The following is a 127,760-nucleotide window of genomic DNA, read 5'->3' as shown; positions in this document are numbered from 1 at the left end:
ACAATAATGTAAAAAGAACAATTTAATACAAATTAACGCCGGCAGGCTTCTGCAATTTTGCGTACCGCTCCCCCCCCCCCCCCCCCTGCACGGAGTGACATGATATTGCGTCTTGTATTCATAGATATATCGTTCTGTATATGTGCATGGTTAAAATATAGACTGGCTAATTAGATATGCTGTGTAATTATGATTACGATACCGGGGATGTCTTGTATTACCTACAGCCCGGTAGTTCGTTCGTGAACTTTTCAACTAGGCTAGGCCTATTTAGATACCATCTCAAAATACTTTCTATCGCCATATCATGGTATGGTTGAGCGTTGCAATTTCTATTATTCTTTTGCGTCCGTGAAAATGAAATATACAGGTTATGATCATGATTTTGGTTACATTTATACCTTGAAAACATCACCCAGATTTTCGTCACTACATGCCATTTCTATAACAGGAAGTTTCGCTTATGACTCCCGGTGAGGGCGCTGTGAAAACAGGAAGATAATTTGGCGCGAAAAGAAGTCAGCGGTCCCTTTGTTATATGCCTATGGATTGACGAACGAAAGTTGGTTCAATATCCAGGACACGCTACGTTTGTTCAAGATGGAGCGACACCTCACACTGCCCTCCTAACACAGAATTGGTGTGAACATAATTTACCAAACTTTATTTCGAAAGAAGAATGGCTAGGCAATTCCCCAGACCTAAATTGTATATAAAATCTGTGGAGTATTCTGGACAGTGAGGCATACAAGGATCCGCGCCCAACAACAATTAGCCAATTACGCAGCCGTCTTCAACGTGTATGGAGGGAGATACCTCAGAAACATTTGATTTCTTTAATTCATTCAATGCCAAACAGAATTAAAAATGTATTGAAAAACAAAGGTGGACTGTCTGGTTATCAAAAACATAAAAACTTGTATATGAGTTGTTTATAAATAAGTTTAGGCATGATGTGAATCATGGAACGAACTTTCTTAACACTCTATAGATTGTGTTGCCGACAAAAATGACAAGCAACCATGTGTGATAGCCTAGAGGAAAACAGCGACATTTAACATGAATGTAAGCAGAACATTGAATACCATAGTATAGTGATTGCTTTTCAATTTGTCATATCAAGTGATGTGTTTGAAAAAATGCAATAATACATAGCATAAACACAGGAAACGCTTTCCCGATCTAACTAACAACGAGAAGGTTCCCCGTACACAAAGAAGAAACAGATGGTAAACAGTATGCTCACTTGCAAAAGCTAGAAAACATTCTACAAGTCATCGGGCATAGATACATATGTAAGACAAGTGTTGGACTTAGCCAAATGTTCTAAACCAAAGGACGCTAGGAGATATGTGAAAGGTATGCACCAGACGGAAATTATCAATTATAATACAGATATTTCATTTGAATTATTTATCACAATGGATCGCCTAATGATATGCAAGCAACAGACATAAATTGGGGGTTTTGTAGCGTGACGTCATGTCCGGATCGAACTCCGGTATTGGTTCACGTACTATTATATACCAAACGTCAAAAACAGAAATGGCAGCAAGAAATGAGAAGGAAATTTATTAAAGCATTGCGGTTGAAACAAATTCATGCTCTGCGGAAAAGAAAAGTTTAAAGAAACGATTGAAAGGCCTGTGATAACCGATATAACCCCCTTGATTATCATGTTTACGTCGATAATGTGGCCCGTGATGTAGCTCAAGAAGACATAGTCTCGGCAAACGTAACAAGCAGAAGTGATTGGAGAGACGGTAGGAGAATTTTTTAACTCGATGTACCAGCAAAAAACCTGGAATTTGCATATCAAAGTCTCTGCGTAAGAGGGAAGCAGTCTGAAATCCAATACACATCGTGGGTGTTTTTATTTTGATTAATATATTTGTAGAAGTGTTAGACATTTCAGCACTATTTCCTCTTTTCACGTGAGAAATAAAGAGATGCGTTCCACGGGTGTTTTCCTCGGATTTACGGGATATCTTTACTCTCGCTAGAGAGGGATGATAGCGTTTTAACGAGAATATCTCGTTATATAATAGGGGAAGTATTCCCAACCTGTTGATGCCCTACCATACACTACAAATGTATGAGGTGTTTAAAAAAAGAAAATTATCAACACATCACAGTGATTATATGTTAAATTATATATATATATATATATATATATATATATATATATATATATATATATATAAAGCACATAAATAGCAATGGACTCTTAAATGAACATAACTGCCGATACCCACTTCCGCCCCTACCCGGGGTTGAACTCACGATCTGCAGAAAAAATTTCCTAGCAGTATGTGACCAGCGCGCTAGACCGCTCGACAAGCACAAAAACCCAACAACACCCTACTTTCTTAAAGTGTCGGATCTGAAATGATACAAGGCCAGTAAAGAAATTTATAAAAGCACTTTTGAAAAGAGGAAAAGCATAATTTTCATCACCCAGTAAACAAGCTTTACAACAAAACCACCATTATTATCACCCAGTACAACAGTGTATTATTCTTGTTACCAATGTAGTTTATTGATACTTGTTGTTTTTCGTGGAGTGTGTTATTTGTTTATGTAATATATGTCTCTTGATAAAGACGCGAGTTGCGTCGAAAATTTGAGTTTTAAATAACCAACAGTGTCGTGGCCTTTTCAGTGCTTATATATATATATATATATATATATATATATATATATATATATATATATATATATATATTAAAAAATAAGGTATCATTTAAAAATGTTTATCGGGATTCGGGCTTTATGGAAAATTTGATCACGTACAAACCCGTATTTATATCCCGATAAATATTTTTAAATGATACTTTATTAATTATATTTACATTTTTGATCGGTAACATTGATGTATTGTGTTAACAACACGTTTCCATATATTTCACATTGTTGACCTGCACAACGAAGCGTCATATATTTTCAAAATGACGAAAACACAAAACACAAAACGAAGTTCCATCAAATGAAGAAATGTTTTTAATTATTAAGACGCTAAAAAGCAAGTATATCAACATATACATATTCATTAACTCGGGAGTATATAATGGAAAACTCTTCCATATGTCTAATTTTAGGGGGGAGGTATGATTTAAACGGGGGTGCGCAAGGTTACACTTACAGTTGTGATGCGCTTTTACTTTTGAAAAGAGAAGACGTTGAAGATCGACTTTGAAAGATATTCTGTGGATATTATGGAGTTAAGAAGACTGAGGTGGAGAAAAATGAAAAACAGGGCGGCAGTCGTCAGGTGTTGGCGAATCATTTATAGAAAGGACAGAGGACGCAGCTCAGATGAATCTCCGGAAAGATCCACAGGTGCTTATGGACAGGACTTCCGGTACCCCCCTTCTTTTATTTTTAAATGTTCAATTCCTTGGGTATTTCGGACGTAATTTTGATAAAATATGTAACTTCAGAGTTTATCTATTTCAATGGAATACACAAATCTCGCATAGAACCCGTTTTTAAAAATGGCATATCACCGATCATAATATGTTCATATATTATGATCGGTGATATGACATTTTTAAAAACGGGTTCTATGCGAGATTTGTGTATTCCATTGAAATAGATAAACTCTGAAGTTACATATTTTATCAAAAATACGTCCGAAATACCCAAGGAATTGAACATTTAAAAATAAAAGAAGGGGGTACCGGAAGTCCTGTCCACAAGCACCTGTGGAAAGATCTAAACATCATAGAGAAGAATGTGGAAGTGTACGAAGGTAAGGGACGGTTTGGATTTGGATATGTAATTGTTGACAACTCACTGAACGCTTCTTTTGAGTTGGTAAATTTCTGTAATAGGTTTTTAACGACGCCTCGCTTCAATGCCCCGCCATAAACTTGAAAACTGACATCAAATCAATATTATGGAACATAATAGCATTTATGTTTAAAGCGTATATATGTGTCATTTGCCCTATTGGGGACCTCGTATAACTTTACCCCGTTGGGGGCCTCAAGTTTGTTAGCCAATCAATGGCTTGGATAGGCACGCGATAGCTTGTGTTTTGCACACGTTAACCTTTTCATATACATGGGATTCAGTGAATACAAATTGTAAAGCGGATCAAAGTTTTTTCATTTTATTCAACCCTCCACCACCCCAACTTTCCGTCCTCAATATGGAGGTTTACTCCGGTGCTATGCAATCTTTTTATATAGGCTTTTAATCATTTGGGTTGGCCTTATTTGTTCGCCATCTTTTTGCTCTGGGTTTGTTTTGATGAATTTTTATTTGTCATCTTATAGCGTAGCATTATTTAAGTTATTTTGTCTTCTTTGGGGGAAATCAGACTTTGAGTAATTTAGCTTTGCAGGTACTTTCATGTAGAATGTATTATCTGATTTCCCCCAAAATCTTATGTTGAAGATTTCTTTCGTCATTTGGTATTGTAATAAATGACAAATTTTCAATCTCAATCATTCTTTGTTCAGATTTTTTATGACAGCAAAAACGAGCTACGGTGAGCAGAGTTTGGGTAATAGAAGCTGATAAACATAAATCACCTTTTATGGCTGCTGTGGCACGGAGTTAGTGGGGTGTAGGTCTTAATGCACTTTGACGACTTATCGGCCATACATCCTGTAAATGACATTTTTGCTAAAGCCTAATGTCTAATTCCGCATCACCGATGACCAAGGTGAAGTTGTAGCAGACGAAAGTTTAGACATACATTAGTAACTAAAGACATTGTTTACAGAAATGCTTTTATCAATTATTGATGAAAATCCACTGCTTAGATACAAATAAAACCACAAATACATTTTGTGATGTTCATTTCATCTATTGATAGACTTCTGTATTAAGTGAGAGCGATTGCTAGATGTGTATTGCCCAGACCTGGGGTAATGGTAATGCATTGTAATCATTACATTTGTTTAAAGTAATGGGGTGAAATGTGTAATGCACCAATTTTTGAATTACAAGTAATTGTAATGTAATGCATTACTTTCATAAAAATGCCAGTAATGACCATTACTTTTCAATTACATTGGCATTACATATCATTTCTTATTTCATGAAATAATCTAAGTTTTTCTTTTCCCTTGCCCCTGTGGAAAGACTTTTCAGCATTGCAGGCAAAGTTTTCAGACCAGAACGCTACTCTCTGACTGACAATACTTTTGAAATCTGATGATGTCAGATGATAAAATGCAACTACAATGTGTAAAATAATAAATAAATTTATTCACAATCTGATTTAAAAGTTAACTTAAAATAAATTGTGCTCATAATTTTTTTTTGTATTTTCCCCCTATTGTAATGTGTAAAGTAATTCATTACTTTAGCAAAGTAATTGTAATTTAATTAATTACTTATATGAATGAAAGTAATGGTAATTGTAATGGTGAAAATTCAAATGTAATTTAATGCATTACATTTTAAAGTAATTGACCCCAGGTCTGGTATTGCCTTAGTAAAGTAGTACCTATTACCTACTTTTAACAAATGTTCATACGCACAGCCGTGACCTCTGTTGACCCCGTAGTGGATTTATGCAGTGATAAATACGCATTGCTTGTAATAGTGTTATGTAGAAGAATACAGTTGAATATATATATATATATATATATATATATATATATATATATATATATATAAAGCACTAAAGTTCCAACAACACCCGATACTTTAAAGTGTCGGATCCACAACATGGATACAAGGTCAAATACAAAACATTATACAAAACACTAAAATGACCAACGACACGAACAACCAGATTATCTATCTATCTATCTATATATATGTGATAGTATAAATATGAATTTCTATATGTATTTATTGTTTTTAGATGTGATGTTTCTGTAATCTGAGGACAGATTAACAATTTTCCAGGGGAGTATGTGATAGTATAAATATGAATTTCTATATGTATTTATTCGTTTTGATATTTTTCATTGATCGTTTTGCTAAATACAATATAATGACCAACGACACGAACAACCAGATTATCTATCTAGCTATCTATCTATCTATCCATCTATATATATATATATATATATATATATATATATATATATATATATATATATAAATTGACGATCAGATGGAGTTCAATCACATAACATTTATTTCTCTACAGGCTGTTTCGTAAGGGGATGGTTTCCCCTCACTCGTCGGGAGAAAAATGACATCTAACGAAAAACATCCGCGTGGCTGAGAATATGTTACACAGAAACGTACTGGATAGTTGCTAAGCATGATTACACACAGGATTGAGTAAATAGAAATTTATGGGAATGACGGCAAGTACTGACAAGTTCTGAACGCTTATTCAATGAAGATTTTTCGGGATGACATATTATAAAGAATTTCTCTAGAATACAAAGGTTGCACTTTTTTTTAAATGTTTGAGTATGATGATGTTTTTCCTAAAATTTGCCACTTGATTTTGTAGTCAATATTTTTGTCTTTCAATGTCCATATGAATTTGCTGAGCTCGGTGGTATTCTTTTTCGTGGAATTACGGAATGAATGAGTGTGGTTGGCGTATCTTAATTTGAACTCGGTGTCTGCTAGTCCTACGTAGCTCTCTTCTTGTCCATTATCGGCTCTGACTCTAGCTAAATATACAATTCCGTGGGCGCGACATTCACCGTTGAGCGGGCATTGATCTTTGTTTCGGCAATTACACCTGTTACATGTATCTCCGGTCTGGCGCACTTGTTTGATTGAAGCGTTATGCGAGTCAATTACATTTTGCATGGATGGCATACATCTGTATGATATTTTAATAGTGTTTCTGTTGATAATCGGGCGTAGAACATGGCCTATCGGGAAACACTCATCTATAATTTTGAGAAACTGTTTATCCAAGTTTGTTTTTACGTTACTATCATATGGGGGGTTAAACCATGTGATGTTACGGGAACGATTTCTTCTGCTGTTCTGTTTAGTTTTGGCTGATTCGTCGTATGTTAGCTTGTATTTATAGCCGCTTTCATCAAGTGTTTTTGGTATATGTCGGCGGCTTTGACGAATTCCTCTTTGTCCGATGAAATTGATGACAATCGGTGATTGATGCCTGATGGTATAGCTTTAAGTATGGAAGGCGGGTGGTTACTGCCGGAGTGTACGTAACGCGGAGTGTTGCCGGGTTTCAAATACGGGGAATGTTTACTTGTATGTAAGTTCAACGTTACGTCCAAGTAGTTGACCACCTTCTTGTTGGCATCTATAGTGATACGGAGACCATGATCCTCAAATATCTTGCACAGACGTTGTTTTATCTTCTCTGTGACTTGTGCGCTGCATTTCGTAACGCCTAGTCCGTCGTCTCTGTATAGTCCTACGTTTAATAGACTACCGAACTCGGCTTTGATCACTGACAGCAGGTAGATGCCGACTAATTCACAACACTCGGCGCCATCGTATGAGCCCATGCTATATTGTGCTTTCCCTCAAATGCTACTACCTTCACCAAGACTCGATCTCCTTCCTGCAAATCTGCTCCCCTTACTTTCAGGTCGTAGAATCTGCCCTGTTTTTCTCTTGCTCTCTCAGCAACTCTCCGAGCAAGGTGGTATGCTGTCTTCATTCTGGATCTCAGATCCTCCACATACTTTGTCCTTGTTTTCTCTTCTTTGTCTCCAAGTCCAAAGGCCAAGTCCACAGGAAGCCTGGGCTCTCTTCCAAACATGAGGAAATATGGAGACTGTCCTGTGCTCTCATGTCGGGTACTGTTGTAGGCATGAACTAATGATGGTACATGGGCCTTCCAGTTGGACTTCTGTGAGGGATTCAAGGTTCCGAGCATATCCATCAATGTCCTGTTAAAACGCTCACACATGCCATTACCCATAGGATGGTAAGGGGTTGTTCGGGACTTCTTCATACCAGTGATGTTACACAGCTCCTTGATGATGTTCCCATCAAAGTTGGCTCCCTGGTCACTGTGGATTCTAGTTGGAAACCCATATTTGGTCATGAAGCTGTTGTAAAACGTTTCGGCTGTTGTCTTCGCCGTCTGGTTCTTGGTAGGAATTGCCTGTGCAAACCTAGTAAAATGGTCTGTGATGATTAAGATATGGTGGTATCCTCCTTTAGATGGTTCTAGGGTTAAGAAGTCCATACAAACCAATTCCAATGGATATGTTGTCCTTATTGGCATGAGTGGTGCTCTCTGATTGGTGGGGACTTTCCTCCTCAGACATCTGTGGCACTTCTTAATCCAGTTCTCGATGTCGTTATTCATCCCATTCCAGTAAAATCTATCTTTTACCAAGGATATCAGACGATCACGGCCTGGATGTCCAAAGTTGTTATGTAAACTACACAAGATGTCTGGGACTATATCTCCAGGAACAACCACCTGCGTCTGGTCAGTGCCATCTATCTGGACTTGTCGCTGGAGTATTCCATTGCTCAAGAACAGAGAGTGGTAATTCCTGATGAGTGCTAGGGAGTTGGGGGATAGTGGTAGATCACTCATCTTGGGTTTCTTTCCCAGTTTCACATGATGCATCCAGTTCCTGAGTGTTGGATCCCTTCCTTGGACTTCCTTCCAGTTTACCTGTTGGAACTGAGAAACTTGATCAGTTAACTGATTAACAATTTCTGAATCAACACACAAATTTTCTACACATGGAATTTCTAATTGTACACAGTTACATAAAGCTTTAATAGATTCATTAGAAATACATGTACAGGAATCTTGGGTTGTCTGTCCTGTTAGTCTGGAAAGTCCATCTGCATCCGAGTTGTTCTTTCCTGGACGATACTGGATGTCTACATCGTAACTGGCAAGTGCAGCTAACCACCTATGTCCTGTGGAATCAAGTTTTGCTGTCGTGAGGACATAAGTAAGTGAGTTGTTATCAGTCAAAACCTTGGTCTTGCTGCCTGTAAGGTAATCTTTAAATTTATCGCAGACTGCCCACTTTAGTGCCAGAAATTCCAATTTGTGTGCTGGATAGTTCCTTTCAGCTTTTGTTAATCCTCTACTGGCATAACTGATCACTTTCTTCTGTCCATCTTCCTCTTGGTACAATACAGCGCCTAATCCATTCAGACTGGCATCTGTATGTAACTCGAAGGGAAGATTGTAGTTGGCATATCCTAGTACCGGAGGTGATGCTAAGGCTTCCTTCAGCTTTCTGAATGACTCCTCCTCCTCTTGCCCCCACTGCCATGTCTTAGAATTTTTTTCTTGGCTGACTTCTTGCTATCTGTAGGTATAGGCATGAGTTGTGATAAGGGTCTCGCAATCTTGCTGAAGTTGGCGATAAATCTCCGGTAATAACCAGCAAATCATAAAAATTTCCGGACCTCTTCAGGTGTTGTAGGGGTTGGCCAGTTAAGAACTTTGCTGGTCTTGTCTGGATCTGTCTCGATGCCCTGGTCTGATACAATGTGTCCTACATATTTCACACGTCTCTGGAAAAATGTGCATTTCTTTGGCGAAAGTTTTAATCCAGTTGCCCTCAGTCTATCAAACACTTGCTGCAGTCGTTGGAGATGTTCCTCGAAAGTTCTAGAGAAAACAATAATATCATCTAAAAAAAAATAAAACAGATGTTGAGGTGCAGTTCTCCAAGACAGTCCTCCATCAGTCGTTGGTATGTAGCTGGGCTGTTTGATAATCCAAAGGGCATCCGGTTGTATTCAAAAAATCCTAGAGGACCCACAGTAAAAGCTGTCCTTTCCTTGTGTTCCTCATCTATTTCAATTTGGTGGTATCCTGATTTTGCATCAAGTACAGAGAAGTAGCGATTCCCTGATAAATTGTCCAAGATCTCCTCAATACAGGGCAAGGCATAGGCATCTTTTTTCGTCTTGTTGTTCAGCTGCCTGTAGTCCACACACATTCTCAGGTCTCCATTCTTCTTCCTTACAAGGACTACATTGCTGGAGAATGGCGATTTGGACCTCCTAATCACTCCTGCCTCCACTAATTGTTGTAGGTGATTTCTAACTTCCTGGAACATTGATGGGGGAATACGTCTACATCGCTGCTTAAAAGGTGTAGGATCCACCAACTCAATCCTGTGCTTCACAGTTGTTACATGACCAATGTCTACATCTCCCCATGCAAAGATATCGCCATTCTTGGAGATCATCTCATTTGCCTTAGCAAATTCCTCATTGGTCAAACTGTCCTCAGGTATATTAAAAACAGTTGGTTCTGCAGTATCCTGGCTACTGGGCAATATGGGTATTTCCTCCAATGTCACAGGCTGCAGTTCAGCTATCACTGCCTTCGGTGCAATCTTGACAGTCCGTGTTGTGACATTGCTAATCGTAACCATCAGTGGTTCCCTGGATCCATACTGGTAATCAACGAGATTAGATATCACATCCAAATCCTTAGGAATGACTGATTTCTTGGTATCCTGTATCAGCGCTAAGGTCTGAACATATGGAACCATCTTATCTGCATAACCATTAACTGTTATTTCACTGTTAGGTGGTATGATGAATGGTTTCCTTTCTGCTGATTTAATTACACTTAATCTGTAATTATTCCTCTGCAATTCCCTTTCTCGCAGTGAGATGCATCTAAATGTCCAAAACCATGGTTCATGCAGGTGTGCAGTCTGCAGAAATCTGTCTCCATGGTCGTTTCTGGTTTTCTCCATCACAGTCTTAAGGACATTTGTTCCTAAAAGTATGGGAACCTTGCTGTGATAACTAGTATCATCCACCAGCAGAAATAAACATGCATGTTCTGTGTTATCTCCGAGACCCTCAGATAATACTTCCAGCTCTACTGCTCCCTTGTAAGGTAGAGTACTACCATCAGCACATTGAAGTTGAAAAACTTCCTTAATATCCTGGATTTCTATGTCTGAAAAATGCTGTTGGTAAAATGACTGGCAAATAGTTGACACAGTTGACCCAGTGTCTAATAATGCAGTGGCCGGAATTCCATTTATCTGCACACTCACTTCCATAGGATCTCCTATTAGTCCTGGTTGACGCTGTTCTGTCTTGTAGCCTGACGTCCGCGTCTCGATGTAGGCCCTTTGGAGTTTAAATCTTTCTTGTGGTCAAGTCGAACTCTACATCCTACTGCCACGTGTCCTTTCTGACCACATTTGAAGCATGTTATGTCTTTTCCTTGCTGTTTATCTTTGCCTCGACTATAATTCCCTTGATCTGAATTATGTCTCTCTCCTTGATATCTAGTGCGTACTTCATTAATTTCCTCTCTCATCTCATTCATCTTAGTGCTCATGCTCTGTATCATAGCCTTCAACTCGTCTATCTGTGTATTACTTGGCATCGCCTGGTTTATTGTTGCTTTCTTAACAATGTCTTTCTTTCTCGACTTGTCCTGCTCTACTTTCCTTATTGCTAGCCTAAGTTGGTCAAAATCTCCACACTCTTTAAAGATGTGACCTGTAATATCTTTTAACTTCTCCGACAGGCCATTCCAAAACATGTTTCTCAGCATCTGATCTGTATTTGTAGGAGTTATCTCTCCTCTCTGAATGACTTTGTCTAGCAGATCCTCTAGTCTACAACTCCATTCAGATACATCCTCATTTTCTTTCTGTGATGCACTATAGAATTGTGATAACAAGTTCTCATTATCATCTACTATGCCATATACACTGTCAAATTTGTGAATGATTTCCTCAATTGATGCATCTGTACCAAGGCGCATAAGAACCCTTGATGCTCCTGAACGCAATGATCTCCTAATACTTTGTAGAATTGTTGCAGCACTAACATCGTCCTTCATTAAACATTTGACTTCATAGCGCCACAAGTCATAAGAGGTATCTCCTTTCTTATCTCCTGAGAAAACTGGCAATTTAGGTGCATGAAGTGGAGTAATGTTTTTTTGTCACATGGGGACTACTTGTAGCACCCAGAGGTTCACTTGATGCAGACTCTCGCTTAAATGTTTCTTCTGATCGTCGATATTCAGGTGTGGTCCATTTAGCATAGCTAACCATCCATTGTCTAAGTTCTGCAGCAGACTTTGTCTTTGGTTTTACACCTAATGCTTTAAATGCCTCATTTAACTCCTTAAGTTCTGTCTCAGTTAAATCAGATTCCTCTATTGTTTTCTCTCTACCTGCCTTATCCATGCTAGTTGTTTATTTTCAACCCTAATCAAAGTTCTAATTCTAATCCTGAACTAATACCAGTAATCTATGTATAATTCTAAATACCTTAAATATTTTTAAACTACCTGAAAGCTAAGTAAACTTAATATATAACTTAAATATCTACTAAATCCTGAAATTCAAAACATTAAACCTGAAAATAAACTGATTACAAACTACAATTACTAACTAATTACTAATTAACTAATCAACTAAATAAGGTACTAATTACTACTAACTAATTTGAAATAACTTAATCTACTGTTCTATCAAAATCAAGAAACCGACAAGAATTGAATTATAAAATAAGAAACCGACGCGATTCAAATAATAAGAAACCGACGAGATGACCAAGTGGTCAAAACTCCAGAAAAAATTTTGATCTAAGTCTTAACTGTACCGAGTTAATACCAAACTTGAATTGTGATTTCAATATATATATACACTGGTTAAATAACACAGGAATGAATGACGAAGACAGACAAATTGTTGTCAGATACTACTCAAGGACCCTAGCCTAATTAAAGACAAGATACCTTAGTACACTTGTACCAAATGTTGACTCTTGGGATAATATATGTTCAATATATACTAATATAGTTATAGATATATATCAACACTCAGTCTAATGATATGGGCAAATCTAAAAAAAATTCCCAAATAAACAAAGATCACTACAATCTAGCTTATACTGAATCACTTACCTAAATGATGATGATGTGTGCAGTGTCGCTGTCAGTAAGCGCAATGTTAGTACAAAACAAACACACAAAATGTCATGGGTACATCAAAAATTGACTTGTATCTGTCTATATAGTTAGAATAATTATTACCTGGCCTTTATGCACTGAAATTAACCAAACTATCAACAACAGACAAACTAAATCCTATCGTACCACAAGCTGAAAGAAAACAACCACCTGATTATCACCAGCAAACTTCAACAACGTGGTTTTGTTTTTACCGGATGTTATTACTAGAGTTCAAGGTCAAATATTTTTAGATGTAGTTTAACCTGAAAATAAGCTTCCGGATATTTACGGATATAGTTTTAAACGTTAAACTGCGTATTATACTCTCTCAACACCAATCTCGCACATTTCATATAGGTTTAAGCACAATACAAATATGAGTAAACAAAAAATGAACACAAAATAAATAGGAAAAAATGAAATGACTGAAAAAAATCAAATGACCTACTAAACAGCTGATATCTGAGTCACGTGACAAAACATTGTGCCAATCTAAATTTACACACAATGCAATATATTCGTGAGATAACAAAAGTATGAGCTTACCAGTCTTGTCAATGAATCATATCCACAGAAACACATAAAGACATGAATGACACATATAAGGTCACAAGGTATCACAAAATACAACATATAACACAACACTGAAGTCTGAGAAGAATGTTTACGTCATGGTCCACAGTTAGAATGCGACTTCCGGTATGTTTCCAACGAAGCGCAAAGTCATCAACTGATTTTTGTTCACATCGTGCACGAAATGGAGCGCGCGGTAAAGCCACCAATTAGCCGACTCCAGGTAGAAAACACGTTGGGCGCCAAATTTGTAACCGGTCTTGAGTATAAGAATAATCCACAAGATGGTTAAGGTCGTAGATTCGTTTACTTTTTGGAAACAATGAAAACAAACCCTATAACAACAATAAAAACATATAAGGACAAATACAATACAAAGACAAAAGACACTATCGAACATATGATATATGCAACGATACAAATTATATATATATTGGTCATCATTTTATCGTCAAAGGACATAACTCTCTGAACCATCAATTATAAGTAATTGATATTAAAAAATGAATATAATGTACTGCAGTGAATTGCATATGTACATGTACATACCAGTTTATGGAACTGAGCTACAGCTTCCGAAATCAAGGTGAACTGCTTAAAACTCTTATGATGACCTATTGAATAATTTACTAAAATACTAAATTCTGTACACATATATCAGTCTGCGCATTTATATTACTTAAAACTCATTATTTACTTAAAGAACAGAAATTATGTTTTTCCACAATTCTACTTTCAGTAAATCTTTCACTCATGACTTGCACACAAGTTTTATGAATAAAGAAAAGTTTAATTACTTATTTAAATTCATTACTTGCTTTTAATCATATAGTAAAACTATCAGCTACTTACAGTTGTTGGTGTTAGCAAATCCTCTATAAATTAAATATATATTTTATGCTTATTTAGAACTCAATAGTGGCAACACCCTTTGGAATCTCTTTCAAAACTAGATTTTCCTGAACTATTTCATAAAAAGAACTCAGGAATTCCCGCCAGGAATTCCTATTGGCTAGAACAAAGTACTAAGACCAATCAGATGACAGAACAAGTATGACACCTAAGAGATACATGAACTAATCCGAGTTATGTTCTAACTGGACCCTTACGGATTAAACCATTATATTTAAAAGGGGTGTTTAGGTTTCTTTAACACACAACACAAAGTTAGTAAGTAGCGCAGCGCAATATGTATTGAAGTGAATAAATGTGAATGGCAATATAAAAATATAAAACTAAACTAAGTACAACTACCACAGTAATATCGAATAGATTTTCTTTGGCTTCTTTCTTGACCCACGGTTCGTTTTGACATAGTAATAACGACTTCTTTGTGTGCATAATGATGTGACTATTCGCATCGGAAATATGATGGAACTTCGATGCGTAACTGAGAGCATTGCGGAGTAATTGCTCAGATATGCTGGGATAAAAGTCCACGATATCAAAACAAATGAATGAAGATGAACTCTTGTCAGGTATACTGTCGAACCATTCCACTACGGATAAAGTTTTTCGCCATAATTTGTGTCTAGTGGCTGCCGCTACTGTTTGTATAATACGTTGTAGATTTGATTTACTGATTTTTCCGAGTTCGGACTTCGTCGGGTTGATGAGACGGTATTTCGGGTCGTTTTCAAAGTTCTCTTTGTGATCTTTCAGTGTTATAAAGCATTCTCTTTCGGCTATACTTCGGCTATGCTTTATAAAGCCGAAAGAGGACAAATGAAAAGAATTACATAACGTGGCCAATATCAACAGAGAATGATAACAAAAACTACATATAAATACATCTATCACTACAACTACACTAATACAACGCAGACTACATGGGTTTTTTTAATGGTTTTTAGACTTACCAATCAATGTTAAAAGCGGAGTGAATTAGGACGTGCCTTATTTGTCAAAGAGCTGATCCAAAAACTTTTTTTTTTTGGTTGAACATAAAGAACCCTTTAAAGGACTTCAGTAGTTTGTAGAATTTGTTAAGACTGTTGATTGTAGACCTGTTTTGGTTGGCCACAATATACAAAACTTTAATCTACCAATTCTGATGAATCACCTAGTCAATTATGAATTATTTGATAGTTTTGCAAGCTCCGTCAATGGTTTAATTTATACCTTGAAAGTTGCAAAGGGGTCTTTTAGCAAAAATGACGTTGAAAACTTTAAACATGTTACTCTTGGAAGTACTTTTGTAGGACAAGATTATGAAGCACATAATGCTATCGCTGATGTGAAGGCGCTGAAGGAACTTTTTGAAGTGAAGTTGTTGACACTGTGTAATGCTTCTGATGTGTTCACTTTGAATTACTACACCATTATGAAATCTTTAAAATTAGAACCTCTTGTTAAGGCAAAGGTTATATATTCCATAATTTCGAAGAAGCTGATTGCAAATTCTCTCAATTAGTCGAAGTTGGAGATAATTCACAAGAGGGATCCCCATAATGGGGTACAAAATGTTTTCTGTGAACCATTATCTGGTTCAAAGCAGCCTCGGATATCCAAGCTTTGCATGGTGACTGACTGTATTGGAATGTTTTCATTTGAAGGACATCGTGCATACCACATGTATGGTATATATGTTAACAGATCACAACTTTTATAGATGCCTCGGTATGTTAATATATGCATTAATGTACAGTGGTATTGCTCATTTTGGGTGGATTTATGCTGTTTTTACATTTACCTGAATGTTTTTTTAATTTAGTAAAATGAATACAATAACACTCCATCACTTATATTTGAGTAGACTATGGTTCCAATCTTCTTTGCATTTGTTGCCATTTAATTCACACATAAAACCAGCGGTACATATTTGTTTAATTGTTGAAATTATCTGTAAATTTAAAGCTTTTTTCACGATATGCAACAATGCACTTTAAAGCTGTATGGTCCGAATTACAATATTTTTTTCCACCTCGTAAAAACGCTATTAAATCATCGCACGTATGTAGTTATGAGACTGTACGACATATAAATTATTTCACCTGTTTTAACCCAAATAATTTGATTTTAAATCGATGATTATAAATAACCGCGTCACTCTGCCATTTCAAGTGACAGTCACGTGACCAGTTCAAACTTTCAGATCATCGATGGTATTATCTGAGTAAAGCTGTGTATTTTGTTATAACAGTACCGTACCATAAGTTTAATAGAAATAAAAATATCAAATACCTCTTAGTAATTCGTTGTTTTACGCTCTTTCAGCCGTTGCGTATGAGTTATCACATCATGTTAGGATTCCCCTGACGCGCGTGGGTCTATTTATAGACGTCTTTTATGGGATAATTTATATATGTAGCCACTATATTTACTTTCTAAATAATATTCGCACTGTTTTCTTTTACATGCAGATGTTTTCAAGCATGTAATTAAGGGAAAGTTAATAACTTTATAAAGTAATTAATCTGCTTTAAAGTAATTATGTACAAAAAAATACATGGACATCGGGTCATACAGCTTTAAATAAAACAATTCTGCACTTGTTATATATTTGTTATCTTTTTATTTATTTGTTTTCTTCTAATATGTGAAATTCATCTTCAAAATGGCTATTTTGGCCAAAAAATGTAAATATAAATTGAGATGATGTGAAAATATTATGCTGAGAAAGTGCAGTATATGTGTTTTAACATATAGTATATTTTTTTAAAATTAGCGTGTCATATTTTTGACTGACGAGGACCTGTATGGAGTTCAATTTTGTACCACCATTATTTAAAAAAAACCATGAAACTATGTTAAAATTTCACTTTTGATTATTTAGTTAGACATATTTATTTCATATAATAAAAAATTTGCAGCATCATACCTCAAACAAAATTTTATGGACATATTCTAGGACTTCTTCAATGATTTCTGATATTGCCGTTTGACAAATGGGGGTACACGTAATAAACATACCATAATTTACTCATTATACTGACAACCCCCCATTTTTTTTATCATACACTCAAATAAACAATCTCAGTATTTAAACTCAAATTTTTTGAGAAATCACAAGTAGGTCCAGGAGTAGGGACCTACCTTAACGTACTACTCAAGAACTGTTTGCTCACACGTAGATGTCACTATTACTGGTGAAGGGCTGCAAAATTTAGGCCTTAACCCGGCGCTTGGATCTTTATCGTGCCAAACCTGCTTTGACAAGAAAGAGGCCTAGGTTTTTGCGGTCTCACCCGAAGGACCGCTCCATTTAGTCGCCTCTTACGACAAGCAAAGGGTACTGAGGACCTATTCGAACGTGGATCCCAATAGGACTCACTCGCTCGACGAAATGCCTTCCAATCCTGAATATGTAAGCAAAACCAGTAGATCAGATTCTCGTAGAAAGGACAATCATACGATTTAGAGTATCCTGTAACATACATTACACCAAAGGTTTCAATGCAAGAGTGAACAATCTAAAGAAGTAAACAACCTTCTGTCAAAAGAAAAAAACCCATTTTGTTATCGGTCAGAACTAACCCTTAAAGCAGCAAAATTTACAAACAAAGGCAATTAAACAATTAGTAAGATTCATTTAAAATAAATGCTTGATCTAAAATTATAGCAATAGCAAAATACTAACTTACAGTGGTTGAACAATAAATATCAAAATCCACGCCGAGCTGAATATCCGCACACAAAATAGTTATTTCTAAAATCCTAGTTCACAGTCAAAATAATCCAAATGCTTATTGCTTTCCTAATCAGAGCTTTTTATTACAAAAATTCCAGTGTATGTATAATAAGAAAGAATTGTCTAGTACAATCTTGAAAGACAATGATGCAACCATTACGTCAATCATTTACTAAAGAAGCAAACATCGAGCTCTAGACCAGTCTAGGTCACGGGTGACAACTGAGTGCAAGTAGTACACAACAACATACATTACCATTGAACGGCATTGTGGAACATCTTGACAGGACTGTAAACCAGAATGAGACATGTTAGAATGACCAGCTGCCATATCACATGATTATGTATTAACTCTGAGTGAGAAATCTACACACAGAGCCACAGGGACTGTTACATTAGATATGATCACATGGGAAGTACATCGCTAACAAAATCAACATTAATTTCAGATAAGAAAAGATGTTTATGAAAGGGTGAAAATAACTAACAGTAATTAATCTCATAATCATTCTCATAATTTCTTTAAAACACAAAATAAAGTGTAGGGCAAACACGGATTCTCCACCACTTAATATATCAAATTTTGCCCCTTAGCTGACGTGGAGCCCCTGCTGTCTGATCTATCTATAGTAACGGCTAATGACGGGTATGGTGAAATCAACTATGGAACAAAACTTTACATGCATATTGTAGTAATAATCGATATTATTGATATCGGGATACAGATTCCCAATAGTTTAATCAACTGATCAGGAACCCGGGGAAAGTCAATTGTATTCAAGTCACAGACCAGACCAGACCTCTAGAGACGATCATCTTAGAAATCCATACTCAGTCTATGGTGAGCGACTAGGATAGTTCATACACTAACTGGGCACTCTATATTCTATATATATCACAACATTGGTGTCAGAAGTTGATTTTATAAAATCGCGCTGATGGTTTACTTTGGCGCCAAATTTGAATTTCTTTATCGAGAAGTTCCTTATCCTGGTGTAAAACGTTACACTGGGAGCTCTTATTCTTGGGAGTTATTTAATATAATTACATGGTATTTTACATTTTTATGTTTATTTTTTGTCCTTTTTTGTGTGTGTTTTTTTTTTTGGCCATTGTTTATAGCCTACATGAACACATTTTTCAACAGGCATACACTTGATTTCGTCGTCGGAGTGTCTGATGACTTAATTAATACACACCTTTGTTAGGAAATAGTCTCCACGGTTTTGTGTAAGCTATAAGGGTAAAAAAAAATCGAATTTAAGACTATCCCAGTAATTCAATTTTCTTTGAGTGTGCTTTCTATTTAGGTAAACAAAGCATCATTTGTAGATATGTTATCAATTACTGGAAATGGGGTAAGAAGCGCTAAAGCAATCATTGCTAAGCCTAGAATTAAGGGCAAACTAGTATTGGAAGATCTGAAAATTATTCAGAACATTCCAAGCACGTTGTGGGACCCTTTATTCGATCAGCGCATCATTAAAATAGAATCAATGCTACATCAAGGAGTAGGTACACAACAAATTAACATTGAATCTTCTTCTTTGACACACAAGATCAAGTGAATGAAACCTTCATAGTGAAAGGTAGTGAGAAAGCTGTCTGAGAAATACCAAGAAGAGATGAGAAAAAGAGAAGAAATTAGAAGTGAATTGGAGAGAGAGAGAGAGATACAAAAAGAGAGATGATGTTATCGAAGAAATTAGAAGGAGAATGTGTAGTATTAAGAGAGCGTTTATATAAGAATACAGAAAGATCAGTAGGATCAAATGGATATTGAAATGCAAGATAGGGAAAATGAGATGCTTCAGAAATTTATAGATGAGAAAGAAAAACCAGGTTGTTAGATGGTAGAGAGAAAAAGAGAGACAGCAACGTGAGGAGAAATTTAGAAAGTTTAGATTTAACTAGAACATATAGGTTGTATGCATATTTCTAGTATTCTATATATTTTGTATCTACATATTTACACATTTTATCCTTCAAGTTAGTATATAGTTACCATATTCCTAATACAGTTTCAACATGGTAGAAAATTTTATACCCGATATTGATATTAGGTCAGACATTCAAAATCTTCCCAGTCCACAAAAACTTTTTAAAAGCTACGTTTTCGGGGGGAAAGATGCAATTCAAGTCTTTGATATTTGGGGTAATTGGTATTGATGACGGGGATCATTTATCAGATGTGGGTAGTGGACTTTTGATTAAAAAACAAGCAAAATACATTAGCTTGAGATTAGTTTCATGTGTCTTTATTACAGTGGACTTATACTTTATATCTTTTAACTTTACAAAGATCTGTAGGAGGTGCTGTTTACAGTCGGATTATGATTGTTTACAGTTATGCAAATTTAAATGAGGTGTTCAACAAGTAGTTTTCATCATTATATATGTAATCAACATATTAATTCAAAAAATATGGGTCGGTTTTATAACTCAATTCCTTTTCAATAAAACGGGGAGGAATGTAGTAATAATCGGTATTATTAAGATCATGCTCGACATTCCCGATAGTCTAATCAGCTGATTAGGAACCCGGGAAAAGTCAGTTGTATACACACACACACACACACACACACACACACACACACACACACACACACATCACGTAATTCACAACAATATAAACAAAACAAAATATACAGAATTTCTTAAGCCCTTTTCCTGAATCAGTTATGTGGAATAACCTTGTCTTACTCAATCTGTATAAATTGGAAAGAGAGAAATTCTGTTTTGTCTACTCTTTTATTAAATAAACAATCTGTTATTAAATCATCGTCATTAAAAATGCACAATATTATAAACAATATGACATAAATTAACACAACTCACAAAATAGATAAGCCCAACCATACAAAAGATGCATTATAAAACGTACACGTATATACAGTACCTTACCTGTATAAATGAGAAACATTCATTAGGAAAACTTCTATCTCGCCTCTTTCTCTGTTCCTCTCGCATAGGTTTCCGAATTCCTTACTATATTAATCTCTTCCTAAACATTTAAAAACCTGACTTCTGATTTCACTTTGCATTTGAATTGAACAATTGTTTCCTTCGAAACCTTTTACATTTAACTACACCGTCAACTTTATTTACAATTTTTGCTTAATTTTTATTTGATATACATAATTTATGATAACGAATGACCTCTGGTCTATCGAACCATACAATTTTATCTGTTACGCCTCCGTTCTGGCCAATCCAGTGCCATAAAAACCAAGTTCTTAATATCCATAATCACTAGAAACCTTTATTAGCGAGTATCCCTTGCGTTGAAAGTTCATGGGCCTCTGTCCAGCATGAAAAGGTGAAGACCACGAACAGTGACCAATTCCACAACTCCCATGCAGAATACAAAATAGAAAGCTGTACAAACACAGACCCTGGATATACTAGAAGTGGGATCAGATGTCTAGGAGAAGTAAACATCCCCTGTCGACCGGTTACACCCGCCGTGAGCCCTATATCTTGATGAGGTAAACTGAGTAATCAGTCAGAATCAGTGCATAAAGAACGGCCGAACAATTGGTATGAAACATGTCAGACAACATTCACTTCTATTGTTTTCCTCTTGGTACATCCAATATTTTGCTATTTCTTTACAAATTTATGTTTGTACTTTCTTTGTCATTATGCATTTTTTGTTATGATAGCCCCCAACACACCAGAGATGGGATCTGGTGCCTAGGAGAATTAAATATATCTCGTTGCACGGTCCCACCCACCGTGAACCCTATATTTTGATCATGTAAGCGACCGTACTCAAAATTAGTATGTGTTGATTGATTTGAATTGATCATACGAAGAACATGCTCTTGCGTATCAATATGATTTATTCTGGCTTTAATCATTTACTCTTGCAAGCTAAGATGCTTTGATAGGAGGCGTAAGTAATGTAAGGGAAATGTGCAAGATAACGAACAGTTCTCAAACTTAAAACTCCTATAATAAATACTATGATATATTTTATAAGCTTGTTCTGCGTAAAGTCAGTTTTTAAATCGAGGTAAGCTACTGACAATCAAGTTGATGGTACAGGGATTTCAACAGTCTCGATTGAAGTCAGCATTTTGCAAATTCTATGGTCGTTATAACGATCTACTTCATCAGTACAACCTCGCATTGGGTCAAATGCTGTCTGATGTGCTTCATACCGATTGTTAAGCCGTTCTTGGCACACTGATTTTGACTGTGGATAACTCCGTTTACCTGATCAGGATAGAGGGCTCATGGCGGGTGTGACCGGTCAACAGGGGATTCTTACTCCTCCTAGGCACCTGATCCCACCTCTGATGTGTCCAGGGGTCCGTGTTTGCCCAACTATCTATTTTGTATTGCTTATAGGAGTTATGAGATTGATCACTGTTCGTTATCTTCACCTTGCACAAGCTACTGACAAATAAGTTGATGTGACAAGGGTTTCAACAGTTTCGTTGAAAGTCTTCGCAAATTATATGGTCGATATAATTATCTTAATTGCAAATGCAACCTGTCATTAGGTCGAATGCTGTCCGACAGCTTTTATACCAATTGTTAGGCCGTTCTTTACCCACTGATTTTGGCTACGGATTACTCTGTTTAAGTGAGGAGGATAAAGGATTCACGGCAGATGTGGCCGGTCGACAGGGGATACTTCTCCTAGGCACCTGATCCAACTTCTATTGTGCCCAGGAGTCAGTGTTTGTCCTACTCTTAATGTTCGATTGTTTATGGGATTTGTGATATTGATTACTGTTGGTTATTTTCACTTTTCATAGAATTTATTAAACATTAGCAAGTTATCTAAGGGTGCTCAAGACCCGAGAAAATTCATAAATGACCAGAAAGAGATGTTACACATTCATTATCAGATTGTATAATTCTGTCGTCTCTTACGATAGCTGTGATCAACTATCGTGTGTGTATATCGTATAATATGGACAACATTTGAGGATTTATAATAGTAAAATTATTGACAGCTTGGTGATACTAAATTTCCAAACTTATGTTCTTCTTTAATAAGTCAAAATTGTACTTTGGATCACTTGATTTAGTGGTGTGACACAATCACAAAAACAACAATAAACTTTTGTATAAACTGTACATGGTTGTATCTTATGTTATCATTGTGATGTTGAGCAAATTGAACATGTGATGGCTTCCTTAAAGGCATGCGCTTCATGCGGTATTTATTCTATTGTATCATTAGAATTTAAGATTTATAATGATTATGTCAAATTGCACTACATTACTTTAACCAAGTATATGTTATATTTGGGTAAAAATAAGAATACATAAAAATATGTTTTGATATATCTCATTACCACATCAATCAAACTATCTACGTCACCAATTAATCAATGTTTACGGTATGTTTACTTATTTTAGCGCACTGATATTAGCGTTGAACAGTTAACATTCGGAGCTGGGTTAATGAACACGTATCTTCAAAAACTTACAACACATTTCATGATTGCTAACATCAATACGCAAAGTACAGTTTTCATGTCACTCTTGTGAATTGCAGTAGACCTTGAGAAAGAGTTCATAGAAGTTTGGTCATCCACACATCTAGTACCGACAAACTTGACAGCGTTGATATCAGCTAGTCCGGACAAAACAGTCCTGAGGACGGCGTTACCCGTAGGTACGTTGTTTTGTGGGGTACAGGTGGTTGGAATGGCAGGGTCCATCAATACGCAGTCTCGGTAAACTATATCGGCATTCACAGTCACTAAATACAATACAAAAATGTATCACCACCATGAATGTGAAACTACAGCTAGTGTTGATGCTAAAAAGTATCAATTTCTTCAGATTTGGTCACCTGAACATCCATTATCATCATCTAATATGTAGCCAAATTTGAGTAATTCAATTGGCTTTAATTACAAAAGAGTAAGATCGACATTTCGGCTTTTATTCTCTTTTTTTAAAGGGGAGTGACAATAAGAAAAAAGGTATTGACCTTGAAGACTAGTATATCATTTAAATATCATCTTGAGACCTCCAAACAATGTTAAAACATTATTCCAAATTAACATAAGTTCGAATTCGCATAGATCTTTATGTTGCGATATTAGAATTTCTAGAATGCGGCTTTAATTTGTCTGACCTTGAAAAATACTTTAGCTTGAAAAAGATAATACAGTATCTTTTTCCTTAGACTTCTCTCCCATTCACTTCTTGGATTGTTGATTTTAATGCGAGATCTGTGTCTTTTGATTGACTTTGTTGTTTAATCGTGTTCTTCTGACAATCATATTATTTTTCATTGCCAGAGCTATTTACCATATCCGAAGAATCAATGGTACGGACAACCAACTATTGTTATACCCCCCGCAACAAGTTGTGGGGGGTATACTGGAATAGGGTTGTCCGTCTGTCTGTCCGTCTGTCTGTCCGTCCGTCCGTCCGTCCGTCTGTAGACGCAATGGTTTCCGGGCTCTAAAGCATTATCCTTTCCACCTACCGTCACCATATCATATATATGGACTACCCATGGGATGAAGATGTTCCCTATCGATTTTGGGGGAAAAGGTCAAGCTCACTGGACATCGAAGTAGCAATATGGTTTCCGGGCTTTAAAGCGTTATCCTTTCCACCTACAGTCACCATATCATACATATGGACTACGCATGGGATGAAGATGTTCCCTATCGATTTTGGGGTCAAAAGGTCAAAGGTCAAGCGCACTGGACATCGAAGTAGCAATATGGTCTCCGAGCTCTAAAGCGTTATCCTTTCCACCTACAGTCAACATATCATACATATGGACTACCCATGGGAGGAAGATGTTCCCTATCGATTTTGGGGTCAAAAGGTCACGTGCACTGGACATCGAAGTAGCAATATGGTTTCCGGGCTTTAAAGCGTTATCCTTTCCACCTACAGTCACCATATCATACATATGGACTACGCATGGGATGAAGATGTTCCCTATCGATTTTGGGGTCAAAAGGTCAAAGGTCAAGCGCACTGGACATCGAAGTAGCAATATGGTCTCCGAGCTCTAAAGCGTTATCCTTTCCACCTACAGTCAACATATCATACATATGGACTACCCATGGGAGGAAGATGTTCCCTATCGATTTTGGGGTCAAAAGGTCACGTGCACTGGACATCGAAGTAGCAATATGGTTCGGTTTGTCATGCCATTTGTTTTTTACACTCAGAAAAGAGGTAGTTTATACCTATTACCAACACCCTTTCGGAGATTGGGGTAAGTGGGGGGTATTCTTAGTGAGCATTGCTCACAGTACCTCTTGTTTTGAACTTAATCACTCCGTATCATTATCTTCCCACTATTTTATTTCATAATCACGTTGTTTTGGAAGTTTTCTCTCTAAATCTATCTGATTTCTGTAATTTCAAGAATAATTCTATTTTCATCTCGACCCGACCATGGTACAAATTCTCTACACCATCTGACGTCAGTAAACACGCTTTACCAATCTCTACCCAGAGTTATCGTTCCTTACACTCACTTAGGTGAAAGCAAGGAACGACAACTCTGGGTAGAGATTGACGCTTTACAACAAAACCACCATGTTTATCACCCAGTACAACAGTGTATTATTTTTGTTACCAATGTAGTTTATTGATACTGGTCGTTTTTCGTGGTGTGTGTTATTTGTTTATGTAATATATGTCTCTTGATAAAGAAGCGGGTTGCGTCGAAAATTTGAGTTTTAAATAACCAACAGTGTCGTGGCCTTTTCAGTGCTTTTATAAATTTCTTTACTGGCGGTGTATCTTCTCAGATCCGACACTTTAAGAAAGTAGGGTGTTGTTGGGTTTTCGTGCTTATATATATATATATATATATATATATATATATATATATATATATATATATATACTGTCAACGTTTCGTCTATTAACAACATTTTCATTCATGTGTCGATTCGACATATCTTGATGAACTCGAAATTAATAAAAGACATCATAGAGTCTTCCACATCTGCTTCGTACTCGGATATTTTATTGAACATAGATGCTAACGACAAACTAACATCTTAACCTTATGACAAATGTACGGTCACGTGCTACCCTGTTAGGTTCCAATCTATAGACCATTGGTCATCAAGCTTCGGTGCAGTCAGAATATTACTCGACCTTTCTGTTTAGTCTGGAAAATGTCTTACTCTACATGACGGAAAAGGTCAATCAATTGAATTCATACACATACTCACATACAAACACTTCCGGTATGCAACCAGTATCGTTACTATGTCGTTCCAAGAGTATAATAAATTGATCTCCAGTGTATAGCTATTTATGATTCTCGAATTTTGATTTGATATTCCTTTGATACGGCAAGCCAAATTCAAAAATACTTAGTATTTACAATATAGCGTACTGTATACAGGGAAATATTCGCTCCCGTTTTATTTTCGCCCCCTTCGCTCTAGTTGTCTAGTAGGCAAATTTAAGACTGGGCGAAATTGATTGTTTGTTTTATCTCTCTTTTAACACAACTGTGTCTGGGCGAATTTAAAATGGAGCGAAACCGTTAGCAAGTGTAGAATGCTGAAAATAGAACGGGAAAAAATAAACCTGTATACAGTACTCTCAATCAAGCAGAGTTTTTGTTCTTATTGACAATAATAAAGACTTGTCAAACAAATTCGGGTGTCCACTGGCACAGTGCAGCTTCGTTTAACTGGACACTATAGAGATGAGTAATGTACCGTATATTAATTTCTTTACCAGAACCCGAAGCGTGTGAATGGTTAGAAGTCGGATAAACAAAGTTTTACCGTATAATGAACGTTATTATCATGAAACTATAATTTCTAATGGATGTTTATAGTTTATCAGATTAGTGTAAAACTATTTTTCGTGCCTTTTAATGAAAGCAGTTGGTCAAATTAGCATACCTGTGTGTGTCTAATTGATTTCCCTGTCTGTGTGTCTGTCTGTGTGCTGGAAAAGTAACTTATATTCGTGTGTCACATTAACTTACCTGTAGTGAGTACTGTGTCGACTCCAACAGTCACAGTACCGGTATAGGTCCCACACTTGTACACTTGCCCTGAGGGAGGATTAGCGGGACAGCGCACCAATCCCACACCACTCGCCGTCTGCCCAGCAGGAGTACTGGCGCAGAGCGGACTTTTAGGTAATACAATGTTTTGAAGTATGGTAGGGACATCTTTTATAGTCACGTGAGTACATTTGGAGCAATCTAATCCTACAATATTTTCAACAAATTTTAGAATTACGTTAATATTGATTCTGTGTATATGATAGGTTTCAGAATATATAATGGAAAAGCATTATCACAAATTTCATTTCTCATCTTACCAACCCTGTGATACTAAATGATACATTACATATGGTCAGTGAAATCCAAAATAATAATGATTACTTGTTGATCATGCTCAAATTCGATAACTAATTCATTGACTATAATAATAATAAAATCGTCTATAATTCTTACTTTTAAAAGATCATAACTTTATTTTGATCAATCACATAAAAACTAACCATTTGTCGATCTGCTGTCGGAATTAAAAGAAAGAAAAGTTTGGCGGTCCCCCCCCCCCATATTTTTTTATAATCTACCGTTGAATGCAGTAATAGGGCACCTATTTTATCCACTCGGGCTTTTTTTTCTTATCCATATCATCAATTACATTGCCTCGCCATTCAAGGTACTTTTAAAAATCACTTTAACAGGAAAGAATATGGGTAATCCCATATCCATAATATTCGATTTAACATGTATATGACGTCTAGTAGTGTATAGCTTTACACCAATAGTTTGGTTGTTCATTCATGCCATTGATTCGGCTACCTTGCTCATTTGAGGCCATGGAAAATATTCATTTTTAAACAAGAGGCCCACAGGCCTTATCGGTCACCTGAATACAAGTGAAAAAGTATCACTACTCCCACAGGCTATGAAATTTAGAAAACAAATTCCTGTTCTGAACATATAAGCTAAATCTTAATATTCAGCAACAGTATAAAACAAGATGTGTTCTTAAAATTTCACTGCCCTCAAAAGTGCATACACTGATGAAAGGTTTTAAATAATAGGTGTATTAACATTAAAACATCAAATGATATTACTAATTTGGACCTATCCTACAGTCATAACCCTGGGTTGCGAAATTCACCATTTTTGTACATCCTTTTCTGCTATTCCTAAGTATGCATTTAGATTTTATACAATATCCGCAAACTTACGCATGAATACTATATACTAAGTTTGGCCCACCCTGGGGTCAGAACCCTTACTCTGAGGATCATCAAATTTACAAGTTTGGTAAAAGACAACCTGCTCTATCCATTTAGCTTCAATTTAGTATCAATAGCACTAAAGAAGATGTTATTTAAGTATTTTACACATAAACACTAAATACCAAGTTTGGCCCCGCCCTGGGGTCAGATCCCCTACCCTGGGGATCATGAAAACTATAATTTTGGTAGAGGCTTTCCTGCTCTACATCACTATGCATTTAGTTTTCCTTACAAGTGTGTGGTTCGTGTGAAGAACACTTCTGAATATTTGTCAATTTGGGCAGTTTTTGCCCCGCCCCTAAGGCTTCGGGGGTGGGGGGGGTGGGGGTGGGGGGGTAGGAATCCTGAAATTTACAATTGATGTCCCCCTTGTTCAAAATATGTTTCATACCAAATTTGAAAAGAATTGGAATGATCGTTATCAAGAAGAAGTTAAAAATTGTCTATTTTCACACATTTAACAACTGACCATTTTGGCACCATACCCCTATCCCTGGGATTATCAAATTTACAATTTCGGTAAAGGACTATCTGTTCTTTCTAAATATCTATTTACTTTCAATTTAGTTTCAGTAGCACTAAAGAAGACGTCATTTAAGTGTTTTACACATAAACCATGTAAACACTATATACCATGTAAACACTATATACCAATTATATATAGACTAAGGAGGCAGGAAGCGTAGAAAGTGAATTTATTTTTTTTTAAGACCAGCTTTTCGATTCATCTTGCCTCCAATCTGATTACTTTCACATAATACATATCCATCGATAATCCACCCATGTGCTATAACTTTGCACCTGTTAATAATAAACTGGACTTTTTGTGTGACTCGGCCCGAATACAGTTACATATCTTGGATAGATAAACGAGACGTAATTGCATGTCTGCACACCTTCAGCAAAATTAATCGTGCGTAAATATGTTATCAATTTTGAGCGGATGAAAATGCCTTGGGAAGAAAATGTTATTTAAGTTCAACTACACCGTCGTCAAAATATAATAATATATCAGAGTTCAACTATACACTGCCGTCAAAATATGATGATATATCAGAGTTCGGTATAAGACGTTATCGAATGACATTAATTGATGGTATACTAGTCATGATTGCTAGACCTGTCTCTTGACAGTCTCTTTTAAATAAGACACATATCATCATAATGATACGGTATTGCAGCATAAGAAGAGGCCCACGACCTTTACGTCTGTACCCTTTATCGTGGTCTCACAGTCATCCCCTATCACTAAGTAATCTCCCTTGGCTGCTTGCTTATCACTTTAATATTTTTATTCTTTCCATCTGACCTTGGAAGCCATGATTGGAAGACAGTTATGTTTAGAACATGCTCACAACATATGAACACTTGTCCTTGAAACAAAAGATTACCCGTAGATCGTCCTATGTAAAACAAGTGTAACACTTCCTGGTTTTAAAAACATGGCTTGAACATGGCTACGAGTTGCTAACTTTTCTTACTTTTAGTAGCTGGCTACTAGTAACTGGCTACTAGTAGCTAACTTTTCCTGGTTCAAGTAGCTGGCTACTAGTAGCCAACTTCTCTCTTTTTAAGTAGCCAGTTACTAGTAGCTGGTTACTAGTAGTCAACTTTACCGATCTGCTTGAACAGACTTGACTCTATACTACACAAATATCATAAATTCTAACTCTTTTTTAAAGGAAAGTTTTTGATGAATGTTTTTCTGATTTTTTCCAAGAGGATGTTTTGCATGCAATATCACAGAGTAGATATAGCTCAACTGTTCCTGGACTCTAAATACGATCGCATCCAAGATTTAAACACATTTTCTTGCCAACGAAGCTTTGAAACTTCAGACGTGACGCTCGATCAGAACAGACTTGCCCCATATTACACTCGATAGTTTCAATATGTAGACGTTTTGTTTGTTATTAGCTTTTGTAGTTTAGTTTTAGTGTTACTTTCCTTTCTATTTAGTTTTCTTTTTCTATCTAAATATTTTATCGTCCTGAGGAAGGGAGAGGTCGTCCCGAAAATTTGACAATTTCCCTGTTGTTCGTGTCGTTGGTCATTTTAGTGCTTTTTATTTTTATATCCTTATTTATTTGACCTCGCATCTACTTTAGATCCGAAACTTTGGATGTTGAGTATTGTTGGAATTTAGTGCTTTATATACATGTATATATATATATATATATATATATATATATATATATATATATATAAGCACGAAAACCCAACGACACCCTACTTTCTTAAAGTGTCGGATCTGAGAAGATACAAAGCCAGTAAAGAAATTTAAAAAAGCACTGAAAAGGCCAAGACACTGTTGGTTATTTAAGTGTCGTGGCCTTTTCAGTGCTTTATATATATATATATATATATATATATATATATATATATATATATATATATACATGTATATCCAAATGTGAAAAATTGCCTCAGTGTCCGATAATCAATAATTGCCCCAGTGTCCGGTAATCAATAGGTAATATATTATATAAAATATGACAACACATTGTAGATTTGAAGGTCTGAACATTTTTTTAAATATGAAAGCGCTTACGTTTTACAACACGACGTTTTACAACGTGTTGTCATATTTTATATAATATTTTACCTATATTCGACTCGACTTGCCTAGATTAGATGGTCGAGCGGTCTGGCGCGCTGGTTACATGCTGCTAGGAGGTTTGGTTCCGCAGGTCGTAAGTTCAACCCCGGGTAGGGGCGGAAGTGGGTATCCAAATAAAGTGAAATTTTCTGTACTTTATATCAAATATTTCTTCACTTAGGGCAGTTATGTTCATTTAAGAGTTCATTGCTATTTCTGTGTTTTATATATATACATGTAAATATATAGCACAAACAATTATAACACCCAACCTTACGTTTACCTCTAGGATCTAAACGATACATATGATAATCAATTAATTAATATATAAAGCACTAAATAATCACAACTATGTACTATAAATTTTCGCCCCAGCCCGGGGTCGAACCAGCGACGTACGGCACCCACCGCCTAGCAAGATTGTCAAACCAGTGCGTAAGTCCACTCGGCCACAACAACTTCGAGTGGACTTACGCACTGGTTTGACAATCTTGCTAGGCGGTGGGTGCCGTACGTCGCTGGGGCGAAAATTTTCAGTACCTAGTTGTGATTATTTGGTGCTTTATATATATATATATATATATATATATATATATATATATATATATAAATTGATGATCAGATGGAGTTCAATCACATAACATTTATTTCTCTACAGGCTGTTTCGTAAGGGGATGGTTTCCCCTCACTCGTCGGGAGAAAAATGACATCTAACGAAAAACATCCGCATGGCTGAGAATATGTTACACAGAAACATACTGGATAGTTGCTAAGCATGATTACACACAGGATTGAGTAAATAGAAATTTATGGGAATGACGGCAAGTGCTGACAAGTTCTGAACGCTTATTCAATGAAGATTTTTCGGGATGACATATTATAAAGAATTTCTCTAGAATACAAAGGTTGCACTTTTTTGAAATGTTTGAGTATGATGATGTTTTTCCTAAAATTTCCCACTTATTTTGTAGTCAATATTTTTGTCTTTCAATGTCCATATGAATTTGCTGAGCTCGGTGGTATTCTTTTTCGTGGAATTACGGAATGAATGAGTGTGGTTGGCGTATCTTAATTTGAACTCGGTGTCTGCTAGTCCCACGTAGCTCTCTTCTTGTCCATTATCGGCTCTGGTCAACTATTTGGACGTAACGTTGAACTTACATACAAGTAAACATTCCCCGTATTTGAAACCCGGCAACATTCCGCGTTACGTACACTCCGCCAGTAACCACCCGCCTTCCATACTTAAAGCTATACCATCAGGCATCAATCACCGATTGTCATCAATTTCATCGGACAAAGAGGAATTCGTCAACGCCGCCGGCATATACCAAAAAGCACTTGATGAAAGCGGCTATAAATACAAGCTAACATACGACGAATCAGCCAATTGAAAACTAAACAGAACAGCAGAAGAAATCGTTCCCGTAACATCACATGGTTTAACCCCCCATATGATAGTAACGTAAAAACAAACTTGGGTAAACAGTTTCTCAAAATTATAGATGAGCGTTTCCCGATAGGCCATGTTCTACGCCCGATTATCAACAGAAATACTATTAAAATATCATACAGTTGTATGCCATCCATGCAAAATGTAATTGACTGGCATAACGCTTCAATCAAACAAGTGCGCCAGACCGGAGATACATGTAACAGGTGTAAATGCCGAAACAAAGATCAAGGTGAATGTCGCGCCCACGGAATTGTGTATTTAGCTAGAGTCAGAGCCGATAATGGACAAGAAGAGAGCTACGTGGGACTAGCAGACACCGAGTTCAAATTAAGATACGCCAACCACACTCATTCATTCCGTAATTCCACGAAAAAGAATACCACCGAGCTCAGCAAATTCATATGGACATTGAAAGACAAAAATATTGACTACAAAATAAGTGGGAAATTTTAGGAAAAACATCATCATACTCAAACATTTCAAAAAAGTGCAACCTTTGTATTCTAGAGAAATTCTTTATAATATGTCATCCCGAAAAATCTTCATTGAATAAGCGTTCAGAACTTGTCAGCACTTGCCGTCATTCCCATAAATTTCTATTTACTCAATCCTGTGTGTAATCATGCTTAGCAACTATCCAGTATGTTTCTGTGTAACATATTCTCAGCCATGCGGATGTTTTTCGTTAGATGTCATTTTTCTCCCGACGAGTGAGGGGAAACCATCCCCTTACGAAACAGCCTGTAGAGAAATAAATGTTATGTGATTGAACTCCATCTGATCATCAATTTATGTAGCTCCGTGAGTCCACGTCGAGCACTCTAGAAGATTATATCGGAGATTTATCCCACTATATATATATATATATATATATATATATGTGTGTGTGTGTGTGTGTGTGTGTGTGTGTGTGTGTGTGTGTGTGTGTGTCGTATTAAATTCCATTCTAAAAACCCGAAGATATCATCTAGAAAAATTTTATTTGAAGGTTCAAGGATTTAGAGATATCAACCGGAATTAAGTGTTACAGACAAACGGACAGACCCAATTGAATATTATATGCTTTTTGTTAAACGGTCAAAAGTTAAACATTGTTATTCTTGAATAATTTATTTTTCTTAATCGAAAATACACATTTTTGTATACAAATATATCTATCTTACGATATTCAAATCTACTCTATACAGTGTAGCCTATACATTGTGATGTCATTCAACAATTGATATTCAACATTTAATTCCTCTCCTATTGCAAACAAATCACGGGAGGTGAATTGTGTTTTAGAAAAGTGCATCATTCATATGGATTATTTGATTAACCCCGTCCCGTTAATTTCACAACAGTTTGGATTCTCTTGACAAGGAGTAGCACAGAACTTGTAAATACGGTTATTCATACTAGACATGCTGTATTTCCGCACCAGTCGTGGTCTAAATTGTATTAGAGTTATAATGCTTCATATGAATCTCGTTCCGTTCATAACTGGATTGAGTTCACAAGAGCAGTTTGAAGCTGTGTCACGATATTATGTGATTCCCCTTTGCAACCCAACATTGTTCTGTATGGGTTGGAATAGAAAAGGAAAGTGAACAGGCATAGTGTAGAAAACAATCTGTCTGGAGTTTGCATTGGGTATTAATCTCCATTGACGGTAGAAATCCAACGTCAAATAATTTGGAAAAATTAATAAATATGCAGTTTGGTTCTAGAAAACTTTTAATAATCGCTAAAAGATTGTTGTTGTTGATATCAATAGAAAAACATTTCAGCAAATTCAGTAAATGATTTGCTCGTCACCCGTCGTCTGTATGAATGTACATGTAGTTATAAGCTTACTGTATGAATGTATATGTAGTTATAAGCTTACTGTATGAATGCACATGTAGTTATAAGCTTACTGTATAAATGTACATGTAGTTATAAGCTTACTGTATGAATGTACATGTAGTTAAAAGCTTACTGTATGAATGCACATGTAGTTATAAGCTTACTGTATGTGTTATATGAATGTACATGTAGTTATAAGCTTACTGTATAAATGTACATGTAGTTATAAGCTTACTGTATAAATGTACATGTAGTTATAAGCTTACTGTATGTGTTATATGGATGTACATGTAGTTATAAGCTTACTGTATGAATGCACATGTAGTTATAAGCTTACTGTATGAATGTACATGTAGTTATAAGCTTACTGTATAAATGTACATGTAGTTATAAGCTTACTGTATGAATGCACATGTAGTTATAAGCTTACTGTATGTGTTATATGAATGTACATGTAGTTATAAGCTTACTGTATGAATGTACATGTAGTTATAAACTTACTGTATAAATGTACATGTAGTTATAAGCTTACTGTATGAATGAACATGTAGTTATAAGCTTACTGTATGTGTTATATGAATGTACATGTAGTTATAAGCTTACTGTATGTGCTATATGAATGTACATGTAGTTATAAGCTTACTGTATAAATGTACATGTAGTTATAAGCTTACTGTATAAATGTACATGTAGTTATAAGCTTACTGTATGTGTTATATGGATGTACATGTAGTTATAAGCTTACTGTATGAATGCACATGTAGTTATAAGCTTACTGTATGAATGTACATGTAGTTATAAGCTTACTGTATAAATGTACATGTAGTTATAAGCTTACTGTATGAATGCACATGTAGTTATAAGCTTACTGTATGTGTTATATAAATGTACATGTAGTTATAAGCTTACTGTATGAATGTACATGTAGTTATAAGCTTACTGTATAAATGTACATGTAGTTATAAGCTTACTGTATGAATGTACATGTAGTTATAAGCTTACTGTATAAATGTACATGTAGTTATAAGCTTACTGTATGAATGTACATGTAGTTATAAGCTTACTGTATAAATGTACATGTAGTTATAAGCTTACTGTATGAATGCACATGTAGTTATAAGCTTACTGTATGTGTTATATGAATGTACATGTAGTTATAAGCTTACTGTATGTGCTATATGAATGTACATGTAGTTATAAGCTTACTGTATAAATGTACATGTAGTTATAAGCTTACTGTATGAATGTACATGTAGTTATAAGCTTACTATATAAATGTACATGTAGTTATAAGCTTACTGTATGAATGTACATGTAGTTATAAGCTTACTGTATAAATGCACATGTAGTTATAAGCTTACTGTATGAATGTACATGTAGTTATAAGCTTACTGTATGAATGTACATGTAGTTATAAGCTTACTGTATGAATGTACATGTAGTTATAAGCTTACTGTATGTGTTATATGAATGTACGTGTAGTTATAAGCTTACTGTATGTGTTATATGAATGTACGTGTAGTTATAAGCTTACTGTATGTGTTATATGCCATATTCTATCTAGTCATCGACATACAGTGAATTCATAGGTAGGATGACTTTTAAATTCAGAGTTGACGAATTGCAGGACTAATTGAATATAACAACTCATATTTGTAAATAAAGCTTTTGGACTGATTGCATGGGACTGCACAATGTCTGTAATGATTCATCGAAATTTACTGAAGATGTGACCAATAAAATTGCAGTAATATACCCCGTCATGATAAAAAGATTCAATTCAATGAATAAGGCGAAGCCGAGTGCGACATCATGCGAATGGACGTTTTTTGGTTGAATAACCTTTGAATAAGAGTGAATTTAGACGAACAATACACCGTTTTAGAGTTCATTTTAAAATAGACCAGCGGTAGAGCGTTCGCGGAGGTTGTAAGGTCGAACTCAGCGCGTGCCATGGTCGTATCAAAACTAAAGAGGTAAACACAGGTAGTGAATGCTCGGTCTTTCAACAAACGCTTGACATTCAGAAGTTAGAATAAGTTAGGGTCACTGGTTAAAAACGAGAACCCGTGTCCCGCCACTGCTACAACCGTAAGCGCTAAGCAGATGTCTAAATTTACGGTACTTTACCTAAAGCTGATGAAGTTTCAATAGGAGTGAAAAATTCTTGAAGGAACGTAAAAACAAACAAACATGCAAAAAAAAAAACAAACTAGAAAGTACTGATGGTTTGACAGAGATAATTTGATAAATCATAAAGGCAAAGAAAAACAAGAGGCCCATGGGCCACATCGCTCACCTGAGTCACCTTGACCCATATCTGAAGACTTTCCATATATATTTGCATGTAAAACCTTAGTCCCTATTTTGGCCCAAACTACCCTTTGCAAACTTGAATCTACACTATGTCAGAAAGCTTCCATGTAAATGTCAACTTCTTAGGCCCAATGGTTCTTGAGAAGAAGATTTTTAAAGCTTTTTCCTATATTTGTATGTAAAACTTTGACCCCCCCCCCTACTTGTGGCCCCATCCTACCCCCTGGGGGGCATGATTTGAACAAACTTGAATCTGCACTATGTCAGAAAGTTTTCTTGTAAATATCAGCTTTTCTGACTCAGTGGTTACTGAGAAAAAGATTTTAACTATATATTTGTATGTAAAACTTTGATCCCCCTTGTGGCCCCATCCTACCCCAGGGGGCCATGATTTGAACAAACTTGAATCTGCACTATGTCAGACAGTTTTCATGTAAAAATCAGCTTTTATGGCTCAGTGGTTCTTGAGAAGAAGTTTTTGCCTATATATTTGTATGTAAAACTTTGATCCCCCCTTGTGGCCCAATCCTACCCCAGGGGGCCATGATTTGAACAAACTTGAATCTGCACTATCTCAGAAAGTTTTCATGTAAAAATCAGCTTTTCTGACTCAGTGGTTCATGAGAAGAAGATTTTTAAAGATTTTTCCTATATATTTGTACGTAAAACTTTGATCCCCTATTGTGGCCCCATCCAACCCCCGGGGCCCATGATTTGAACAAACTTGAATCTGAATTATGCCAGGAAGCTTTCATGTAAATCTCAGCTTTTCTGGCTTAGTGGTTCTTGAGAAGAAGATTTTTTAGTGACCCTACCCTAATTTTGCTTTTTCTTGATTATCTCCCCTTGGACGTGGGCCTGGTCCTTCATTTGAACAATTGAGAATCCCCTTTACCCAAGGATGCTTTGTGCTAAGTTTGGTTGATATTGGCCCAGCGGTTGTTGAGAAGTTGAAAATGTGAAAAGTTTACAGACGGACGGACAGACGGACGGACGCCGGAATTCGGGTGATCAGAAAAGCTCACTTGCGTTTTCAGGTTAGGTGAGCTAAAAATTGCAGGACTTTGTACAAGTTTAGAGTAAGACTGTAGATATGGGTAAACTCTATCAATTAACGCCTGTACATGCGAATAGTGATTGTTTTTAGTGAATTGACTGAGAACTCTCTCTTGTTCGTGACAACTTGCAGACGATCTTGTCAAATAACTCGTCTGCTTTTATTCCTCGAAGATTTTGCTTTAAATGTTAGTTTCTCCTGGTGCATTTAAAGCGAGAAGATAAAACTCATTTACATAGTTTGCTGTGTATTTGAACATGTAACTCAAAATAAAAATTGCAACACATTCTACTTTGATATTTGATTCTAGGATTTTTATGAATTTTATGCTTTTTGCTGGAAAATTAGTGTCATAACGAAGTTTTCGTATATATTCTTAACTTAGATAATTAATTTAAAATTAATTGTTGTAAATGACACACTTATTTTTTATATACAATATTACAAGGAAATACATAGGTACGAACTAAAAATTGCACATTTCATGATCTCAAGTGTCTTTACAAAATGAGAGATGATGCACTTTTATTCTTGATAAATACATGTATATTTATAATTCATTAAAAAAAAGCAGGAAAATATACAGTTCCAAAATATATTTAAATCACTCAATAAAAAAAGCAGGAAAATATACAGTTCCAAAATATATTTAAATCATATATATAACATGTTGCCTAGAATAAATTCTTCAGTATGGGTTGGAATAGGAAAGAAAAGTGAACAGGCATGGTGTAGAAAACAATCTGTCTGGAGTTTGCATTGGGTATTAATCTCTATTGACGGTAGAAATCCAACCTCAAATAATTTGGAAAAATTAATAAATATGCAGTTTGGTTCTAGAAAACTTTTAATAATCGCTAAAAGATTATTGTTGTTGATATCAATAGAAAAACATTTCAGCAATTTCAGTAAATGATTTGCTCGTCACCCGTCGTCTGTATGAATGTACATGTAGTTATAACGATCGGTGTCTGTTTGAATACTGACACCGTGTATGAGATTAGTTGGGATGATCTTGCAATAAAAGAAATACAAAGTGCAGGAAATAATATGAAAAACGGTCATTGTAAATTATCACGGCTAAACCAAAGTCGTGACCTAGTGGAGAAGTTTATCTTTCCTTTTTTAACAAAAGAAATACAAAGTGCAGGAAAAATATGAAAAGAGAGTCATTGTACATTATCACCATAGGCACTCGATGTTTTAAAAATCTATGATAAGACAATTGTCTTCCTGTAAACACAATATTCACGAATATTTTTACAAGAAGACAATTTTTTTTATTACAGATATTTAAAACGTCAAGTGCCTGTGAGTATCACAGCTAAACCAAACCCATGACCCAGTGGACTTTTACTATCGTAATTGTTATGAATTATATATGAAGCATCTCTTTTGTTTTTTGGTTTTTTTTTTCTTTTTTTTTTTTTTTTGTTCTTGAGGGTTTATTAAATACGCATCTACTTTAAAACAAGTCCTTTCAAAATAGCCACTCTTGATATTCTATTCTCTCATCAAAATTGTCATGATTTTAAAAGATAGTTTGAGGTGAATACTTACCAAGAACTGTGTCCAGGGCAGTGAATATGATAACCGCAGTGAAAAAGACCTTCATCCTACAATGCTGGAGACCAACTTTAACCATTCCGGAAATTAGCGTGATGGTGACATCATCTTTTGTCAGTGGGTGCTTGTAGTCGGATATGGTCCTCAGTGAAGAAGTAGCATATAATGATATACTTGGGACGGCAAATGTCTTTTTTCGGTCATTATCAGTTGACAATACATGTAGATATTCAGCGAAGCAGAACAGTGAACGCCCTATGGCCAGACGAACGAAGCTCCGTACACTGATGTCAAGGTAACATGTGCATATTCCACACCTCGAACAAAAGAGTTGTGAGTGTACCCATTCACTTAGTACACTCCAAGTCCAAGCTTCATAGTTGGGTCATTGTATCTATAATTATTAAATCAATAATTATTAATGATTGCTAGTAATCATTAATCAAGAACGTGGTGACATAATTATGCATGCTCTCTGAACATTGGATTTCCCATTATTTAGTAAACAACCGCACACACATGTATTAGTAAATGTTTGGTGGGTAAACAACAGAAACAGGATAATTATGCTGATAAATATCAAAGCTCTCTCTCTCTCTCTCTCTCTCTCTCTCTCTCTCTCTCATGTCCCATCACTAACACTTCATTAAGATAGCATAATATGAGTACTCACCATTTTGTCTCCGGGTTTCGTTCACAAAGCGACACAAAGAAATCAAACTCGCCATTTGAAATAAATTGAAGAGACAGGAACAGTTCTGTTTCTCTTTCAGCATGTTTCTGTTGGTCACTTAAACAGATCATGTACAGAAAACAGGACACAGTTTCCGAATAGGGGCTGCCATTGAAGCAGCAAAGCGGGGTCTTTCTCAACTTGAGACACAAAATTGGGCAGATGGAAATCAGATGCGGTTCAAAAATACATTCGCATAAATTCTCTTCACAATTAACCTCCCACTTCAGTGCAATGGTTTCTGACTCATCAGCGTTTGGCATAAAATTTCATTTTCAAATAATGATGCTACTGTACAATAGGTTCAGAAGTTGTCTGCCTGTTATCGTTTTTCTTTACGTATTGTGTATACATGTATTTTGAACAGGTTCAGAAGTTTTCTGCCGGTTATTCGGTTTTTATGTATTGTGTTATTTTGAACAGATTCAGAAGTTTTCTGCCGGTTATTCGGTTTTTATGTGTTGTTTTGAACAGGTTCAGAAGTTTTCTGCCGGTTATTCGGTTTTTATGTATTGTGTTGTTTTGAACAGGTTCAGAATTTGCTTGTTTTTCAGTTTTTCTATGTATTGTATGTTTTGAACAGGTTCAGAATTTGCTTGTTTTTCAGTTTTTCTATGTATTGTATGTTTTGAACAGGTTCAGAATTTGCTTGTTTTTCAGTTTTTCTATGTATTGTATGTTTTGAACAGGTTCAGAATTTGTCTACCTGTTACTCATCTGTAAATACACCACCTCGGTGTTCTTCTACATACTAACTGCTTGTCATGTATTTTTCCACTAACAGGTTTAACAAAGTTTTTGTATTGGGGTTTCAGTCATAAACAGTTTCAGAATTTGTCTGCCAGTTTTGTTTATTTAACATTTGTGTTCCCTTATCATGTTAATGTATTTTCAACTGATATTATCCACAGATATTGCAACATGTTGTACATGGGTGTTTCATTCATGTTAGTCCATACCTTCCCATGTGACAAGGCAACATTTTGATTGGTGCTGGGTGTTTTAAACCTAGGGCTTTTTGTCTTTTTCAACCCTAGGTTTTCATGGCCTTTTTTATGCACCACTTTTGTTTCCAGTAAAGATTTATGCTGATTCCACGCACAAGTACTCTGAAGTTGAAATAAAAAATATGCTAGAGTTCCTCATTGACAATATCTTCGTGGTCTTTGGTGATCAGGTCTTCCAACAGTCTGTTGGAATTCCCATGGACACGAATTGTGCTCCTTTGTTAGCTGACCTGTTTTTATATTCATATGAAGCAGAATTTATTCAAACACTTCTACGTGAGAAGAAAAAATCTCTCGCTGTGGCCTTCAATTCGACTTTTAGATATATTGATGACGTTTTGTCTATTAACAATGATAGCTTTCATTCATATGTCGATTTGATATATCCCTGTGAGCTCGAAATAAAGGACACCACAGAGTCGTCCACTTCTGCTTCATACTTAGATATTTTATTGAAAGTAGACATTAACGGCAAACTGACAATTCAACTGTATGACAAACGGGATGATTTCAGCTTCTCCATCGTCATCCCATATTAGTGTAGCAATATTCCATTATCACCTGCATATGGTGTTTATATATCTCAACTGATTCGATATGCAATAGCTTGTTCTGGGTATAGTCAGTTTTTAAATCGAGGTAAGCTACTGACAAACAAGTTGATGGTACAGGGATTTCAACAGTCTCGATTGAAGTCAGCATTTCGCAAATTCTATGGTCGTTATAACGATCTAGTTCGTCAATACAACCTCACATTGGGTCAAATGCTGTCTGACGTGTTTCATACCGATTGTTAAGCCGTTCTTGGCACACTGATTTTGACTGCGGATAACTCCGTTTACCTGATCAGGATATAGGGCTCACAGCGGGTGTGACCGGTCAACAAGGGATGCTTACTCCTCCTAGGCACCTGATCCCACCTCTGGTGTGTCCAGGGGTCCGTGTTTGCCCAACTATCTATTTTGTATTGCTTGTAGGAGTTATGAGATTGATCACTGTTCGTTATCTTCACCTTGCATGATATTGTATTTTATCGCATTTGTTGTTGTAACAATGTTGTGGCTGGGAGAACGCTGTTGTGTATTACTTTTATATAGAGATACGGGTATGTCACCCAGCCAATTCCGTTCCGTATTTGAGGATTCACATTTCTCGTCATTTGTAATAAATAACAATTATTTTTTTTTTTTTTTTTTTTACACCTAACATGTTTTTCTGTTATGATTTACATGAAAACAAACAGAGCTGCAATGTTGCCTTGGAGTAAGAGCAAATTTTAACATAAATAATATCTAGAAAATGCACGCCTTTTCTATCATGCCCGAAAACGATCCTCACTAATGTTCAAAATATTCCTACCAGGAAGATTTGACGTGTATCCAAACCTGGCCATATCGTCTTGAAACATGAATGAAGATATTTTGAATGGGTAGAAAAAACATGATTATGCTTATAAAGTACTCACCGTAGACCATCATCTGATGTTGAGTACAAGTAAACTTACAGATAAATTAAACAGAAATCACACAGAGTTTAATTACTCGTGTGAAGCATGTACTAAGTATCTGGTTAAACTTTTCTCTCGTCACTCTATTTGGTTCCCCGCTTCGCTCGGCACCAAATCTCTTGGTTACCAACATATACTTATTTCTAGTTGTGGTGAATCCGACACGTCTAGGTATCGGATGTTGTTAGAACTTAGTACTCTTATATATAAGTATATATATATATATATATATATATATATATATATATATATATATATAAAAGCACGAAAACCTAGTAAAGAAATTTATAAAAGCACTGAAAAGGCCACGACAATGTTGGTTATTTAAAACTCAAATTTTCGACGCAACCCGCGTCTTTATCAAGAGACATATATTACATAAACAAATAACACACACCACGAAAAACGATAAGTATCAATAAACTACATCAAGAATGATACACTGTTGTACTGGGTGATAAAAATGGTGGTCATGTGCCTAGGAGGAGTAAGCACCCCCTGTCGACCGGTCACATCTGCCGTGAACCCTATATCTTGATCAGGTAAACGGTGTTATTCGTACTCAAAATCAGTGTGTCATTGTGCCACGACTAATACTTCGGCAAGTGTCCGGTGATAGAAGCAAAAGTCAAGTCTTTTGAATATGGCCTTAAAAACGGAGGTTCTGTGCAGACGTAGACGTTGAAACGATTAAAAACCTAACTGCTACGATCTTAAAGACCCAATTTTAAGTTAAACCCCCCCCCCCAAATTGTAAGCTGCCTGTCAATCAAACATTTAACAATAGATCTCAGGTGGAGTGACATCTGCAGACACTGTGGTCTGCAGCTACACCAGAGAGGTGTTTTGATAACAATAACAGCCAGTATCTACAGGCATTCTTTAGATCTTGAGGAAGCCCAGTATACTTGAGTTTTGATAGCATTGACCTGTCCACATCATCTGCTATTTTCTTGTAATTCAATTGTTTTTAAAAAGACCCCTGAACAATGCAATTTCAATATAATTGTAATTTTTCCCCTTGTGTACATGTATTATAAATTACACAATCAGAAATCAAACAATAATTTGCACAATAATTTCTAAAACTTGTAACTTATTGAAATAATTTATGGCATCAATTTATGATACCTCTATATTTATAACAGAAATTATTCATTGAGTCAATGACTGAGAGAAAGAGGGGGTGGGTGTAGAATGTGTGTCAGCAACCCTTAGGAATACAACCATTATTCAAACACTATGGCCACAGAAACTCTGCAGAGGCCCCTGAGACATGTCCTGTGTATATCAAAACTATAAAAAAAAAAAAAAAAAAAGCACGGATAGGTAGATTTCTACCATGTTCTGTCTCTGTGTATTTCTTTCATGGGATATAGCAATTAACACCTTGGTAGACCCTGGCCACTCCAGGTAAATAACATCTGTTTAGATTAGGCTCTGCCTACATTTTCACTGACCGTACGGTCATGAGATGGGTCTTTAAAGAGACACTACAGCTCAATTTCCACATTTTCATAAAGTGTTTTTTTTTAAACGTCTATTGATAAAAGGATAAAAATCATATCGATACTGACGTGAATCGAAATTTGCACCCAGAATGGCTGATTACTTTGGCTAATTGACTTTCACATCTCCCTTCACCTTCTTTGGTGAGTGGTGACGTCTCCATATCAGTGAAATGTTCTCGAGAGGGACGTTAAACAACATTCAATCAATCAATCCCCATTCGGAAATCCTAGATCCACTGAGTTACATGCGTTTCTCCTAGTTCTTTGTTTTCCGACGGTCATACTGATCCCAAGGTAACTTTTAGTTCACGTATGAGTTTTATTTCATTCTATTTTTACCTTTTTTCTTACAGAATCGGTCAAAATTCTGCATCTATCCACTACACTTTCTCTCACTGGAAGACATGCTGCACTGTTTACTTTCTATGTGCATGCGTCTGAAGACCGAAAGGAGGAGACTCGATATTTTTTGTATAGGCCATCAAAAAAATTAATTTGAAACGAGAATTTTTCACTATAGATAAATGTTATTTTCGCAAAGTTCATACATCCAACAATGCAGAAATTGAGAAAGCGCAGGGAAAATTGTCATTTCATGATTTTTGCGCAAAATGAGCTCTAGTGTCTCTTTAAGCGCTATGCACACTTCAAAATGTGCCGCATTTCACCTTCAGTTAGTGACCTCTCTATATGAGCAGGGTTCGATTGATTGATTGTTTGTTTTGCGTCCTGTCGGGGATTTTTCACTCATATTGAGACATCATCAGCTGTAGGTGAAGTACCACAAATTTAGATCTATGCTTAGCGCTCAGGGGTTGTAGCAGCCAATTTGGAATTTTGCGCCTATATGTACACGTTTTCTGTGTGTTACGTCATAGTTTTATGGGCACGTATATTTTGTGTGTATGCACGAGCTCACTGGGAAGAATGTGGGTATGTTCCTGTTTCGCTGGACATTGTACTCAACTGCTGTTTGCTAGAGAAACTACTTATTCGGTAAGACAATGATGAACATTAGCACATTCCATACATTTGTTTGAAAAACGTGTATTTATTGAATTGATACATTTGTAACAGGAAGGGAGAAAATGCAACGGACCAGACCGGGATCCGAACCCGGGCCCCCTGAATCTCTAGTCAGGTGCTCTACCAACTGAGCCATCTGGCCACCGGAAATCGAACCTGCTGACCGCTACATTCTTCCCTCCTTAAATGTCTCCACACCTAAAGACATCAACCCAACATCTTTATCCCCTGGCAGTCATTTTCACCTGTCAGTTCCAGGGGCTGGTCTCAATCTCTACCCAGAGTTATCGTTCCTTACACTCACATATACCTTTGTTAACGTCTCAAAATAAGTAAAGGATATAAGCCAAAAACTGTCCATTCTGTGAGAGAAAGAACTGATCGAGGCCCGTTGGGCCGAGATCAGTTCTTTCTCTTACAGAATGGACAGTTTGAGGCTTATATTCACTTAAAACATTACATCTTTTGTTCTAAGAATGGACAGACTCAGGTGAATCCATTGACAATGATAATTATGAATAAAGCTATTTTGAATAGTCTGACAATATAACCAGTCTTGTGTAGAATTCTGTTTCTTTCGTTCACTTATTGGACAGTGTCAGGTGAGTAGTCTTCTACTGCTGGTTTTATATTCACTCTTTCTATAGTACTGAGCCATATCAACATGTCTTCTTCTGATGGGGAGAGCATTTTCATTGCACAATCAAAAAGGATTTTAGTGCAAGTACTGCAAATATTATCTTAATGAGTGTTATATGAGTAACCGGAAGCAGAATTCTTTAGTGATTAAGTATTAAAGTTACCAGCCAACTTGGCTTATAGCGGTACTCTACCTCCAGCTATCAAAGATCAACCCAGGTAAGGGGATTTCTGAACTATGATCAACGCTAAATGAAAACACTGTTTAAAGTTTTATAAGTTTAATAAAGTGAGAATTAACCTTTGTAAATGATAACTAATAATAAGTAATGATCAAAATTTAACAAGTAGTAAAGTCTATGGAAATTTCACAGAAACGAATAAAGTTATATCAGAAATATGATTTAATTTAGCAAATGAACAACAATAATCTCAATGAATAGATAAGAAGTTCATGAAAATTTAACTAATTTTAAAAAAATGGCAGGAATGTAGAAGACTAAAAAAAAAATGTATGTCCCTACTGGGCCTTCTTACTTAGACAAATGCTAAAAAATCCTACTCTACAAATAAACCAGTGAGGTGGAAAATATAAGAGAGATGAGCTACATCACCCAATATGAACTCTACTATTAACACTCTAGAGTTGAACTATCAACAATAAGGTAAAGTCTGGGCTCTAAAAATAACTGACCCAGAAAATAAACAACACCAAAAATATAAAGGGCAAAATAACAATAAATAGTGGTTCTAGAATTTACACCTGTTATCTACATATCCTTAGACCAGGCTGGACTTGGTAAGGGGAAACTTAAACTTTATAAAACCTACATCCTAAGCTTATTCCTACACTAACTTAAGAAAAACATGCAACTAAAGCAAAGATCTAGAGTGCTGTTAAATCATAAGATTTTCCTAACACAAAGGTACTGATGAAATAGTGCTGATAAACCATGAGGTTTTCCTGCACAGTAAAGAGGAACTAACCATGAGGTCGTGTTCCCCAACCCAAGTGAAGAAAACTACACGAACACGGCTTTAGATACCCTAGCTAGGCCCAAAAATAGAAGCCAATAAATATCAAAGATCCTGAGACTAACTTAGCCAATCAGAACACAGCTATCAAAAGTACTATGGAAAGACTGCCAACATGGATGACACTTCCTGTTTTAAAAGTAAAACATGTGGAATGTCAACACATGACCTAACTTAAAAACAACCAACAATAAAGGGGTTTTACGTAAGTAACAACTGAAAATTCAAAGTAAATAGAATTATCATACTGAAATACCAGCAAAACTAGCTAAATAGAGATTACGAAATCAAGGCTGTAAAATAAAAATAAAAATCACTACAAATGTAACAGGAAGGGAGAAAATGCAACGGACCAGACCGGGATTCGAACCCGGGGCCCCTGAATCTTTAGTCAGGTGCTCTACCAACTGAGCTATCTGGCCATCGGCGATCGAATCCGGCTGACCGCTACACTGGATATGGAGGGTGAGAAAGTTATGGAGCCAAATTTTGATCTGAAAAGCATTGTTTTCGAATATTTGGATGAGGTAATGAACACCAGCCAGAAGAACCCAATACGCCTATCTCGTCAAATGAAATTATTCATGAAAGCGAAAATAATAATTCAGAATTAGGATATGCTAATAAAGAACACATAAAAAACCGTTGTGAAGAAGTTTCGGAATGTACCTCTGAATCCAGCGAAATTCAAATACAGTATGGAAATATGTCTTTCAAATTTAAGTTTTGATGCGATATAGTAATGGTCAATGGAATTAAAAAATTGTGAATCTTACGAGTTGAAGCAGAGAATTCTACTAAAGGGAAATATCGTGTTTGAATGTTTCAGTGATTTTTCCGATATCTGTGTTGATTCTTACTTGCAGGGAATTTAAAATTAGATTTGTATCTCTTTGACAAATGTATTACCTTTCTCTTATTTTCAGCCTACCTGTAGATGTCTAATAAGTTATTGGGTTTACCTGGCACTGTCCAATAAGTTGACAATTACTGTCCATTATTTTTAAGAACGGAGAGTAACTGTCCATTCTTAAAAATAATGGACAGCAATTGTCAACTTATTGGACACCTACAGGTAACCTTTTCACTACAAGTGGACTTTCTTCTATATAAAAGCCTAAAAAGACAAAGGATTGCGTAACAAAAATGTTTAAGCAATGTTATTACACATGTAAATCCACTTTTGTACGTCTAATAAAACTAAGAACTACTTAATAAAATACTGGGAAAATGTAGGACAAGAAACTATTTGTAGACTATTTTGCTTTACTATATATTCGTCATGTACCTAGGTATAGGCCTGGTGCAATAGAACAACCCAATATCCACGTTTCAACCCAAATCAATGCTTCTTGTGTCACAAAAAGACTTGCCATCTGCTCAGTATTTATTTATTTACGTATATTTTTGTAACTGAAGTCAAAACCATACTTTATTTGAGCATACGTACCATTTTACAAAAATCTTGTAAAAACCCTTGAGACGTTGACAGAGGTGTAAGTGAGAGCAAGGAACGCTAACTCTGGGTAGAGATTGTGGCTGGTCTATGGCACCAAATGTAACAGGAAGGGAGAAAATGCAACGGACCAGACCGGAATTGGAACCCGGGCCCCCTGAATCTCTAGTCAGGTGCTCTACCAACTAAGCTATCTGGCCACCGGCGATCGAACTCGGCTGACCGCTACACAATAATTTGATGATACAGGGATTTCAACAGTGTCGGTATGTTGCAATTTCTATAGGCGTTAATACTATATGCAAATACTACTAGTATTTACACGTACAACCTCTCATTGGGTCAGAAGCTGTCTGACGTATTGGATACGAATTGTTAGGCCATTCGTTACATTCTGATTTGGACTACGGATTATTCCATTTACTTTATCAAAATATAGGGCTCACGGCGGATGTGACAAGTCCACAGAGGACGTTTATTCCTCCTAGACACTTGATCCCACCTTTGATGTGTCCAAGGGTCCGTGTTTGTCATGCTCTTAATTCTGTATTCTTTATAGGAATTACGAGATTGATAACTGTTTGTTATCTTCACCTTTTCATTGATCACTGCTCGTTATCTTCATCTTTGGTATCTACATGTATATACCAAACAAATCTCTCTCAGGTCACCATGAGAAGCCTCTGACAATGACTACAAAATGGACGCACGTTTCATTAAAGTTTTAGCATTCTGAGAATTTGAAGAGTTTATTACATCTTATACGAGTAAAAATTTAATAACTGTGTGAAATATGAATGAATGTATATTAGTATGCAAATTATGCCTTTTGTGTAAATTTAATTCCTTCGCTTATCCACGTCGCACAGAGTTCAATATAAATTCCCATACATAAAAAATATGCATGGATTCTACCACACGCGTACGTAAATGTCAAATGTATTTGAATGTCCATACAAGACGTTGACATTTGATTGTATAATGATCTGGCTAAAGATACAGATGCTAGTGGTAAAGCAAATGTTTCAATGTTTCATTCAGAATTTGTCTTCGAAATATTATATACTTAGTTATTTTGTCACGAACCTGCTGAAGTCGGTCGTATTTTCATTACCACTTGTTTAAGCGAATAGTTTGAGCCAGTCCATGGTTTCCAAGTCACACCATCATATTTTTTCTCCTCAATTTTTCCATTTCTATAGTATTTCCCATTCAGATTACTTTGATAACACTTGTAAAACCACCATGCTGCATGAAATCTTTTTGCGCAACTTCCGCCGAATTCCTTAACAACTTGATCATTGTCAACATCTCGTGTTGAAAACTTCTGATTGTTGTGTTTATTCATTCCGTCACCAGCATCCCCGTTGTAACCTCCAATATGTAGTTTAAATCCCTCACTTTCATCGTCCACAGTAAACTTACTGTATTCAGCAAACCTAACGTTTTTGTCCCAGTCCATCATCTCGATTTTCAGTGTGTAATGATCCTGGTTTGTAAGTCTGTGTATAACGCTGTTCCCAAGCCAATGCTCTCCATATACACCTGTTCAACGATCATATAAATTTTAATGATCTTCACAAACCTGTTTCTCAATAAGATCAACCTAGTATTCTATTATCTATATCTAATCAAAAGATTCGATTTTTAATAGCCAAAACTTAAATATTCGTAGTCTAGTAAGAATATAGACTAGTTTCCACCTGCATTACAATAGTTATGAGATTGATCACTGTTCGTTATCGTCACCTTGCATGCATTCATAACATGGAAAAGTAATTATCATTGCTGAAATACATCAGGAACAAAACACACTGGTGGACCCTAACAGGTCGTGCAACAACTGTACTCTAGGCTGTGTCTGATTTTGTTTGTACTTCTGCCTTTCTGTTTTATTCTACATGTACTTAGGTCATGGTTCAGAAACCAAGGTAGGAGAGGAAAACCTAACAATCTTATATGAGCCAGAATATCAATAATTTCAAAGCAAATGTTTTGTTTCGAATAAATTCAGATTAGACTAGTATCTGATGGAGACAGTAATGTCAAGTATTACATGTCCATAAGGTGCAACCTACCTCCAAATCCATCTTTGTAATCCTCCCAGTCCCGGTAGAAGTTGGTAGAGCCGTCTTGGCGTTTCTGAAGTAAAGTCCATCCCCCAGTTTTCATTTCGCAGTACACTTGTATCAGTCGGTTCGTACCGTAAGGCCGCACCTTATATACACCATTTCTTGAATTCCCTTTGATGTAGTAATCATAACAATCTGAAATAGAAAGCAGTAAAAAGCACTAGAATAGATGCATACAATCACCATACTGACAATAATGCATATTTTATAGCAATACAAACCCTTCGGATCGCTTTGTCCATTTGAGCCGTACTTCACCGGTATCTCAGCCTTTTTAACATTGGTTGTGTTATTTTCACGTTTTGGGGGCTCTGTGTTTATTCCTTTGTTGTTCTCCTTTCGACTATTATTGTTGGTTGATTCTGGTCCTTTACTCTTACCATGAGCGCCACCTACTTGTCTTTGGTTTCTTTTGTCCTCTGGAGATATATTCCTATCACTTGTTGCTTTTTCTGAGATAGATTTCATTGCTAATTCTTTTATCATTTCATCAAGAATTTCGTCACTGGCTTTGCTTGCATCAATTTCACCACTATCCTTTGCCTCATATTTTAAATTTTCCTTTTCTTTTGCAACGTTGTTTCCTGTTTTTTCGATATCAATAACAGTTTCTGGAGCCTGTCCCACCTCCATTTCTTCCGATACTCTCCGCATACGTTTATTCGAATTGGCTTCTTTATTTTCACTATCTTTGTCAGTATCAGTTCTATCTAATTCCTCTTTACTAGCACCCGTACCATCATCTGGATCAGGTGGTTGCACATTGGAATCCTTAGTTTCTTCCAATAGCTTTCCTTCTTCACTTTGAAAGTTGATGCCTGAACTTTCAAACTGGTCTCTGGTTTCGTTGTTATTCATTTCGCTCTCCACATCACAAGAAGCGAACACAATGAATGAGTAGGGCACACAGTCAGATATGATAATAAAGCTTTTGTAACATAGTGCACGAGACTTACACCATTCTTGTTGTTTAACAGAATAGGTCACCGACGTGTAATGTAAGTAATGCTTTAATTGCTCATCAATTTCATCCACTGAGTCTTTTGGTTGCTCTGATACAGACATATCTTTAATATTTTCTCCACTTTCTAGTCTTTTATCCGACACCAGATCGTCTAGTTGTTGAAGAAGCTGGTTTGACACATCTTCCAAATCTAAATGTTTTGAACTTGTGGTTGATGTATCAAGTTGTTGTTGGGTTCTCTGACTATTCTTTAATATTTTTACGTCCTCTAGACCGTATTCTATCTGTTGTTTCATTTCTCGTGCTGCTTCGCGTTGTTGGAGAGTTTGCTCAGTCAGTGATTGTACTTTGGTCATAATTTGGGACACTAACGCAGTTTGATTCATAACCATTGCATAAAGCATTCTATTCTGATCATCCATGTATTCTGAGCGGTTTTTTAATTTTGTGATTACGTCTGATTGGTTTCGTAATTTTTCTGAGAGCCTGATAATCGTCTGATTCTGCTCGGATAGCAGCTGTTCTTGACTATGATTTTGTACAGTCTGACTTTGTGAGCTATGTCCAAGTTCTAAGTATTTACGCTGTGTGGTCTTCATTTCATCATTATCAATTTTCATGTGATGAAAGCTTTGCTTCATTCTTAAAAGCTCGTTCTCAAATCTTAGAATATTATTTTCTAATCTTGCGATCGTGCTTGAATGGTTTTCTTTGTTCAGCTTTTCCATTAACATTTGATTTTCAAGTTTTATGATGTTCAGTTCGAGAAAATGTATTTTCTTTGTATATTCTTCCGTTTTCAATGACACGATATCTTGCAGACGTTTGAAATCAACCGCTTCTTGAGTTTTAAAACCACTGAATTCGTCATTCGATGATGCATGTCCAGCGTTGTCATATCTATCTTTATGGTTGTGCACTATGCTGTCAGTGCTTGGTAATTCATCGACAGACAATTTCTGTGTTTTCTCGTTTCGTTTTTGATTTGTTAATATTTCTGCTTCTTCTAAGGACACCTCATTTCCATTATTCCCATTCTCTATTCCTGTTTCCATGTCTGTCGGGGTGTATCTATCTTCATTTTCTAGACTACGGGAGTTCTCCGTCCGGTATTCTGTACGCTTTCCCAAATGATATGTTGCATTGTTTGTCATCCTTGTGGTTTTTTTCATTTGAAGTAAGCAATACGAAGGTGATGCGACGTAAGAATTGACACATCTATATCCTCCAAATCTCATAGTGCCCATTTTTTCTGTTGGTGATGTTTTCAAAGTCAAATGTTTTTGTAATTTCCATGTAAATCTCTTGCATGTCTTCCCGTCTTTTCTTGTGGAATTATGTGTATTGTTGTCAGCTGGACCACGTGACTCATTCTGAGTATTATTCAAGTTCATAATGCTCGACTTGTCAGTCTGAAATTCCTGATGATTCGATGATCTTTCATCGCTTAAATGTAGACCAATCTCTGTTTTTTGGTACTCGATATGTTTTTCGTTCTCATTATCATCAACAATGTCATCACCACCTCTGCTATCTTCTATGTCGTCTAATTCTGTTTCATCTATCTCACTGTCATCTTCAATGATTTTGCTCTCAATATTTCTCTCTTTGTCTTCTATAATATCATCGTTTTTTGGATTACCTATATCAGCGTCAACGACTCCCTCAGATGACATATCACTATGTTCTGCGGTGGGGAGTTTTAAGCTATAGTCTTCCTTAAATGGATCGGTAGGATTTTCCATCTCTTGCTCTGACCCACTCTCTGCATTTTTAACTTTTCCTTTTTTCAATTCATTTTCATATATTTGCAAAATGTTGCAGTCTACTAATTTAACGTTGGGGTTGTTTTTACTATGGATTAGAAGAGCCTGGATTGCGTTCTTCATCTTTTCCTGTTTTGTAGTAAGTGGGTTGTCAAACAAGCCTTCGGAATACACTCTGTTGTACCAAGATCTTATATCACACTTCTCTGCTTGTAGAGTATTTCTGTGAAACGTTTAAAAAGTTTGTATACATGAATAACGTTGTGTTAATTAATAAAGGTCAACACAGATTAGCACACACAAAAAACACAGTCACATCACTGATAGTCTGTAGGTAGTATTAATAAAGGTCAACACAGATTAGCACACACAAAAAACGCAGCCACATCACTGATAGTTTATAGGTAGTATTAATAAAGGTCAACACAGATTAGCACACACAAAAAACACAGTCACATCACTGATAGTCTATAGGTAGTATTAATAAAGGTCAACACAGATTAGCACACACAAAAAACGCAGTCACATCACTGATAGTCTATAGGTAGTATTGATAAAGGTCAACAAAGATTAGCACACACAAAAAGCACAACCAAAGAAAACCCATAGATAGTATCGATTTAGGTCAACACAGATTGGCACACACAAAAAGAGTATAATTTAACCACTAAAGCGTACACATGTATATACTATAGTATTAATATAGGTCAACATAGATTAGCACAAAAAAGCTCTATCAAAGAAAGCCTATAGATAGTATTGATATAGGTCAACACAAATTAGCTCACACAAAAGAACAGTCACATCACTGAGAGTTTATAGTGTTACCTTAAGTATACACAGATTAGCATACAAAACAAAAGTCAATCACACTACAAAGGTTATAGCGGTATATATATATATATATATATATATATATATATATATATATATAATAGTCATACTTACTACTACATATATGCGTGGTACAAGGGGGGGGGGGGGGACGGCTATGTTATTTGACAAGAAAACCTCAAGGTTTGATCCCATGAATAGGTGGACCCCTTACGAAGAAATTAATCAGGGGTGGACCCTTTCTCGAAATAATTTCTTGACCCAGGCTTAACATAAAATTTGAATAAACATCTGACATACTTACCCGCTGATTCCACTCGCTACCCAGAACAGGATCTGGGACGTGAGGAAAATACCATGTAAGATCCGGACAACTTCATTAGTCGGCATTACTTGTAAGATCAGGAAATTTTGCTGAACACCGATCTTATGAAGTACTAAGTTAACAAAGATATAGATGTGATTTGGTCTTCGTCAGCGGCTGCGACGTGTCCACAGCAGTGACGTATCAAACATCCATGCTGTCTTTGAATGGTTTGTTAATCGACTTACTCGATGAACAAACAAGCAGTGTACATTGTTTAACTTCATTGATCATGTCACAGCTTGTGAATGTTATTATGCTTTATATTTTCTCCATGAAAATTCTCTTATCTATTCATGTGAATGTCATACCTGGTGTGTGTGTGTGTGTGTGTATATATATATATATATCAGCAGGAAGATGTGCAGTTCCAAAATATATTCAAATCACTAATGCTTTCTGGATTTTAACATCCATCCTCAAGCGATTACAAATATTGAATATTTGTATTGACCTGAGGATTGATGTTAAAATCCAGAAAGCGCTAGTGAAATGAACTAATTTTATAACTGCATATTTTCCTGCTTTTTTCTTATTTTGACTGTGTGATATCAATTCTTTCTTTAGAAATATATACGGTACATATAGCTACAGAATATTAATCAATGTTTTAAATAGAACTGACTACTTCGTTTCCATTTCTCCCCAATCAATCCATGCAGTAGTACTTCTAAGATTGTTATCCTTCGTACATTCGCGTCTAATTTCAGTTTTCTTACTCTCTATTATCTCCACCGCCAATAATCATTGAAAATCAATTCGTTTGTTTAGTTGATTTATTTATTATTAGATTATATACGCTTAGTTTGTATAAGTATATATAAATGTTATGTTTTAGTGTCATAAGGAAATGGTCTCTAGCAGGTGTTTGTTTCAGGGATGAGATCCATGCAGCTATATCGTTCAATCAGTGCTTAGAAGAGGAAACAATCGTCTGTTGAAGATTGGTACAGAATACCGCAGGATAACTTCCGGAATTTGAATTGAACACTTTCCCAGATCGCTATAGGGAAGTGACCAGGGCTAGAGGTGGTCAGTTACTAACACCAGTTTGGATTGCTCAGGTTCTTCAAACACGCCTAAAATCAGGATTGTGTTTTCCTATGCAAACAGTGCTGATGGATATTTCCATTGTTCTTTTGTTGTGCTGTTTATTATTAGAAAATTTTGCTGTCTCTATGCTGTTTACACTTGTTAACGTTAAATAAAATACTTTTCCGTACAGATTTACAATTTTCACAATAGAAATATGTTTTCCTTAGTTGTTTTTGGTCTTATTTTTTATTTTATTTATCTGTTTATTTTATTATCATTATTATTATTATTTACTGTATCTGGCCCTTCTGTTACATGCAGCACTGACGAATATGTTCGAATCCCCATTTAGATCAAAAGAGTCGCGTAGTTTCGATGTGTGTGCTTGTCTGCGTGTTTTGAGAAATCTGTCAAATTCTCCTAAGTGAATAGTCTACCAACATTTTGTGGATAATGTTTGTCTACAATTTGACAGAATCGATTAATTCGTTGTGTATGTAGATTTCATGTCTACAGGAGTTGTACATGTAGTGTATGCTGTTGTGTGTGTATCTAAGAATTACCCCATGTGGGTCGGATCCTATATATATATATATATATATATATATATATATATATATATATATATTAGAATTGTAGTAATTAGGGCTAAACGGACCGTGGATATAGGCCTGGGTAGCTCAGTGGGTAGAGCACCTGACTAGTAATGCAGTGGTCCTCGGTTCCGGACCCCCCCCCCCCTCTTTTGCGGACCAAAACAATTCAGTTATTCAATTTTAACGAGTCAAAATGATATGAAAGGTGGATACTTATCATTCAAATTTATCAACATCAGTATATCATTTAATTTTTTTTTTGTTTTTTTGGTTTTTTTTTTTGTTGATAAATAAGACGAAACACTGATATAAATATTTACGATATTTTCGTCAGTTACAAGTATCACTTAAGACTTCTTGAAAAGTATATGTGACATAAAAGATTTTTGTTTAAGAAGCAGACAATTTAAAAGTCTAAAGAAGTGCCAGGAAATACTCAGAATGTAGGATTTTGCATCATTTACCGCAGAGCTTCTGGAGGCATAGGCGGCCCCAGACCCTTGGCCTATTGGTAGTAACCTTTAGATTCATTTCTTTTTAGCATTTCAAATCAGATCAGAGTATAGCGATCGATATCAATGACTTGAACTTGGGAAACAAGTGGTAAAGTAGTGAAAACACACAAAGCATTTCCGTGTGTTAAACTGTCTCAAGATCTCCCCCTAAGATGTCATGTACACAATTTAAGTAAAGAGTGTAAATGGGGGTGGGGGTGGATATTGTGAAAAGTACGTAAAAGATCAAGTGCTAGACCCCCCTCCCCCTTTCACAAATTCCTGGATCCGCCTATGTATATATACTACATTTGGTGTCGTTGACCACCCCTGCGCTGCAGGTTGTCCTGCAAGGGGTGAAAAGAACCCGGGATGTGTGTGTCTTCGAGGGCGAAGACAAATTAAGGACTAGTCCTTAGGGATGAACGGACCAAGGGTATCGGCCTGAGTAGCTCAGTGGTTAGAGCACAGTAATGCAGGGGTTCCGGGTGCGATCCCCGGTCCAGCCAAAGATTTTCTCCTATCTCCTATATACACTGTATAACTGTAGCCAAAACAAAACAAAACAAAAAATGTGCAAGTATATGCATTTTTCACCCATCTCAGGGGTCCTGAACCCCGCCCCCTCTGTATCCGTGCCTGTTGTTTTTTTTTATGCTTCCTTTCTAGGCTACATGTATAATCATAAGTGGCGGATTTAGGGTGACCAGAATTTCAGTCTGAAATGCATTAAAATGAATGATTTTGAATCAACGAGTCTAGTTTACTATTTAATTCTATAAAGGATGTGGTAACTATAAATGAAAGGAAGAAGGAACAAGAATTACAGTTGAAAATGCATTAAAATGCACCATTTTGAATCAATCTTTTTAAAGGAACCTCCTCCCATGCCCTCTCCCCTTCGGACCCCCCACCCCACCCCACCCCCACCCCCACCCCCAACACACACACACACACACACACACAGTAATTAGGTCTAGATCCTTCATTATTCATATATAATATAGAAATAAATAGAACATAATATATTTTATAAATGTGTGTATACATATATGTACATGGTATATTTGTCTAAAGGGCATCATTTGTTCATCTTCGTTGCATCTAATTTTAAATGTGAAAAAAATAGGACGATTTATTGATCCGCCTGTTTGATTTCCTGTAAAAATAGAAACAGAGTGGTTTTCCAATACACATGCGCATTGATATTAATTCCGATACAAACTTCCGCTACGCGCACTTTGAATGTTTGAGATATGAGGTGAATATTTTGACGCGATATGATGAAAATGCCTGTCTTAGAGAATGGGAAAACAGAAACAGAAGAAGAAGAAATGGAGCACGAAACTTTAGGAAGCAATAATAGTTCTGATGATGATTCAGAAATGGGTTCCGAGGAAGAAGATGGGTCAGGTAAAATTTGTAGAGGAAGACGGGGAATCCCTTCTGTACATTCCATAAATCTATAAGAATGTGATATGTATTGTGTGTATACTACACATGGATGATATCGTTATATTAATGACGACATATTTATATAACTCTGCCCACGATTGACGTAAACGTGGCTTTTCATTTCGAATTTTCTCGACAAAGTTTTACCAGATATACCGAACCCGACAATTTTAAAAGCTTTATATGCTGACAATACACAACAGTGCGAAGACACATTGAATAACCTGATTTATTCAGTGTGTATGCATATTGTCAAACTGATTGTGATAGTCTGACAAGCATTGGGAATGAGTAACATTGTAGATTTGTCACTGCATATTTAACAGGTTGGGAACACTTCCCCTATAGCGAGATATTTTCGCTAAAAACGCGATTATCCCTCCTTAGCGAGAATAAATATATCCCGTATAACCGAGAAAAACACCCGCAGAGTACATCTTTTCGCGATTCACGTGAAAAGAAGAAAAAGTGTTAAAATGTCTGATACTTCAGCAAATATATGAATCAAAACAAAAACACTCACGATGTGTATTGGATTTCAGACTGCTTCCCTCTTACGCAGCAACTTTGATATGCAATTTCATGACTATGTTGTCAATTTCATAGAAACAATTCACATCATGTTGAGTGCGTGGCGCACTTATTCAGCGTTGCACGGGATTTGCCATTATTTTCAATACAGATGCCAAAACACCTGTTTATGGTAATGTTTATTTCTCGCTAAAGAGGGATAATCGTGTTTTAGCGAGAATATCTCGCTATAGGGGAAGTGTTCCCAACCTGTTTAATGCATTCATATTACAAATGAAACACATGTCAATGTACTACATACTAGAAAGTTATACCAACATATTGCAGTTTTGAGAATCTAACATTTTAAAGAGCATAGGCAATCGATATATGTCTTTATGATGTGGCATTGGTTGCATTAATGTAACCCTCTCCGATTTTTTTTTTTTTTTTCGGAGAGGGCTACAACTCCTTAGGATCTCCATAATGGTACAAATGCGGGAGTGATTCACTCCCACAACATTTTGGATCATTCTAAACATTTGCTGACTTTCTTTACGTAAAGAAAATGATATTCTATGTTTCTTAGTAAATTTACATCCTGCACCTTACGATTTATGAGGCCATATTCTACCATTTTCAACAATTTCGATATCTTCCAATTTCTCGATTCATATTTGTGCACCATGTTTGATGTACTGAAGTTTCAAGTTCCGATTGTCAAGTTATTTCTATATGTCATATAATATAAGGTAACATCAATGGACAAGTGCGGAGGAGAAAGCTATTTCGTCGGTATTGAAAAAGTTTGAATTTAATATCAAGTTAAAAAACGAACAACAGACTGTGAATTCTTTCTGCAACCATATGATTTTCCTTTCTTTGTTGGAATGGCTGGAGTACTACATTTTCACGCTGATTGTCAATGTTTAGTTTTTTTCCAGTAGATCCACCTACAATATCTCGCGATAACAGGCATGGCAAAACAGACGAAGAATTTCTGATGCTGTACACAATATTTAGTGAAAAACACCTTTATTAGGCATGCCCAAGCACAAAGTTATATTTAGCTCTTTCACTATGAGGAGCAACTCCGATTCTTGTGAATGTTTCTAAGGGACAACAGTATGATCTGCTGGTATAAAAGCTCTAGAGGAACATTTTGTGCCACCGAATTAGACATAGAGGATGGCATATGAAATGTGTTGCCAGTTTTAATATTTCCTGAGACTTAGCAAGGGAAGTATTTAAACCCGGCAACAAATTTTATAAATTTCATATTCCATAAGCACGAGTGCAAGATTCTATTTATCACACAACTGTCAATAGACGCATTTTTAGTTACTTTCCATTTCATGTAATTGTGTTCATTTCGAGGTCAGCCTAGCTTCAATGCATCGTCTTAAAAATGTCCTTGAGTGCAAGAAATGAGATCTAAAGATAAACCCGTCAAAGTGATAGCTAAATTGAAATTTTAATCTTAAAATCTTAATAGTAAGTGATGTCATTATTACAACTACAAATGAAACAAGAATAATTATGATAGACTTGAATAATATTTGACTGTAGTAAAAGTAGACGTCGTGACTAGCCACGGTTACCGAGTCTGGTAGTAGTGTAAATGGAGACTATTAATTGGCGTGGCTTGCGATAATGAAAAGTAGACAATTTTGTATCTATGTCAGCATGTGCAGTTTTGTGTTTTTCACGTCATTGTTTGACATCATCTGCTCCGTGACAGTTTTGGGAAATTAAACTTAGCCTGTGCCAAACTTTCACCAAAGTCTGCTCACAAACCATGAAATGATACACCCCTTAATGATTAGGGCTGAAACGATACGCCCCCTTCACGATACGATACATATTGCAATACTTATGCCACGATTCAATACCTTCAATACAATACAATTTACAGAAGAAACCAATAATAACCTTGAAGAAAACTTTTATTACCAACATTCACATTCATAATTTTAAAAGCAAAATATTTCCAAACTGCCAAATGGTAAGATGCATGTTGGCTCTGTAGTTTAAACTGATGAAGTGTATTATTATTTTCGCAAGACTCAAAGTAAACAACAGTCTGAATCTTATTTGAAGCTATTTTGTCCCCCATGCAGGTAAAAATAATCATTATAGACCGAACCTGATGTATTTTACTGAACCAGTTTGTAATAAACGTATCAAACACAAAATCGAGGCAATGAATTGAACATTGAATCGAGGGTTTATATTGAACAGTATCAATATTTCGGTGAATCGTTTCAGCCCTACTAATGATATGATTACATTGATGGTGATACAATAATCTTTTATAATCATGATGAACTACAAGCAGAAATGTCTATAGTGTTTGTGTTTTAAGATGATATAAAGCAATTACATATTGTCAGTTATGTAAAAATTACCATATGCTTCCGATGTTTTTGTGCCCCAATGATAGATATCTGCTTTTGCTCTCTATTTATGAAATTTTGTCAAGTTCTGACTTTAATAGGTAACTTGCACGACAAATTCATATACAACATAACTCGTGTTCCTTGCGACATTTTTATCAAGGTCGAATTACAATACAATGATTTTTATAAATCAAGCAATTTTATGGAAAGTGTTCGTAAATGTATATTTCATTCACTGAAAATTTATTTTTGCAAAATTTAATGATATTTATGACATTTTAGTCATAATACAACTTAATTTCTTAAACACTTTGCATATTAATCACCCATTCTTAGCACATTAATCACCCAGTCATTTTTAGTGCTTTCAATTCGGTATGTTTAAAACCGAAATGTTTCTTCACAACTATACATTAAACAACTGGGACATTTTTATTCTTACATCATTGTATATATTTTCGACATTTGACATTTAGATTACAGAGTCAAAGCAAAATAAGTAAAACCCAAACTGTAAAAAATCAGTTATTTTAGTTTCTTACTTATCAAAGCAATGTACAATGAACTGAAGTGAAATTGGGGGGGGGGGGGGGGGGGGGGGGGTGAATTGAACATCAAAGTGAAGTGAACAAAAATCAAACAAAATTAAAACAACACTCAATAATTTCAGCATTAATGTATACCATATTTCATCATTCTCAACATTCTCAAACTTTTTAATTAGGTCATTAGTGTATTGTGATTGAAACAATTTCATAACACAAAATGATGTGTTCGTACTCCAACAGTCACCACATTTGGAGCACTAGCCATTCTGACTGTGCTTTTGTATGCATTGTTTTCTAGACCAAAGAAAATTTTCTGGCTCCAATCCCATTTTTATTTTCAGTTTCTGATTATTGTCATAATTCCATTTCATGTAAAATGTATTATTGTTTAGAAGCCCAGGCCTGATTTACTGCCCTCAAGTCTTCAGACCTGTCGCCAATTTCAAAGACTGTCCTAAAATTGTACATGGTACATCTACAGATGAAATGCAGTTGTGTTTTTGGACATTCTTTTTACTCAGTGAAATATTCTGTGACTGACAATTCTTACATGATGTTTTCATTCAGTTTATATGTGATCTGTAGTAATTGGGAATAAATTGGCATTGCAGAGCTTGATGAAGAAGAATGTGAAAGAAGAAAATCTGAATGTCTGGATGACATGGCAGACTTAGAAAAACAGTCTCCGATTTAAAAGAAGTGTAAGTTATTGAAAGTGATGAATGTTATATACCAAATAGATCTACTTTGAGTCCCGTGGGGATCCGGGTTAGAATAGGTCCTCAGTACCCATACTCACTTGTATTACAGGCTTTACAAAGAAAGGATGGGTCAGGTTGAGCACAAACTGGATGAGGTTCGGGCAGGAAAGGCCCTGGAATACCTCAGCCCTCTGGCACAGCTACAGGAGAGCATGAGAATAAGAACAGAAGTAGCAGGTACAAGTTCAGGCAGAATTTTATAAATTCCCAGCAACGTTTGTTAATGAATGTGTTATTTATCTGTTATCTTTTAGATGATGATGTGGAATTATATCAAAGAAGAGGGAATCGCACAGATACAGCTAGCAAGTTTTTTTTTTTTTTTTTTTTACATGTACCTATACTAGGTTTATATTTGACTGAAAGGTAATGCTGTAAATCACTTAAATTTCATGAGACTTTATTTTTGTTTAATTTGTAGGATTTATTAGTGAGATATTATGTACACAAATATTCAATCTGTTCAATGCTATGTCCATATACAAAATTATTCATGAAATCCTTATTTTTGTGCTGAGATATCATCACTGATTAACATAAACATAAAGTTCTCACAATTGTAAAGTGATTTACAGTACATGCATTTCCTTTCAGTGACAAAAAAGAGAGGGGTGGGCAGTGATTCCGAAGGTCCGTCGGACATTGGCAAATGTCCGGTAATTGTTGTTTTGGTCCGATCAATATCAGTAGTTGACCTGACCAAGTGTCTGATAATTTTTTCCCTCATTGAATAAAATACGTGATTAGATAAATTTTCAATTTTTAGCAGCATGTCCCAAAATTTATTGTGTTCTTTAGTCATTGCAAACAGAAAACGTGTTTACGTTTAACTCAAATATTTCTCAAATTTGCAATCATCTTCAATTTCCCCAATATCCCGTGAAACTAGTCGTCTTTGAAGCGTTTGAATTAGGTAATAAATAACAGGTTTAAACTGTGTTTAAACTATACTCTGATCAAGAAGTACTTGAACAACATATGGTCAAGTTTAATTGAACAATTTGCATTTGAGTTACGCGAATTGCTCGAGTTTAAAAAAAACCACATGTGTATTTCGTAACACTGGTGTTGAACACGAGTTGGAAAAGTTTACTCCACTGACGAATCTGAAGTGAAATGCTTGGGCTCATAAAGTACGTCGACGATGCCATTCTGGGCCAGAAAGTTCAAATTTACATGAAAGCTTTCTGACATAGTGCAGATTCAAGTTTATTAAAATCATGGCCCCCGGGGGTAGGTTAGGGTGACAATAGGAGATCAAAGGTTTACATGGGAATATATAGGAAACATCTTTAAAACTCTTCTTCTCAAGAACCACTGGGCCAGAAAGTTCAAATTTACATGAAATTGTAAGCTTCCTGATATAGTGTAAATTCAAGTTTGTCAAAACCCTGGCCCCCAAGGGTAGGGCGGGGCCACAATAGGGGTTTAATTTGCCTATAAAATTTTGGTCTGGTAAAATGTGATTTGGTCCAGTAATATCCCAACCATTACTGGACCAGATGTCCAGTAAGTACCAGAAGACCTTGGGAAGTACTGGTGGGGTGTGCTTAACTGAACAGGTTCATGCTAAATGTTTTTCAATATATTACAGGAATCTTACGAGAATTTCGAATAGACAGCATACAGAATAAGTTTGAAAGTGAAGTTTTAGCTGCCCAGCAAAATTTGGAGGTACATATGTACATACAGTCCGAAGTTGATTTCAGCAATCATGAATATCCACCTCAAAATGTACAAATTGTAAGTTAGGGAAGACAAGTAGTCACTGTCACTCATAATTCTTTTTTACTTTTCTGATTTAGAGTGAAAAGGAACTTTTATATGACAGTGTCAAAGGGGAACTTGAAGAACGAATTCGTCGTCTGGAAGAAGATAGGCATAATATAGATATATCATCTGGTATGTTCAATGTTTTGTACGTCATCAGGATTTATAACTGTCAAAGCAACATGTGCCATTTGTTTTCAGCTGAGTATTGAATTCTGAAATACATTTATAGCATGTAAAAAGTTAGTGTATTTCAAACATTAGATAATATATAAATCATTATAATTTTAGCAGGGAGTTTGAGTGTTGATTTTTCCACAAACTATAACCATTTCATCTTAATTACTATATACATTGTTATTTTTGTCCCAATTTTTTCTTCATCTTTTCACCATTGTAAACAGTTTCAGACTTGAAATTTGCCCTCACACAGTTGTGGGAGAGAAGACGGAAACAGTTTAGCCCAGTCTGAATTCGTCCACTGACATCAAGTGGAAAAATAAGACAAGGGCAAATATTTTCAAGCGTACAGGATATACTTTTGTTCGCACTATAATATTAGTCATTCTGTTTGCCTGTAGATCTTTGGGATGAATCACAGACAATGAATAAATGTAAAAAGAAAATAGATGGATCCTCGTCGGAAAGAAGAAAAAAACCAATATCTGTGACAGGTACTGAATACTGATGATATCTACAAGCATGTATTGAATATGTACATGTAATTGCTATATTGGGGGGGAGAGGTCCTGCTAAATATTATAAGTCATCCCTAAATATTATTGCATTGTGGGATTGATCCAGTAATTTAACGATCGATGGCTGATATCTGTATTTTCATTCAACATAAAAGAAATAGAATATATGTTTCTAAAACATTTCTTGTTTTCTCATATTTGAATAATGTGAAATTTTTATTTTGCCAGGGCCCATATTTATTTTACCTGAATGAAAATTTATATAATGTGGACTGTTACATTTTCAACTTTTTATGCCCTCATAATTAGGGATTCGGTTTCTCTCTGTCTTTTTGTCCACAAAAACTTTAATTTGAATGGATAATGATAGGGCTTTTGTGTTTCTCAAATGTGTTCCTTTTGACCTTATGACAAGACCTTTCTTTTGGTACCAAATTTTTCACCTTGTCTACTTGTGACCTTGACCTCAAGGGTCAAGCTAATTTTGAAGAACTTTACATTGGACATAACTTTTGAACAGTTACAGTGTAGTTTTAGGGCTTTCATATTTTACATGTGAATTCTTTGTGACAAGACCTTTCTTTTGGTACCAGAATTTTTGACCTGCTCTTCACATTGGAGATTGTCCTTCCTTTGAGAAACTTTACTTATGTCATAACTTAGTGATTGGGCTTTCATACTTTACATGTGTGTTCCTTGTGACACAAGCTTTCTTTGGGTACCAAAATTACTTTGCTGCCATACATCAGTGTTTCACAAACACATCTTGTTAACTATATTATATCAATGCTAGGTATATTTCTGACACATGTGCATGTGGTATATATCAGATACAGTAAATCATTGGTCCTCTAGATAACTTGATTTCAATACAGTTGTTTTTTGTACACTGCACAGACCTTATATTAGTTCAGTGTAATTGATAATTTATTCTTGTAAGTAATATACATTGATACATGTAATCATGCTGATAGTGTTAAATCTAAAGCAAACTAGCATGGCGCTGCACCATGCCCTTTTTAACTGCACCATGCCCTTTTTGGCTGGCACAATGCCCTTTTTAACTGCACCATGCCCTTTTTTCTCTAAAATTTTTGTTTTATATATAGCTTTTAATATAAACAATTGTTCTTTATTTCACAAGGTTGATTGAAAAGTTTAAAATCAAGGCAGCAGGTATTAACTTTTAAAGAGGCTAAATGGTTATTCTATTACTATCATAGTTTGATCCAATGAAAGTGCCCTGATATTGTCTTGCCGCGACGAAAAGTGCCCTTTTGAACATATGATATGTGTGCCCTCTCTAGATCCTAGATTTAACACTAATGCTGTCATTGATTAATTGATACAGAGTACAGAAACATTAAAACTAAAATACATATAATAAAATTGAGAAACATGTTGTAAGGGATTTGAATATATACAAAGTGTGTATAATTTCATTCTATTTTAGGACCATATATAGTGTACATGTTAAAGGACGTAGAAATAATAGAAGACTGGACAGCAATTAAAAAGGTAAGTTATCTATATATCAGTGATTTATATACACAGGAGTTGTAGGTTATCTGTATATCAGTGATTTATATACACAGGAGTTGTAGGTTATCTATCAGTGATTTATATACACAGGAGTTGTAGGTTATCTGTATAACAGTGATTTATATACACATGAGTTGTAGGTTATTTATCTATCAGTGATTTATATACACAGGAGTTGTAGGTTATCTATCAGTGATTTATATACACAGGAGTTGTAGGTTATCTATCAGTGATTTATATACACAGGAGTTGTAGGTTATCTATCAGTGATTTATATACACAGGAGTTGTAGGTTATCTATATAACAGTGATTTATATACACAGGAGTTGTAGGTTATCTGTATATCAGTGATTTATATACACAGGAGTTGTAGGTTATCTATCAGTGATTTATATACACAGGAGTTGTAGGTTATCTATCAGTGATTTATATACACAGGAGTTGTAGGTTATCTATCTATCAGTGATTTATATACACAGGAGTTGTAGGTTATCTATCAGTGATTTATATACACAGGAGTTGTAGTTATCTATATATCAGTGATTTATATACACAGGAGTTGTAGGTTATCTATCAGTGATTTATATACACAGGAGTTGTAGGTTATCTATCAGTGATTTATATACACAGGAGTTGTAGGTTATCTATATATCAGTGATTTATATACACAGGAGTTGTAGGTTATCTATCAGTGATTTATATACACAGGAGTTGTAGGTTATCTATCAGTGATTTATATACACAGGAGTTGTAGGTTATCTATCAGTGATTTATATACACAGGAGTTGTAGGTTATCTATCAGTGATTTATATACACAGGAGTTGTAGGTTATCTATCAGTGATTTATATACACAGGAGTTGTAGGTTATCTGTATATCAGTGATTTATATACACAGGAGTTGTAGGTTATCTGTCAGTGATTTATATACACAGGAGTTGTAGGTTATCTATCAGTGATTTATATACACAGGAGTTGTAGGTTATCTGTATATCAGTGATTTATATACACAGGAGTTGTAGGTTATCTATCAGTGATTTATATACACAGGAGTTGTAGGTTATCTATCAGTGATTTATATACACAGGAGTTGTAGGTTATCTATATATCAGTGATTTATATACACAGGAGTTGTAGGTTATCTATCAGTGATTTATATACACAGGAGTTGTAGGTTATCTGTATATCAGTGATTTATATACACAGGAGTTGTAGGTTATCTATATATCAGTGATTTATATACACAGGAGTTGTAGGTTATCTATCAGTGATTTATATACACAGGAGTTGTAGGTTATCTGTATATCAGTGATTTATATACACAGGAGTTGTAGGTTATCTATATATCAGTGATTTATATACACAGGAGTTGTAGGTTATCTATATAACAGTGATTTATATACACAGGAGTTGTAGGTTATCTATCAGTGATTTATATACACAGGAGTTGTAGGTTATCTATCAGTGATTTATATACACAGGAGTTGTAGGTTATCTATATATCAGTGATTTATATACACAGGAGTTGTAGGTTATCTATCAGTGATTTATATACACAGGAGTTGTAGGTTATCTATCAGTGATTTATATACACAGGAGTTGTAGGTTATCTATATATCAGTGATTTATATACACAGGAGTTGTAGGTTATCTATCAGTGATTTATATACACAGGAGTTGTAGGTTATCTATATATCAGTGATTTATATACACAGGAGTTGTAGGTTATCTATCAGTGATTTATATACACAGGAGTTGTAGGTTATCTATCAGTGATTTATATACACAGGAGTTGTAGGTTATCTGTATATCAGTGATTTATATACACAGGAGTTGTAGGTTATCTATATAACAGTGATTTATATACACAGGAGTTGTAGGTTATCTATCAGTGATTTATATACACAGGAGTTGTAGGTTATGTATATATCAGTGATTTATATACACAGGAGTTGTAGGTTATCTATATATCAGTGATTTATATACACAGGAGTTGTAGGTTATCTATCAGTGATTTATATACACAGGAATTGTAGGTTATATATCAGTGATTTATATACACAGGAGTTGTAGTTACCTATATATCAGTGATTTATATACACAGGAGTTGTAGGTTATCTATCAGTGATTTATATACACAGGAGTTGTAGGTTATCTATATATCAGTGATTTATATACACAGGAGTTGTAGGTTATCTATCAGTGATTTATATACACAGGAGTTGTAGGTTATCTATATATCAGTGATTTATATACACAGGTGTTGTAGGTTATCTATCAGTGATTTATATACACAGGAGTTGTAGGTTATCTATCAGTGATTTATATACACAGGAGTTGTAGGTTATCTGTATATCAGTGATTTATATACACAGGAGTTGTAGGTTATCTATATAACAGTGATTTATATACACAGGAGTTGTAGGTTATCTATCAGTGATTTATATACACAGGAGTTGTAGGTTATGTATATATCAGTGATTTATATACACAGGAGTTGTAGGTTATCTATATATCAGTGATTTATATACACAGGAGTTGTAGGTTATCTATCAGTGATTTATATACACAGGAGTTGTAGGTTATCTGTATATCAGTGATTTATATACACAGGAGTTGTAGGTTATCTGTCAGTGATTTATATACACAGGAGTTGTAGGTTATCTATCAGTGATTTATATACACAGGAGTTGTAGGTTATCTGTATATCAGTGATTTATATACACAGGAGTTGTAGGTTATCTATCAGTGATTTATATACACAGGAGTTGTAGGTTATCTATCAGTGATTTATATACACAGGAGTTGTAGGTTATCTATCAGTGATTTATATACACAGGAGTTGTAGGTTATCTGTATATCAGTGATTTATATACACAGGAGTTGTAGGTTATCTATATATCAGTGATTTATATACACAGGAGTTGTAGGTTATCTATCAGTGATTTATATACACAGGAGTTGTAGGTTATCTGTATATCAGTGATTTATATACACAGGAGTTGTAGGTTATCTATATATCAGTGATTTATATACACAGGAGTTGTAGGTTATCTATATAACAGTGATTTATATACACAGGAGTTGTAGGTTATCTATCAGTGATTTATATACACAGGAGTTGTAGGTTATCTATCAGTGATTTATATACACAGGAGTTGTAGGTTATCTATATATCAGTGATTTATATACACAGGAGTTGTAGGTTATCTATCAGTGATTTATATACACAGGAGTTGTAGGTTATCTATCAGTGATTTATATACACAGGAGTTGTAGGTTATCTATATATCAGTGATTTATATACACAGGAGTTGTAGGTTATCTATCAGTGATTTATATACACAGGAGTTGTAGGTTATCTATATATCAGTGATTTATATACACAGGAGTTGTAGGTTATCTATCAGTGATTTATATACACAGGAGTTGTAGGTTATCTATCAGTGATTTATATACACAGGAGTTGTAGGTTATCTGTATATCAGTGATTTATATACACAGGAGTTGTAGGTTATCTATATAACAGTGATTTATATACACAGGAGTTGTAGGTTATCTATCAGTGATTTATATACACAGGAGTTGTAGGTTATGTATATATCAGTGATTTATATACACAGGAGTTGTAGGTTATCTATATATCAGTGATTTATATACACAGGAGTTGTAGGTTATCTATCAGTGATTTATATACACAGGAATTGTAGGTTATATATCAGTGATTTATATACACAGGAGTTGTAGTTACCTATATATCAGTGATTTATATACACAGGAGTTGTAGGTTATCTATCAGTGATTTATATACACAGGAGTTGTAGGTTATCTATATATCAGTGATTTATATACACAGGAGTTGTAGGTTATCTATCAGTGATTTATATACACAGGAGTTGTAGGTTATCTATATATCAGTGATTTATATACACAGGAGTTGTAGGTTATCTATCAGTGATTTATATACACAGGAGTTGTAGGTTATCTATCAGTGATTTATATACACAGGAGTTGTAGGTTATCTGTATATCAGTGATTTATATACACAGGAGTTGTAGGTTATCTATATAACAGTGATTTATATACACAGGAGTTGTAGGTTATCTATCAGTGATTTATATACACAGGAGTTGTAGGTTATGTATATATCAGTGATTTATATACACAGGAGTTGTAGGTTATCTATATATCAGTGATTTATATACACAGGAGTTGTAGGTTATCTATCAGTGATTTATATACACAGGAATTGTAGGTTATATATCAGTGATTTATATACACAGGAGTTGTAGTTACCTATATATCAGTGATTTATATACACAGGAGTTGTAGGTTATCTGTATATCAGTGATTTATATACACAGGAGTTGTAAGTTATCTATCAGTGATTTATATACACAGGAGTTGTAGTTACCTATATATCAGTGATTTATATACACAGGAGTTGTAGGTTATCTATCAGTGATTTATACACACAGGAGTTGTAGGTTATCTGTATATCAGTGATTTATATACACAGGAGTTGTAGGTTATCTATATACAATATATCAGTGATTTATATACACAGGAGTTGTAGGTTATCTATCAGTGATTTATATACACAGGAGTTGTAGGTTATCTATATATCAGTGATTTATATACACAGGAGTTGTAGGTTATCTATATACAATATATCAGTGATTTATATACACAGGAGTTGTAGGTTATCTATCAGTGATTTATATACACAGGAGTTGTAGGTTATCTGTATATCAGTGATTTATATACACAGGAGTTGTAGGTTATCTATCAGTGATTTATATACACAGGAGTTGTAGGTTATCTATCAGTGATTTATATACATATGAGTTGTAGGTTATTTATATATCAGTGATTTATATACACAGGAGTTGTAGGTTATCTATCAGTGATTTATATACACAGGAGTTGTAGGTTATCTATATATCAGTGATTTATATACACAGGAGTTGTAGGTTATCTATATATCAGTGATTTATGTACACAGGAGTTGTAGGTTATCTGTATATCAGTGATTTATATACACAGGAATTGTAGGTTATCTGTATATCAGTGATTTATATACACAGGAGTTGTAGGTTATCTATCAGTGATTTATATACACAGGAGTTGTAGGTTATCTATCAGTGATTTATATACACATGAGTTGTAGGTTATTTATATATCAGTGATTTATATACACAGGAGTTGTAGGTTATCTATCAGTGATTTATATACACAGCAGTTGTAGGTTATCTATATATCAGTGATTTATATACACAGGAGTTGTAGGTTATCTATATATCAGTGATTTATATACACAGGAGTTGTAGGTTATCTGTATATCAGTGATTTATATACACAGGAATTGTAGGTTATCTGTATATCAGTGATTTATATACACAGGAGTTGTAGTTATCTGTATATCAGTGATTTATATACACAGGAGTTGTAGGTTATCTATCAGTGATTTATATACACAGGAGTTGTAGGTTATCTATATATCAGTGATTTATATACACAGGAGTTGCAAAATTTGTTCACAAAACAAATGATTTTAAGAAAATGAGAAGATATCATATGCCTTTTTTTTCTTCATGTACATATTTTCATATTATGTAATTTTTTTAAAGGCATTGAAACAGAAAAGGAAGTCAGAGTATGATTTCTGCTGAAGCTGGAACTTCTAAATGTGCAATGTTTATGTATGTATTTTAGATTTTAAATACCATATATGTACATTGGGGTTTTCGCAAAGGGGGGTCTTTAAATATCGGATTATGACTTCAAGATGCAAGGCCAAAGGTTTGTGAGGAAAGAAGCATAGTATAATTGTATCTGTAATATGAAACCAATAAATTTGCTGAAAGTAGGTCGATGAGAATAAATTTAGACCTGAGTAGGATTCGTCAACCCTTGGACTTTTAAAAGTCTTCACAGTTTTCCAAATTTTATTTAACTATCCATGCTGAGATGTGTGTATACTCTGATTTTTTGTTGTGTAGATTTATTATTTAAGGTTTTTAGGTTAAGTTTCATTAGTCCCCTGATAGTAATACAGAAGGGGACTGCCTGTTTCCTCACTGTATATTGTCACAAAATATACATTTATCAAATCACATACCATATTTCAGTTCCTAAATCAAGGCATGGTGAAAAAAGTTGGAAAAACTGTTTCTTCACAGTCAACTTTTTTTTACGAGATTTAGGGGACTGTCAAATGTAGTTTTCCGAACTTTTTTCCTCCATGCTTTATCTCAGGTAAAATTTAAATTTTATATGTATACATTTGTATATGATAAATTAATGAGTAGATAACTTTCACTTCCAACACAGTTAACTTATTTAAAAAAAAGATTTGACTGGCATGTAGATTCCGGGGGGGGGGGGGGGGGGGGGGGGGGGGGGGGGGGGGGGGGGGGGGTAAATTTGCGCCAAGTGTTTTTTAGGGTTAGATGGTATGTGGGTTTTTTGTTTTCCTTTTAGGCTTGCTTTTATTTTTGATTTAGCTCACCTGAGCTATAATCTCAAGTGAGGTCTTCTGATCACCTGGTGTATGAGAATATGTAGGAAGTTTGAGAACTATCTTCTTAATTCATAATGATTATACAAATGCTCCCAAGTAGTGTGAATTAAATTATTTAAGGTCACTTGAGTCTGTCGTCCGATAACAATAGAACATTTTTAACTTCTTGATAACTATCATTCCAATTTTTTTTTTTTTTGGAATGAAGCATCTTTGAAACAAAGTAGACAAAAATTGTGAGTTTCAAGGGCCTTGCACCCCAGGGCCTTAGGTCCAACAGCATACTAGGTATTGATTTCCCCATTTTCCAAACTATAAAGGCACTACATGTAATATCTTGTTTACTGGGGAAATTTTGTACCTGATTCATCGTGTCCTTATCCTAACTGGGCGATTTCAAAATGGGGCAAATTTTAATTTCCTCCTTACCCAAAAGAACTAGTGAAAGCCATTGGAAGAATTCAAATCAGACAAGGTCATTTTTCAATATTCTTGGTGATAATTTCCTGAGCATTGTAGTAACAGATTTTTATACAATTTCAATATTGAACCTGCATGACTTCCAGGTGGTGCTTCTATAGCAGACGTTCACGGCCAGCTGTCCAAATCCCATGTCTTCTGATGTCACAGACATATCCAAGACAACCCAGGACTTGTGCTTGCCAGTTCACCTGTCCTGCTGCTAGCCACCTGAGACTTTAGTCATGTTTGTGATTGTGGTAGGGGTCAAGGACCTCCATGACTCATGACTTGTGTCTAGGACATGCTGCAGTTTATAATTTTGTTGTATTTCATACATTCATGAAGTGCTTCTCTGATAAACCGTACAAAATCAGGCTAAAAGTATTTGACGGACGTACAGATTTTTATTAAATTATGTGTTTTAACCTTGTGAAACAAAAGTTGGTAACAAATAATGAAATATTATATGAACAACATAACTATATTACAGTGCATCTTCATCTTTTTTAAGTGAACAATTAATTATCATAAATTTTGATTGTATCAACAGTAGGAAAAAAACAATGAAAATTAATTTTACTTTGAAAATGAAATGGGGGAGAAACTGAATGTAAATAATGTTTTAAAATCATCTTTGATGTATTAAAGCAATTCATGACCATTAATATTTCATAAAAGAAAAGTATTTTAGGAATTTTTATTACATAGTTGATCTAGTAATATGATTCTTTCATATATTACTGTAGGTTAATTTTATTGATATTATATGAGTTTTCTAGGGTTTTTTTAACCATTGATTTGTCATGAGTATGATTCAGAGGCATACCACACTGAAAAGTAGTGATCTGCTATTTTGGTCCAACATAATTCTAGGCTGCTTTATATCTTCCCAGAAAATCCACTTTCTTGTACATAAAATGCATTTTCATCTCATTAAGTTTTATTTATTTCTAGGATGGACTTAACGTATCAATACAATGATTAAGTATTAATTCATTTTTAAATACATGTATGTGTCAACAAGATTCTAGATTTTGTTGGATATTGTCAGAGACAGAATGGAAAACAATCTTGTTGTTCACCTATGAATTTCAGCATTATGCAGTTTGTATATTTGTTAATAAGAGGTTGTAAATGTAGTTAAGTAACATTTACATCTACATGTATAAAGGGATTATACATGTAAGTGATTGTTTGTATAATAATTGTTGTAACTGAGGCAAAGGGGAAAAATACTCAGGTACTAGTTAATTGAATAAAGAAAAACAATGTTTGAAAGATACATATTGTATGTTTGAATATTTTCAAGTTTTTTTTTTTTTTTGGGGGGGGGGGGGGGGGTATTGCTAATGTTTTCTTCCCCCCCCCCCCAGAATTCAACTCTCAATTCGCTCAGGGGATTTATTATAATACTATGATTATTACAAACTGAACACACTACATGTATGTTTAAATAGCTTTCCAGCAGACTAAATGTACAGTATTATAAAATAACCTTTCATTCACTAGATTTTTATTATGGCATAAAGTTGTCTAGTTACCTTGATCTGACTACATGTATAAGGTTCATAGGAATAGTATGTACAGTAGATGTCATGTAGTGTAATAAATCCAACAGTGAGAGAAAGCAGAAATAAGAAGTAATTTTCAGTACCAAAATTTATATTTTTATCCCCCCCCCCCTCTTCAAGTGGGCATTTGTTTTGACATGTGCATTCTCAACTCTTTAGCCTTCAACTATAACTCTGAAATACATTGATTTTTTGTCCACCCCTGGGCATTCACATACACACTATGAATTTTTCTTTGAAAGTTCTTTAGACTTGTATGCTTGAATTTTTTTTTATCTCTTTTCATATCCATGATGTGATTTTACTATTTCATTAAATGATGTGTTTTATGAGAGGGAATATTCTATATACTGACATGTCCAAATTTGTCTTCATGAGGCAGTACTTATAAAACAATGAAATCCTCTGGACAATGCATCATATATTTTCATTGTAAATAACATTAAACATGATGAATCAATCTGCATTCAAGTTTTTATTTTCAAGTTACCACAGTAACCTTTCGAATTCATACTACACTGCATTTCCTTTGCAACAGCTACAGTTTTGATATAGTGACATGCCCATATTTGTGTTTGTTTGGCCTCTTATTTTGCATTGAGACCTGGCCCCGCATGTGAATGCTAGGTCTCTGCAAAGGAAATTATGCTTCTCTTGAAGACTATGCAAACAAGTTTACTCATGTTGGTTTTCAAGATTAAAGGTCAAGGTCACTGGAGGGAATAGTTTTGTAGTGTATTGTGCTTCATTACACTTGGTATGTGCACAAATGTCTACAATTTGATTATTAGAAAAGCTCACTGTATGGAAAACATGGGGTTTTATTTAACAACACTTGACAATATCTGTTACCTGACTATTTGTGAGAGAATGCTCCGATAATTGGCAGACCCCCTCTCAACGAGTAATGGTGACTAATATGATGTAATATGTACACATGTCCATAGTAAAACCAATCGTAGAAGTGAAGGGTCTTTATTGTACCAATGCCTACCATAACAATTTTTAGGGTCATATCTTCTACTGCAGGATGGTTCAAGTTGGTGAAGGAACCTGTTTTAAATGCCACAGGTTTGACGTACTGCTGGACTGGAGAATTGAACCCATGACCTTCTAGTTTTGAGGCGACAAGTGATTAATCATGTAACTAATATGTTTTACGGTGTGACCGTTGAGTCGAGCGAAGACCCTAAACATCTTGCAATTATGAATTTAGACGTTTAATCCGCCTATTCATTTTAAAACATGGGAAATACAAAGCAGTCAATGTAAAGTGTGCATTGTGACACTATATCAGCTGCGATTTGTTTTCCTTTCAAACCAAGCAAATTATCAACAACAAAATGTATGAAGGTATGAGAAAGCTGTCAGGAATTTAAAAATGGTTATGGTACTTTTTAAACTTTATTTTATTTATGGGGTTGTCAATGAAGTATACTGCAGTGACGGCAACATTTTTCCAGAAGCAATGGGGTAATCCATCACCATTTTTCAGCTGATGAAGAGAAAATCGCTTGACTCGTGTAAACATTGGAGGGAGCTTGCCATTAACTTATAACAATTATAAATCACTGAGATAACAGCATTCTGAGAGCAATTTACAAAAGCATTACATGTTCCCAACCAACACCTAACACCCCCTCCTTATTTATTTGAGGGATGTCATTATGCAGTGGGCTATTATTTTTCACTCAGTCTATCACAAATTGGTATGCCTTTATTACATGTGAAATATAGATCTCGCATAATAGATTTTGGTCATATCTTTCAAGAGGTACTGCTTCGATATTTAGCATATGTGCATTTTTTGTGAGAAGACTCCTTTCCAATGATAGTAGATTTTGTGATCTTGACCTAGTTTTTTGAAATTATAACCTTGATCATATCTTTTACACCACAAGAAGTAATTAAGCTTTCATATTTGGAATGTGTATTCCTTGTGGCAAGACCTTTCCATTGACACGAAAATTTTTGACCTGGTGACCTTTAACATTGATCTACATTTAGAAAATCAGTATATGCACCCAGGGGTGTGTAGTAGTTGGACATTCTGTCACTACTATTGATGTGTTCTTTTTACTTCGTGTTGTGTTTTTTTTAATGATGATAGGTGTTATATAAAGTATTCAACCCTTTGGATTTTTCCAGGTAAGTTTGAGTCCGCCTAGAGTGAGGCTAGCAATAAAATAATAAATAAAGTTTTAAACCTTTAATAAAGTTCGACAATTGTATGATAAATACCAAAATGATAATCCCGGGGAATGAATGTGGCTTGAGAGAAAAATATAACTAAATAGGAAAAATAAAGAAACAATAATCAAAAATACAGGGTGAGGCAACTCCTGATATTTACCTTGTTGCAAGGAATGGCTCAGCAGAAGCCCCGAGCACAGTTGTGCTCGGGTTTAAATACTATTCTTAACAAAAGAATGAGAGTAAAAGTTACCTGTTATGTGATTTGATAATAAATCTAGAAGTAACCAATGAGAAGTTTTGTAATAAAATACGTTTGAAAATAAAAGATAACTCTCTTCCTGTTTCATGAAATAAACAACTCGAATACGAAGATAGGAATTTACGTAGACAAGTAAATAGAAAATAATGAAATGGAGATAATATAGACCGATACTACCACAGGTGCATGGGATACATTGCAAAGTCAGGAATGATGTGGCATATTTATAATTGTTAAGAACTAATTTCAGTTTTGAACTTTTCGAGTTACTGTCCAGAAACCATATTTGTCTGAAGTTTTCAATCTATATTCGGTCACTGTGACTAATTGACCTTTGTTCTCCAAAATCAATAGGGACCTTGCTTTGCTGGTATCCAACAATATATCCAAGTATCATTTGATTCGGATTTAATCTTTGAGTTATCATCCAGAAACCAAATATTTCTGAAATTTCGTTCTATATTCAGTCACTGTGACCTTGACCTTTGATCTATTTTCTCCAAAATCAATAGGGGTCTTCCTTACCTAGTACATAACAATATCTGTAAGTATCATTTGATTCGGATTTAAACTTTCTGAGTTATCCGGAAACCAAATATTTCTGAAATTTTCATTCTAAATTCGGTCACTGTGACCTTGACCTTTGACCTATTTTCTCCAAAATCAATAGGGGTCTTCCTTACCTGGTACCCAACAATATATCAAAGATTCATTTGATTTGGATTTAAACTTTCGGAGTTATCATCCGGAAACCAAATTTTTCTGAAATTTTCATTCTATTTTCGGTCACTGTGACCTTGACCTTTGTTCTCCAAAATCAATAGGGGTCTTCCTTACCTGGTACCCAACAATATATCAAAGTTTCATTTGATTTGGAGTTATCATCCGGAAACCAAATTTTTCTGAAATTTTCATTCTATTTTTGGTCACTGTGACCTTGACCTTTGACCTTTGTTCTCCAAAATCAATAGGGGTCTTCCTTACCTGGTACCCAACAATATATCAAAGTTTCATTTGATTCGGATTTAAACTTTTGGCGTTATCATCCGGAAACCAAATTTTTCATTCTATTTTCGGTCACTGTGACCTTGACCTTTTTTCTCCAAAATCAATAGGGATCTTCCTTACCTGGTACCCAACAATATATCAAAGTTTCATTTGATTAGATTGTACACTTTTCGAGTTATCATCCGGAAACCAATTGTTGACGCCCAACCGCCCGCCCCCATCACCAAACCAATAGCGGAGTTCAACTTCGTTGCAACTCGGCTAAAAATTTGAATACAAGGCATATTTTTCAAATCATAAGAACCCTTACCAAAATGTAAAGTTTGCTGCAAATTTGCCGCAAGTTTGCTGCAAGTTTGCGGCAAACAAATCAGTGTGCCAGAGCTGTTTGCCAGAAGTGTGCAGCTAATGCCGCTAGCGGCATACAGTGTGCCACTAGCAGTACACAGTGTGCCACTAGTGGCACAGTGTGCCAAAAGTGCACCACAACTTTTCCTAAATGAAACAGTGTGCCAGAAGTGTACCACAACTTTTTCTTTGGTATTCAGAATCAAAACTGTGTGCCAGAAGTGCACCACAACTTTTTCTTTGGTTTTCAGAATCGTGTGCCAGAAGTTCACAACTTTTTTCTTAAAATTTTAGAACTGAAACAGTAAGGGTACCAAAGTTCACGACTTTTTCTTGAATATTTAGAATAAAAGAACCATATCAATATATCCATCACAACATTTTCTATAATAGAACATATGCAACATTTCTCGCACCCCCTTCAATCGATCTTCTTGTCTTAATGGGAATTAGTGGTCATTTTGTCACCAAATATTGAATTCAATGAAAGTTGCCCTATAATAGATATTATATATTAAAGTAATAATTACACTTGTATTTAATTATTTCAAACACCTTTTAACATCTTGAAAAAGAATATGTGATTTTGGTGATTGAATATTATTGTCTTGCGAGACAGTATAATTATTCTCTAGTTACCTTTGCATATTTGTTGATTTTGTTTATATTTGAGAAATGATTTAATTGGGGTGCAGTGAATACTTCTTCCGTATATATATTTCTTTACATTAAAAGCGGTTATCTAACATAGTTTTATTAGGATTAATTTTCTTGTTTTTGTACATAATAAAAAATAAATGTTCTTATTAGTCATCAATATGTATTTCAATATCATCGAGAGATTTTGAGAAAAAAATAGTTGCCATCACTTTCACAGCTAATGCCCCTTTAAAGTAAGATGTAAGTGCACAGGTATCTGAATTTTAATCTAATTATTTCAATTATTTATTGATTCACCAAGCATGTTGGCATACAATCATGTTACACAATATGAGATATATAATGACAATAAACTAATTACTAACAGTTCATTTACATATATGTAAATACAAGTATATATTTGATATGTACCTGTGATATTAGACTATGTATACAATTTAGTATTGCATATTACATAAATTAAATGTAGTTATAGCACTCTACTTTTGGTGCGCAATTCAAAACATTCATGTAAAAATTAAATGTAGTTATAGCACTCTACTTTTGGTGCGGAATTCAAAACATTCATGTAAAAATTCAAAAAACCTTCTAGCATGAACTACATTGACAGGGTTGCATAGTACTTTACAATGGTTTTCCTTTGATATAGCATCGTGTGAATTGTAGATGTTCAAAGGGTAATAGTTAATTAGAAAAAAAATGTGAAGAATTTTTTTTTTATGTCTAAATAAATGGAGAGAGAGAGAGAGAGAGAGAGAGAGAGAGAGAGAGAGATTTCTTTTCTTTATTTACATGTATATCTGTTGATTACAGTTCAGATACTGGGTTTGTGAGTTGAAATTAATCAAATGAGAGTGGTAAAAATCCACCTTTATATGTATAATTTACATATCAGGATTTTATCCAGGTACGTTATTCTGGTTTGTGGAATGCTAATTTATACTAAGTTAGAATAATCTAAGCTGTATACCAAAGTAGGTCTTCATGGGGCTTTACGGCTCTATGCATCGTAAATAGAGATCGGGTTCAATGCGTCGGGTGTGGGATTCACACAATATATGCTGAGCGCGAAAGTTGATATTGACAGGCGCCATAATGTTATACCGGTAAACAACATTTTGAACATGAATCGAGAACAGGAGTTGAATCAGTTGATGCAGATATTCTGAGGAGAATCTTCCAGTCATTGAGTAAGTGAATTACTGTGTATCTTATAGTTATAAACTCTCTAATATATTGTTCAAAACGAAACTGACCATCGCTCATATTGTATGTTGTTGCGTCAAATCTTGCAAGTCGGTGTTTACGTTCATAAATTTACATGCTTCATTCAATTCTTTGAAATTATGTGGAATTTTTTTTTTTTTTTTTAAATTTCCTTTGTATGAGATTCGACTCCTTCTAGTTGCATTATCGTAGCCCTCGCGGATTTTTTTCTTATACATTTGGACAGGACCATATAGGCACTTTAAAAAAAACGGAGAGAGAGGGGGAAGGCCGGAAAACAAACAAATAATTAGGCCTATTTCCGTAATACTTATGCTATTTTTTGTTTACTTTCTACTCGGGTGATATTTTCAAAATTTAATTAGTTTATTAAGTAAATGGTGTTTTTTAATGAATGGTTGATTTTTTTTTTTATTTATTCAAATGCTTATGATTTGAACCCAGATGTCCAGTTAGAAAAATTAAACTGCATTATGATCAGGGATGTGACCTCCGGAATCTCAATTTTGTCTCTACATCAATGCATTTAATACGTTATTAAAATGGATTGAAGGTCTCGTCTTGGCAATAAAGTTAATTTGTACGTAAAGTTGGGTCAGCATGATATTAACAGTTGTACATCAGATATTGCATTTATTAGCCCAATGGGCTGTAACGCAACATTGATTATTGCTCGGCTTTGAAAATCGGTGGCCCCAGGTGTCGGGTGACGGTAATTACATGTACACACCCCAGAATGATTCCTCCTATGTTAGATGCCTTGCAAACTTATATATAGGAGGGCCAATGGTATCTCGTAATTATTTAAAATTTTATATCTTTTTCAGAATATATTTCATGATAGTCATGCAGATTCAGAAGTTGTGATGGTGTGTTGATAGGCTGTCTTCAACTTGCCATATCTTAGAGTTCCAACATGCAGGCCTGGATTAATGTGTATAAATCACTAATGAAAAAAAGAATGACATTTCGATTTATACACACTTGCCAAGTGAATCTGATGAGACTGCTACATGTATTTGTGAGTAAAGGCACTCTGTCTTAACCAAAAAACTATTTACAGTTTATCACAACAAATGGATGGGACAGTAGAGCTGTTGCGGACAATATGTGATTGTGATGACCAAGTACTGAACAAGTGGAAGATTAGAAGAAGGTCCAGAATTCAATCATGTTTTTTATTCTAAGGTGCACACAGCATGGAGATAGTCCTATTATTCTCTCATTCATCTATGATGGAGAAACTTGTGTAAATGTTTAGTGTTCTCCCTAATAATTAAATGCCCACAAGTCTGTATTAATTTATCAGAATATAAAGTCCTTCACAGTACTGATTTTAAAATTAATGTAGAGTGTCTCCAGATTTTTCTGAGGAAAAGTGCATAGTTTACATGTGTGAATTTTGAATATATTTCATTCTTGTCTGCAAATGTTGCCGAAACCTGTTGTTATTGATGCACAGTCATGTTATGCAAATGATAGACCTTCTTAATTACATGTACAGAAGATCATGTCAACTCCTTTGTCTTAATTGTATACACAATTCTAGCATTTATAGCATCATTTATATAGCACTTGCTAGTTTAAGAAGGATTTTATTTTCTAAAAGCTTTCATTTGACATGATTGATCTAAAACGGCCAAAATTCACAAATCTATTTAAATCACAACCTGACCTTATGTCAGAAAAGTGCCACTGTGGGTTGATATTTTTCTCTTGGATCTTGAAAGAAATTCTTTATGCAGCAGTTTCCAAATAAAATGTACTCTCATGGCCAGGGTGGGACTTCACCGAGAACTTTTTAACATTGCACAATGCAATATTTGTAGATTAGAAGTTGTTGCAGTTTCTTTAAGTTTTCTCTCACATCTTGTTATAATTATATTTTTGGTTGGGTTGCACAATGTGCAAACAGTTTATAAAATGGTGAATTACTCAGTGGTGTGCAAGCGACAGTAGCGTCCCTGTAATAGTACCTACTTTGTGTAATCAACTCCTTTCACACCTCTCACTTGATGTTCCTTAAACTTTGTACAGTTGTTAGGGATACATTGAAGATGTGCATGTGCCTTTTTGAAAGTGATCAGACATTTTTTGAAAAATTTACATGTAGTTGAACTTCGTCATTTTTAAGCATTTCTTGAATAGATGGTAACTATTTTGTGTAATCAAATCTTCATGCACCTCTAACTTGACATTCCTTAAACTTTGTACAGTTGTTATGAACACATTGAAGATGTGCATGCATCTTTTTGAAAATGATTAGACTTTTTTAAAAAAAAAATTATGTGTAGTTGAACTTGGTCATTTTTATGCATTTCTTGAATAGATGGTACCTATTTTGTGTGATCAACTCGTGCACATCTAAATTGATATTCCTCAAACTTTGTACAGTAGTTATGGACACATTGAAGATGTGCATGTGTCTTTTTGAAAGTGATCAGACTTTTTTCAAAAAAATTACATTTAGTTGAACTTTGTCATTTTTTAAGCATTTCCTGAATAGATGGTACTTATTTTTTGTAATCAACTCCTCTTACAGCATTTATTTGACATTCTTCAGACCTTGAACAGCTGTTATGGAAGCATTGTAAATGTGCATGTGTCTTTTCGGAAGTGATCAGGCATTCTTTGAAAAATTTACATATGCATGGTGAAGTTGAACTTAGTCATTTTTTAAGCATGGTACTTTATGTAACCAACTCAACTTTTACTTAACATTTTCCAGACCCTGTACATTATAGATGTTTTAAAAACATTGAAGATATTCATGTAACATTTTCAAAATGCTTCTCTTTTTTTTTTCTTCTCTTTTTTGTTGTTGAAAAATTCTACCTTTAATTTGTCATTTCCCCAGTATATGTTTCTACTGTTGTTCCTATGATGGAGAACATATTTTACAAGAACCCAGTCATTTTTGTTTTTGAATATTTTTTTTTAAATTAGTATTTTTGAATATGTTAATTACTTGATATGTCATTGTTCTTGAAATTATATTAATTGAATTGTTATTGTGTTTTTGTTTTGTAATGACAGTTTATATAGCATCCCTTAATTTCGAGCAGACAGTGCCGCAAGTTTACCGCAAACTGTGTGCCAGAAGTCTGCAGCAAGAGTGTGCCGCAAACTGTGCCAGAGGAAAAATTTGCATACGAAAAGTATACTTGCGGCAAATATGCCGCACACTGTGTGCCAGAAGTGTGCAGCAAGTGTGTGCCGCAAGTTTGCTGCAAACTGTGCCAGAGGAAAATTTGCATACGAAAAGTATACTTGCGGCAAATATGCCGCACACTGTGTGCCAGAAGTGTGCAGCAAGTGTTTGCCGCAAGTTTGCTGCAAACTGTGTGCCAGAGGAAAATTTGCATACGAAAAGTATACTTGCGGCAAATATGCCGCACACTGTGCCAGAAGTGTGCAGCAAGTGTGTGCCGCAACTGTGCCACAAACTGTGTGCCAGAGGAAAAATTTGCATACGAAAAGTATACTTGCGGCAAATGTGCCGCAACTAGTTGGGGCAAACTTGCCGCAAATGCGCTGCAAATTTGCAGCAACTGTGTGCCAGAGGGCTTATATTTTGGTAAGGGAAGTAATGCTTTATATTTAGCATGTGTATTCTTGTGAGAAGACCATCCCAGCGATACCAGATTTGTTGACCTTGACATAGTTTTTGGAAATTTTCAAGAAAACTATCATTTCTTACAGACTGCCATGTACTATTGAAATCCAGGGGCATCAGTGCTTTACAAACTCATCTTGTTCTTTTATCATTCATTGCCAGCCATTATGACAATTGTGTTATTCCTCCTCAAAAATATTGTCCACAAAAACTTTTGCCACTCATATTTCAATAAAACCAATAAAAACTAAGATCTGTATGCAAAGCACCATTCCGAACATATGTGCATCATGAAATGTATATGTATGATATAAATTGTATTCATATGAATTTTATTTAAGTGACCTTCACCTTTCATTTATGACCATAAAAACCATTACGTACCAATTTAGAATTTCATGAAAGGCATCATTCCTTAAAGTCTGACAAATTTTGTCTCCAAATACATTGTGTATATATATTTCCCTTTCAAACCAAAGGTAAATAATTTTTAATGCAAAGGACATACACTGTTCCGGCAAGTCTGATATAATTTTGATGAAATGTAGTTGCAGTCTTGTACCCACGAAATTTTGAAATGTTCCTTCCTCTGACCTTTTATTCCATATGTACATTCCTTCCCAAGATTTTGACCTTTTATCATCGGGGTTAGAATAGCTAGTCCTCAGTACCCCTTGCTTGTTGTAAGAGGTTACTAAATGGGGTGGTTGAGACCGCTAAAACCGAGGTCCCGTGTCACAGCACGTGTGGCATGATAAAGATCCATCCCTGCTGAAAAGCTGTAAGCGCCGAGCATAGGCCTAAATTTTGCAGTCCTTCACCGGCAATGGTGAAGTCTCTATATGAGTGAAATATTCTTGAGAGGGATGTCAAACGCTTGTGCCGGTATTAGTGAGAAATATAATTAAGTTTCCCAGTTTACTTTCGGAAGGTCGGTGGTCTCTTCCCAGGTACATTGTATCTGGGTTCTCTTCCAATAAAAACTGGGTGCCACCAGATAACTGAAAAATTGTTGAGTGTGGCGGAAAACATCAATTAATCAATCAAACAATATACAATCAATCAATCATTTCATCATGTTTACTTATAACAATAAAAGCTTATAGGAAACAATAATAAAAGGCACGAGTCCTGTTTACTAAATTTTGTACAGAAAATCTTTCAGCGATCTTAACCTTTCATCTGTAATCTTGGAAATCATTGTCCTGATGCAAGGCACCATTCCTACAATTTGGAATTAAAAATGCGGCTTTTATCTTGTATACTCAGAAAATTTTGGAATTTCCCTTCGTGTCACCTTTCACTTACAACTACGACAACCAACAGGAACGAAGATCTTTATATGTAAGAATTTAATCATTCTTAAAAATTTAACAGAATAAATTGACCATGCCTAGATAATTAATGGTCCCATATATGCTTCATAGATCATTTTGATTCTTATACACACTCATATCCTATTAATATAAGAGACAAAAATTGTTCATCAATAACATATTTATTTGTATGAATAAAAATATGATGTAGCGAAGACAGTGCATCAATTAAATTCAACAATACACTGTATTATAGGTAATATCACACCACATTGTAAATGGTTCATTTTCTTTCACTTTCTGGATCTGTGTATTCAAATCCCTCCTTTTCCACTTTTTCTCGGAACTGCAAGTAATTTCTTCTCTTTAAGAAATATTTAGACTGAAAAATAATAAATCGGTAAATGCATATATTTTTTTAAATACATGTATAGTTTGGTTCAATATGTAATGCAAGATATTTTTCATTAAAGTGTTCAAAGTTTATTAAAAATCAACCTATGCCAAGAATGGAGAGATATGAACAATTAGTTGCCTTCACTTGAATGCATGTTAGCACTCTGAACAGCCAAGTCGTTTCCATTATAGATATAATTTAGCAAAAATAATTAACTAAAGCAATGCTAGCCCTAATTCTGAAAAATTTATTTTCTTGTAAAATTGTGCTATTATGATATCATATGACAGTTTGGTATGTAACTTTAACCATATGGCATAACCACTAATAAAATTAAAACCAAGTTGAAGATTTTGTCAAAATAATGATCAGGTTTCGGTTTTAGTTTGGTTATTTATTGTAGTATAGGAGAAAATCTTTGGCTGGACCAGGAATCGAACCCGGGACCCCTGCATTACTAGTCAGGTGCTCTAACCACTGAGCTATCCAGGCCGATATCCACGGTCCGTATAGCCTTAATAACTACATTCCTCCCTCCTTCAGATCAATTATAATTTTATAATTGTCTTTCAATATCAACCCAGGTTCATTTCGCCCCTGGTAGTATATTACCAGGGGTTGTCAACGGCACCAAATGTAGTATATAAAGGAGAGAGGAGAAAATCTTTGGATGGACCGGGAATCGAACCCAGGACCCCTGCATTACTAGTCAGGTGCTCTAACCACTGAGCTATCCAGGCCGATATCCACGGTCCGTATAGCCTTAATAACTACATTCCTCCCTCCTTCAGATCAATTATAATTTTATAATTGTCTTTCAATATCAACCCAGGTTCATTTCACCCCTGGTAGTCTATTACCAGGGGTTGTCAACGGCACCAAATGCAGTATATAAAGGAGAGAGGAGAAATTCTTTGGATGGACCAGGAATCGAACCCGGGACCCCTGCATTACTAGTCAGGTGCTCTAACCACTGAGCTATCCAGGCCGATATCCACGGTCCGTATAGCCCTCATTACTACATTAATATTGTTTATTTCATTTTGTTAATTTAAATCTTGTCTGCAATCAGTATTCCATATATAGTTATAGATGTGTGCAGTACAGAAATGTGAACTCTGACAGTAGTAGTGCATCTGAATGATTGTTATTTATCTATATTGTTATAATTAATTGTTAGTTAAACTGTTCATGCCCCCGAGGGACCTTGATAGGTGAATAAAAATTTTATATAGTATCATATATAGAAATAAATTTCTGTACAGGAAGACAATTTAATGTAATTTTGCCTCTTTCAGAGCCTCTGAAAAGGTTTTCTAATGCAAATTAATAAGTTTATAAACCTTGATCACAATTTCACAACAAAAATTTCCCACAACAAAATATCAGCTAGAGTAGTATTGCTTTAAAAATACTTGACAGATCTTGGAATGAAATACTGTACTCTTTTAGATCTACCCAGGTACACAAGGTTTTGACACAATATGAGCAAATTGGTATATGTATATATAGTATAATAGTGATACTATTATACTATATATAGGTATTACCAATTTGCTCATATTGTATCAACCCAGGCAGATAACAAAAGCACTTCTAGAAAGCAACAAACCAGTCATTTTTATAAAGCAATGCATGATGTCTGGAAGTCACGTGTTAAAATATTGTTTGTAATATCATTGGTAATTTAGATCAATGTCTGTCTGAATCAACACACCATAAAACATAACACACAAAAAGGTATACTTTAACTAGTATAAAATCCTTGTGTCTCTGCTGTCACTTAAAAGCAACGTGAGCTTTCAAAAATTGGCTCCTCAAGGGCCTCAAATCCATTGATTTTAAGGAATTTAGAGTTTCTGAGTATCATTCTTGTTTAGTTATAGTTCCATACTAACCCAAGATTTGGAACAGTTGTTTTCAACACCTTTGATTTCCTCTGTGCATTTAGACATGTCTTCATTATATTTGTCGAGACACTCGAACAATTTGTCTCGGAATGACCAACAAATTTCTCTAGCTTTTCGATTTGGTGCAAGAGACATGTCTAAGCTTTCGCTGACAAATTTTTCCGATGAGTGGTTCACCTGTGTAAAAAAAAAAGATGATTTATATAAAATTAAAGAAGCCATACATAAAATGAGTTGCACTGATCACTACAAATATTGATTATATTCCAGAATATGGATGGTTTTCATTTATGATTTACAAATTCACAACATTTAATGACTGTAAAGAGATTAACCGCCAGTATTACCTGAAGACACTAACTTATATAGGCCTCTAACATGCAATAAAATGGAAGGTATAATTTGACATTGCAATGACATGTTGCATAACCAAAAGCAGATTTGTATCAGATGTTTGCAGTACAAACTTTAAAAGGTAAATACAATTATTGAATATTTGATGACAAAAATATAAGGAAAATAGCATTACCAAGGACTTATTATCGATGCATTCTTTAAACTACACAAGCACATGTGGTCTATTAATATCATATTGTGCAAACGGATATGCCCAGCAACAGCGACGGATGTAAATACACAAAAAATAATCCTAGGACGCAACGTATGGTGAAATATGTACTGTATGTGTTGATATAAAATATTTGTGTGTTTCTCTCCTAAAATGCTAAATGCAAATTATTATGATGCTATCGTTCAATTTTACTATAACCACATGTACGTGCATGAATATTTCCATTCACCGGAAGTTGAATATTCCACAGCAACATGGACGATACATGAACTTTTACTTTTTCTGCAACAAGGACAGATTTCTGATTTAACGTAAAACATGACTTATTCTCAAAGATCAGACACGGGTTTATGTGACGGAATTAATATTGCCCTTTGAAACAATGATAGCTGAAGTAGAACACCCACCAATGACCTCTGAAGTGAACAAAAATCAAACCCTTCCCCTCTCCACCAAAGAGGACACCAAAGTAAAGGTTGAAGGGAAAATACCAAACGGCAAAATTAACCACATCAAAGACGAAAATGGACGTATTACGCGGAATCACTCTAGGGATCAGGACAATTATAAGATGGAGTTAATGGCACAATGCACATGTGGTAGTGATGTGCAGCATTCAGTTGAGGAAAATTCCGAGCATGAGCACCTGCTGTGTGAGTCGGTGAGAAGAGTCCACATCGAACAACAATTCCAAGAAGACATTAATGAAGTGGACGGAATCAGTTACACTGTATATGAATCAGAAAAACAAATGCCGGACATTATGAGGCTTATTACCAAAGATCTTTCTGAACCATATTCCATTTACACATACAGATATTTTATCCACAACTGGCCAAAGCTGTGCTTTTTGGTAAGCATTGGAGGGTGGAATTACCTTTTCTACATCCTTGTACCTAGATTTGGTGCATTGTATATATCTTATTGAATTGTCACTTGTAGTAGTTCCATGATGATGTATACATGTACAAGTTATTACGAACGAGGAGGCAGAGCCTCACGGGTGTGCAATGACAAAACGATAATTTATATACTCTTCAATGAGTTGTCAATCGTGTAACTGATTTATCCCATGACCTTGTCACTAACCCTTTCCCATGTTTGATATTTTTTTGCATCCACTAATAAAAAGATTCAATTTGCAACACGTGATTTACCCAATGCTAAAGAAATTGTGATTTTGTGTGATAACTCTGGGATATTTTCTATGATCATGTCATGTAACTATTACATGATCAACCTGTTTGTTAAACGATTAATTGATTGAATATTGTTTAACGCGCGCCCCTCTCAAGAATCTTTCACTCATATGGAGGCGTCAACGATTACTAAAGGAACCCCCCCCCCCATTTAGTCGTCTCTCATGACAAGCAAGGGGTACTGAGGATATTTTAACCCGGGTCCTCATGGGCCGTTTGTTAAAGATAAAAAGATCAAACTATTCAATTGCTTCAAAGGTTAGTTACTCCAAAGTTTTTCAGTATTCTTATGATAACAGTTCAAATTTGAATCCTTTCTCTTTTTGTGACATTTCAGGTACAATTTGTTTGCATCATATCTTGTTTCTACAAAAAAAAACTTAGGGTATATGACCAGGTCTGTTTTAGAGAGCATATTTTGATAGTTCCTTGTGGCAAATAAAAATGTACAGGAAATTCTTGTGTATTACAGAAGGTTGCGAGTGTACGCCCGCATGCATGCGTGTGTGTGTGTATATATTGGACATTACTAAGTTATTGTTACAGTAGCAAAGAATGGAAACAAACCCAGGACCCTTTCATCACTAGTTAGCCTAATAGGTGATCTACAGTGCTTGGCCATAAGTATTTTTCCAAAGGAAATTTCCACTATATATTTCATACAAAACCATATATATATATTTTCAAACAATTTTACTGAACTCATATCTTGATCAATTTTTATGAAATAAAATGCACTGATCTTGGACGTATTCACAGTATTATCTAATAATTTCAGAATAATTATATCATATTCTATTGTAAAGAGAGCATTTAGTTGAGGATTACAAGCCAGGAAAATTTTCACCCCTGAGAAAACCATTGTCAACCAAGGTGTAGTTTGCAAACATCATCATCATATCCAGTTTATTTGTTGATCAGGCCATCAATTAATCCTCTGTTGAGGGTGCGGCCTGACTGTCCAGTCTCGGTGTAAGTCTTCCTCTCCATTCCTGTCTGTGATGAGGGTTGACAGAATCCATACCCAGGGTTTTCCTATCCTGCTTCACGACATCCTCCCAAGACAGTTTGGGTCTGCTCCTTTAAATTTTGATTTTTGAAACTGAGTGCCACACATTTATTATATTATATCTAGAAGGTCATAAACATATAAAAAGAAAATTTCTACCTGTTGTAACCTAATTAATTGAAAGTTAACAAGTTCAATATGTTCCTTTCTGTGATAGTTACGCTGGACATACGATGTATTTAGCAATATAAATGACAGGCAGCAGACTGCCGATTTAATATTGTTTGTTTCTTTCAATCAATCTCATTTATTCAACTTGTTGCTGAATGCCCTACAGACTGCATGTATTTTCAAATACTCAAAACATATCTACCGCAAACCGTATGCACATTAATTTGTCATATATTTTTTTATGATATCACCTATTGTCAAATAGTGTCTCTTGTTCCAGATACTATCACCCTGGAGGATGTGGTCTTTACTACCACAGGGCAACACCTTGAGCAAATTTGGGTGCAGAAAAATCGCTATATATATAATGTTTTTTTCAATTATTTCATGGTTATTTTACATGTCAGAAGTATATTAATGATAAGAGATGATCAAATTGATATATGAACTAGCTTTTGTGAGTTTATTTGTACCATATATAATGACACATGTATTATCCGATCAATATCCTTAAGGAGGAATAATATATATTGTCACAATATTTCAATCAGAAATGCCACAAACATACTAATATGTTCTCAGTTCTATTTGATAATGCTTCTAAACTGGTTTGCTCAGTAACTGCCACTTTATGGTCATGAATTTAAGTCCTTTAGGGGTTATAATTTTATTCTGTAAATCTCAATTTTGGATTAGTTAATTTTATAGATCACCATGATATTTATATGCATCTTTCAGTGGTGGATCTAGACCTTACAGGGGGGGGGGGGGGGGGGTTGAGGCCCAAACAGGGAGGGCATGGGAGGATGTTCACCTCCTCCCATGGGGGGGGGGGGGGGGGGGTCTGGGAGACCTCCCCAGGGAAAAATTTTAAAAGATTGATTCAAAAGGATGTCAACTTGTGAATTCAAAAGTACAATACATGATAAATTTTTCTTTTCTTTTTAAACCCCAATCCTGTTTGTTCAGTTGGAGGTTACGTAGATCTCTATTCATTGATTTTGGATTTACATTGCTTAATTTACAGAGAATGGTGGGTTTTTTTATACTTTTGAAAATTATCACTCTTTATCAAAGCATTGCTAATTTTATTTTTCTGAATAAGGTTATATAATAACACATATATGTACTTTTGTATTTTATTTTTTTAGTGTTTAGCTTCAGTAATGTACATAATATATATGTAATTGTAGGCAATGGATAAAGAAAAGTGTGTGGGTGCCATAGTTTGTAAATTAGATATGCACAAGAAAATGGTACGCAGAGGGTACATAGCCATGCTGGCAGTAGATGCAGACTACAGAAGGAAAAAGATAGGTGAGTTGCTCTGCACATTTTATTGTGCATGTATGCATGGGTCAGTTTGACACATTTATAATATATGGTCATTTATGTAAGCAATACTAAACACAATATAGAAACTACATGATAAGTTTAAGTAAATGGTTGTAGAATAATTCTAGAGAACTGTAATATTCTTGAGTGAATTAAGTGTTGTTGAAAAACATGTAAATACCATTACAAACATTAAAAGATTGGTAGACAGGGCCGTAAGTAGGGTTCTAAATCAGGGGAGGCAGGGGATTGGGGGCCGCCGATTGACTTTACGACTGAAAATGACACTTTTTAAATCCCAATTTATCATGTTTGTGTTTCATTTGTACTATGTAAAGAATCGTAATATGGTGTCAAAGACAAAGGTGCTTGTCTTCATTTTAAACATATATCCTATAATATAACATTTATATAATTTTATTTTCTTTTTTGCCAAAAAATCAGACGAGGCAGTTGCCTCGTCTGCCTCATCGGCAGTTACGGCCCTGGTAGAATTATATCTTTTGTTTGAATATCCTTTATTATCTATGATTTCAGGGTCCCGTTTAGTTTTGAAAGCCATTAGAGGAATGATTGCTGATGACTGTGATGAGGTAAATAATTCCCTGTTTAAAATACAATTCATAGAAAATACTAATACATGTGCTGCTTCTTGGTCCTACTGACCAAGGTTAAACTGAATCCCTAACTGCAAGGAATTCTGACAGAAGTGAATGTAAATATAAAAAAGAAATTTCATTTATTAAAAATACATGTAGGTATGAACTGCAACTTATACAGTATGCTGATGTCAAGTGTTGCAGTGTATGAACTCGTGTATTTTCAAAAATAAAATTTATTTCTTGATTGAATATAAGTCCTATTAAAGTATGCGACTGATAAAAGGCAAAAATATGCCTGTATGTACAACTAAGTTTATACCTAGTAGAGAGGGGAAATATGCAGAAATATTCACCCAAAAAATCATATTGCCTTCATTCAATCTAATTAAAATCAGACTTCTTAGATCCGCGTCGTATACTCTGCGTAAGTAGCGATCGTGAGCGTATTCTAGGATCTGATTTTAATTAGATTGTACCATTATTATCATGCATTAAATTCTTTATTAGACAAACCCACATTTATTTCCAAAATACATGTATATTGGTTTGTGCCGGTTGACCTTTGTCTATTGGTTTGTGCCGGTTGACCTTTGTCTATTGGTTTGTGCCGGTTGACCTTTGTCTATTGGTTTGTGCCGGTTGACCTTTGTCTATTGGTTTGTGCCGGTTGACCTTTGTCTATTGGTTTGTGCCGGTTGACCTTCGTCTATTGGTTTGTGCCAGTTGACCTATGTCTATTGATTTGTGCCGGTTGACCTTTGTCTATTGGTTTGTGCCGGTTGACCTTTGTCTATTGATTTGTGCCGGTTGACCTTTGTCTATTGGTTTGTGCCGGTTGACCTTCGTCTATTGGTTTGTGCCGGTTGACCTTCGTGTATTGGTTTGTGCCGGTTGACCTTCGTCTATTGGTTTGTGCCGGTTGACCTTCGTCGGTGACCTTACTTTTGGTCTTGTGTTATTGTTTTACCTTTAAAAGTCTTGGATTCAATGATGATGAATTGGAATGCAGTGCCTAGAGAGGTTGCAAGGAAGTGAAATATATATGTAAAATGTTGCATGATGAAATAAATCAATTCAGGTTTTTCATTAAAAAAATGTTTTAATTTATTTCAGGTGGTCCTTGAGACAGAAATTACAAACAAGGCAGCGTTGCGGTTGTATGAGAATCTGGGGTTTGTGAGAGACAAACGATTGTTTAGGTACTATCTGAATGGGGTGGACGCTCTACGGTTAAAACTCTGGTTAAGGTGAATGTGGTGTTGAAATGCTACAATATGAAATTACGAAATGTAACCCCCAAAACAAGTTACAAATTATATGATTCCTTCACTGTTACATGATTGTATTATGTGGAAAAAAGATTGCATTATGTGAACCATTTTGTTGCACAGGCGTTCATGTATTTTAATGATAATGTGTGAATACTGATATGTCCTTGATTTTCTTGAAGTAAAAATAAACTATGGGATGGTTATTGTTGTGTTCATCTGTATGTGTACATTTCTCGATGTCAATGCTATGACAAATCTTTTACTTCACTGTTGGCCTGTTGTCAATAGGGGGAAACTTGACAGGCTGGAAAATGTCCCTGACCTCGTTTGTCCTAGATGTAATAGCAAAGCTCATCCTTTCGACGACATGCGAGTCATTCAAGTCGACATGCAGGTGGATGTGATTTCCACAGTTTCTGCTATCTCGCTGCCGGAGGAGGCTGTGATGGAGTTGCCACCACTCTATGTTGTATGGCCTGGTTCAAGTCAAGAAGTTGCTAACCCTCCTCATATCAAAATATGTATCATTAAAATCTGTGGTAAACGGCTCCCTGGTTTTGTTCATTATGCAATGCTCCACAGCTAGGAAACTAGGGCTCCAAATTGGTCGAATTCACCATTTCATAACTACTGAAGCTTATCAATGCACTCGTTACATCGAAATTTGATTATGAGAACTTTCTTCCATTTGGAATCAACAAGACCACCTTCGACCGCTTGCAGAAAGTACAAAACACTGCAGCCAGGCTTGTGCCGAGGACCAAGACACAGGATCATATTTCCCCCAGTCTTAGTGCAGCTGCATTGGCTTCCAGTGCAGTATTGTCCACAATACAAAATCTTGGTGTTTACCTTCTGCGCGCTGACAGGATGTGTTCCCGAATATCTCAAAGAATCATTGAAGTGTATTCCCCATCTCGACCACTAAGATTTGAAACATCACTGAGATTCACTGTGCCAAAAATTCGTACAAAGTCTTGGAAGAACGCACATTTCGTTGGGCTGCAGCCAGTTTGTGGAATGACCTTCCACAACATATTAAAGTTGCCAAAAACATTAACGTTTTAAAAAAAACCTGTTAAAAACCCAATTTTTAGCTCACCTGAACTGAAAGCTCAAGTGAGCTTTTCTGATCGCCTGTTGTCCGTCGTCTGTCCGTCTGTCTGTAAACTTTTTAGCTCACCTGAGCTGAAAGATCAAGTGAGCTTTTCTGATCGCTTTTTGTCCGTCGTCTGTCTGTTAAACTTTTCACATTTTCGACTTCTTCTCCAGAACCACTGGACCAATTTCAACCAAACATGACCAAAAGCATCCTTAGGTGAAGGTCTTTCAAGTTTGTTCAAATGAAGGGCCATGTCCCTTTCAAAGGGGAGATAATCACAAAAATGCAAAAATAGGGTGGGGTCATTTAAAAATCTTCTCAAGAACCACTGGGCCAGAAGAGCTGAAATTTACCTGAAAGCTTCCTGACATATTGCAGATTCAAGTTTGTTCAAATCATGGCCCCCCCGGTGGTAGGATGGGGCCACAAGGGGGGGGGGATCAAAGTTTTACATACAAATATATAGGGAAAATTTTAAAAGTCTTCTCAAGAACCACTAAGCCAGAAAAGCTGAGATTTACATGAAAGCTTCCTGACATAATGCAGATTCAAGTTTGTTCAAATCATGGGCCCCTGGGGTTGGATGGGGCCACAATAGGGGATCAAAGTTTTACACACAAATATATAGGGAAAAACTTTAAAAATCTTCTCAAGAACCACTAGGCCAGAAAAGCTGAGATTTACATGAAAGCTTCCTGACATAATGCAGATTCATGTTTCTTCAAATCATGGGCCCCTGAGGTTGGATGGGGCCACAATAGGGGATCAAAGTTTTACATACAAATATATAGGCAAAATCTTTAAAACTCTTCTTCTCAAGAACCACTGAGCCAGAAAAGCTGATTTTGACATGAATACTTTCTAACATAGTGCAGATTCAAGTTTGTTCAAATCATGGCCCCCGGGGGTAGGATGGGGCCACAAGGGGGGGTCAAAGTTTTACATACACCCCAGGGGGCCATGATTTGAACAAACTCAACTCTGTACTATATTAGGAAGCTTTCATGTAAATATCAGCTTTTCTGGCTCAGTGGTTCTTGGGAAGAAGATGTTTAAAGATTGTCCCTATATATTTGTGTGTAAAACTTTGATCCCCTATTGTGGCTCCATTCGACCCCTGGGGGCCTGGATTTTAACAAACTTGATCTGCATTATGTCAGGAAGCTATCATATAAATCTCAGCTTTTCTGGTTCAGTGGTTCGTAAGAAGATTTTTCCTATATATTGTATGTAAAACTTTGATCCCCTATTGTGGCCCCATCCTACCCCAGAGGGCCATGATTTGAACAAACATAACTCTGTCTTATGTTAGGAAGCTTACATGTAAATATCAGCTTTACTGGCTCAGTGGTTCTTGGGAAGAAGATTTTTTAAAGATTGTCCCTATATATTTGTATGTAAAACTTTGATACCCTATTGTGGCCCCATCCGACCCCCCTGGGGGCCAGGATTTTAACAAACTTGAAATTTGCATTATGTCGGAAAGTTTTCATGTAAATATCAGCTTTTCTGGCTCAGTAGTTCTTGAGAAGAAGATTTTTAAAGATTTTCCCTATATATTTGCATGTAAAACTTTGATCCCCCCTTGTGGCCCCATCTGTCCCCCGGGGGCCATCATTTTAACAAACATGAATCTGCACTATATTAGGAAGCTTTCATATAAATCTCAGCTTTCCTGGCTCAGTGGTTCTTGCGAAGAAGATTTTTAAAGATTTTTCCTATATATTTGTATGTAAAACTTTGATCCCCTATTGTGGCCTCATCCGATCTCCAGGGACCATGCTTTTAACAAACCTGAATCTGCACTATATCAGGAAGCTTTCATATAAATCTCAGCTTTCCTGGCTCAATGGTTCTTGAGAAGAAGATTTTTAAAGATTTTTCCTATATATTTGTATGTAAAACTTTGATCCCCTATTGTGGCCCCATCCAACCCCCAGGGGCCATGATTTTTACAATTTAAAATCTGCACTACCTAATAAAGCTTATCTATAAATTTAATCTTTTCTGGCCCAGTGGTTCTTGAGAAGAAGATTTTTTAATGACCCTACTCTATTTTTACCTTTTCTTGATTATCTCCCCTTGGAAGGTGGCCTGACCCTTTATTTTAAGAATTTAGAATTCCCTTTACCTCAGGATACTTTGTGCCAACTTTGGTTGAAATTGGCCCAGTGGTTTTTGAGAAGAAGTCAAAAATGTTAAAAGTTTACCGACGGACGGACCTCGGACTACGGGTGATCAGAAAAGCTCACTTGCGCTTTTAGCTCACGTGAGCTAAAAAGCGATTGGTCTTAATTATAGTGTTCTATTTTGGTAATTTTACAGATATAAGATCTTATTTCTTTTAATTGTGTTTCATTCCTCTTACCCATTTAAAGCGCCATAGAGAAATTTGTCGTATATATAAGGCGATAGGTCCTATATGAATTTTATTATCATCATTATCCAAATGCGCTAGACCTTCACAGAGTAAACATCGGATCTGCAAAGCTAAACCCAAGGATGAAGTCCCTTCTGACTTCCTTCTGGCCAAACTTGGGATCAAGGACATCGCCTCTCCTCTGTACCGAGGACCTGACGTCTTGATGGCCCTGCTATCATCATGTATCAACGACGTCTGCTAAGGGACCGGTCAATATTTATTGGGGGTTGGGGACCGATGCAAAATGCAATAGGACACACATTTATTTTGACTTGCATATTGATAGGTATGGTGTCCGGATAGGGCCATTTGCAAAAGCGTGACTTCGCGTTAGTCACAACACGCCGTCACGCCAACAAGCAACGCGCCTTCGCACTCGCACGCCAACAAGCAACGCGGCTTCGCACAGACAAACAACGTGCTCTCACGCCAACAAGCAACGCGCCGTCACGCCAACAAGCAACGCGCCTTCGCAGCCTCACGCCAAATAACAACGCGCTTTCGCGCCAACAAGCATCGCGCGGTCACGCGAACAAGCAACACGGCGTGAAGGCGTGTTGTTTGTTAGCGTGACGGCGCGTTGTTTGTTGGCGTGACGGTGCAAAGGTGTATTGCTTGTTGGCGTGATAGCGTGAAGGCGCGTTGCTTGTAGGCATGACGGCGTGTTGTGACTAACGCGCAGTCACGCTTTTGCAAATGGCCCTATCCGGACACCATAGATAGGATTTCTACTTTTTTTAATTTTTAACATTGATAGGACAGCTATAATTTTTTGCAAATGTATCAATGAACAAAATATAAATGTAAAGTATTTCAAACTTTTAATTAATTCAACTATCTTACAAACAATAACACTGAATTGTATGCATATCCAAGTTGAATATACTAGAGACAACTTGCAATAAAATACTGGACCTTTAAGAATATGTTAATATTAAAACATGTAATTAAATATCACAAAAGAAGTATTCAGCTGTGAATAAAATTGCAAAAATATAATGTTAGCATGGAGTATGGATTTTAATCATAGAAAATAAAAATGGTGTATCATGTTGGTCATAACTTGAAGGATACAGACCAGAATTTAAGTAAATCCTAAACACATACATGTGTATATAATTTAAAAGTTTGTCCATACAACCTATCATTGGGTCAAATACTGTCTGACTTGTTTCATACCAAAACTGGCTAGAGAGAGAACATGCATGAGAACCGGTAATTTTGTCTGCAATAATCGTCGCCCCATCTCAAATCATCGCCCCGGCGACGATTTCGAACAAGATTGCACTATCATTAGGGGTGATGATTTGGGATGTACTATTGTGAACCCCAAATCGTCGCCCCTCCTAAATCGTAGCCCGCCAATATTTTATTGACGTTTTCAGGATAGATTACACAGAAGTTATTTATTGTACCCCCTCTTATATGGGGGGGGGGGGGGGGGGTTACATATTAAAGTTTCACTTGATCTGTTTGTCTGTCTGTCCGCACTCATATCTCTGATGTTTGTCGCTGAAACTTTGTATATAGATTACAAGTGACCCTCTTGACATGCCTCCCCAAAAACAAAAAGTCACTAACAAATCCGCGGTGCAGAAGACGTAAAAACCCCATAATCAGTAGAATGAACCTACAACAAAAGGCACAATGATTCATTGTCGAACACCTCTCTCTCTCTCTCTCTCTCTGGCAATGACACCACCACCAACAAATACAACTCTTTCATTAGTAACAACACTACTACCAACCAAGCCAACAATAACAAATACGTACTGTAATAGTAGATCTTTTTAAAGCAAGAGGCTCATGGGCCACATCGCTCACCTGAGTCACCTTGGCTCATATTTAAAGATTTTTCCTATATATTCGCATATAAAATTTGATCCCCTATTGTGGCCCCAACCTACTCCCGAGAGCCATGATTTTTTTTTTTTTTTTTAATTGAATATGCACTATGTCGGGAAGTTTTCATGTAAATGTAAACTTTTCTGGCCAGTGATTTTTCAGAAGAGTTTTAGTAATTTTTCCTATATACTAGTATTTGTATGTAAAATTTTGATCCCTACTGTGGCCCCATCTCACCCCCTGGGACCATGATTTTTACAAACTCCAATCTGCACTATGTCAGGAAGCTTTTGTGCAAATGTAAACTTCTTTAGCCCAACGGTTCTTAAGGAGAAAATTTTAAAAGATTTTTTTTTCTATTTATTAGTTATGTAAAACTTTGATTTCCTATTGTTGCCCCATCCTACCCCGGGGGTCATGATTTTAACAAACTTGAATCTGCACTATGTCAGAAAGCTTTCATGTAAATCTCAGCGTTTTTGGCTCAGTGGTTGTTGAGAAGAAGATTTTTCAAGATTTTTCCTATATATTTGTATGTAAAACTTTGATCCCCTATATTGTCGCCTCATCCAACCCCCGGGGGCCATGATTTGAACAAACTTGAATCTGCACTATGTCAGGAAGCTTTCATGCAAATTTCCACTTTCCTGGCCCAGTAGTTTTTGAGAAGTTATTTTCCTATATATTTGTATGTGAATCTTTGATCCCCTATTGTGGCCCCATCCTACCCCTGGGGCCATAATTTAAACAAACTTAAATCTGCACTATGTCAGGAAGCTTTCATGTAAATTTCAGCTCTTCTGGCTCAGTCGTTCTTGAGGAGTAGATTTTTAAATGACCCCACCCTATTTTTGCATTTGTGTGATTATCTCCCCTTTGAAGGGGGCATGGCCCTTCATTTGATCAAACTTTAAAGCCTGTCACCCAAGGATGCTTTTAGCCAAGTTATAATTGGCCCAGTGAATCTGGAGAAAAATTCGAAAATGTAAAAAGTTTGCAGACGGACAGACGACGGACAACAGGCGATCAAAAAAGCTCAGGTGAGCTAACATCATACAATATATTAAGTAGAAGTAGAAGATTAGAATGTCTTGCTTATAGGGTCCAGAGAACCTTTTGCGGTTATAGCTGGACCACACACACACACAAAAAAAAAAAGAGGAGGAGAAAGAGTTAACAAACAGGGCCAGTTTGTATGTAATCGATGTTTCCAAATAGTTGCAGCAAGGGGGACGACAATGTGGGGTGTGAGGTTATGCCCAAATCGTCGCCGGCGACGATTTGGGACTGGCGACTATTTGGGGTGTTACATAAGAAACCCCAAATCGTCGCCCATCCCAAATAGTCGCCGGTGACGATTTGGTGTGTAATATACCATACCACCCGGATCCCCTAATAGGGGTGGTAAGGTATAGACCTCTACTATTATTATTACAGACAAAATTACCGATTCCTATGGAGAGAGAGAGAGAGAGAGATGTGTGGATATCCTGATCAAGGAAGAGTGATGCAAATTAAGTGTAATGCAAAGCAATTATCTGTGATGTGTCTGCAAAGGGAGTGCATGTACCCGGGACATATGTGATGCAGGGTTAGTACCTGCAACATATGTAATGCAGAGCAAATAGCTGAGAGCGTTTATGTGTGATATTTGTAATGCAGAACGATTACTTTCTACGGGATGCAGAGCGATTACCTGCGACATGTGGGAGACGGCTTGAATTCGCTCGCCAACTTCATAAAAATTCTTACGTAAGAGAATCAATGACCCTGCATCAATATTTTATCATATTTTAGTAGAGTAAGTTGATCAAATGATCATGTTACTTTTAATGACAATGAAGGACTAAATTGTGTTACTTTTCCATTAACATATTCATACCTGCAATGTATTTCTAATGAAAGCCTATTAGGATCAAACTAAGGAAAAGATAATCACAAAGCCGCAATAACGCGCAGTGAGACGGTGTTATTACGCGAATAAAGACGTAGTAACGTGAAAAATGGCAATATTAGGCCTCTCAAAAAGGCTACACAGATTGATATAGGCGTTATAACGCAAAAAAAAAAAAAAAAAAAAAGCGTAATTATACGCCTTTCTAAAAGGCTTTATTACGCCTTTCTAAAAGGCGATAGTACGCCTATATTATATATACACCTCGGTATAATATTTTAGTCACCCTTTTTTTTTTTTATCATTTTACTTTTCTATTTATCTTTTGTTTATGTAAAACTTATACGGTACCAATTTTGATGCACCAGATGCGCATTTCGACAAATAATGTCTCTTCAGTGATGCTCAACGGAAATGTTTGAAATCCGAAATAACTATGAAGTTTTAGAGCTAAATATAGCCAAAAAAGTGGAGCCAAATTCGTCCAAGGATAAGAGCTATGCATGAGGGAGATAATCCTTAATTTTGAAATGAATTTCTAAATTTTATAACAGCAATTAAATATACATCCGTATTTTCAAGCTAGTAACGAAGTACTTAGCTACTTTGCTGTAGAGACCCTCGGGGACTAACAGTCCACCAGCAGAGGCCTCGACCCAGGGGTCATAATGTAAAACTTATACGGTACCAATTTTGATGCACCAGATGCGCATTTCGACAAATAATGTCTCTTCAGTGATGCTCAATCTGGACATGGGTTTAGTTCAATGTGTATATATGGGTGAGTCGATATCCTCATTGTTTTTTGGGCGAGGTCGAGTTCTGAAAGTCGCACTGTCAAGTTAACACACTGTTGCGCTAATACACAACACGCCGTCGCGTTAACACACATGTGATAGCACGACGGCGTGTTAACGTGACAGCATGGCGGCGTGTTGTGTATTAGCTTGTTAGCGCGACTGGGTGTTGTGTGTTAGCCAATCGGAACACCTCGCCCTTTCCTACGTAAAGGGCGAAGGGTCCCGATTGGTGTGTTAGCGTAATGCCGCGACAGCATGTTAACGACAGTGCGACTGCGTGAACATGTGTATTAGCGTGATATAGCGCGACGGCGTGTTGTGTGTTAGCGTGATAGCACAACGGCGTGTTGTGTGTTAGTGTGATGGCACAACGCATTCTCTCACCAGAGGGCGCGTTACACAAGCTTTGTGTAGTGCGAGGAGCGCACGGAACTCTGGGTAGAGAATGAGCGCAACGGCGTGTAACTAGTGTGACGGTGTGTTATGTATTAGCGCAACGGCGTGTTGTGTGATAGCGGTGTGACCGTTGAGACGAGCGAAGACCCATGACATCTTACAACACGAATTTAGGCATTTCATTTAACGCGGGAAATATAACGCGGTTGATGTAAACAGTGCATTGTGACGTCATCATTAGCTGCGATATTTTTTTCTTTCAAACCAATCAATTATCCACAACAAAACGTACGAAGGTATGGGAAAGCTTGTTTGGAATTTAAAATCATTTTGGTACTTTCCAAACTATTTATTTGTTTTATCTACGGGGTTGTCAATGAAGTATACCGCAGTGACGGCGACATTTTTCCGGAGGCATTATGGGTAGTCCCCATAATTTTTCAGCTGATGAAGAGCAAACCACGTGAATCAATTGCGTAATCATTGGAGCGAGCTCGTCAGGTCGCTTCGCGACGCAAGTTTCGCTCGCTAATAGCGAGCGCTGGCTCGTACTGCGAGCTCTAATGACTAGAGCGCGGGAAATAATCCGAGCTAAATCCTCAACCTCTAACAAGAATTTTTTTTTTGACGCCAATCCCAGAAGTCCCTCGTACAAAATGGCGGATGGTTCGATTCGTAAAATAATAATTAAAAAAATCTTTGAAGTATTACAAACCTTTCTTATTTGAAAGGAAAGGATGACAATCATATTCCTCCCCCCCCCCCTTTCTTTTTCTTTTTAAAATATTGTCTAAAGAAATGTAAAGAGTCACGTCACAACTACCAGGCTACGTCACAACACGCTCGTTGCATTTCCCGCTAAACTGGTTCCTACATTGGCGAGAAGAGCAAGACAGTAATCCTACGTATTGACAGTGAACCAGATCAGTTTTCCTTGTTTTCAATATAAAATTTTTGAAAATGTATTCAGATATGCTGCGCTCGCCCCAACGGTCACACCGTAATCATATTATGTTGTACGGTGTGACCATTGAGACGAGCGAAGCCCATTAACATCTTGCAACACGACTTATAGACATTTTATCCGCCTCTTTATTTAACGCGGGAAATATCATGCGGTGGATGTAAACAGTTATGTAGTACATCGTGACGTCATATTAGCTGCAATTTTCTTCTTCTTTCAAACCAAGCAAACACAAAACGTTTAAGCTATGAGAAATCTTGTCTGGAATTTAAAAACGTTTATGGTACTTTCTAAACAATCTAATTAATTTAATTACTTTAATTGCGGGATTGTCAATGAAGTATACCGCAGTGACGGCGACATTTTTCCAGAAGCATTATGGGTGATACTCATCTTTTTTCAACTGATAAAGAGCAAATCACGTGACTCATATGTGTAATCATTGGAGCGAGCTCGTCGCGTCGCGAGCTTCGCTCGCTATTACGCAATTGCACATGGCCCTATCCGGACACCATACTATCCGGACACCATGATTTTGATACTTCATTTGGGGCAGATTTTGTTTCCATTTTACGACATAACTTTAGTTACTACTTCAAACTGGGCTTCAAAATAAGATAACTCCGACGTTTAAAGTTACGCATGCGCGGATCTAGATGGGGTCCGGACTCGAGCCCTGGAATTTGCAAAATATATGCCAAATCCTGGATCCGCGTATCATTGTTTTTCAAAGGAAGGGGGAGGGGCAGTCGGAAGAAAAATTCGAAGTTGGCTTCTCAATAATGATATTTCTTTGAAATTCCATCAAACGAAAGTGTTTTGCCCCATCTTCAACATCCTCACTTGGTGTCTTTACTGTGACTGCCTCCCCCCTCCCCCCTTTTCCAGATTTCATTTTCTTAAATCGTTGGGGTGGTGTTGAAGTCTTTTATCTACAGCGTGACAAAATAAAAAATAATGGTAATTGTCAGAAAAGGGGGACACCCCCAATTCTAAGTGCACGGATTTCGGTATTTTTACAGTTAAGGTTTGATTTGTTTACACGTTGCTTCCCCTTCCTAAAAGTACAAAGAACACATTGAACTAAATGATTTAACTGACAATTTCAAATGAATTATTGCATACCAGTATATATATTTTTTTCCATAAAAGATATCGAGAAGGAAAATCACAAATTTTAAGTGTCACAGGTACATTGTATTTGCATTTTCCAGAAAGTAGATACATTTTTATTTTTTATTTTTTTATTATTTTTTTTTTTTAGAAAATCTCATTTTTGATAAATGAATAATATATGAATTGGAACTAATTTTAGTATTGTAGAAAAATGTTTATGCCAGATATATTAAAAATTCTTTCAGACTACATTAAAGCAGTATCTAAATATCTGGCGACCGCCATATAATTATGTTGGTAACTGTTTGAACGAAAGTACAGGTATTATAGAATACTTTATTGCAAAAGAATATTGCTAGCAACAATTCATGATCAACAGGGGATACTGAAATAATTTATTGTAAAAAATGCATGAACACGAGGCCAGCAACTCTTCCAGAACAACTAATTACATCAGTGGTGAATTTCGTCAACCTTGAAAAAGTAAAAACATTTTAATGTATAAGAAATCGAGAGAATATCAAAGTATCATTTCAGTAACGTTTCCAATATGCGACTAATACCTGCATAAGTTCCAGACCCAGCAGTCTGCATAGGATAGTAGCCAGCAGAAGCTCCGCCTGTTCCAAATGTTCCTATTGAGCCGATAGCGGTAGCCAAGGAGGTTCCAGCTGTGGCCCCGAGTCCACTAACAGCGCCTGCCGCTGGTATAGCAGTACCAGACGAGATTACACCACCATCGGAAAATCCGCCACCGAAACCGGAATAAAAACCACCGCTAGACATAGGGTAACCTCCGGAGTAATATCCACCGGCAGCCATAGGGTAACCTCCGGAGTAATATCCACCGGTAGACATGGGGTAACTTCCGGAATAATATCCACCGCTAGACATGGGATAACCTCCGGAATAATATCCACCGCTAGACATGGGGTAACTTCCGGAATAATATCCACCGGTAGACATGGGGTAACCTGCGGACATACCAGCGTAGGAAGGGTACCCGGCTCCGGCAGCATTGTATCCCCCTGAATAGGAAGGATATCCACCGTAATATCCTCCAGAATTCATACTGGGATAGTATCCTCCAGACATTCCTAATCCACCCATCCCTCCATACCAGTATCCACCGCCACCGCCGCCGCCACCACCACGACCTTTACCGTATCCTTTATATACTGTAAATACAGATGAAATTTTGGGTTAGGATATTAGTGGTCTACTACAGATGATTTGATATACAATGTATTTATTCTTTCCAATGCACGATATCACATAATGGTTGCATGGGAGTTTTTATATTTTGTTCATTAACATATCATGTACGGTAGTTCCATCCTCATGTGACGTCATATAGGGCTATAGGCTTTTGCAAAAAACTTTATTTCATTAAACTTTGCACATGATAGAAATATTTCTTTAGGAGTAATTTTATTCACTTGATAAAATAATAAATTTGGTAAACTATTGATACTGAAAAAAAAAATGATATTTTCTATAGATAATCAATTATTCATAATAAAAATATGTTGTCAGGGGCAATAACTCCTATATTGGAATTTTCTGTATTGTATGTCTATTATACAATGATTTCTCCGATATCCACAATCAAGCTATACATATTTATAGAGTAGTCATTCTTTTAAACTGATGACTATATATTCTTATCATTCTATTTAATGAAATTGTGCGATATTCTTCTGTAGATACGTATTTCTGTTTATGTATGCCCGACATCTTTAAAAAGGTGGCAACATACACAATTTCTTTGATTATTGATTTACTATATTAAGTAGATATTAATGCAGTTTTTCCACTTTGAACCATTGATATTGATAATTCACATGAGGATGAAACTACCATAATGCATAATATACGTATTGAGCTTCAGTCTTGCCTAAGTTTTAAGGAAAAATTATAAAATATAATCTTAATTTTGTTTAACTCTTATACCAAATATTGTATATGTTATTTGACTTACTAGGTCTTGGCCGCGGACGCCGTCCATATCCACCGGCTTCCACGGAAGCTAAGATACCCAACACCAGCAATGCATACAGGAACTTCATCGTTACCTGAAATGGTGGAAAGGTACGAGGACATTTATTGTGAAAGAAAAATAACATAAAAGTAAAGATATCTTGGCAATAGACAGTTGAAGTTATTTCTAGGTAGTTATGCTCCTTTTGATAATCAAATAGACGTCATCAAAATCTGAAAGTTAAAGAAAGACATACGTTATGAATTCAGTATTGCTTGAAGAAAACAGACTACCAATGCAACCTGCTGTGAATGCTAAATAAATTATTGCCTAAGTGAATGTCCTACCCCCGTGCAGGCTCGTAGTCCTAAAAAGATTGAGTCAACTCCTGCACACGCGGAAATTAATCCGCTGCTTCTTATAGAACACGTAACACCACGTGGAGATACCCTCGGTTTTGATTGGTCGATGTCGTAATAACCGTGTTTGATAGGAAAGTTCTGTATAACCGCGATGATTTGATCGATGGTTGATAGCTAGATTATGTGATGTTTTGTCATGAACGTGTATTGGTCAGGGTACAGGTTGGAATAGTGACTCGAGATGATCAAATACGGGGAAACACCAAGTGACAAAGATTTCTCTGAGCTTGTAAAGAGCGAAAATTGTTCTTTTATACCGTACGTCCCCTGAAGTTCTACAAATATCTGGTTCGATAACGTTATTCTGATATATTCAGAGTGCATGTAATTCAGCTTGACATTGTAAGTTCTGTGTGTACAATAAAACTCATATAAAGGTGTACGAAACTGACGCCTAAGTGTAAATTATATTGAACATGCTTATTTGCGTTCCTCCATTTTTGAATAATAATTCAGAGCATGCGCTTGATACATTGTATGTAGCCATATATTTCTTTACTCCGAGTTTGCGTCTGAATTGAATACTATTATTATCAATTTGTTAGAGTACCTTTTATTGTTTTTATTTATTTTAAATTTTTCTTCATAACTACAACTGATCATGTTCAATTTTGTGTGCTATTTACATGTACGTGCACAATCCTGTTTATACCCAACGAAGTATTCTACTTTAACACATACATGTATCATTTGGTACATGCATATATGAATATCAGTTTTGCATATTCATGATTGTATATTATTTGTAACAAAATACATAACGCACAGAGTTCAATGTTCAATGCTTGACCCTAGGCCCATCGCATCTTCACGACGTGCTTCTGATTTGATAATTTTTGCCCGTTGGTAAATGTAAGGATTTTTCTTAGCCACTCAAGTGAACTGTCCGTGCAAACTGGTAAATTGCTTTCTTTCTTTCTTTTTTATCGGGTGACAAATGTAACAAGCATTGCAGGATAAAAAAAAAATCATAAACGTTTTCTGCAATGATCGCCCAATAAAACAACAAAGAAAGACATTTTATTGTTAATATTTAGATGTATGTTTAAAAAATATAAACTAGATTTAAGTACTAAAATATATCGTTGACCCGTACGTTACTTTAAACGGATCAGCGAATGCACCCTTTGACCTTGACGACGCTCCATATTTGGTAATGATTACGCGGACAGGTGGTATTAAAAAACAGGAACGAACTACTGCATTGTAATTTGTTACGAACATTCATTATACCGGTATAACAAACTCTTCAATATCTTTACAAATTGTAATTATAGCATTTTTTAAACAGAGAACTTCAAAGAACCCTGGAAATTTTGAATCACAAGTGTGTAGACTGTTTGACTACATTAAGGTAGTACTCTACATCGTCATAATGGCTGACTTCCTTTAAAAACATGGATGACAAAATCGATATCAGCAATATTTGACTTTTCCTTTTCTATTTAAATACCTAGCAGAGTAGCTCAGTAGGTTAGAATACCGACTGCTGAACTGTAGGTCGCAGGTTCGAGTCCAGCAGGGGTTTTAAATTTTTTTCAGATTACCTTCTACTAAAACTGTATTTTTTGACAAAATAAAGTAAATTTGAAAATTTTCAAATTCAAAATATTTTTGTACATATCCTACACTTTTCATCTACATCAAATTTCTCTGGTGTAGCATACCTCCTTAATTATTGATGACAGTGCAAAAAATAATCCATCCATCTGCAGCCCTTCGCCTCTTTAATTTCTGTAATTATATGTAATACATGTATATATATAATCGTGATCTGTCAAACATCGCAATTGTTGAGAAGCTAAATTTTCAAATACATGTCCAAAATAAACAAATTTGACAAATAATTCTGGTAAATACGAATTATCACGAAAGTTTGATCGAGTTCTTTATAGCGAGTGAAGCTCCAATGATTACACCAATCGGAATTCCTCGAATGTCTCGCGCACTCATTCGAGGAGTTCCGATTGATGATTACACAATTGAGTCACGTGAATTGCTCTTCATCAGCTGAAAAATGATTAGTCTCGTGCAACCAGATGCTCGGCTGTCTCTGTAAATCTCCGACGAGCTCGGAGACAGTCGTGTCTGGTTGAACGAGACTCAAACTCCCCGTCGAGGCCTAATCTCCATATATAATGCCTCTCCCGGCTGACGCAGTACAGACACATTTGTATATTGCGAGTCCGCGATTCTCAGGCTGGCAAATTACACTAAAGAGGTAGTTTGTAGTAAAATCTTGAAAATAATGACATTAAGAGTATTAAAATAAAAGTATGGATTTTATTTTAAACATAAAAAAGTAGGGGGATTCTGTTCAAATTATAGTGTATATTAATGAACTTGATGTTTACGTTCTTTTTTTTTAACTGAATACGTTTGACGTTATGTTTTTGCGTCATTCTACAGTGACGCCACACAGTGTTCGCGGCTGCGCAAACTTCCGCCAGAGTTCACGATCGTTTGCTCACAATACAAACTCTTCCAGTTAGGCATTATGGGATAACGATAGTCTCGTTCAAACAGACACTCGGCTTCCACTGTCGTCAGGGGAGGTGCGGTTATCATCTCCGCACAGCCAATCAGAATCTCGGAAGAATTGTCCGCCATTACCTCCGTCAAAACTTATGATGACGGAGGTTTTGAGGTACAGATGTTTTAGCCTGATTACTTCGAGTTCTCATAAAATTGGTGGAATTGTGTGCATCGGGGAAATGCAACAGTGATTCACGTTACCCAGAAAGGATACTAGAAGTAATGTTTATTCCATTTCCAAACCCAAAATCACATAAAGATTAATGTTTACGTTGGATAAAGGCGTGCGGTAGGCCCCACAGTAAGAGCAGAATGGACCGGCACAGAAAGTAAATTAGTCTTAGCAGACAATTATGTATTAGTTAATAGTAATAGTTAAATTAGGGACTGATAATAATACATGCCCATGTCATGTGTATACATGTACTAAGAGCTACAGGTGCTTGGGTTCAGGACCCCCCCCCCCCCTTCTCCCGAATACGCAAGATCGTAAATACCGAGTTAGCGGAACTCTCTTGTAAAGAAGTCCGGAAAAGCGTGTCGATCTTGGGCATTTTTTGTTTATTCAAAACAATGGCATCGGAAGACGATTTAACCTCCATGTGCTTTCCACAATTAAAAGCATTTTTATATGAAAGGTGTGTAAAAACGTCTGGATACAGGAAAAATTAACTTCTGAATTTAGCTCGCGAAGCTATATATTTTGACGCAAGCTCTTCTCAGCTTTGGGAATTTCCTGGCTGACAGCAGTGGGGAAAAAATCCACCACATTTCCATTAAAATCTATCAGTTGTGGATATTTCTGCGTATTATGTTTCTTTCTTGAATCATTACTACAGTATACTGAAATGCAATGATAGTACACCATTGTTAAAATCGGGTGAATCGATCACGACAAAAGTTGCAGAACTGGTACTATTTACCAACATGCCCAAATTCTCGCATACTCTGGGTCTCGCGAGACTTTGAAAGGGGAAAGTAAAATTTAAAACCAAGACGGAAAAAGTAGTCGCGATCTTGCGTATTAGATCTAGCATCTACTTGTACGCTAATCACTGTTGTAAATCATCTTTCTCTGTATGATGATCGAATAATTTTAAAATAGATTAAATCAAAGATATTATATTCGAATTAATGATTTACCAAGTAAGAATTGTCCTGTTCATAACCTGCACGACTTGATTTAAATTATTTCTTGTTGAAAATCCTACTAATGCATGTCAACAATGTCATGCATACCCCAAAATAGCTCTTTTTAAGAATTTCCCCCTTTGAATATAACAATTCGTGTAGCTAGGTTATTCAAGGGAGGGGGAGGGGGTGTCATGAACCCAAGCACCTGTGCTAAGAGCTACACAATACTTTTTTTTTTACTATAATATTATCTATTAAAAAGAATCCCCTATCTAAACTATTTTCATATCTAGGGTCAATTCATTTAATGTTTACACCAATATATATGCAGTTTCTGGTCTGGTGTCTTAAATTTTCCCTGCTCAGCCATACATATCATAACATGACTGTAAGAGCACCATATTCAAAGTTTTCGTTCCATGATTCCTACAATAGATCATACCAGGGTCCATATATATTTTGTAATAAATGGTTTTAAATTCGAATTTAGATTTCATAATAATTCGAGCAAACTGAAATTTTATAAGTAGCTAATAAATTGTTGGGTGTAATGTATGCATAGCTATATCTTTCATGTAATAGGTCAGGTCACCTTATGTTTTACTTCCAAATGCCAAAAAAATTGTTGTTGTTTCTTTATAGATTCATTGGATATACTTGTAACAGCAGCACAAGTCAGAGAATTTACAAGACCAGTTAACAACAGCAGAAAATGCCTTTCATCAACAGAGCATACTTAATCATCATCTGCAACTCCAGTTATCAATGGAAGCCCAAGATTAACCCCACCAACAGGCCACCCCTTTTGACATTAACAGTACTCTACAGCAAGAGAAAAAAAATTATATAAATTTGAGACATGCCACATTTTGTACTTTGTTAGAGTTTTTTATACATCTGAGCAAATTCCCCAGTGTGTAAAAAAAGGAGGGACATAACAAATATGACAAAACAATCGCAGTTGTTATTAACACTGATGAGGCTGAGACATAATTTTGAAATCAAAGACTTGGCATCAAGATTTTGTATTTCAACACAGTGTATCAGTGATATGTTCTGTGCCTGAATTGACCTTATGTTGTGTTAGGTTGTGTTTCAATATAGTCCTATAGGAATGATATTAACAACATGACAACTGAATAAAAGCTCAATTCCCAACAACCATTGCTACCATTGATTGTGCAGAAAGGAAATCACAGAAACAATCTTCTTTAAAACTACAGTTACAAATTATACATTCTGACTACAAATCAGCTACAACCTAAAGGGGACTTGTGGATGGTAATCCTTTAGGGGACACAATGGAAACTAGCTGTATGCTAATTTGTGTTATCTTGGATAAATAAAGGCTATTATTATTATTATCATATTTGTTAGTGAATTATTTACTGGATCTATGTCAGATGTTGCTGTTACAGAGAATAGTGGATTTTACAAACTCCTTTGTTAACTGATGGTGGGTTGAATTATTCTGGAAGGGGAATTCATTTTGGCAGACAAAGGTTTCATGATATCCAAAGAACCTGCACCTCTGTATCTCTGTCGATCAGTGTATTCCCACCAGTTAGTACATGTATATATATGGAGACATCAATAAATTTGGATAGTTTGCACCCTACTAACTCTTGCGCAAAACCCAGGGTTGAAGAGAAAATTGTAGAGCATGTGAATTCATTGTGTACTACTTGTATACAATGTGAGGAATTTATTTAAAATGATAAACATTTTATAAGAGAGTAAATTTATGTCTAACTTTGGGAAAACTTACATTATGATGAATATAAACTAGTAGATTACTTAAATTTTCCTTCGAAATGTGTGAATGCTCACAACTAAGAAAATGTAAGAATTTGTGCTGATTCATTGACAATTAAAATAGACAGATATTGTAAACCATTTATTCTTAAAGAACAATGATTATTCCATAGTTTTGAATTATTTGTTGAAAATAAAAAAAAAAAAACCATGTGGTACTTAATTTATTGTCCTATTTATAATAAACTACTCCTTTAACTAAGTATTATATTGTGTTGCTGATCCTATGTAATTACAATATGTACTATAGTACAAGAGGTTGGGTAACTAATTAAAACAGATGTTTTACGAACAGGAAATTGTTTTTTGGTCCGAGTCTTTATAATATTCTTGTTTATAATCCAAGTTTTCTATTGTGTGTCATTTAACATATTCTTGACTGTACCGTCAAAATGATGATGTCTATCAAACATTGTACACATTCTTTCTGTTGATTTGCAAGTTGGTTTTTTTTAATAGAAATAGATATTTGGGTGGACGTGGAATAAAAACTTGGAATGATCTAATTAACCCATTACCATTAAAAAAAATTATGCATGTAAATATCTCAATGTAGATATCTAGATCTACAATATCCATTCAAGTATAACTGAAGTTGAACATTTAATGGAAATCACAGATGGTATTTGAGCTGCAATGTAAATTCTTGATAATATTTAACTGTTTTTCATAAGTAAATCATAAATAATAGTAAAATAAAAGATGAAAAAGCAAGCAAGCAGATGAAACATTTTATTGAACCGGTCAACGCAGCATATATGATATAGTTATTCAGTTTCAACCGAACAACAAACATCGTCAATTCCGTAACAAAACAATTATTCAAAACTCGGAAAACGTTTCGTAATATTAACCCAGCTGTGCATGAACAGTAAGCATCGATGGCAGCCGAATCCTGTCATTGGTGGGCGGGGCGTGGAAGAGTGAGCGTTTGGTTGCACGAGACTAAGGAACTACAAAACCACGCGGCCGCGTATACTGTGTGACGTCACTGCAGAATGACGAAAAAAGATCAATCGGAATTCCTCGAATGTCTCGCGCACTCGACATAGATCTCGGATGTAATACGATGGCATCCATGAGTGAATTTGATGCATTGTCAACTATGACGTCACAACCTACTGCACTACGTTACGTACGTCATAGCTAGCAATGCATCAAATTCACTCATGGATGCCATCGTATTACATCTAAGATCTCAATCGTAACTACTCGGCTATTTCCGTAACCGCAAATGAACCTCGTATGTGGATCGACGCCATCAAAGTTGGTTGTTATGTATACATAAACGTAACTTTGACGTCATAGTCGTACGTTACACTATGAAATGTGAACTTTCAAATGCATCTAAGATATTATACACATCTAAGGTATTGTACCACTATCAATTTCCACATACATGTTATGTATTAGAGTGAATAAGACGTTAATGATATCAAAACTGAATCTGTGGTGAAACTATAAATAACATATTATTCAGGGATTCGGTTCTGGCCTTTTAACTCTCATCCACGGGCGCGCTTCCGGCGAAGAAATGCATCGATTTGATGCAATTCTTGCGCCGATCCACGTCTGAGTCTTCTTACCGGTTACGGAAAAAGACGAGCGCGTGATCCGATTTCTGAGATCTATGTCGAGTGCGCGAGACATTCGAGGAGTTCCGATAGGAAAAAAGATAACGTCAAACGTAAACAGTTCAACATCAACTTTACACTATAATTTGAACAGAGTTTCCCTACTTTTTGGTGATATTTTGACCATTTTATGTTTAAAATAAAACCCATACTTTTATATCAATGCTCTTAATGTCAATAGTTTCAATCTTTAACTACGAACTACTTCTTTAGTGTATTTTCCCGCATGAGAATCGCGGACTCACAATATACAAATCTGTTTCTTGTACTGGGTCAGTCGGGAGAGGTCTATGCGTATATGAGGTATCGACGGGGAGTTAGTTCCGCTGCGTAGTTTTGTAGTTCCTAAGAAATCCCTATCCCATAATGCCTAACTGGAAGAAGTTTGAACGAGACTAAAAATGATGGGGACTACTACCAATCGGAACACCTCGCCCTTTACTCCGTTACTTATGTAGTAAAGGGCGAGGAGTTCCGATTGTGTGGTATACTTCATTGCATGCCAACCCCGTAGATAAACAAATAAATAGTTTGTAAAATATCATAAATGTTTTTTAAATTCCAGACAGAATTTCTAAGAAGAAAAATAATAGCAGCTAATAATGACGTCACCATGCACTGTTACATCGACAGCGTTATATTTCCCCCGTTAAATAAATAGAGGGATTTTTAAAATGCCTGAAGTTGTGTTGCTAGATGTTATTGGCCTTCGCTGGTCTCAACGGTCACACGTACCGTAAAACATGTATTATCAATACGCCGGTTTCGAGATAAGTCTGAGTTATTTCCCTTTGGAGAACTCTCGTACTTAGTAAGGTGTAAAACAACTTGTTTACACGCGGGAGTGGGACATATATTCATCACTGCATAAGTGAATCTGCTCAGTAAGTTTATCATACGCAGTTTCATCACCCAATTTTGACTGGTACACAAACTAAGTAAATGATAAGTATTCAAGAAGTACTTAAATACTTGGAATTCTTATTACATCACGTTATTTTGTTGCTCCTACCTATCATATCCAGGATATTGTTTGGAAATATAGCATTGTATTTATCTTTCCACTTTCGTAAAACATTTCTTTTTATGGTGTTTTACATTTCCTACATCAAGTATTTAAAAAGAAGTCGGTTTTTATAAATCTTATCATCTTTCGCATTGACTGTAGTACCACTCTGTCCCACCTAAGCATTCAAAGTTCCACTAAATGCACCTCCTACATAGGAGAGCTCTAATCTCGAAACTGGCGTATTGTATGTACATCGGGATTGAGATAACAGAAAGGAGAACACCTTTCTCTAATAAAAATTAATGAATAAAACGGGTTATAGATGGATGGAAATTTGTTAGTGTGATTTATATTTGCACTATCATCAATAACCAATGCAGTCAAACAGTCTAAAGACTTGTAATAATAAAATAAATCCCAAGGGTTCTTTAGAGTTTAGTAATGGCCCAAATTTCTTCTTGAATCCGTACTTCTTGTTTTCCCCAGACTCTCGTTCTCGAGACTTTGCACGAGCTCTCGCTCCCGAGATTTTGTACGAGCTCGTGCAAAGTCTCGAGAGCGAGAGTCTGGGGAAAGCAAGACTACGTGAATCCATGAACAATAAATCTTGATATAAAATAGTAGGTCTATTTTAACGGCTGGAAATTCTGACAGAAATGATATCTAAAAGATTAACGCGTTTCATGAATTATGCCGACGTGATGCGTCACAGTTCAAATCATCATGATCATGTACATGTATTTTCAAAAATAAAATTCATTTCTGAAGTACATGTATAATGCTAGCCATACTGCATGGAGTAAATGTATTTTGTTTTACAGGGATAAACTGATACATTGTGCGAGTGTCTCTTAGAGAGCACTACGAAAGCCTATTACTATCATGTAAATAAAAAAATAAAAAAACCTTCCACTATATATTGTATTTAAAAACCTTCAGCTGCTATTTGAACTGTAGTTTGTTGTACTTATGTCCTTTCTATGTATTTAACTACTCCTAATGGTTGTTTTAAATTGTTTTATATGTCATTAGGGTAATTATATCACTACATTAGGCGCTATATATTAATAATAATAATGATGATGCATTTTGATTCTGACACTATGAATATCTTATTCACATGTATGTGCACATCGATTTTATATTATCTTTTCTCTCACATTTGTAATGCGCTTTAGAGAACTAATGTTGACAGGGCGCTATATAAATCTTTTAATTACAATATTGTAATTACGATATAATATGGTATCGTAATTACGAGAAAAGATCTCGTAATTACGAAAAAATAATCTCGTAATTACGAGAAAATACCTGATAAATATTGGTGAAGTATATCTTAACATGTGTGCCCAGAACCAAACTTTCATGGGCGGTCCCCGACATTACATTACTCCGAAACGAAAAATATATGCTAAACTACCCGGAACGTAAATTATGCGACACTAAAAGACTGTACAAGTGTACTATCACACACATTCTGAATAAGATAATTTCTATTTGATGACCAAGCAACATAGAAGGAAATTGTAATTTGTTGAGAATCTTTTTATTCTAAACAATGCACAGGCACTTGGGGCATGGATCATGAACACCCCCACCCCATTATTACTATTATTTTTTTTTTTTTACCAAATTTTTTTTTTTCTTCATATGTTTTGTAGACATGCATTTCGGATCACCCAAAAATGTTACTTTTCGTCTCTGTTATGTATTAGTTAAAATCACGTTCTCATTCATTATAAGTAGAGCTCTCTGAGAACGTGTCTGATCAGACCACCTCAACTATGATCATTGGCAATTTACACGATTTAGGTTTAATTGAATAAAAACTGTAAACCCAAATCGTGTAAATCGCCAATGATCATAGCTGAGGTGGTCTGATCAGACACATTCTGCATATCCACTCTCACCAACTATCGGGCGATAAGTGCGCGATGAGCATGCATGGCGGGAAGAGGAAAATACCCAAGCGATCACCTGACAAGAACTTTACTTTTCATTGGAGTAATTAAAAAAATCAAGCAATAACCACTAGTCACATGACAGATATTATATTTCTAATTGGTCATGATACAAGTACATGTAAGTTATTGAATATTTATTTCGGTGCAACTTGGTTTATTTGGACGAAGGGCGGAGACTCGTGCTTCGCACTCGTCACCGCCCTTCGTCCAAATAAATCATGGTACACCGAAATAAATATACTATAACTATTACTTCACGATGTGTTGAAATTGTCAGGTGGTGTTCAATAATTTATTTACACAGCATAGCTTTAAAAAATATGCAAATGATGGTTCCGCCCACTGGTGTATCTCCAGTTATTGTACACTTTTTATAAAAGGAAAAACACCACAGCCAAGATACAAATGATTAAAAGATATTTTCTCATCAAATCATTTATACCGAGCTCCAAATGTAATTTTGCGAGCAATCATTCCACCACATTGATGTGCACGATTGCGCGCATCAATTGAATTGATCAGAGTAACAATTGAATTGATGCACCAACGCCCATCATAATACAGGATCTCCATTTTGAAAATTATATCCGAGAGACTCGTGATTTCATTTCAATTGCCGGGTGTTTGTTGAAGGAACGGTCGCTATCTGTATTAAACATCTTCGGTGCAGTGTTCGGTAGGTCGCGAGCTCTCGCTGCTTCTGAGTTGGTCTAATTTTGTTATACTGCAACTAGAATATATGTCGCTACATTCATGGGGATGTTGGTTTGTTTCTGTGTTGTTTTACGGTCCATTTGAGATAGAGTCGTCAACAGCTTGGAAATAGTGTCTAAAACGGTCTGTGATTATCAGCGCATATCATTAAATTCCATGTCTTGAATCGAACAGGGCACTTTCAGCCGCAGAGTAATTATAAAGAATGATACAACTTCAAAAGGTTAACAATATATATTTAACAAAAATATAATATTCATATGTACACATGTAAAATTCACAACTTCGTAACAAAAATAAAAAAACAAAAACGTCCCTGATCAATGTTGGCAACTGTAGTTTGAACAACACAATCTGAAATTGAAAGCAAACATGCTTATGTTTTTCAACTTACACATCCTTTAAAAATAAACATGCTAAAGTCAAATATTAAAGCATTTAGGGTAACAAGAACTAGAAAACATACCATTTTCGACTTCTGGATGCAGGAAAACAAACAAAACAAATCGAAAGAATTCCTTTTTACACTAATCTCCTCCGCCTCATTATATCTGCAAAACAAAATACGTGTATGTCGGTAGATTTTCATAATATAAGTGTAACATATGTTAAAGTCATTTTACGAGGGCAGACACTTACAAGCTGGGAGTCGGTTACGAGCGACACTGGTGACGGGCATTAGTACACCTCTTCTTGATGACCTGCTACTCCTATCGCCATTGTCTCTGTCGGAATCGTCGTCCCGCATCATCATGCGTCTATTTCCACTCATCATCCCGCCATTTCCACTCATCATCCCGCCATTTCCATTCATCATGTCACGATTTCCTCCATTCATCATACGATTTCCGTTCATCATGCCACCGTTTCCTCCATTCATCATTCCACCATTTCCTCCATTCATCATCATTCCACCATTTCCGCCATTCATCATTCCACCATTTCCTCCATTCATCATACGATTTCCGTTCATCATGCCACCATTTCCTCCATTCATCATGCCACCATTTCCTCCATTCATCATGCCACCATTTCCTCCATTCATCATACGATTTCCATTCATCATCATGCCACCATTTCCACTCATCATTCCTCCACCCATCATAGTGTTGCCATTCATCACCATTACCATTCCATTGTACGACATGCCTTTCATGCCACCGTTTGCAGTCGTCATTGGCATCATCATTCCATTCATCGGCATCATCATCCCATTGCCATTCATGTTAACCATTTGAGGTGACGAAAGAGGTGACACCATGGCTACCGTCTGAGGCATTCCAACCGGCCTCATTGGTACCATCATGGATGGAGAACCTCCGTTCATTGGCATCATCATCACGGGGGCATTAATGTTGTTGTTCATTTCATTTACTCCAAAACCCATTAATAACCCACCAGCCAAACCGCCAATTATTGGAATTAAAGTCTCCAACTGGGCGTCGGCAGCATGTACAAAGAGCAACAACACAACTCCCAGATACTTTCTATTCATCTGCAAAGAGCAAGTAATACTGATATAAATGTTTGTCTTCGCGTCCTTAAGGAGGTATAATACATCGTAATGATGGCTGACTTACTTTTAAAATATGAATGCAAACATAAATATCTGCAATATTTGTATATTCTTGTTAAATTTAATTGCCTAGCTGGATAGCTCAGTAGGTGAAGGAGTCGACTGCTATTTGTAGATCACGAGTTGGAGTACAGCAAGGGTTTCATTTTTCTTTTCCAGATTACTTTCTACTAAACTGCATTTTTATTTTTTATTTTTTTTTTTACTAAAAGTAAATTTTAAACTTTTCAATTTCAAAATATTATTGTACATATCCTCCACTTTTCATCTATATCTTCTCTGGTGTGTCAAGGTATTCCTCCTTAAAAATGATCCCCCAACGCAAATCTTCCCTGGTTTTCAGTTTGCAATGGAATTATATCTAAAGTGTCACAATTCCCATAAAACACAAATCCTGAATTCATTCATTTACTTATACGGAACGTTATAAAGTACGTGTATCTATGTTTTATGGTATGTTGGGTCAATCAGAAATCGTCTTCTTGAACATGCATTTAGAGAATAATGTTCTAGCCTTTACGATCACCATTCTGTGGAGAGACTTATTTAATATCTAAAGAAAAACCTTTTTTAATTTTTTTTCTTCGAAATATTGATATAGGTAAATGTGATTTACTTTGATATTTGTAAGCAAAAATATAGTATACAATTAACAGATAAAAATGGTAGACTTATGATTAACCTTTCAAAAATGATTTTTGATGAAACGTCGATTTCTTTGTCGAATTCTCCTGTCTTTCTCGAGAACAGACAGCAGTGACCAACACTTCATTGATTATTTCTCTTACTTAGTTTCTATTTTGGGGTTCTATTTTGTAAGACAAAAAACACGTTCCCGCAGGGTTTTTCCCCCTCGTAATCATATTATTTTCTACTGCGAGAAATGCCCCGTCTTGTTCTAATAAAGTATAGAAAATTCGTAATATGTTCATGATAATAATTGTCAAGTACAGATTTCTAAACTACATATGAAGTAGAGAACGTTAGTGCTACATTAATCTTGAGACCTAAAACTATCTCATCTGAATAAGTTCCAATGTGTATAAAAGTATTTTTCCCAAGGCTCATATAGAACTTGAAGCTTTTGAAATATGATGTTATATAGAACTAAAAAGAACATTTACAATTTTTTGTTTAAAAAGACACTTAAATATAAAGTCCAAACTTTATTTTCTTGTCAGATATAGCAAAATTTGACGACTTTAAAACTATGAAATCAACATTTTACATTTTGATTGAGGAATAAATGTTTGTGTAGTTTACACGTTGAAGTATCGTTGTGGTAGAAAAATAATCAGTGAAGTATTTCTATGCTCCCGTAATGCATACAACTTTAAATTGTGTTACTTTCTATAAATATATAGGTTTTCTTGTCAAGTTGAAAGTCGGAGCTTTTATCTCGAAATAAACACCAGTTAGGAGTGTTATTGTATACATGTGTATGTAGATAATGAATGATACTATGATATCGCTATTGTGTGGTTTGAATTTTTTTTAATTTACCATATATAGTAACTCTGTAACAAAAATTGTGATGGCTGTAAAACATATACTAAGATCAAGAAATGTATAGAATGTCCACATGTACGTGCATGTTGAATTCATTCTTTGATAGGCTTACTCGTAATGCGAACAGAAAATTATCTTACCTTTGGTGATGAGACTATTTCTTCTAGCGCAATATTGATTCTTACTAATTACTTATAAGACAAATCAAATGTCACGTGACCAGTCTGTCAATATTTAGTTCCATAATTTCCATTTTAATAAAATTCTATAACGTAGTATCACTGCTCAGCAATTTTTTTTTTTACCTCATTTAAATATTCTAAAGGTCGTCGGTAATTGACTTTTCACAGGTTAACTAATAGCCATCAAATTTGACATTTTTTTGTTGAATAATTAACATATTTGTAAACAGATGCTAATCTTTCTTGCTGTACACTCCATTTTCATCGGTCCAAAAATCTTTGGTTTTCTTTAAACGAGATTATATGAATTTCTTAATCATATGTATATTCATCGATCAACTTATATTCAACCCGTCGGTATGTCCAATTATTGGGGTGAATGTAATGTGCAACACTATTGAAGGGATGATTTCAAACACCTTGAATGCAGTCAATATATTCACCGAGTTACAATATCCCATTTAATGTATGTAGAAGTGTCTGCACGTAATTCAACAACCAAATTTTTTTTATTCTTTTCATTCTTCACTTCAACACATTTTATGAACTTTGAACTCTTTAATTTGTAATTTCTTTTCTAATTTTCATCATCAGTACAAGAATAATTCCTACGGCCAATCATTACGTCATGATGTAATTACAAAATGTACATTCAATATGTGTAAAACGATTTAATTTACCTTTTCCATCTAAGATAATTTGGTTATATCAAGGCTAAGAACACATGGGAATATACGGCTGAAATTTCCATTTGAAGAGATACATCCTTAAGAACACAAGTTTACGTTTTTATAAAAAGCATTGATTAAGACCATTTTTTCCCCGATGTTGTCATACATATACTGACCCCCCCCCCCCCGATCACGAAGTAAACACGATTACTCCTCAGTTACAAGTTTAAAGTTTACATAAATGTGCCAATGTCAAGTTCTGTAAAAATCTACGACATGAATTTAAAGAGGGGGAGGGGGGGGGGGGTATAGGTGGGACAAGCCTATGATAAGTTTTGATTGATTAAACGGTTTTGCAAATAACACCAAAAATATATAATTCGTAGAGAAAAATCAAAATCATACGGGGGAGGCTAGATGACTTCAAAAGACGAGACTGATAAATTCCTAAAGTCATAATATCATTTACAATTTACTTAAATACAAAAAATATATATATACAGTTCTACATATGTACCCTGGAGGGGGATTGTAGTATGTATCATGTATCCTTAAAACATAAAAAATCATATATTCATGCATGCACTGTTTACAACTGCAACGCATATTTAAGGATATGACTATCATTACATTTCGTAGATATATCAAAGGCAACAACATTGGAGATATAAATACACCCTAATCAGGATCGTCTGTTAAAAAGGGACTGATTCACGATTTTCCTCAATATTTTCTTTTTCACTTTTAATGATCAAAATCTACTGTCTAATGTGTTTAAAAGAGTTCACATAAAAATTAAGGTTATACATTATCACAGAAGCTCATTTTAGAGAGTTTATAATTTGTTTTGTAAACAAAGATTGTGGTATGTTATTGTTTACGAAATTTTCAAACGAAATGGATATCGATCTAAGTTTATCATATCTTTCACATTTCAAGCATTTTTGGGGTAAAACGTGTTATCTAAAAGTGAAAATTTGTGACTATGCAAAATTAAGATGCTTTATATTACAAAATCAATATTTCACTTGTTTGTTTGTATACATAAAATGACACGAATGTTTGTTTACATAACACAGATTTAAGGCTAAAATATTGCTTTTATTGTTGCATTCAGAAGGTCAAAATTTTGGCTGTCAACATTAAATGAGTTATATTTTCAATGTTAACATAAAAAATGAAAAATATTTTTGATAAAAAATCGTGAACCAGTTCCTTTAACCGTTTATATACTCTAAATACATTTTACATATAGGGTTGAAACTAGAATTTAAAACTAACGTTCAATACACATTTATGCACGTGTACAAAGTTAGAGTCCCATATATATATATAGTGCACATCAACATATAATAATTACTCTGCGACATAAATACACACTATAATGAATTTCATAGAAAATTTCATGGACCATGTATCTCTCACCTGAGACATGATGCTTCAGCGATCCGTAGATTATGCTGTTAAAATAATCGGTTTATTTAGAAGAGAAATAATCAACCAAACTGAGGGACTTGACATGCACATCAGTCCTCAATAATACTCCGGTCAATCAGAGGTCAAGGTAGTCCTATTGGAATTCCTCCAAATGGTCATGAAATAAAACTTGGATATTTTGTATTTATTGAGGACATTTCTGACGACATGGAATGCAATTATGGCCTGTAGAGTATGGAAAATGTGAGCTTAAACACACCATGCGTCGCTAGTTTCCAACCTCCATTAAGCCTAATCCAAACATGCTCATGATCTTTCAAATCCATTTCTAACATTGACAGAATTCAGGCTTTGCACCGGTCTTTATCTGGGCTCAAATCGTGATGACGGCCTCTATTTCATCGTTTCCACAAAACATTCTTTCACAGAGCAATGGTTTACGGAGGGACTATCATGTTCCATTCTTTCAATGTCGATGCACAGAAAGCACAATGAATTTTAGGTAAGCAACAAAAGAAGGTGCACACTATTGCCCTTTGGTTTTTACCTGGAGTTGCACGTACCAGGTTGTTTTTTTTAATGAGACTGATAAACTATTGGTATAGAAAACGAAATCCAATGCACATTGTCACTTCATCACATTTGCAGAAACATACTGTATTGAAGGGTTTCAACAGTCTCGTTGAAATTCAGCATCTCACAAATTATATGGTAGTTATAATTATCTAATTTGCAAATACAACCTGTCATTAGGTCATTAGTCGAATGTTGTCTGACGTGTTTGATATCTATTGCTAAACCGTTATTTTGACTACGGATTACTCCGTTTACTTGGTCAAAAGATAAGGTTCGCGACAGATGTGAGTCAACAGGGGATCTTACTCCTCCTACGCAACTGATCCAACTACTGGTGTGTCCAGGGATCCGTGTTTGCCCAACTATCAATTTGGTATTCTTTATATGAGCTATTAGATTGATCAATGTTTGTTATCTTCACTTTTTCATATATGTACGGAGAGGTAAACTTATAAGTGATCCCGATCCATATAATTCCGATTGGATACGCCATGACATGAGATATCAACTCAAGCCTTTTTTTTGCTTTGGCTACAACTTTAGTAGCGGTCAAACGGGTTCGATCGCCGGTGGTCAGAGAGCTCAGTTAGTAGGACACCTGACTAGAGATTCAGGGGGTCAGGTTTCAAATCTTGGACTAATCCTTTGCATTTTCCCCCTTCCTGTTACATTTGGTACCAGAGACCAGTTCCAGGAACTGATGGTAAAATGTCTGCCAAAGGGTAAAGATCCTGGTTAGGTGTTTTTATTTGTGTGGAAGGAATGTGGCGGTCAGACGGATTCAAAGCCCGGTGACCAGACAGCTCAGTTGACAGAGCGCACCCGAATAGAGATTCAGGAGGCCCGTTTCGATTCCATGTCTCGTCTGTGTCATTTTCGCCCTTCCCGTTATAGACATGTACAGACCGCTCGCAAAAGGACTCAAACTGTATACCATAAGGCTCAGAATAAAATGATATTCAGATCCCTGGCCTACTCCTAAAATTTGATGCACACCTACACAAAACGTATTATTAACGCTGATCATTAATGGAAAACAAAACCTAGGCTTTCACTGTGCAATCCATATACCTTGCACGAAGATGTAGTTTGATACTTCAAACTAAATTTCAATTTCTGTTTTATAAATCATTGAAAAGTTTATATAATGACCTGCTTGTCAAAATAAGAGGACATTTAATTTACAGACTTATAAAATTTGCTTTCGTTTAATTCTATTGTGTATTAATATACAGATCTTTGGGGGGGGGGGATACAAAGCCCTTGTCCTTTTGTAATCCTTTGACTTTCTAAAGACTTAATCATACATACAGAAAGATAATGGAAAGAATCATTTTTAAACATGTCTTTAATTATTTTCATAGTAACAACCTGTTTTATAAGTACCAAGCTGGTTTTTTGCCTGATCACTCTACAGTTTACCAACTTATTGAAATACATCACAGTATAGTGAAGAATATTGATGAAGGTAGATCATGTTGTATGGTTTTTTGTGATCTTTCTAAAGCTTTTGACAGGGTTTGGCATAAGGGACTTCTTTTTAAATTACAAAAATATGGAATATGTGGAAATCTTTTTCAATGGTTTAAAAGTTATTTGTGTAATAGACGTCAGAAAGTGATGTATACGGATTTGTTATCATCCAGTTTAACTAACAATGCTGGAGTGCCTCAAGGATCTGTACTAGGACCGCTTTTGTTTTTAATCTATGTTAATGATGTAGCACAAAATATGTTATCGTTTTGTAGATTGTACGCAGATGATAATTAAATTCAATATGCAGAATATATGTAATACAGAAAATGTTATGAATCATGATCTCAAAATTCTTGAAGAATGGTCAAATAACTGGCTTTTGAAATTTAATGCTAATAAAACTAAAGTTTTATTTTTTACCAAAGCAAAGCATAATGAAATTCCAAGACTGCTTTTTCAAAATTGTCAATTAGAAATCATTTCTTCCCACAAACATCTTGGTCTCACTTTTTCCAATGATTTAAAATGGTCTGTGTATATCAATGATATTTCGCAAATTCTATGGTCGTTATAACGATCTAGTTCGTCAATACAACCTCGCATTGTGTCAAATGCTGTCTGCCGTGTTTCATACCGATTGTTAAGCCGTTCTTAGCACATTGATTTTGACTGCGGATAACTCCGTTTACCTGATCAGGATATGGGGTTCACGGCGGGTGTGACCGGTCAACAGGGGATGCTTACTCCTCCTAGGCACCTGATCCCACCTCTGGTGTGTCCAGGGGTCCGTGTTTGCCCAACTATCTATTTTGTATTGCATGTAGGAGTAATGAGATTGATCACTGTTCGTTGTCTTCACCTTGCATTGTAAACAATGCGTATTAAAAACTAGGACTTCTAAGGAAACTCAAATTCACTTTATGTAGAAACAAACTACATGTATCTAAATTGTATATGACTTTTGTTAGACCTACATGTATACTAGAATATGCTTCAGTCGTATGGGATGGAAATTCTTCTGCAGAAATTGAAAAGTTAGAAAAAGTACAGCTCCATGCAGCTAGAATTGTAACGAGACTGCCAATTCTTGCATCCAAAGAATCATTATATTTAGAAACGGGTTGGGAAACACTAAGTAAAAGACGGAAAATCGCAAAATAATGACAATGTATAAAATTCACTTCACTCTTGTACCACAATATTTAGGTGATATTATTGACAATTTTCGAAAGGATACATCGCGCCACAATACTCGTTACGAATATGACTATATACCTCCTAGAACTAAGCAAAAAACATAAAACAAATCATTTTTCCAGATGCCATTCGCAAATGGAACTCTTTAGCAAACGAAGCAAAGGAAACAACCTCTATCTGTCAGTTCCATCGAAACATTTCTACTAATATCAATATTTCAATAGTGCCTAAACATTTTCTTCTTGGCAAAAAGAATAGTAAATATAATTCATACTAAATTAAGACATAACTGTTTGCTTAACTATGATTTACACCGAAAAAACATTTTCAATTCTCCTAACTGTTATTGTGGTATGAGAGAAGATGCATATAATTTTTTCTTTGTTTGTAAAAGATTTTCAGTTATAAGAAATGTTATGTTCAACGGACTTTTTCAAATACAAGAATTATCTATTATTGATACACGGATTTTACTTTGGGGCAGTGACAATTTGGGGTATGAAACTAACAGCAAAATTTTTATTGCTGTTCACAAATTTATACTTAATTCAGGCAGATTTCCATGATAGTTATTCACTTTATGCTATATGTACATGTATTTATTTTATCTATACATATGTTTTATGACAATTGTTATCAATTAATCTAAGGGGAGAACCTCGTAAGTTGTAAGAACTTGTGTTCAAACCTGTTGTATATTATATATGCAATAACATATGCTCAAACAATCATACATGTATGCAGTTTTACTATATCTTCTATCGATGACGTCCTAATATAATCATAATTATCACAATATAACTTTAAATCTTTTTTTTGGGGGGGGGGGGGGGGGTTGGTTGGTTAAAGTACTTGCAACTAGTCGGTTAAAGAGCTCTTAGCTCATGTTTATTGTTTACCTGTATATAGTTTTCCGACTTTAAATAAAAATTACTTACTTACTTACTTAACAGTTACAAAAGTTTCAAAAAAAAAAAAAAAAAAAAAACCAAAAAAAAAAAAAAAAAAAAAGACTGTCAAGTGCGGGCAACCTTGCATCAAAACTATAACTATACTTACATAAAAGAAACGAGATGTTGTCTTTATATGCAGTCAAGAAAAGCCCTATGTTCTGCATTGATACAATATTATTTTGACTATGTCTGTTCTTCCTTTCATTATGGTAGTAGTAAGCAACTCGAGCATAGATCACAAGAAACGTATAAGATTGATTTTAAACCTGGGTCCAAGAGAGAGTATTATCTGTCATATTTTAGACTCATCCAATGTGGTAAAAGTTACATAAATATGATTAAACCAGGGTTTTATTGTTGATCGTGAAAATATACTAACTTATCTTGGTTATCATTTTGTACCAAATAATAACATTACTAGAAGTCCTGCAAATAGAAATGTTCATGTACTAGTTAATATAATTATTTCTTGTGCATTATGCAATATTCTTTGCGCACCGTCGAAATTCCAGTATGATTATTTTTCTCTCTCTCGTATTTTCTTTATTAAACCTATTAATTATATAACTTAAGGATCCCTTTGGAAATAAGCTTTTAAGGGTCATCCCTCGGTACTTGATGAAATGAATAGATATATCTAAATATGAATTTTGTTTATTACACATAGTGACTTGTTTGAAACCCTTTTATAAATGAAATGAAATATAAATAACGAATGTCTAGCTTAATTGTATTATGGGTGTAGCTCTGCAGAAACTGCGGCGGTGTCAAATACACATTATACGCACATAAAATAATTACATTTGCATATATAAACACTTCTGACTTTAAATAATCTGCACCGCCTGTGTTGCTTATAGGTCACCAATCGATCAATACATACTGATTTACATCAC

General features: G+C 35.6%; 6 protein-coding genes, 1 long non-coding RNA gene and 1 other non-coding gene across 8 annotated transcripts; 3 read left to right on the top strand and 5 right to left on the bottom strand.

The window, feature by feature from the left end:
- Window positions 1–20,776: 20,776 nt before the first annotated feature.
- Window positions 20,777–40,086, bottom strand: LOC125652101 (uncharacterized). The gene is made up of 4 exons (XM_048881076.2): window positions 39,781–40,086; window positions 39,102–39,501; window positions 27,004–27,231; window positions 20,777–23,769 (listed from the first exon to the last, which is right to left on the bottom strand). The coding sequence occupies exons 2-4, from the start codon at window positions 39,184–39,186 to the stop codon at window positions 23,483–23,485; spliced, it is 600 nt and encodes a 199-aa protein (XP_048737033.2). The 5' UTR covers window positions 39,187–39,501; window positions 39,781–40,086; the 3' UTR covers window positions 20,777–23,482.
- A 6,828-nt stretch (window positions 40,087–46,914) lies between these two features.
- Window positions 46,915–46,987, bottom strand: Trnaf-aaa (transfer RNA phenylalanine (anticodon AAA)). Its single transcript has one exon. It is a non-coding gene; the product is annotated as a tRNA-Phe (tRNA).
- A 643-nt stretch (window positions 46,988–47,630) lies between these two features.
- LOC125652084 (myb-like protein X) lies at window positions 47,631–54,293 on the bottom strand. Its single transcript, XM_048881051.2, has 4 exons — window positions 54,022–54,293; window positions 50,375–53,106; window positions 50,100–50,288; window positions 47,631–49,566 (listed from the first exon to the last, which is right to left on the bottom strand). The coding sequence occupies exons 1-4, from the start codon at window positions 54,105–54,107 to the stop codon at window positions 49,100–49,102; spliced, it is 3,474 nt and encodes a 1,157-aa protein (XP_048737008.2). The 5' UTR covers window positions 54,108–54,293; the 3' UTR covers window positions 47,631–49,099.
- A 3,117-nt stretch (window positions 54,294–57,410) lies between these two features.
- Window positions 57,411–74,160, top strand: LOC125652096 (breast cancer metastasis-suppressor 1-like protein). Its single transcript, XM_056164441.1, is given in 11 exon segments — window positions 57,411–57,619; window positions 61,730–61,798; window positions 61,801–61,819; window positions 61,929–62,056; window positions 62,134–62,184; window positions 63,474–63,553; window positions 63,685–63,781; window positions 64,231–64,323; window positions 65,801–65,865; window positions 71,520–71,591; window positions 72,979–74,160. Coding segments are annotated over 10 exon segments (777 nt in total). The 5' UTR covers window positions 57,411–57,486; the 3' UTR covers window positions 71,562–71,591; window positions 72,979–74,160.
- A 5,497-nt stretch (window positions 74,161–79,657) lies between these two features.
- Window positions 79,658–83,153, top strand: LOC130054485 (uncharacterized). Its single transcript, XR_008802792.1, has 2 exons — window positions 79,658–80,106; window positions 80,971–83,153. It is a non-coding gene; the product is annotated as an uncharacterized LOC130054485 (long non-coding RNA).
- Window positions 83,154–87,976: 4,823 nt separating this feature from the next.
- LOC125652095 (N-alpha-acetyltransferase 30-like) lies at window positions 87,977–93,743 on the top strand. Its single transcript, XM_048881066.2, has 4 exons — window positions 87,977–88,806; window positions 91,526–91,649; window positions 92,205–92,260; window positions 93,383–93,743. Exons 1-4 carry the CDS (start codon window positions 88,336–88,338, stop codon window positions 93,518–93,520), a joined length of 789 nt encoding a protein of 262 aa, XP_048737023.1. The 5' UTR covers window positions 87,977–88,335; the 3' UTR covers window positions 93,521–93,743.
- A 10,652-nt stretch (window positions 93,744–104,395) lies between these two features.
- LOC125652100 (prisilkin-39-like) lies at window positions 104,396–106,148 on the bottom strand. Its single transcript, XM_048881074.2, has 3 exons — window positions 106,061–106,148; window positions 104,643–105,257; window positions 104,396–104,553 (listed from the first exon to the last, which is right to left on the bottom strand). The coding sequence occupies exons 1-3, from the start codon at window positions 106,146–106,148 to the stop codon at window positions 104,549–104,551; spliced, it is 708 nt and encodes a 235-aa protein (XP_048737031.2). The 3' UTR covers window positions 104,396–104,548.
- An 11,358-nt stretch (window positions 106,149–117,506) lies between these two features.
- LOC125652094 (N66 matrix protein-like) lies at window positions 117,507–120,558 on the bottom strand. Its single transcript, XM_048881065.2, has 4 exons — window positions 120,513–120,558; window positions 117,927–118,782; window positions 117,754–117,838; window positions 117,507–117,641 (listed from the first exon to the last, which is right to left on the bottom strand). Exons 2-3 carry the CDS (start codon window positions 118,780–118,782, stop codon window positions 117,810–117,812), a joined length of 885 nt encoding a protein of 294 aa, XP_048737022.2. The 5' UTR covers window positions 120,513–120,558; the 3' UTR covers window positions 117,507–117,641; window positions 117,754–117,809.
- Window positions 120,559–127,760: the final 7,202 nt, after the last annotated feature.

The sequence above is a fragment of the Ostrea edulis genome, chromosome 5 (genome assembly GCF_947568905.1).
Source record: "Ostrea edulis chromosome 5, xbOstEdul1.1, whole genome shotgun sequence".
In the NCBI taxonomy this organism is placed as follows: Eukaryota; Metazoa; Mollusca; class Bivalvia; order Ostreida; family Ostreidae; genus Ostrea; species Ostrea edulis.
Note: the sequence above shows the minus strand (reverse complement) of the source record. Positions and strands in the feature narration are given on the sequence as shown.

Bases quoted from the DNA above. Each gene is read 5' to 3' on its own strand.
- LOC125652094 (XM_048881065.2), bottom strand. From the start codon at position 118,782: ATGAATAGAAAGTATCTGGGAGTTGTGTTGTTGCTCTTTGTACATGCT. The intron at 117,839-117,926 runs GTAAGTGTCTGC...TTTGTTTTGCAG, and splicing joins TCGTAACCGACTCCCAGCTT to ATATAATGAGGCGGAGGAGA.
- LOC125652095 (XM_048881066.2), top strand. From the start codon at position 88,336: ATGATAGCTGAAGTAGAACACCCACCAATGACCTCTGAAGTGAACAAA. The intron at 91,650-92,204 runs GTGAGTTGCTCT...CTATGATTTCAG, and splicing joins CTACAGAAGGAAAAAGATAG to GGTCCCGTTTAGTTTTGAAA. The intron at 92,261-93,382 runs GTAAATAATTCC...AATTTATTTCAG, and splicing joins TTGCTGATGACTGTGATGAG to GTGGTCCTTGAGACAGAAAT.
- LOC125652084 (XM_048881051.2), bottom strand. From the start codon at position 54,107: ATGCCGACTAATGAAGTTGTCCGGATCTTACATGGTATTTTCCTCACG. The intron at 53,107-54,021 runs GTAAGTATGTCA...AACGTTTCACAG, and splicing joins GTAGCGAGTGGAATCAGCGG to AAATACTCTACAAGCAGAGA. The intron at 50,289-50,374 runs GTTTGTATTGCT...TTTCTATTTCAG, and splicing joins TGGACAAAGCGATCCGAAGG to ATTGTTATGATTACTACATC.
- LOC125652101 (XM_048881076.2), bottom strand. From the start codon at position 39,186: ATGGTTAAAGTTGGTCTCCAGCATTGTAGGATGAAGGTCTTTTTCACT. The intron at 27,232-39,101 runs GTAAGTATTCAC...AAAATATTGTAG, and splicing joins TGCCCTGGACACAGTTCTTG to GATTAGATTGCTCCAAATGT. The intron at 23,770-27,003 runs GTAAGTTAATGT...TATTGTATTTAG, and splicing joins CGACACAGTACTCACTACAG to TGACTGTGAATGCCGATATA.
- LOC125652100 (XM_048881074.2), bottom strand. From the start codon at position 106,148: ATGAAGTTCCTGTATGCATTGCTGGTGTTGGGTATCTTAGCTTCCGTG. The intron at 105,258-106,060 runs GTAAGTCAAATA...CTGTATTTACAG, and splicing joins GCGTCCGCGGCCAAGACCTA to TATATAAAGGATACGGTAAA.